At 40.7% G+C, this 121,896-nt stretch overlaps 1 protein-coding gene and 1 long non-coding RNA gene across 4 annotated transcripts; both read left to right on the top strand.

The window, feature by feature from the left end:
* Positions 1–263: 263 nt before the first annotated feature.
* TMTC3 (transmembrane O-mannosyltransferase targeting cadherins 3) lies at positions 264–45,599 on the top strand. Of its 3 annotated transcripts, XM_038401693.2 has the most exons (16): positions 490–755; positions 5,854–5,902; positions 7,765–7,897; positions 9,490–9,706; positions 11,902–12,120; positions 15,669–15,768; positions 16,641–16,756; positions 20,996–21,168; positions 22,939–23,191; positions 29,263–29,411; positions 33,714–33,834; positions 35,425–35,536; positions 38,355–38,458; positions 40,517–40,686; positions 41,304–41,530; positions 43,470–45,599. In XM_038401693.2, the coding sequence occupies exons 4-16, from the start codon at positions 9,518–9,520 to the stop codon at positions 44,285–44,287; spliced, it is 2,751 nt and encodes a 916-aa protein (XP_038257621.1). In that variant the 5' UTR covers positions 490–755; positions 5,854–5,902; positions 7,765–7,897; positions 9,490–9,517; the 3' UTR covers positions 44,288–45,599. The 3 variants fall into 3 exon arrangements, with proteins under 3 accessions (XP_038257631.1, XP_038257621.1, XP_038257611.1); XM_038401703.2 differs by lacking the exon at positions 5,854–5,902 and having other exon boundaries at positions 264–755; XM_038401683.2 differs by lacking the exons at positions 5,854–5,902; positions 7,765–7,897.
* Positions 45,600–47,687: 2,088 nt separating this feature from the next.
* On the top strand, positions 47,688–110,001 carry LOC119845500. The gene is made up of 5 exons (XR_005289612.1): positions 47,688–47,955; positions 50,502–50,675; positions 91,265–91,434; positions 92,529–92,609; positions 109,429–110,001. It is a non-coding gene; the product is annotated as an uncharacterized LOC119845500 (long non-coding RNA).
* The last annotated feature ends 11,895 nt before the right edge of the window (positions 110,002–121,896 follow it).

The following is a 121,896-nucleotide window of genomic DNA, read 5'->3' as shown; positions in this document are numbered from 1 at the left end:
TCTGCCCCCCCCCCCCCCCCGGCCACAGCCAGGCTCCTCAGCCGCGCCAGGCGCTGCCGGCGGGAGGCTGCGGCGCGGCTCCCGCGCAAGTGCCCGGATCACGCGCCCCGAGCCTGGGCCCCGTCGAGGCGGGACGTGGGGAGAAGACTGGGGACACCGCTACCACCCCAACTGCCCTCCCGGCCCACCGGCGGCCTCCCTCCCGCACCGCCGCCGCCGCGCCCTCCTGCCCTCACCCGTCTCCGTGGAAGCTACTGGAGGCAACGGCTGCTGCTAGGCAACACCATCAAACATCGCTCCGCGGCTGTGTTCAGCCCGCGCAGGGCAGGACCCGGGTACACGTAGACGCCAAAACTCCCGGGCCTACAAGCCCCAGCGTGCACAGCGGACCCGGCGGAGACTACCACTCCCGAGATGCAACGCGCCGCAAAGGGCAAGGACTGCTCTCAGTGGCCCTTAAAATCGCGCTGTGCCAGGGGAATCCGCCGAGCCTAAATCCAAGACTACATTTCCCAGCATGCCTTCCGGCCTCGCCGAGACTATAGATCCCAGTGCCCTAGGCTACCTCAAGCCAGCCGGCACGCTGGGGCCTGTAGTCTGCAGGGACAGCTCCCGGCATCCTTCCGGCAGGCGGTGGCTCTGCGCTTGCGTAGCGCAGACGGGAGCGTCCCGGGCATCCCTAGTACGGGCTCGGTAGCCGCGGAACGAGTTATGGGCATTTGCAGCAGGGAGAGAGCGTTACCCCAGGGCGCCAGGTAGGGGAGCGCTGGAAGGGTGGGGCGATGCGGGCGGCCGGGCTGAGCCCTCCCCGAGGCGAGTGGGGCGGAGGGGACACGACGGGGTGGGTGATGCCGCCCGCGCTCCTCCGCCGGGGTGGGGCTACTCCCCTCCCCCGAGCCGCGACGTGCTCCCGCTGCCCTGTCCCGGCCCCGGCGCGCTCCTTGCCGCCTCGGGATGGGCAGCGGGGCGGGCCCAACCTCAGAGCTGCCCCTTCTCTGACTCTTGCCTCAGCGTCGGCTGCGAGGCCCTGAGCACCACGGGTGCGGGTCCTTTCAGGCCTGCTTCAGCCGTACACCCGTCCCGGCCTGCAGAGCGGGGGTTTGCCCCGGCCCCCTAACGACCTCTCTCCGCTGCTCTGCCCCCGGGAGGGGCTGCATTGCAGTGCTACTGTCCGCCTATAGCTGGCGTGCTGTGACTGGGGGCTCCTTGGGGCAGGGACCAGTTTGTGCAGTGCCTGGCACAGTGGGGCTCCCCACCTCAATCCAAATAAGGTATAGAAAATATGAGGATATTCTGGGAACTGGGATTGTTTAGTCTGTGGAAGAGAAGAATGACGGGGGGATTTGATAGCTGCTTTCAACTACCTGAAAGGGGGTTCCAAAGAGGATGGATCTAGACTGTTCTCAGTGGTAGCAGATGACAGAACGAGGAGTAATGGTCTCAAGCTGCAGTGGGGGAGGTTTAGGTTGGATATCGGGAAACACTATTTCACTAGGAGGGTGGGGAAACGCTGGAATGCGTTATCTAGGGAGGTGGTGGAATCTCCTTCCTTAGAAGTTTTTAAGGTCAGGCTTGACAAAGCCCTGGCTGGGATGATTTAGTTGGGGATTGGCCTTGCTTTGAGCAGGGGTTTGGACTAGATGACCTCCTGAGGTCCCTTCCAACCCTGATATTCTGTGATTCAACAACAACAAAAAACCCAGTAGCATACAGCCCTCAAAGCTGAGCTTGTTTTTTTCTCATTACTGTTCCTGCCATGTTTCAGAGTAGCAGCCGTGTTAGTCTGTATTCGCAAAAAGAAAAGCAGTACTTGTGGCACCTTAAAGACTAACAAATTTATTAGAGCATAAGCTTTCGTGAGCTACGATGAAGTGAGCTGTAGCTCACGAAAGCTTATGCTCTAATAAATTTGTTAGTCTCTAAGGTGCCACAAGTACTCCTTTTCTTTTTGTTCCTGTCATGTGTTCTTTCTTGCAAGTAGATCTGTAGCTGTTCGTTTTTCCATATTCTTCTTTGTATGTACTAAGAAAAGGAGTACTTGTGGCACCTTAGAGACTAACAAATTTGTTTAAGCATAAGTTTTCGTGAGCTACAGCTCACTTCATCGGATGCTCACGAAAGCTTATGCTCAAATAAATTTGTTAGTCTCTAAGGTGCCACAAGTACTCCTTAACTGTTTATTATTAATGTCTTCAGTTGAGAGCTTCTGAAAGAAAGAGAGAGAGAAAAAGAGAGAAAATTGGAATATATCTGAATCCTCAGAAATATTGAGTAGATGTAAATTATATGTAATATTTTTCAGGAGTTAGAACTGTAGCACAAAAACTTGCTACAGGTCGGAGGAATTTTAATGGAAACCTATTCTTGTCAGGTTCCTGCACAGTTTTGGAAAAAAGCTAAGTGAATCGGACTGTAATTCACCTATGTAAAAGTGCATGTGGTGTTGGACCATGAACTGTTCTTAATGCACTTCTTCTGTGTTGGAATTACTTTACCATCTTTACACAGAACTTGAAAAGATTTATTAGAACAGTAAAGTATTCTGGGAATAATATAAAATACATTTTTATACAAGACTTAAACACTTACACAATTTAAATGTATTTCCCTTCTACTATTTGCTTATGGAATAACCAAAGGTGTATAATATACATGTGTAAAATAGTTATTGTGTGAAAAAAGTAGTAAATGTTACACAACTAGTAGAAGAGGAATATTTAGTCCACTTCCAGTTGTAAAAAACTGGCTCTCAATTAATGAGAGGTCTGTCTGATCAATATAAGCCCAATTCTTTTTTTCCTGCAAGATTCCATGGTAGGAATGATGTTGCAGAGAGCTTGCTTCCCATGGGATTGCTAATTATGAAACAGTGAATAGCTATATCATACTTTGAGTTACAACAGCATTTCTGTCTAAACATGAATTTTCTAACTTCTCCACACAGGTAGTCAGATCATCTTGAAAACTGACATACAAATTCAGGCTAGAGTTTATGGTTCTATATTTAGGGCTGCTTGGTCTAGGGGTTCCTGGTTACTCTCAAAAGTCTACTCCTTATTCCCCTTATGGCCTGTTTTTCTAAATTCAATTTTTTTAACCATTTTAGTTGGTGTGGGGGGGGGGAGTCTGTGGGCAACAACCACATGAAATTGTATCACTGGCTTGCCCCACTGAGATCTGGTATTCACTACAAACAATGTGTGAAACCTTATAAATAAAAATGTTGTTCAACTTTATTTCTGTTTCTAGAGTAATATGCCAGAATGTTGTTCTATCATAAAATGCCAGTACTGTACATGGAGGTAATTGAGATCCTTTGCACACAAAATACCCACTAGTTTAGGGGAAAGTAACCTGGGTGAGAGCCAGGAGGCCATGAATTAAAGTCTCCTCTTTAACTGGCAATATTTCTGTGCTTCTCATGATTCTTATTATTGGTTAATACCCCATATTCTCTGCTTCGGATAGACAACTATCATATTCCCACCTGTCTTACCAGTAAGATAAATGAGATTGTGTCAGCTTTCTGTGGCTCGTGCAGTGAATAGGCCCCGGGTCTTTTAAGGTATAAGACTCAAGTCTTCTGCATTCAGCCACCCTGGCTTTTGAAATAACTGTATCAAATCTCAATGCTTACTTAGTCTGTCAGTAACAGCTTCCCTAACGATTCTCAAACTGTGTGGGTCATGACCCCATTTTAATGGGATCACCAGGGCTGGCTTAGACTTTCTGGGGTGTGGGGCCCAAGCCCGAGGGCTTCTGCTTTGGCCTCCCCAGCCTGGGGTATTGTGGCTTTGGTGCTCTTTCTCCCCTTGGTCCCCCCTTCCTGGGATCCTGTAGAAATGTTTCTTGTCAGAAAGGGGTCGTGGAGCAATGACGTTTGAGAACCCCGGCACTAGACTACGGTTCCTTTACCGAATTAGGAATAGAACCCGGGGATCCTGATTCCCAGCATTCTAATGATGTCTTGCAAAAAGTTTTGCAATGTATTTAGAAGGTGTGTTAGCTCCAGGGGTAGAAGATTGTGGTGTGGATTTAAAGGTACCTAATGCTGAGGTGAGTCAGTATAATTCAGCATATTGTAATTTCTGTCTTGCCCACGTAAAGTTGCAGCCAGTTTTCACTTTATAAATCTTCGCGTGCTCTTCTTAATTCACCAGAAAAGTCAGATGACTTTGGTCTGACAAAGGTTTTACAAGGTAACTTCTCACAGAGCCAGAAACATAATCCAGGTTCTTCAGATAGCAGAACCTACTCATCCACTTAGGGAACGTCAACACGGTAGTTTTTACCCCTATAGCTGGAGCCCCGCAAGCCCGAGTTAGCTGACCTGGGCCAGCCACAGCTGTGCTGTGGGTCTTTTATTCCAGTGTAGACATACCCTTAATTACATTGCCTTTACAAAGATCTGTGACACACACACACATTTGCCTAACAAATAATTGTACTTAATGATATTTCTGTATTGTTAATGAGAGAAGGAACTGCAGGGAAAAGGGATGATACTGAAGTTGAGGAGATGGACTGGAGCTTAGAAATCAGTTTTCTCCTGTGCGCTGCAACAGGCATCCTATGTGATGGTGGGCAAATCACATAAATCAGGGTTTTCAGAGGTGACCTTTAAATTTGGCCATACTCTCCCTTCTCTAAAATGGACACCATGATATTTCCCTCCCTCACAGAGGTAATATGCCGATAACTATGGTAATATTAAAGATACAAAACAACCAGCAGCTGTGCAAGGATAAATGAAGGGTAAGAAGGATCAGGACTCAGAGGTATATTAGGAGTTCCAGTAACATTGGGAGGATTGGAACTGGGTTGGGGTAAGTGGGGTGGCCACCTTGGATTTTTGCTGTGTAAGGGAAGGAGGGTAAGGCTCAAGGAGACAGAGTGAGATGGGGAGTATATATGTGGTACTTGGTTTTGCATGGGGTACACAATGTCACAGCTTGGTTAACATTTTAAAATTGCAAATAGTTGGGCTCTTTCTTTAAGTGATACCCTTTATTTGTAAGCTCTGTCTAGCAGTGGCCGTTTCACTAGTGTTGAGGATGACCCTTGAGTCAAACTCAGCAGTGTATAATGTTGACTGAGAAGAGTTGATATCCCAGCAACAAAAGAGTGAACCCATTCTGATGATAGAGATATCAGAACCCCCAGTCAGCTTAGATTGTTCACTTCATGTACTTGCAGGATGTTTTTTCTTATTTTTAAATAATAGGGAATTCACTTAAAAAAACCTTTTAGATTCTTGCACAAAACAAAGCCTTTTTGTAATAAAAAATATGCCTTCTGGAATGTGGGGTGTCAAACATCAAACTTATGTTAGAAAACTATACAATGCTTAGTTAAGGTTTTCCTAAGTATTGCTGAAATGTATTACAAGGAAAAAAAAGTCAAACTGGGAATTGATTTGGTCAGTTGCTGTTTCACACAAAGTGCAACTCTAACTCTACTCCCATTAGGATGACAGTAGGAAGTAGGACATAGCAGTACTTTGTGCATTTCTTTTAATAATAAAAAAAAAAGCCATTCCCTCCTTGTCCAACACAACTCCAGATCACTCTCATTCATGCACTCATGCTGACCTCACTGTGCTCAGTAGAGCACTGTTGATTTAAAAAATTACTTGCGGCTGATTTGGCAGAGGTCATAATAGACAGAGAAGCTTAAGTATGGGTAAGGTGCTATGGCCTTCCTGAGGGATTCTGTAGGGGGCAGTTGGCTGGCAGAGTTAATGTTGTATGTGAACCAACTCCTTAGCTGTGAATTTCCTGGGTTTTTTTTGGTTTTTGAAGCTTATGGTTCATGTTCCTCACAACCCTGACAATAACAGTCTTTTCTTGGCAGAAGACCCCTCTTCTGCACCAGCCTTAACTTCTCCTTAAAAGAACTTTCTGTAAGTGATGTTCAATTATATTTGACATTTATTTTTTAAAATTCAGTGACTTACTCTTTTTTTAATTATGAAGGTATTTTTAAATTTGAGGAAAGGATCCCTGCGATGTTTGAATTGCTCTATTACTCTACACTTGGAGTACTGAAAAAGTCTTCTGTGTTATTTGTAAAGAAAACCCCTTCCAACTCTCACTTTCTTGATTTCAGTTTCTTCTGACTGATTCTTCTCAAAGCTACCGGGCTAATAGCACATCTTGTATCTCATGGTCTCTTCAAATGCATGCCCCTTTAGGCCCTGGGCCCCCAGCCATCACCTCTATCTAGCAGTGGAATCATGGAATTCTCTTGCTCTCAGACCAGACCAAATCATGTTCTCTGTGTATATAAATCTCCCTATTGTATTTTCCACTGAATGCATCCGATGAAGTGAGCTGTAGCTCACAAAAGCTTATGCTCAAATAAATTTGTTAGTCTCTAAGGTGCCACAAGTACTCCTTTTCTTTTTGCATAATTATTTGATCACACCTGACTTATCTTCAGTACCTGAAGCTTTGCTCCTTCCAGGAGTAATGGTCAGGGGTAACCAGTGACCAAACAACCTCCTTAAAACAAAGTATTATTTATTTAGGAAAAAAGCTTTTAAGAGAACTCAGATATTAAAACACTAAAACGGACTATGCACATGTCTAGTTTACCAGGTGTCTAACCATCTGTGACACTTGCTTGGAGTTCTGTGGCTTGAGAGTCACCTTGTTATGCCTCCTTGCTTTTGTCTTCTCCTCTTCGTCTAGTGAGGGGGAGAGAGAGAGAGTCTTCCATTGTGTTGGCTGATAACATTTATTTTCCATGTGAACCAAGGCAGATGAGTGAATATACATCCCTTGTCTGGCCAAAACCTATTTGTCAACCCTGTCGGGGATACAGGCTCTAACACACATTTTCAGTACGTATAAACAGCTCCTTAAATATCAATTGAACATGTATCTTGAAATGATTATGAGGACCAGTACAACATGAGCTTTTATTAGAGACCACACATGACCTTTTTTTTATAAATACTATGAAAACAATGTTAGGTGTAATGAGTTTATCAGGCCTGAAAGGAATTGCTGCTAGAGAACAGTGGACCCTTTGCCAGTTGGCACTGAGGTGTTCATAGGGTCACACCATGTTCCACATTGGGATTATGGTAGGTTTAAGCTTCCTATATATTCCCCAAGACCCCTAGGGTCTGGCTGCCATTGTCTGTTCCCTAATTCACAAGCCATTTCTTTCTCCAGGTTCATCTGCTTAGTCCTTTGATAAACACCCCTTTCCATAAGGGCACGTCTTCACTGGCAACGTTAAAGCGCTGCGCTCTAAAAAAACCACCTCCAAGAGAGGAGTAGCTACCGCTTTACACTGGCACTTTACAGCGCTTGGGGGGGGGGGGGTGTTTTCACTCCCCTGGGCAAAAAAGTTGCAGCGCTGTAAATTGCCAGTGTAGACCAGCCCCAAGCAGGTCACTTTTTAAATGGTTTATTGCCCTTTGATCCGTTAGATCCTAGCCTCGGCAGAACAGCTGGGTCACTTTGCCCTCTAATTGCCCTCTTGTTTGTTCTTCCCTATACTGCCCTGCTAATTAGAACAATACATTCATACAGGAAAGTCTTATAACCCAGTATGCAGTAACTTCACCTCACTGATCAGGTCACATCAAAGTTAATAAAATAATTACTTCACGGTATTCTTAGATTATTGCATAGCAATTTAATGACTGTTTCTAGTGCTTGATGACTTTACCAGACAACTGTGGAAGATGAAAATGAAAGGGGGGGAGTCAGTTTTAGTATTTTCCCTGAATATAATTTTTCATCTTTATAGAAAATTCCCATAAGCATACAGTAAGTGTGATCAGGAGTAACACCAACATAGTTTGCATAATTAGAAAAAATATTAAGTTCACTTCATGAACTTTCTACTGAGAAGGCAGATAAACAAAGCGTCCACTTCAACAGTAAGTTAAACTTCTTATCATTACAAATCATTACTTTCTTGCTGTTGAGCATCTAAGGTACTTAACTGAAGCACTTAAGTTTTATATAGAATGTTTTCTGTATTTTCCAGAAGGTTGGGTTTATCTGATTTAGTTTTCTTTTTAGTATCTGTTTACCACAAAAAAATTATATTAAAAATGCAGTTTTAAAATTCTGCAGAAATATTAACAGTACAGTCTGTGCCATTTAGGGTAACTCTATGCTGCAAGTGTCCTCTTATTTGTGATTAGGATCTGAGAGCACTGGAGTTTTACGGTTCTGTTTATACTAGAGCTGTCAAATAATTAAAAGATCTCAATTAATCATGAGATAAAAAAATCCTGATTAATCAGTTTGAATCACACTGTTAAACAATAATAGAATACCAATTTAAATTTATTATATATATTTTGGATGTTTTTTACATTTTGAACACAGTACAAAGTATACAGTGCTCACTTTATATTACTATTTTTAAATTACAAATATTTGCACTGTAAACAAGATAAATAAATAGTATTTTTCAGTTCACCTCATACAGGTACTGTAATGCATTCTCTTTATTATGAAAGTTCAACTTACAAATGTCAAATTATTATATATTTTTTACATAACTGCACTCGAAAACAAAACCGTGTAAAACAAGTCAAAGCATGAAGTGGCATATGAATGTTTAGCATATCTGGCACATAAATACCTTGCAATGCTGGCTACAACAGTGCCATGCGAATACCTGTTCTCACTTTCAGGTGATGTAAATAAAAAAACAGGCAGCATTATCTCCCAGAAATGTAAACAAACTTGATTGTCTGAGCAATTGGCTGAACAAGAAGTAGGAGGACTGTTTGAGGTGAATTGAAGAGTACTATTTATTTTGTTTTTTTTTACTGTGCAAATATTTGTAATAAAAAATAATATAAAATGAGCACTGTACACTTTGCATTCTGTTGTAATTAAAACCAATATATTAGAAAAACGTCTAAAATAGTTATAATAAATTTAAATTGGTAGTCTCTTACTGTTTAACAGTGCAATTAATACTGCGATTAATCATGATTTTTTTTAAATTTTATTTATTTTACTATTGGGGTAACTCCATATTATTTGAATGCATTAGCAGTGATTAATTGATAGCCCTAACCTATACCATTCATAGGGCAGTGCTCTGACTACAAGTGTCTCTGGCAGCAAGGCTTATGGTATGTGATGGCCACTTCTGAGGGTTTTTGTTTTGTTTTGTTTTGTTTTTTTTAATAAATTGAAATAAGTAAATGAAACACAGCAGGAGAGAGGTTTGTTTGGATGTAAGCCTTCGTTAAGGGGAGAATGTTTAGTCACAACATTATTCTTAATGTTAGGTTTTGTAAAATTTTGTTTTTGAAAACCTCAGTTTTAAGCTTAAATTTATTACTGTGACCTCGTGTAAAAATTTAGCTTTGAATGAATTTAGTTTTTTAGTGCTTATACCTTTCTAATATGGATTGTTCTAAATCTATGTTCAATAACTGAAGTTGAAATAAACTAAAATTGAAATCAATAAAATCTGTGTTCGTGGAACTGTCCATTTTTCCAGTTTTAATCCATGAAAGCTTGCGGAGAAGATGGCTGATGTTAACCTGAAGGAAATATCACTAATAATAGGTGTGGTGGCAGCCTGTTACTGGAACAGTCTCTTCTGTGGCTTCGTTTTTGATGATGTTTCAGCAATTCTGGACAATAAAGACTTGCATCCTTCTACTCCTTTAAAAAATCTGTTTCAGAATGACTTCTGGGGGACTCCTATGTCTGAGGTAAATTGGCCATAAGATGTATTTAGTCTCAGAAATACTGTAAGTTCTTCGAAGTTCCACTTCTTATGTTCTCCTTTATCATTTCATTTTTACAGAATAGTTTGTTTGATAGTTGGTAAATAATACCCATTTCTAACCTGTGTTCCTGATTTATGTGTTTTATAAACTTGTTTGGTTAATCAACAGCCTATTGCTACAAAATATAAACTAGTCCTGTATCACATACCATGCTTTTGTCCATCCCGTGTTATTTTTTATATTAGAACTTGTAGTATCTGAGAACTACCGAAAAATTAAAAACGATAACAACAAAAAACCCTGATAGTAGACTATTCTATAGAAACTGGAAGAAAAGATGGTCTCGTAGTTCATGCAGTTGCCTGGTACTTGGGAGAGAGGAGTTCTCAGCTCTGCTATAAGCTTTACTTTGGGCAAATTGCTTCATCTCCCTAGGTGAAATCCTGACAAAATTCCTTTTGACTTCATTGGGGCCAGCATTTCACCATCTGTGCCTCACTTCCAAATATTTCCCTATCTTACATAAGAAATTCATTAATGTTTTGGAGGCACTCGGCTACTACAAGGGGCAGGTGGGGTTGGGGGGGCATATAAGTACCTAGGTAAGCCTCTGTTATATCCTCAGGTCAGATATTAGACATTCTGAGACCTTAGTAGAAATACAGAGATTGAATATATACATGCATATTTTATTTACAGCTAAAATCCAACTGCTGAAAAGTAAATGGTCTCACATATACAAAACTGCCAAGCTCTATTGAATTGTAATGTAAACCTAAAAGTTGAATATTGAATTTTTTTCAGTTTGAAAGAAACCCAAAGAACTATTACAACACTTCAGCCATTAGGAATGTGCTTCACTAGTAAACAAATCTACTCTCATTATTGGTTTAATTACCTCTGATACAACCTCACTATTTTACAGTTCATAATGACTGTACCCTGAAGTAAAACAAAATTTCAGATACATCAAATGTTTACCTATATTGTTTAGTTTCCCTATATTTATGTTTTACAGATCACCCAACAATTTAAGAAATGTCAGTACAATCCATGTATTTCTTGATGAATATTAATTTATTTTTCTCAGTTTAATAACTTTCTAAGATTTAGTATCACTAAAATAAAATGCCATAAAAGTAGTTTGGAAACACTTCCATATATTTTAAAATATCTTTTTATGGCTGTGATATTTTATCGTTTTAAGAAATGGTCCTCTGACTATATAGCCATGAGAGAGGATTTGGGACTTTCTTACTAGCTGGCAGTGTTGGGATATAATACTGTCGATGTATTTATAATTTCTGGTGCCTAAATTAATAGCAATTGAGGTACCCTTTCAAGGAAAAATTATATTAATATCCTACTTATTGTGACTTCACAGTCTTATGTTAATGCACAAACTCATTTCATATCTGAAGAAAATTATCTAACTCCCAGTAATCTAGAGAGAGTTCTCTCCAAACTTTATGTTCAGAATATCTAAATTATAAGATTTAGTTATCAATTAAACAGATTAATAATCTTTGCGAAACTATTCTATTTGTTTAATTTCAAATACTTCTTATTTAAAAAAAATTGTATTTTTAAGACATGCCAGACTGGAATGGTATAAATAGTATGGATGATAATGTGTAATATAATACACATTTTATTTTCATTTTTCTGATTAAACTAGCTTTGAGTACACATTATATAATTCAGAAGTGTGCTCATGAGGGCCAAATAAGAATCTGGATAGATACAAACTTTGCTCATATATCAAACTAATACATGTATTAAAAATAGTTGCATTTTATTTTTATATTTTTGGCCATTTTTATTAGTGCTTTATCTAATAGAGCACCAGCTACCAGTAGTGGATCAGACAGTATACTTGAAAAACATACAAAACTCATTTGGAAGCTGGGGAAATGGTCACAATTAACTCTTTTTACATTTTTCCTATCTTATCATTTTTCCTGTCCTCCTTAATTCTCCCTGGAATTTTAATTGGATGTCAGTCTCTACTTTCTGCTCTTAACTGCTGTGTAGTGCTGCTATGCACTGTTAACCAACTGGTGTTTTCCACTGCAGTAGTGGAAAAAATACTTGTGTATAGTTTAAATTGCCTTGGGGTTAAAGGCCCTGTATAAGTGTAAGCTGATGATTATTATGGTTTATTTATTTCCCTGTAGGAGAGGAGTCATAAGTCATATCGACCTCTTACTGTCCTCACATTTCGTTTAAACTACCTGTTCAGTGAGTTGAATGCCGTTTCTTATCACCTCCTAAATCTGGTTTTTCATGCGGTGGTTTGCATAGTCTTCCTCAAGGTCTGTAAGCTTTTTCTGGACAACAGGAGCAGTGTAATTGCATCCTTGCTATTTGCAGTGCATCCAATACACACTGAAGCGGTAGGTAAACCTAAGAAGGGCGTTTTTCATTCATTTATTAAAATGTTTGGCTCAATTTAATTTCATATGTGTATATGGTGTGTGTGTTAGTATATTGTAGCTTCTAAGAGTATTTATACGGCTGAGGTGTAAGAAAAGCTATCATAAAGTTAAACGCATTTTAACAGTGAGGATTTGATAAGGCTTTTGCTATTGTGCAAAAAAAGTTCCACAGTTTGAATCCGTCCCAATTCAGTAAAGCCACAATTTTCTGTTTAGCGTTAAATTACTTTTGTGATCTCAATCCAATTCATAGTGGACAAGTAGCTGCATTGCAAAACTAATAATTTAACACAATTTGAAATAACTGTCAATCATAGCACAAAAGTCAAGGATGATCCAGATCCTGTTTTTTTGTTTTTTTATTTTTAAATAAAGTTGTGGAAGCTTTTCCTGGAGGCAGTTAACTTAGCTCACATAATGAGTGAACTTCTGGCTCTACCTAATAATTCATTTTACACTAAATTCTACGAGGATTAGGTATTGCTGTGGTTACACTTTAAGTCCCTTCTGAAAGTGGTAATGGAGTTCCACTCCAATTACACCAGTCATCCTGCCAACCTTTTTTCATTACTGTACAGCCATCAGAATAAGGCCTTTTTCCACAAGTTTGATGTGAAAATATCATCTGTTTTATATTTGGAACATACAGTAAAGCCCTTAAGAACATAGTGATTGTTGTACTAGATTAGATTTGTGGTCCATCTAGTCCAGTGTTCTGTCTTTGACAGTGACCAGTACTGGAAACTTGAGAAAGATGCAAGAATTTCCAGAATAGACAGGGTATTCCCTGGCCATACAGGATATTCTTTCTAACCTCAGACTGAGGTTGGTTATGCCTGGAAACTTAAGGATTTATACCTCCTTGTTGTTTGTGTCCTCTCATGTAATCTGTGGATGTTATCAGAATCAATTTATTATCCTCTTTTTGCCTCTTACTGATCTCTTGGTTTCTGGGATATCTTGTGGCAGGGAGTTTTGCAGGTTATTTATGCATTTTATAAAAACTATTTCCTCGTTTCAGATTTGAATGATTGCTTTCGATTTTATTGGTTGCTCCATTGTTCTCTAATTTGGTGTATCCAGTGGAGTCACTTTATACCGTACATTATTTTCTTATATCTCCATCATATCTTCTTTTAATCATTATGGAAGTATTTCCCCTGCCACATTCATAGTCCATCATTGGACTACTTCTAGTTCTGACATAGATTGAGTATCTCTCAGACTCTCAATCTGTCTTGTTTGACACCAAAACAATAAACTTCATTATTGCCAAGAATACATTGTCTACAGGTCTTTTTGATTGTATTTTTACTGCTTCAGCCAGCCAGGTTGGTAGCTTGGTAATGTCACAACTTAATTCTTTTTGGAACAGAGCAACTGTGGTTAGCTAGCATAAGATCTGTTTCTATCCCCGAGATTTGTAAAGCAGCTACATGGTATTTTCTGTACATATTTCCAAGTGCATCTTTGCATAGATTGGGTTTCCATCCAGGCTGACATTGTTCACAGACCTGTTCCCCAGACACTCCTAATCCGAAGAATTGTATTTATGTCAGGAATTCTCTTTAAATTGCCCACTTTTGAAAATTTTCTGACTATATCTTAGTCCTCCACAACTTTTTGCATTGTAAAGGAGTTATCTTTCATATACACCAAAAAGAGAAACTATTCCTGTTTTTCACCTTTTAAGGCATGGTTAGATTTGATTTTTCTCTTGCTAATCTTTCTTATTTTAGAGATGTATCTTTAGCTTTAGTGCCCAAGAGTGGGAAGCATATGTTTGGGGAAAATAATACCCATTTATAATTCTTGTTCTCAAGATCTCTGCATCACCACTCAACTTTCCCCCTCAGAATTTGATGAAAAATATTTAGAATATTTTACCTTATTTTAATTGTTTTTTATTTGAGTTAACATACTTTCCTTTGAAAACATATGATCTTTTTAAGTATCTCAAACTTCCAAAAATGTAAAGACCTGGGAGCTCTTTTCCGGTCTTGTGCTTCCAAGCTGTCATGGATCCACAGGTCCAGTGTTCTCGCACGGCTCTGGAACAGTCCCTGAGAGGACTCATTTAGAATGTTAACCCCCTATAGGATCACACTTTCACTTGGGTAAGCCCCTTAGCTTCATCACCTCCTGGGATCAAATCCTGGAGCCTTCTGCACACTGAAAGGGAGCAATGTATCCCCCAACTTCCTTAGACTGGAATGACTCTCAGACAGCATTGTCAAAGCAGAAATGTTTATTAGATGTCTGATACACATCGTAGAAAGTTAGAAAATTACAACACAGTCTGTCTGGCTCAGTCCTGACCCTCCAGAGCCGCCTCCTTGCCCCAGTCCAGAAGCGTGTCTCCTGCTTCCAGTAGTCCACACTATACTCAAGGGCACCTCCTCGGTTCTTTGTTCTCATTCCCAGACAAAAACAGGTAACCGGGTTATCCTCCTTAGCTCTTTGTTCTCCCACTGGCCAGAACTGACTGGCTTCCTGCAGAGAGGGGATCAACAATCTCGGATCTTTCGTTGCTAGGCCAATATCTGGGCCATTATCTTTTGGGGATGGGACCCCAGACAGCCAGGTGTCAATCCCACCTGGATTGCTACAAAGAATAAACCACCTTTTATCACCGCCTAGTTAACCATTTAGCACTTAAGGGAAACTGAGGCACACACAAAATGCATACAGAATGTTAAGAAAAATTCCCCCTTCATCACACAAGCACAAACCCAAGAGTGGCAATTCAGAGAGATATATCTTTGAGAAAAAGAATTACCGGTAAGTAGTTCATTTTCTTTTCTCCATCCTTTTATTAATTAATGTAAGGATTGACTTACCTTTCATCTTTACAGAAGCAGCTACTTGTTTGTTATGTTTAGCTAATAGCTTCTATTAGTGGTTCATGACTTGACCAAGTCACTCTCATTTTATCAGTTTATTTCATTGCTCATGTGATACATTGTTCCTTTAACTTGCCTATTTACATACCCTTCTGCAGTGTACAGAGGAGATGTCTGTACCTTCTTGTTTTAAAGTTATACGCTAAATTTATTGGTACTGTAATTTTATAGTAAGGGTCATACTACCCTTATGCGGCAGAATGAACTCCCACTAAAATCGTATTATATATTTTTTGCAAGGGTTATTCATGGTAAATATTGAAGTAATTCAATACATTGGTACATGAGTAATTCCAGACATTTGCCACATGAGGGCACTTGAGGACTGTATATGTAATTATCAGAAATGGTGGTTCTGAGTAGTAGTAGTAAAGTAGTTAAGTACTTAAGTAGTTAAGCTGCAGTCTGATCTCAGATATATGGGTGCAGTTCTTAGTGAATTCAACAGGAGTTGCACTTACATATATAAGGAAGATTCAGGTCCTATTAATTTTTTTTTCTTGTTTAGTTCTGTCACTGGCTTCTAATTTCTGTAATATGAGCAATTTTCAAGACCTAATTCTGTTCAGAGGTTAACAGTGTTAACTTTTTTGCCCCCATCAGGTAACTGGAGTGGTTGGCAGAGCAGAGCTTTTATCATCTATATTTTTTCTAGCTGCTTTTTTGTCATACACCAAATCTAAAGGGCCAGACAATACCATAGGTAAATATCTAACACAACTTTTTTTTATTTTTATTTTATTTTATTTTACTATATTGGTTTCAGGTAGTAAAATATAAACATAAATATTCCAGTTAACCAGTTAGCCTTAAAATAAGTTATCCTTAATTCAGACTGATGGTTCCTTGGTAATAACGTAAATAATACTTTGTACTATAAAGTACCTTTCATCTAAGGACTTCTGAGTGCTTTACAATCATTAACTAAACCATACAACTCTCTAGTAAAAAGGGTTACTATTATATTCATTTTTATAGAGGAGAGTGTACTGGAGTATATAGGCTAATTGACTCTTTGAAGTCAGTAACAGATTTGGAAGTAGAACTTAGGAGTTAAGAATCAGTCCCCTGTTCTTTCTGCTGCAACACTTGGAAATTTATGAAAATATTTCTTAGAGCAGTGATTTTTCAACCTTTTTTCATTTGCGGTGCCCTAAAAAATTTCAAATGGAGGTGCAGACCCTTTTGGACATCTTAGGCAAGGGGGTTCACAGATCACAAGTTTGAAAACCATTGGCTTAGATATACAGATACGAAAAGAAATTTTGAAAAGCTGGTAAAAATTATTTTCTTTTTCCTATTTGGAATATTTATATAAGTCTTCACACCTCTTTCCTTTATCACACATTTCAGCTTCAAAGAGATGACAAACTGATAAGGTACTTAATGTAAAATGAGGCAAAGACAGAATACGTGGTAAATGTGTAGGTAAACTGCAACCTAATAGGGACCTTGTTGAAATACTGGCAAGTGAAAAGTGTAGATAGTTAACTTTAATTAGTCAAATTATGTTGTTCACATGGCTGTCCTGTAAAATAGCGTGTTTTTATAATGTCTGTCTTTTTTACGTTGCAGTGTGGACTCCAATTGCAGTGACAGTGTGTCTAGTAGCCGTTGCAACGTTGTGCAAAGAACAAGGAATAACAGTGGTGGGGATATGCTGTGTCTATGAAGTATTTATAGCTCAAGGTGTAAGTTATTGTTGTAAAAATTTCCATTTTAACTATTTCCTTTGTCAAGCAGATCTGCAGTATTTTTGTAATAGAGTTTTAAATAACCATCACATACTTGTGTGCTGAGTATTTTGTCTGCTGAAGCAAACTGTATTTTTGTGAACTGGAAAAAAATTCATATATACCCCCTTACTGTATCATGTAAATACAAAAGAACCTGTGTTAGCAGACAAAGATATTAGCAAAAATGAAAATAAATTAAAATTTGACATCGCTTTAATTTGAGTACAGACTGATGCTTGCAAAGGCCAGAATTATGTATATAATGTGGTTAAAGTGTAGGGCGCACAAAAATTAATTTTCCTTTTAATTTCTTTACATGAAATTAGAGAAGGTGCTTTCTATAGAGACTTTTCCATCGGACGTTAATGAACTGCCAAGTGTTCTGGAGTATCACATTTGAATCAATTAGCATTTAGATTTTTGTGAAATCTCATCATTCTGTAAAGGTTTCATTTTACCCTTTGAGAGTTAAAATTTGACATGTCCATAATTTATTAACTTTCCTTTGTCAAGAGAGGGTGATATTCCTAGCAATTAAAATGTGTTTTTCTTAACATACCTTTCAGTAGTATATTTTGTATAGTTTAAATATATATAATTACGCATTTTAAGAAATTTTATTTTTAGAAGTTGTGCCAAAACTGCAACAATATTAGCCAAAATAAAAATAAATTGTCACTCGCATGCATTCAAGGCTACGTTTTCAACTTTGTGCCTGCAAAAATTTGCATGTGCATTTTGTACGTGCAGTTTATTCATGTGTCTTTTGACTTGTCCCTGACTTTGAAATTTTGGTCTGGAATTTCTAAAATTCAGTAGTATTTCTTTATACAGTGGATTACACTTAATAGCTACCCTGATATTAACAACTTCTTCTTCTTTGATGGCATTTTTCCAGGAACCCATCCCATGCCATTGACTTTAATGTTAATATAAGTTAATGGGATTCAGATATTGGCAATGGCATACTTTTTGAAAACTCTTTTTGAAAGAAGGGCCCTGCCTGCAGGCAGGTTTGTGGGATTGCAGCCAGGGAAAGCACATCCTAGCACTTCCTTCCTTGGCTGCAGCCCTGCAAACTTGCTTGCCTGCAGGGATCACACAAGAGGTAATAGGCTGGGGCACCCACATCCCTGCCCAAAGCAGAAGCCTGCCAGAGTCCTGGGGTTGCTGACTGGGTGAGGAGGCAGTGGACAAGGCGGGACAGGGAAGGTGGGCCTGCAGCTTGGATGCCAGGGTTTTTACAGGGCACTTGAGGCTCAGAGCTGTACGGTACCTCTCCCCACTGCTATCCTGCACTAGCTGGCCCATAGCCTCCCCTCCTTATGGAAAGTGCCAGGCTGCAGACCCCCTTCCTGCTGCTGCCTTGCCCCCAGACAGGTTTGCAGGGCTGCAGCCAGGGAAGGCACCTTGCAGTGCTTCATTACTGGGCAGATCTCCACAAACCTGCCTTCATTTATTGGTAACTGCTAGATAATTGCAACTTTTTGCTGGCAACCAAGGGGTTGTTAATAAGCAGAATCTACTGTATTTTCATTATTTTGTCATTGCAAAGTCATGGGTCATCCTCATATGCCCTGTTGGAGCCCAGTGTGGCACTGCAGATGTGCTCCAGCTTAATTTCCCCAGCAATAGATTCACTTTAATAGCCCACGGTCAGGAGAAGCAAACACCATAACAAAACAGCACGTCCCCTTTTAATAAGGTGTGAGGACAGAAGCAATTACATCACACAGTTCATAAGGTCATCACCTCAAGGCCTGGTTCAGAGCTAGCTCCCTATATTAAAATCCACAAAAAAAAGACTCTGAGTTTGGTTGGGCTGATCTCCTAGATCCTGAGAGAGAAACTGAACTCAGCCTGGCTTCTACTGCCCTCTGTCGTATTCAGTTTTCTGTTCCTGTTTAAACAGCCTAGCCGTAGGGGCAGGGCCTTCTTAATTATATACCAAGCAGTCCACGACTGTCCCTTAAAGAAGCAGTATATTTTTTTCACAGTCTATAAAAGTTTTTATTGAAACCCAGTACAAAAATCTTACACTCAAACTAAGGGAATGCTCACAGAGCCTTAATTCTGTTCACTTGCACATATGCGTTACAATAGTCTATGCTCTAATAAATTTGCTAGTCTCTAAGGTGCAACAAGTACTCATTTTCTTTTCGCGAATACACACTAACACGGCTGCTATTCTGAAAATAATCTAGTTATGATCCAGACTATAACTATAATAGTCTAGTTCTTTTAAATAATAAAATTGAATATACTAATTTTTTTCTATAATCTTGATGATGAAGCATCTTAGAGCGTACTGTTTTATGCCTGAGTTTATTGAAATTATTTATATGAAAAATATACAATAAACAGTTTACTTTGTATCTGTTTATGGAACAGTATATTAGTGAGAATTTGACATATGTGGGCCATCTGAATACATTGCTAAGTTGTATAGTGTGATAGGGTCAGGCCAGATGGCTACAGAAGGGTGAGCAAAGGTAGATACATTAGCCCCAGATTAAGCAGGTCCCTTTTCCCTGAGTAAGATAATGGGCTGTTCCAGAACAATCAGGAAGTTGCTGGAACCAATTATGGTAGGCAGGCTAATTAGGACACCTGGAGCCAGTTAAGAAGCTGCTAGAATCAATTAGGACAGGCAGGCTAATCAGGGCATCTGGTTTAAAAAGGACCTCACTTCAGTTCTTAACTTAGTGAGGTGCGTGTGAGGAGCTGGGAGCAAAAGGCGCACAAGGATTTGAGACTGAGAAGGCACACTGTTGGAGGACTAAGGAATATTAGCATCATCAGGAGGAAGGTCCTGTGGTGAGGATAAAGAAGGTGTTCGGAAGAGGCCATGGGGAAGTAGCCCAGGGAGTTGTAGCTGTTACAGGAAACACTGTAGACAGCTGCGATCCATAGTGCTCTGGGTTGGAATCCAGAGTAGAGGGCAGACCCGGGTTCCCCCATCCCGCCAACTCTCTATTGGATAAAAGAGGAGGTGACCTAGACTGTGGGTCCCACCAGAGGGGACGGTCCCTGGCCTGTCCCCTCACCCACTAGGTGGGTCAGCAGAGACTTCGGGGATTGTTCTCCTCCCTTTCCACATGCTGCCCGGTGATGAGGTTAGCTGAGTGAACAGCAGGTTTGAGCCACTAGCAAAAGTGGCCAAACTGAGAGCTGCCGTGAATCTCTGAGGCGAGCAAATCAGCCAGTAAGTGCAGGACCCACCAAGGCAGAGGAGGAACTTTGTCACAATAGTTAATTGCGTAAGCCCTTGAATTGCAGCTAAAGAAAGCTAGCTGCTGTTTGAAAAGAAAATGTATAGTCATAGTGCATAGCTGCTGGTAAAATTAATAAAATAAATTCCGTAAAGAGAGGTAAACTCCTTATTTAAAAAGTTTTTCAATAAATATATGGGACCATTATGACAGTGAAAATAGTGTTAATGTAAAAACAAAAAAATAAGATATATCTACAATTGTCATAAAAATTGTGTTTGAAAATGGTTGATCATGCAATATGGCTGTCTTCATACATATATATGCCATGCAGATTTAAGGTTGCATATGATACCTTAACTTTGGTATTTTTTTGACTTTGGGGATTGATTATTTTTTTTAAGAGAAAACAAAGGAATTTCATTCCTTTAGAATTTAAAAGCTTTTCTGTCCTGACAAAAACTAGTAAGTGTGTTGTTGTTTTTTTTAACTCCATAATCTGAAACTGACTGGACACCTGTGGAATGTCCTGTTCCATGCATCTTCAGTACAGTTGGTTGTTAGCCTCGGTGAGGCTTAGTTAAGTTAGCCTGTATGAGGGCTAGTTCTGTGTCATATTACAAGCTGTTTGGCTTTAGTGCTGTTCAAAAAACATGCAAGACTTTTTTCATAATGGAGGAAAATGTTTCTCCCTTACACAGTTTTGTATACTAAAACATGTGAAATATTTTTGCTCTCATTTATTTAAAACAAAAAAAAATTACTTTGGGCAGAGACAAACCATGTGAGAAACACTTGGATGCTTTTGTTAAAAATATTAAAGCTTTAAGAAGCTGTTAGTTACTGGACCCAGATAGGCAACCTTAACTTTAGCAGGCACTGACAGTCCCACTAGAATAAAGTTCATATTGGTAAAGTATAGTGAATGGTGATTAAACAAGACTGCACTGTCTGATAACATAAATCATGTTCTGTTTTCTAGTATACTTTGCCTATGCTGTTGGATGCTGCCATGCAGATTCTCCGAGGGAAATGCAGTATTTCTTATTCTATGCTCCAAACACTGTTAAAGCTTATTGTTCTGATGTTCAGTACACTGCTCCTTGTTGTAGTCAGAGTCCAGGTCATTCAGTCTCAGCTTCCAGTGTTTACCAGGTAAAAAACAAAAATTAATTTAATAGGAAAGTTAGTTGTAAAAGATAGTAATAAATCAAACTGGCCTCATTAAATCACAATTAAAAATGGCTAGAAAATACTTTAGATTTAACTTACTTTAATATTATCTTAGGATTCCATACAGTCTTATATTTATATGTATTAAATCAACCTATTATGTTACAGCAATAACTGCAGTTGTTAAGCACCAGTATAATAGCAATAGCCAGTGAGCACTCATTGAATGGTAAGAACATTTGGGCACTAGTGTATTCAGACTTGTAGGCAGAAGGTGAAAGCCTTCATTAATGAAGTATTTTCACTGTATATAGTAGCAACATGTATAATAAACCTCACACACAAATAATTTAGTGTTTACAGTAAGTAAAACTGCAGTCCTTCAATTCTAATACCATTCTTCAGCTGCATTTCTGATTATCAAGCATCAATAGTTGGAATGTATGGAGCCTCCTGTATCATCTAAAATAGCTAGAAAAAGAGAAATTATTTCATGTTTAGATGAGAAACTATTTTTAGTAATGCCGTTTATTAAAAGCATAAGGTAATGGAAGCTGTGATTTCATTTGAGAACTCAATATGAAGTAATCTGAATAAATTAAATGATTAAAGCTAAAATATTTAAAATCTAATTTTCACTGTTTAGGCTGCATCTTTGTATATCAGATCAGACCCGATCCTCCAAGTGCTTAGCCCATATGCTTAACTTTAACCTCAATAGGATTACTCACATGTTCAAAGTTAAGCACATTGGTTCCATCTTGATGGACAAAAAGGGTGCGTTATCATAATGCGACTGAAAAGCCCTATTAGGATGCAAGCTAACACATTTGAAGCAGTGTTAGCTGGTTGTGTTTTAGTCTAGATATATTATAATGTGTAAGTACATATTTATAAATCTAGGCTACCACACAGCCAGCTATCACTGCTTCAAACATATCAGCCTCTGCTTTTTTATTTTACACTAATTTGCCTGTATTTTAGACTGCAAACTTGAGTTTTTCTCTTGTAAACTGTTCGTCTATGTACTAACATTTCAGTTTGAATAGGAATATAGTTCAAAACTACATGTACTGCTGCAGTCAAAAGAAAATAATGGAGTAAAATAATGAAAGACAATGCTGTTTAGTGAAACCTGAGATACGTGTCTCTCATTTATGTAGATTCCATTCTTCAAGATATTAGTTCTTTATTGTGGCCAGTCTTTGGAAGACGCATACCCTTTACTATTAATTTCATTGCTCTTACAATTCATAAATTTGGAATTTTGTGTCATTCTTGTGAGTGATATGTAAATGTAGTCTACTAGCATTTCCCCTGGGAAATTAGGCCTAAATACTTAATTATGGCCAAAGACTGCTCACAACAAGGGTTTTAAAAGAAGTCTGTGTGCTAAGCTAGTTGTGTAGCATCCCAGTCCTCTGAAGAAACTTAGAGCAGCCTCTGGCCTACTCTAACTTGTGCCATCTGCCAGTGGTCCTAAGGAGCTGATATGGCAAGTGATTACGGAAGCCCCAGCCAATTCTCCTTTCCCTAGCCATACACATTATAAATGCAACAAAGATAAGATGGCTTGGGAGTTCCTAATCCATCTTTATCCTGCTGCAGGACTCCCCTACATAAGCAATGGTTTAGGTCCAGCATCTGGCTGTGGTGTGGTGCAAAGTGACTGACCGCATTGCAGTGCGGAATCTAAGCTGTAACTTTTTTTCAACTAAAAGGTCCTTTTCTTTTTCTTCTCTTCTTACTTAGGTTTGATAACCCAGCTGCTGTAAGTCCATTTCCTGCAAGGCAGCTGACTTTCAACTACCTCCTCCCTGTAAATGCTTGGCTTCTTCTAAATCCCTCAGAGCTATGCTGTGATTGGACAATGGGAACTATTCCACTTGTGGAGTCTTTCCTAGATATAAGAAATATTGCCACCATTACATTTTTTTGCTTTTTGGGATCTTTGATTGTCTTCAGTCTCCGATACCCTGGGGATTCCTCCAAGACTGTATTGATGGTAGGAATGATGCATGTTTTTAGTCCTTTTGGTTACAATGAAGTGGCCTATGCTGAAAGTAGTGGAAAAACTCCTGAGATTCCCTTAGCTCTTCAGCATCATTTTTAAGAAAGAGAAGGGCTTTTCCTGATAAGGAATCTTGAACATTGAGACTCCATAGTGCCAGAGAAAATAATCAAGTTCAGAGAGAAAAAGGATTAATAGAATTTTCACCACAAATAGTCAGTTAAATAGTACTAGCTCATTTTAAAGAGGCCTTTTTATTTCTAGTGTTTAAAATGTCTGCTTCACTGATTGAAACATCTCTTTTTATAACAGAATGTTCACTGCAAATCTCCTCATGTAGCACAGCTGCATACACATGTTTTTTTAAAATCCTTTTAGCTGTTTGATACTGATTCTTTGGCATGAAATCTAAGTGCCTGGAGCCTAGTTTACCAGAAAATGGGGATGCATTACTATATATTAGATACAATTATCCCTCAAGTACTGTAACGTGTAAACAACACTGTAGGTCAGAAAACTGCTTCTAATCTGCTGTCTTTAGGAATATTAGTACAGTGAACTCCTTGTAGACTGGATGTAGGTGGTCCGGCAAACATGAAGAAACATTGACTTATACGTCTTCTAGAATATTCTATTTTCAAACCTTGATCAAAATAGCTACTACCATGCAACTTTCTTTTCCTCCTAGATGTTTACCCTATTAAGAAAAATCACACAACAGTCATTAAGTAAAATGGGCAAACCCAGTCTTTGTCGAGTGAGACTATTTGCAATGTACATCTACTTTGTACTGATGTATAAAAATCTACCGTATAATTATGCATCGGTATCACAGCTAATTTTGTAGGTGAAAAAAGAGATTTCATTCATCTGGTAGTACTTATTATCTAAATAAACTAGGTAAGCTATAAATGCTGCCTAATAAAGGTATGACACAGTTGCTGATGAGATATCTTAATTGTGATTTAGAAATCTTTTTCTAAAGTAATCCACAAAAACTGAAATTCTTTTCACTAATTGGCTCATTTTGAAATAAAAACTCAGTGACTTCCAAGTGAGACCTGTTCTTAGCCAATGGATATAAGGTGTTTTCTGCAATTAAGTTTTGTTGCTTTAATTTATCCAGCATAGTTAAAATGGCAGACGCTCTCTTTCACTTACATACCAGTTTTGAACACAGTTTTATACTGGTATAAAAGTGTTTATACCTATATAGCTCATTCTGATTCTGCAATGCAAAATAAGCTGTATAGTATCTTATACCTGTAGAATTGTGCCCACGCTTGGTCTTTTACCAGCATAAGTGTATCAGCAAAAAATCATGCCTTTGACTCACATACTTGTTCTGGTAAAACTTAAGTGTAGACTGTGTCTTCATTGTCCATCAATGGGGCCCCCATCTATTGTCTATGAAGAAAATTTGGTGTTATGACTTTTTATGTACCTCTATTTTTAACCTCTGCATTTTTACAACACATTGCTTATATAGTGCTTGTTAATCTACCATCCACAAGATAGGAAGTTAAAATAGGGTCCCAAAGCCACTTTCTAATTAGGTATACTCTGTGCTTTGGTGTAGAATAAGTAGTTAAGCCATCAGGCCTAATTGCAGATATTAGTGTTCACTGCATCAATACAGAAAATGGCATCACAATTCCTGGTATTGAAAACTGCCAGAAAACCCTATTGACTGGTTCAAGTTTAGCTGGGTTTCTGTTGCCCTCCTTATCTGTTTTGATCTCCTAATTAAACCAAAGTATTTATAATCTGTAATTCAAGCTATTCTGATGACAGAGAGATTTTTAATTTATGATTTAGCGTTAAATTTTCCAAGATGAGTACTTTGTAGTAGTAAGTGAATGGCTATGGCAACTTCCATTGAATTAGGTGAGCTTTTCCCTCTGTTTTTTGACAGACCCTTTTTTCTCGCCTTTAGTTTAGTTGCATCTCTCAGTAAACAAAGACAGCCGTAGTTAAGGTGGCACTTTATGCTCTAAAAAGCTTATGCTGATATATTCATCTTAGGTGTTTCCATGTGTTCATCACTGCTGTATCTACTAACAGATTTTAATTAAATGATTATATCTGATTTTAATGTACTTTCCCTATGAAATTTATGTGGACTGGAAAAACAGGTTACAGTATATGGTTAAGCAACAATTTTTTTCTTCATCCCACAACTTGGTATTAGATTGATTATTTTAAAGTGCAATTCTGCTCCATGATAAGTCCCTGTGAATGTGACACCTAATTACTTAATGGATTAGCTTCGTGTGTTCACTAATATCCATTTGTTTTAGTAACAAAAATAAGTTTACTGCTTGTTACTCCTGTCAGCACTTCAGAACTACAGCAGTTGAGAGAGCAGGCTAGATTTTTTTTTTCCTTCTTGTACATCACCAACAGAGAAACCTAAAGAAATTAGGTGTCCAGATCCCACTGAAATTTGGGTTCCTACCTCCTTTAGGCTCCTTTGAAAATCCTGATGAGAATTATTTACTAACACTCAATGAATTGCACTTGAGCAAGCCCACTGCAGGCAGTGAGGTGTCACTGCTGGCACTGAGGGCATATTTTGGTCTACAGATGATGATGATGAGAAGAAAAGAACCCACCTCATCACTTGGATCCCAGGTGGAGTTTGCAAGTCTGGCAGTTGGGTGGCGAATTATAAACACTAAAGACATTAACTGTGCTCATTTTACATATATCATATTAAATGTGGAATCCCGCAATGCCATTTTACAGACCCTTTTCAGAATAGAACAACATCTTAAAAGAAAGCTGCCATTTTTGCTTGATATAAGCAGTCTGAAAATCCTGTTCTTGGAAATAAGTCTCCAAAGTCCATGTCAGTATGTACAACTGGGTGTTATGATCTCTGTAATAAAGCTTAGCACGTTTCAAGTCATCTTGGTTTTTCTTGTTCCAAATTTCCTTTTGACTTTTAACTAGTAACTCAAGCTGTTGGCTTCAGGTAGGAGACTGTTGTTCAAAATCCTTCTTTCTGAAGTGCTTGACAGCAATTATAAAAGGTGCAGCAGTATGTACATCCAATTCCAGCTGCCTTAAACAGATTTAATCGGTATACTATAGAGAACACAAAGTAAAGCTGGTTACATAGCTTTTTATTAACTTGGTATGAAAGATATATCTTTAAACAGATCCCAAATATTACAAGTATTTAAGAAAACTGAACACAGTTCTATTTATACTGCTATTGAACACAATTGGTGAACAGTTAGGACATTTAAATAGCTCTTAATATCAATGAGACTTGATAAATAGTGATTGCATCCCCGCCTTGTATTCTTACCTTGTTCTCCTTGTTAGTGCAGTTCTTGTAGTAATTTGACCACGTTAACTCTGAGCATCATTTTTTCCTTAGACCCTGTATATTAAACAAAAAAAATTACTACACAATTCCATCCTGGGCCATTACCAAAAAGTCACTGTTTTCCAGGGGACCAGTGACAGTTCTCATGTCAGCGCCACTAATGCAATGATTCCCAACTTCACATTGCCCATGACTATGAATTGGTACCTAAACTATCTTTGAAAAAGAATACACACCTTTTTTAAAGGAAATTGTCCACTTTCTCCTCTCAGTTCCCAATAAGTTGTAATATCTGACAATATTCTTTCCTACCACCACGTCTTTGGAGAGTTGGTTCACTCTTCTAGTAAGGGAATTACTTGAAAAAGGGACCAGGACTGTGCCATAATAGACTTGCAAAGAAAAGTGTATTAATAACATTATGCATCTCTTACTAAACTCCACACAAGTAACTCTCTTGCCTTTTTCCAAATAAATTGGATTACACCCCCAATGCTTTACTTATCCATTTATTTTATACTTCTGAAATTTTTTCAACAGATTACAAAAATGAACATGAAAAAGTCAGTTAGGCTTAATATTAGGAATTATTATTGTCGAGCAAAACAATTTTTTAAGTTCAGATATAGGTTATTGCAATAAAATTACTAGTTGCTAATGGTTAAGTGGCCATAAATATGGCAACGTTTATTTTATAGCATAAAAGGGAAATTCAGGTTATATGGCTGTTTGTTAAAGATGCATCTATTACAGTATGAGAGTTAAAATGTATCTATGGCAGCATAACTCATTTCCTGCATGAAGCTATATTTATTCATCTTACTGCAAATGTCAGAATATTTGAAATTTCAGTATTCATGTTTGGTCAGGTTTATAAAATACCTCTTTCTTTTTCAACATGGGCTTGTAAATTTACTGAACTGTCACATAAGTAGATTATTGAAGATTTCCAGTCAGTTGGCTTCACTTGAGAGATTTATGCATCCAAAAAGCCCCAAGAAAAATGAGAAATGTAAGCAAATTTAGTTAAATCAATTTTTTTCAGTGCTTCATGAAATCATTTCATGGATTTAGCTCTTGAGTGTCCCTAACAGTGTAATCAACATAAAGGTAATTTAGGCCTTGTCTACATTGAGCTTTCTGATAAGTTATTACAAAGTAGCTCCACCAGCATTAGCAATGCAGGGAGTGCTAGTGTAGCTTGGTTGAGGGCTTTTTATACCGTCACTTCTCTGGGAGGAGGAGTATGATTCAAAGGCAAAAATACCAGCAGCCAGTCTATACCTTTATGCTCTCATTTGTAGAGCTACCACTGGGCAGTGGGAGAAATTGACCCAAAAAAAAATTTAGTGTAGAAACAGCCCTAGGATGGCTCAGGATTATGAGCAGGCTTGTCTAAACTCCTTCATAGTCTGAATGATGACTTTGCCAGTTTCTGGTTTTGGGTCCAATATATAGTTGTGAGCTGTAGCAAATACAAATGCAATTGGTCTTTGTTTCAATAACAAAACCATTTGTTATGGAATGAACATGCACTGTTTTGGAGATATTTGGCATGCACGCACTCCATGTGTAATTATAAAAGATGTACATTGGTTAAAATACTTTTAAATCAAATTACAATTTCCAAAACTTGCCTTTTTATTAGAATGTCAAATGTTGTCTTAAATATACTGGATTAAAAATACTTTTAAAACCAACACATACATTTTGTACTGTTAGTTTTGGAGTGAACAACATGTGGGTAAGAGTTGAGGGAAATATTTTAAAATGGACAAGAAATGTTCACAATAATTTCACATTCCTGTTGATAATAGGAATTCAACTGGCCACATGTTTGAATATGAATCCAAACATAACTGGATCTAAATCAAGTTTGAAAGTACCATTAAAGTGTCTTTGGAAGAGTTTCATTCTCTTCCTTTAAATATGACAAAAGCTTTTGGGATGGATTCAAAGAGCCATATTATGGTTCAGTAACTGATGCAACTGCATTCTAGAACTTCTCTGATAGAGCTGTTACATTATACAATTCAGTTTTGTGTAATGTATAAGAAAGATAAAATTAAATCTCATTTCAAACCATTGGCAAATAAGTTCAAGGCAAATTAAGAAATTAATTTATGGTTCTGATGTTCGTATGTCATATACTAATGCACAAGTTTAACAGCATACAAGTAATATACATGGATAAGGGGCAAAAAAGAATAGTTGTAAGAGCCATAATGTTGAAAATTCTGAATTTCATGTTACTGAAACATGGTGATTTAGAACCTAGGACCATCTCATGTCACCTTTTGTATGCAGAATTCCTCATTGAAATCAGTGGGAAATTCTTTAACATGATAGTATAAAGTTGTTCTTGCCGTTTTCCTATTTTTAATGCAGTATGAGAACCGTTGTTTTAAAGAAATGTTAGCAGATAGATCTTTTTTCCCACCTCCAGCTTGTATGCAACCAAATAAGTTAATTGGTAAAGCTTCATAGGTAACTAAGCAAACATGGGTTCTTTCTCTTTGTAGACTAAAAATGACCTCCCATGTGAAAAAGGTTCATTCTTAGTGTAATGTAGAAATTACACTTGAGATTTGTTAAGTGTACTTAGTCTCCTACTTTTCATAAGGATTGCTTAATTTCTTTTATTATTATTTTTCTATTTGTTCAGGTGGCAGGCACAATTTGTAACTCTAGTTTTGATTACTAGTTTGTGTTTGCTTTTGTTTTCTAGGCACTCTGTTTAATAGTGTTGCCATTCATTCCTGCATCAAACCTCTTTTTTCCTGTTGGGTTTGTAGTAGCAGAACGAGTGTTGTATGTCCCTAGCATGGGATTCTGCATTTTAGTAGCACATGGGTGGAAAAGACTATCAAACAAAAGGTAGGTCAAAAATAGAGGGGTTTTTTGGGGGGGGGGGTGTAATTCCAGGCACAGTTAATTAATATCTGTAAAGTACTTTGAGATTGTCTGATGTAAGTGCTATATAAATGTTAAGTATTACTACATATTTATCTCTTTGTTCATTATAAAATAAAGGTAGATAAGTGGCTCTGCAAGCTTCTTCTAAAGAGCTCTAACCACGTGTGTTTCTGTCTTTGTGTGTTATATCAATTATTCTAGTCCAGGTTGCCTCTTGAACAGGGACTGCCAGTCAGGATTAATTTTTGGCAGTTTCATGATGCGAACAGATGTCCACAAGGGACTTGGGAGGAGGTCCTCAAACATATTGTCGGGCTGTACTAGAAGAACAGGAGTGGTTTAATTAGGCCACAACTTCATTATTAACTGTCTGGGAGTACCTGGCAGATAAAAGTGTACAGTGTAGGTAACTCCATGATCATTTCAGTATCTACCAGGGGGCTTTTCCATCCTGGTCCCCAGCCAACCGTTCCCCTATTCCCGGGAACGAGGGTTTGGGGGGGCTATAATGGGGGGTTTGGTGCCCTGCTGTACCAGTTATAGGAGTCCAAACCTTCCCTATTTCTAGTCTTTTAACAAATGCCTTCTTTAAATCCTTTACCAAACTATCTGATCACTGTATCCTTTGCCTATGGAGTACCTGCACTGGACATCCACCCCACAGAATTGAGTTGCAACCTCATAGACTAACGCCTGTTCCTTGCTCACCCCAAATAAGCTTCCCCTTTCCTTCTCCACCCCTGAACCCATTACTTTGCCTTGGTCAATCTGGCAGTGAGGAGGAAATTCCTTCCCAGTCCCCTGAGAAAGCAGCACCTATTGTGGGAGCCCACAGTGGATCATGACCAAACCTAGTATTTCACCACTTTCAAGGGTGGGTGCTTCTCGGCTTGGTCCAGAGGGCTTCCCCCACACAGCTTCTACCTATGTACTCTCCCCCATCTTCCGGTCACCGGGGGCAGAGACAAGTTAGGATCCTCACACTGATCTGCTCTGCAGCTACAGCAACATCCTTGCCACTTCCCCACCAAACCAGACCATGCACCCCGGCTGTCCCTGCTTAAGATGCAGTGCAGTAATTTTCCCTTGTATTCAAAATGTTATTTGGACCTATAATGTCATTGCTTTAAAATGTGGTGTTCATTTGGCTCTTGTAGATTCTTGCAATGAGAGAGCCATGAAATTCAACCTTTCGGCTATTTTTAAGTGGTAATAAGTCTTTTGTTTGAAAACAATGAAAACAAATTTTGAATAGGGAGAAGCATATTTACTCACCTGCTTATGTTGAAATCTGTTTTTTTTTCTATTAAAAAATGATTACCAGTCAGAGGAACCAATGACATCTTGAAAACTCTCTCAGATTAAGGGCCTGTATGTAATTTTAAAATTACTTTTGTTTTAAATATACTACTTGAACTAAAACTTGGAGGTAAAAGAAGCTACTTTTGTTGGTTTATGTGTAGGATGAACATAGATCCCATACCGTTATCACCAGGTGCTTTCAAAATGTTGTTCTGCCTTGTGGTAGTATCTTGCTTTTAAAGTGTCTGCACTGTACATATGCAAATATGAAAGGCTAATGTACTTAATTCCATTGCATCACTTAATATTACAGGTTCAATTATTGTGAAGCAATCTTGGAATTCATATCACCACCTTCATAGAAGAGTATTTGGGTTTCTTTGTTTCCCTGATTAATTCACAGTCCTTTATCCTGAGCACTTTATTAGCTTTTAATATTTCTAATTCTTTGTGCCTTGTCATATCTGAATTGAACAGATATTTTACAGTTGTTTAAGTGTAAAATAATTGGGTTAAAATTTGTTTTGAGATTGAATTTGGAAACTGAATCAAATGTTAAGAAAGGAAGGTAGTCCTTACCTCCCTCTTTCTCCTGATCTACAAATTGTAAGCTCGAAGGATTTGACTTGTGTAATTAAGTTTCTATAATGTATTGGTAAAAAGCAAATTGGGGATGTCTTTCAGGTGATAGCGGAATTTACAGTGCAGGTAGTCTTTCATCTTGTAACCTGAGTGGTGCTTTCAAATGAGTGTATGGTTCACTACTGAGCATTTCTTCATGATTTTTATATTCTCTGTGATTTTCCAAAAGGTGTTAGTGTCAATAATTGTATTTTTCTTTCATAAAAAATTTTAAAAAATAAGTTTCTTTGAAACCAAATATTTTCTATTGCAGTGCAAAATTCTTTATTTCAGGTTACATACTAATGTTGCTGCTAAGTAGACCTAGCCTTTCTAAGCCTAATAATTAGTCCCATCTGTTTTTATATCAAAGAAACACAAATGTTTAATTTTGTTTTCCTTAGCATTGGTATACGCTTTCTAAAGATTACGCACAAAGATATATAAATTAAGAATTTGTTCTAAGGAGAATATGTTCAAACTTGACTTTTTTATACTTTTTTTAAAGGACAAATAGTGTCACCTGTATATACTGAACTGCATAGTTTATATAATGTACATATAAAATATATTTGTTTGCTGTATATTTAAAAATGTTGATTACTGGTTTAGTTTTATGAGATGCAGAGCTAAGGATGGACAGTGGCAGCTTCTGTGTACAGGGCCACCCCATAGGAGACATTGCACAAACTCCCAGTCTCACTTTCACAGCCCTAGGACTACAGTGACATGAGAGCAAATGCCCTATAAATGGACATGAGATTTCCTGCTGTCTGATACCTGCCATCTGCAGAGCCTTTCCCCTGCTCCCTGGACGCTATGTACATAGGAAGGTCTCAGGTCTCCCTGGACCATTCACACAGGCATCTAGAGGGTCTTGCGTAAAGAGAGAGGCCCCATTGTCTAAGGAAGGTGTGGGAATAGCATTAGCTCTCTTTTTGAAAAGAGAACTAATGATCTGGGTAAAGAGGCAATGATTGATATATAAATAGAATAATAAGGCATGTGCCAATTGCCATAGTTTTTCTGGCCTGTCTTCATCATAGGTCTGCACAATATCTAAAACATTTTAAATGCTACTGTAGTATAAAAAAGACTTTTTGTTTTCATCATGTCCCCTAGCGAAGCAGTAGTCCCTCACTCTTATTCCAAAAATAAAGCACACAGGGAACAATTATTATAGAACATACAATATAAGAAACAACTGACAACAATGAGCCAGTACAAGTTGTTTACATTTACAAGGTTGCATAAGATAAGCATTTTAAAAATTTCTTAAAACCAAACAATTTTTAAATGTATTTACCAGAAGGTAACACTGTCCTTACTAGTTTTTTCCCAGTGGATGGAGTATGATATAGGGTCCAAATGATCAGGCTGCTACTATATTTTCTATATCTCTCAGATAAATCAAGTAGCACCCCCAAAAACACCCAGTCTGGATAGAAAATAAACTCTAGAAGAAAGTTTCATCATTTCATGCCAAAAACGACCAATGTGGTCATCTAATCTGGCCTCCTGTATAACACAGGCCTTAGAACTTCAAAATAATTCCTTGTTGATGAAGTTGTATTGAGGAACAGACTGGTCACCTAATGCTGAATTTTTCTCATTATTTTCAGTTTTTAAAACTGATTTAAAAAAGAGCTAAAGATGCATTAAAACTTTCTTCCATTTAAGAAATTGTGGCCACAGGCGTTATGTAATTATGTTATGTAATTGTGAATGGACAAGTTGGTCCAGGAGACAACCTCTCCACTAAGATGATGTCCAAACTATGTAAAAGTTAGAGAAATTGTGCATTAAAAAGCTTGTATAGTAGGATGGTCCTGTATTAGACAAAGATGATGGAATAGATCACCTAGTAGGTGTTCTCAATATCTGCTTTTTAAAATACTTAAATAACTTTCTCATTTGACTTCAGGATCCCATTCATTGCCTTAATGTTGAATTGGACTTTTGAGTTTGTCATATGTAAGGACCTCCCGCATTGTTGTTTTAGTTTTAGAAAATTGTTGTGGATTATTGTAATAAACTTGTTTATCAAATGGACATTGTGACATTACAGTTGATACAGTAAATAACAAAAGTTTGAGGCTAAATATTCTGTTCCTCAAAGTTCAGAGTTTAAATTTAGTTGCTAGTGTTCAGTTGGAATAAATTACAATATCAATTGCAAAATAGTCTCTTTTCTTGCTTTAACTCACCAATGAGTAACAATTATACCTACTCTCTGGAAGGAGGTAAAATATCCCCCTTAGCATAATATTGAAATAGTGTAATGGTCCAGTATTTTTACATCTCTGGTTTTAATTTGGTTTTGGTTTTTTTGTTTAACAGTGTGCTGAGAAAGCTGTCCTGGGTTTGTCTGTCTGTAGTGCTATTCACTCATGCCTTAAAAACATTGCACAGAAACTGGGATTGGGAATCAGAATACACCTTATTTATGTCAGCTTTAAAGGTACAGTATTATGTTTCAAAGTGGCGTAGGGCAAGTAGATAATGGATCATTGGCTGCACTGGAAGAAGGACAGGAGACACTAGATGTGGTTTAATTAAGCCGCAGTTTTATGCTTAAATGTCTGGGAGTACCCAGCAGATAAAAATGTTCAGTTCTGGTAATTCCATAATTGTTTCAATAGATATACCTGGTGGACTTCCATCAGCCCTGCCCCTTACCCATCCTGGTCCCCAGCCAACCTGCTGATTGGACCTCGCCATCCCTTACCTCAAATGCGGTTTAAGTGGGGAGGGCTATAAAGAAGAGGGGATTGGGTCCCTGCCATTCCAGTCATAGGAGCCACAACCCTCCCCCTGTATTTCTGCTCCTTTAAAGACTACTTTGTTTAAATCTTTTGCCATTTCTGATCACTATCCATTCCATATGGAGTACCTGCACTGGACATCCACCCCACATTTACATAATTAGTTGCAATATCATAGCCTAACTCTCATTTCATGTTTGCTCCAATTAAGCTCCCCTGAACCTGCTATGGGGGAGGTGGAAATAAAAAACCGTTCTGTTTGGCCAATCTGGTGGTGAGTGAAAAATTCCTTCCCAACCCTTAAATAATGTAGCAACTAGTGCAGTGCCCACAGTGGATTCTGACAAACCCCAATATTTCACCACTTATGTTGGAGCAAGGGTGGGTGCTGCTCTGCCTGGTCCAGGTAAAACAGGGCTAAGTCCTGCCCTGGCATGGACCTATATAATTCCCCCTCTCTTTCGGTCACCTGTAGTTAGGATTGGTCAGTGTCCCAACACTGGCCTGGTGTGCAGCTGCAGCAAAAAGTCATTCCCTGGCTCTCTAGTCCTTAAAAGGGCACACACTGTTTTCCAGCAAGCCAGACAATGACCCCCACTACTTACTGTGCAGTGAGACCTTTTTAGCCAGTTTCTTCAAAATTCTAAGTGCAGCTGAGCAAGATAATATTGGAGAATTGCGGTATTTGGTTTACAAGTTATGTTACATCATGGCAATCCTTATGCCCAAATAATTGCTTCTTAGAATGTTTTAAAACCATGTGTCATCTCACATTGGAATTAATGTGCAAAAAAATAAGGTATTGGGGCTTTTTCTTGATTGTGAGTAAGCACAATAAGCACACATTTGAAGGCGTTATAGAGCATGGTTGATCATTTGGATGAACCCACAGGTGCATTTATTCTGTTGAGGACCAAATCTTTGAAAAATGTGAGCCCCAAAAATAAGCCATCTTTGAATTAAAGGTGAAATGAAGGAGTCTGTTTACTCTTGGATGCCCATTTCCCTTTAAGAATTGTAATACAGATTGGATAGTTTTGGGACTTTTATAAGGATTGAATTTGACAGAGCCTGGTAAATAAAACTGATCCTGGGCAACAAGTTTACTTTACTTGCTGTAATTCTCCCAATCTGTGATTTGATATTCTTTTTACATAGTAGTTTCATGGAATTTATGTAACTTTCTAAATTATTCGCTTTGCTTCTTTAAATGTATTCAGTATAGTTAAAAGCACTGTAAGTGATATATACTTGAAATTTAATATCTGTATGCCTTCCATATTCAGGTAAATAAGAACAATGCCAAACTGTGGAATAACGTGGGTCATGCTCTAGAAAATGAAAAGAATTTTGAAAGAGCTTTGAGATTCTTCATACAGGCCACACAAGTGCAACCAGGTAAAAGTTATTGATGAGTTGCATTTACTCGGGTGCATTCAGTGGTGTTGATGATTTCTTCTTAATAATTTGATACTTTAAGGGAATCTCTTTTTGTAATCTATTCTAAGTGCACTCTTTCAAGAAATTACTTCTGCATTAATTATGTTTGTTTCCATAAGTGAACTTTAAATCATGTAATATATTTAGTAGGTTGACTATAGCGAGATTATTCTCTGTAAGAAATGTGGACAAAATATTATCTTATTGTAAACTTTTCTGAGTGAAGTTTTGTGGATCTACAGAAATGCAGGGTTTTTAACCTTTTAAAAGGAATACAGTTTAAGTTGTAACAAAGACTAATGAAGCTTAAGTACATATGCAATATTACTACTAAATAAATATTCCTTATACTTTATGTATTGTTAATACTGTATTGACACAAAAGTAGCAGGTAATACTGTTATATTTTTTTAGTTTTCAAACCTATCTGAAAGGAAAAAGTAAATAACTTGCAGTTTAACATGCATATCATATTTGTGGAACACTACACACACAATTTGGTATGCTTTTTGACATTCTATACAATGCACAGTACATGTTTTATTATGTAGGATTTGTGGTTTTGGAGTGCATGATAATTAATTGTATGGTTGGGTGTTTTGTTTGAAATCCAAAGTCAATAGAAGTTTTGATTATTTTTTTTTATGCCGTTACCGCTATTAACAGGGTAGTAGCTGTTTAAAAACAAAGGGGAGAGAGTGAAAACGAATTATTGTCACCTAAGGTTCTTTGCACTTAAGTTGCCATGGTGAGAGAAAAATTACTAACCAAAAACCCTTATGATCATTTAGCTTTTGTATGCCACACTCTTTCTGTTTTAGTGGTTTGTTTGTGGTTTTGTAGTCTCAAAATGACTTCAAACCACTAGTACTATTACTATTTTCAAAAAGCTTTTGAAATAATTGTTTTGCTTTGTTTCATCTTGCCATTACTCAATTATGAATTAACCTTTTAAGTGCTGTGTATTAAACTATGGGTCACAAAACTGTTATAGATTGCACTCCACTTCCTTTATCAATAAAGATCTCTGAGATGAATATGTTCAAATAATTGTGTAAATTTAGCCAAAAGAAAGGAAAACAGAAATTTTCTAAAGAAAATTGGAAGTCCTAAAGAAAATTCCTGGCTTCTTGAAAGGTAACTCTGAAGAGTGGTTTTGTATTTTAGTGAGGTGGTCAGTATTCTGATCCATTTGCTGCTCTTATCAGAATCAGACTTTTAGTCGTCTACATCATGCAGGGTTTATTTGATTACTTCCTCTGCCTTATTCTGTAAAGAAGACCTAAAAAGTTCCATTGGGTTCTGTTTTGGGATGTCAGTCCTTTAAGCCCAAAGGGTATTTTGTTTGATTCAAGACTAGCACGTAAGGTCTGCCTTTGTCTGTAAAAGAACTTTGTAAAAATGCTTATAATCTGTTCTTTGAAAAGTGTCTCACTAGAAAGTCATATAAAAACATTAATCCATGTGAGCCGATTTGTCATCCTCTGTCAGTTCTACTGGAACTGATCTGCTGGATAGCCACGTAGAAAGTACTGCAGTCGTTCACCTCAGATTCTTTCCTAGATAATGTTCTCAGATATGGAATCAAAATGTATGGGATGATGTAGAAAGTATGCTTAGAACAATCTTGTTCACTGTTCTAACATTGAACATTGAGTGCTTTAGCCAAGAATCGATTTTTAGAGTTTGAAAACCCTAAAAGGGATCTACTGACTTCTTATGAATAAATAATCTTGATACAATTCTGCTTTTAATGTTTTCCTGTGTTACTTTTTCTTTTGTATATTGTGATACAGCAGGGCAAAGGAGCAGTGGGAGAGGGGAGATATATAAGCTCTAGGCTAATTAAGGCATGGTTCTCTGTACTCTAGGGAAGATTACTACACGTTCATTGGAGCACCTGTAGCCAATTTAAGGCCCAGTCAGGAACCTAATAAAAATTCCTGCTTCAGGCAGACAGTGTGTAGCAAGGACAGAAAGAGGACTGGAGTTTGGAGGTGTGTTGATGAGAATTGAAAGACCAGAGAACTGGAGGAAGGGAAACCCTTCCCCAGCGTCAAGGACTGAGGGTAACCCTGCCCAAGGTGGAAGAGGGTAAGAAACCCACAGGGATTGAGAGGGGCTGGGGCTCAGAGTGAGGAGCAAACCCAGACCTCTCCCCCATTTCCCTCTTCTACCACCTATCCAGACAACTAGTGGGGCCCTGGGTGCCCAAGAGTAGGGTCAAGGGGTGGCGTCCTAGCCCCCTGCCAAGAAAAGCATGGGACCTACCGTTCCAACATCAGCCATTTTGTCACAATGTCCATGTCTTTATAAAAGAGAAACTCTTAATTTTTATCTCCTGCTTACTCTTAACCTAAAGTCATAATTTTTATATAATTCTTATGCAGTGTAACTTGTCCCTGTGCAGAGGCTTGTACACCATTTTGGTTCACCCACAGTTAGTTATTGTGAAGATTTTTCTTTTATTGTCACAAACAGAACTGTAATTTTAGATGAGAAGTGTCAGGAAAAGTTAGAACTCTTCAGCCATCAGATGTATTTCAATAAAAAATTCCTTCTTTAAGAAAAGGAAAAAGGGGAAGATCCACAAGAAGTGTGACTAAAATCCAATTCATTTAGACTATTTTATCAGTTTTCCAGCAGGCATCAGTGATTCCTTAATATTCCTTTGGCTTACATTTATAATAGAGGCATTAATATTCATGAGGCATAGATTTTTAAAGACACTTACTTACGAGACATGAATGGAATTTCAAATAATTTTTTTTTAAAGATGATATTGGTGCCCACATGAATGTAGGAAGAACTTATAAAAATTTAAACAAAACCAAAGAAGCAGAAGAATCATACATGATCGCTAAATCACTGATGCCACAGGTAAGTAGTAATGTTTTTTAACTACCATCCTTTGAAATCTTTCTAGGTATGTCTACAGTTACGATGGTCTGTAGAGTACTGATGCTGCATACCCAGCTAGCGTGAGTAGGGCCCTACCAAATTCATGGCCTATTCTGGTCAATTTCACAACCAGAGGGATTTTAAATTGGTCAATTTCAGATGTTTACATCTGAAATTTCAGGGTGTTGTAACTGTGGGGGTCTCAATCTCAGAAAAAGCCCCAGGGAAGAAGCCCTAACTGGGTCACCCCGTGTCCCAGCAGGAGCCCTTGGGGAAGAAACCCTGAGCCAGGGTGGGCTGAGCCCCGACTTCAGCTGCAGGGCTGAAGCCTCAAGCCCAGATTGCCCTGAGCCCTGGCTGGGGGCTGGAAGTCCTGGTCCCGGGCTGCCTCGGCTGAGGTGGGGGAGAGGCCCTGAGCCTGGACTACCCTGGCTGCAGCCGGCAGGAGTGGGAGCCACTGGCGGAAGAAGCCCCAAGCTCGATGCCCAGCGCCATGGTAGGAATCCTGAGGTGGGAGGCAGAAGCCCAGAGCCCAGACACAGCCTGCCTTTCTCTGTTGCATGTAGCTGCAAATGTAGACAAAGTCTCAGTCATGTGCATCATGGATTAAAGATTGACTATTGTACAGCAAGTGCTTCTGCTGTTTCCTTACTTAATGTAAGGTTTTCCTCCTTCCCCCCCCCTCCTTCCTGCTGGTAATAGCTCATCTTAAGTGATCATTCTCCTTGCAGTGTGTATGATAAAACCCATTGTTTCATGTTCTCTGTGTGTGTATATAAATCTCCTCACTGTATTTTCCACCGAATGCATCCAATGAAGTGAGCTGCAGCTCACGAAAGCTTATGCTCAAATAAAATTGTTAGTCTCTAAGGTGCCACAAGTACTCCTTTTCTTTTTTGCAAATACAGACTAACACAGCTGCTACTCTGAAAACTATTATGAATAGTTTAAGGAAGTTTTAAGATACTGTCTCAGAAACGGGTGCAGTCAAAATCATTGTTAGTTTAACAAATATTAGTTTGACAATTGTTTTATTAAAATGAAGAATTTTTAACCTCTTTACTCTTTTAAACCCTTGTTATTATTTGATTTATTTTGCATCACCTTCCATTTGGCCAAAAAAACAAAAACTCCAAGCCCCACCCATTAAACAGTACAAAAATATATTGTTTCCCATGCACTGGCCATTGCTGCTGTTTGGGTTTCCAAAGCTGCAAGAGGATGTTTAACTAGAAAAACGGGCTGATTGAACATTTTTTAAAAAACCCAGGCATTTCTGTTAGATTTTAGAACAGTTTAGCTACTTGGCTTTGTCCTTAGCAATCCATTATCCAATTTTATACTCGGTACTACTTATTTTAGCAAGCTTATTTCTCATTCTTTTTTGATACTTTGATGTTATCAATCTAAAGTATGTGATTAAATTGTTGCTGTGTAGTGCAACAAGATGAGGATTATTGATGATCTGCTATACTTTAAAAGTTAGGGCTGTCCCGATATCCACCTCGGATAGTGGCCCATCCAGCTTTCATAGGAGCTTTGATGGTACGAATATAACAATAGGATGGAGAAGATAAAAGTGAAGTTAAAATGCCTGTCAGAAAAATATCCATGTTCCTAGTGAGTAGATGGGAAGGGTTCTGCTTGGGGCTGTTGGTGGGTAAGTATTTGCCATGGTTTATATTATTTAAACTATACTGTCGTCTACCTGATATTCCAGCTATAGTTTAAATTTTGTGCCACTGTGATTTTTAACCTACTGGTAAATTTATATGGCTTTTTTTTTTTTAAATAAGCTTCTTGGCATATCAAATTGCACTCTCCTGTTTTTTTTTGAAGGGAAGGGATTTATGATGTTTTAGAATGTATATTATCAGTGCTAACATGGCATTGTAAGTTCAAGTTGTTATATATCCTATTTTACCTTGATGATAAAAGAAGTTTGGAAAGCAGCTTTATGCGTTTAACTATATGCGTTTTCTGATTTTGTTTTTAACTTTCCACTGGTTTATTTTTTATTTATTTTTTTTTGGCCAGATTATCCCAGGTAAAAAATACGCAGCACGAGTTGCTCCTAACCATCTAAATGTTTATATAAATCTTGCAAACTTGATTCGGGCAAACGAATCTCGCCTTGAAGAAGCAGATCAGTTGTATCGACAAGCAATTAGTATGAGGCCAGATTTCAAACAGGCTTACATTAGCAGGTATTTTTGTTGATTTGGGGAGATGGTTTGTTTATTCTTCAAAATATACTAAAGTTTTGTTTAATATTACAGAACGCCAATAAACAACTTAATTTATTTACTCTATAAGGGAATTAGTTTTAAACCTGTTTATTTAAGAATAGGGAAAAAATCTGTCAGTTTCCATTTGAAAACAAGTTGCAGTTTTGTTGGTTGTAGTCAAATATCATAGTTCATTCCCAGTTTATGAACTTCTACTACTGGTAATTTGCCTCCAAGCTTCTTCTACGTTGTAACTTCATATGTCAGTATAAACCATCCTGCTTTTAAAGAATGCTTACTCACAACATTCTTTTTGTATCCTCTGTGGTTGGGGCCCCAAACTACAGCCTGTTCAAATGGAGAGTACAGCAAGCTCTGCCCTAAATTCCTGTGTCTGCAGTGTGGCCTTTTTAAAGCCTCCTGAATAGGTCTTCATTTTATATGAAATCCTATTATCTGATTATTTAAAGTTTTCTTTACTCCTGCACCACAGCCCTCAAATTTAGGGAAACAAACTGTGTTAATAACTTTATATTGTAAAATGTGTGTATGTTTCTTCGGCATGAAAGTTGAACAGAAATTTGGTTCCTCGACAGGGGTGAATTACTTTTAAAAATGAATAAGCCTGTGAAGGCGAAGGAAGCTTATCTTAGAGCCCTGGAATTGGACAGAACCAATGCAGACCTGTGGTACAACTTGGCAATTGTTTACATTGAACTAAAAGATCCAACAGAAGCTCTGAAGAACTTCAACCGGGCATTAGAACTTAATCCTAAACATAAACTGGCATTGTTCAATTCTGCACTACTCATGCAAGAATCTGGTATGTTGGTTTGCCTAAAATATCTACTCTATATTTGTATTTGGAAGAGAGGGTGGGGGCACTTGGTGGTGTGGGTTTTGTTTAAGGGTCACTGACACCATTTAACCCTTCCTTGGGGGAGGGATAGCTCAGTGGTTTGAGCATTGGCCTGCTAAACCCAGGGTTGTGAGTTTAATCCTTGAGGGGGCCATTTAGGGATCTGTCGCAAAAATTGGGGATTGGTCCTGCTTTGAGCAGGGGGTTGGACTAGATGACCTCCTGAGGTCCCTTCCAACCCTGATATTCTATGATTCATCACACACACTGTGATAAGCTTCTAATGATGTCTGACTTGTCATCTTTAGAAAACACTCACATTCTGTTTTTCTCAAGAACTGCAATTGCCTCTCATCATTGCCCCTCTAGGCTTTTCTAGACCCTATGAAACTTCTTTAGTTTTACCAAGGTTTTACTTGTGCCTGTAACCCATCTGATGTATGTGCTTGTTTTTAAGTCTGCTTTATTTTTCTTATTTTTAAGGTACCTTCTTATGCATATAGAGCAGGGGTGGCCAAGTTTATTGACCCTCTGAGCCACATATGATGATTTTCATAACCTCAAGAGCCAGGCGCACCTGCCAGGGCTCAGGGCTTCAGCCCCTGTAGGACTCACCTGCTGGGGCTTTTGGCTTCTGCCTGCAGCAGGGCGATGCGGCCTGAGGCTTCTTCCCTATGGGCCCCCCAGAGGCCAGAAGCCACGAGCTCCCCTCCCCACCAGTCTATTAGACAGAGAAGTGGGGGACATGGTGAGCTCCGAGAGCTGCACTTTGACTGTAAAAGAGCTGCATGTGGCTCACTAGCCACAGTTTGGCCACCCCGGTATACAACATACATAAAATGTTTGTCTCTAACTAGTTTCCCAAAATGCTTGTAAAGGTTGACAGCTATTTTACATACATTTATCTATTCACTAACTAAAAGTTTCCATTGACTTCAGTGGGCTTTAAAGCTGATGTTAAAACAATACCTGCCTCTTTCAATATGTTGCCTTGTAATGTCAGTGGCTAATGTAAATCTACATCAGTGTTCACTTATTTTGCTTAATTTCTAGTAGAAGTTTTTGTAAAGTATGATTACATAAACCCTGTATATGCACATTGGCAGTTACTAAGATTATGTGGCAAAAGTAACTAGTTCCAGATTTACTTTTTACGTGGAGAAAAGAAGAGTGAACTGCCTCTCAATAGGCATAGTGTGTATTCTACATAAAGTTGAGCAAAATCCCATACTAAAATATATGTAGCGGAGTATCATAAAACGGTGCAATGAGCCGTTAGTTAGTTTTCACCATAACCTGATCAGATGGCAACCTCTTTGCAGTGTGTGTTCCAGTATTTCAACAAAAATCATACCTGACAAAATTTGAAACACAAGAACTTTAAAAGGTGTAAAATAGATTACATGGGCTGTCTGTAATTGTGGAAGATTCTATGATCTTGGATTTGATATGCCGTTGGAAGATATTTTAGCTTGGCTTTGAGGTCAGACATGATGATCTAATTGTCCCTCCCAGCCTTAAAATCTATTCTTTAACAATAAAATGAGGTCTTTCACTCTGATTGCCTTTGCAAGAGCTATTTGTCTGAATTGACCTTTTCTCCTCATTCTGTTTGCTCACATCTTCTCAGCCTTGTAGAGATCCCATTATTTTGATCTATTATATCAAAACTAAACCTTCTTCTTCAAAAGGGAAGAGCACTATGATATAAATATATCTTTTATAGCCTTCAAAGATATTAAGCAGCATTTGAGACCCCACCATTTCTGCAGCTTTATTTAATGCTAAGCATATATAATATTAAAGAATGTTACGTTTTAGTTTAGGGGTTATGTTAACGTTTTTCAGGGCTATTCTAAAAATGTTTGCAAAAATATCTGTAATATATTTTCTGTCACTTTAGGTGACCCTACGCTTAGACCTGAAGCCAAGAAAAGGCTGTTAAGTTATGTGAAAGAGGAACCACAAGATGCAAATGGCTACTTCAACTTGGGTATGCTGGCGATGGATGACAAAAGAGATGCTGAAGCAGAGTCTTGGATGAAGAAAGCCATAAGGTTACAACCAGGCTTCCGAAGCGCTTTGTTTAATTTGGCACTGCTTTATTCTCAGACTGCAAAAGAGCTGATGGCTTTGCCAGTCCTGGAAGAGTTACTGAGATATTATCCTGATCATACCAAAGGTCTGATTTTAAAGGGAGACATCTTAATGAACCAAAAGAAAGATATAAGTGGAGCTAAAAAGTGTTTTGAAAAAATCCTGGAAATGGATCCTAACAATGTACAAGGAAAACATAATCTTTGTGTAGTTTATTTTGAGGAACGAGACTTAATAAAAGCAGAAAAATGTCTTGTTGAGACATTAGCATTAGCACCACATGAGGAATATATTCAACGTCATTTAAATATAGTCCGAAGTAAAATTTCATTGCTCGGTGCTGCAGAACAGTCAACATTTCCAGCAGATGGGACTGCAGCTGTTGGGGGAAAAAGAATTCCATTTGAAAACTTGAAAGAAGTAAAAAATGAACAGAAAACCACCCAGACATTGAATAGTAACGTTCACAAAGGACAGTCAAATAGCAAGAAACGAACAGAAAAAAATAACACAGACAAAGAGACTAAAAAAAAATCTACAAAAGAAATCAAAGACATTGAAAAAAAAAGAGTTGCTGCTTTGAAAAGACTAGAAGAGATTGAACGTATTTTAAATGGTGAATAGCCTTTATCATGTCACAATAGAGCAGGGGGAGGACACAACTTTTAAAAATTGCATAATGTTTGATCAACTGGAAATTAGACTGTGGAAAGAATATTGACAGCATATCATTTAACAAGCAGAAGAGGGCTGCTTTACAACACACAGTATAATCTGTCTAGAAACCTGTAACGTTTTAATCAAGTTTTTTGAGTTGGGGGTTGAGTATGAGAAGAAAACATGGATCTCCTAATGGTGAAGGATGGCACTCTAATGCTAAAATACTGGTGGCTAGAGAAACCCTGTAACAGTATTCTCAAGGAAGCATAAAAAAAATCTCAATGGAGAATAACGGAGTAACTCAGATACATTGTGAGCTTGATTGTGTATGATTCTATTTTATTAACTTTTTCTAAATTTCAGTACGTGTCAGCCATTGAAATCTTTCTAGGTCTTCACTATGCAGTAAACTTTTATTTGCATTACTAGTGTTCCAGAGCTTAATAAAGAATAAACACGCACTGTCACCAGTGGTATTTTTAAGGTAATTTTTTTCAAACAATATACACTGATGAAACAAAACTCTAAAGTAATAAATGCAACTGTTTTTCTAAATATGGGATGATACAATAATGTTTTAATTGTTCTTCATTTACTGTAAAAATTTGTACTATTTTATCTAACTGATAAATAGAAATCCTGTGGTGCTCTCATGACATTTTACTGTCGTTTTTTCCTTTTGAAAAAAGTGAAAATGCATCTTTCTCTAAGTTGTAAAAAATCATTGTACATCAAACCTTTGGGGGGTTTGGTTCATTTGCTTCCGGGTTCACTGGACACTGACAAATGCATCTCAGTAACTAGTATGCTATGCAGTTGTCCATGGAGCATTTGTATCAATTGATTCCATGGTTTAATAAATTATTCATTATGTATAGTAAACTGGCTTTATTATTTACATTCATCAAACAGTATTTTAGTCTTGTGACTGTCAACATAAACGAATTATAAAAATGATTTACCTACTCTTTAGGGCAGTGTTATAATAATTAAGCCACTAATTTCCACATTGTTTAACATAAGGAAATGTACCTTCTGATTACTTCCAAGCACCAAACTCCTCTATTGTTTGATATTTGGTCACCAAGTAAGCATGATTTTTTATTAAATATTTATTTTGACTACTGAATTTCTAAGAAGTTTCCACTAACATGTCTGTCACAATACACAAATGTAATTTCTCATATGAAACATTTTGTTTGATAATTTCAACGTTGTTTTTATCCTTGTGGTTATGCATATGTTTTTGTTTAAATATACCGTTGATTACCTAAAATTGCCTATTTGTCTTGCTTTACTGTAGATATGAAACATGAAAAGAATCATGAGAATTACAGTTTAATTCAATTACATTTTAATTGATACTGAAGCCTTGTTTCTTATGCGGAGTCTCCTTATTTATTTCAAATTATATTCACAGTAGAGTGAGCTCAACAATAATCAGATTTTTAAAGAGCTATTTTTGTTGGTTAGGAGTCCTCCTATTAGCTTAGTTTCAAGTAGCATAGATCTAACATTTCTGACTTAATTAAAATTAAATCAGTGGGGAAAAAAAAATCAATAATTTTACAGGCTGAATTTAAAAAAAGTATATCCTAAATAAACATTTAGTTTGGCAAATCTCATTTTATTAACGTGTTTTAGCTTTTCATTTCAAACAAAGAAGGAAAACAATTCAGGAAGAAATTAATATTCATATTTAGATGGTGGACTCTAGATAAGATCACAAAGGCGACCCTCAACGTCATCCTTCTGTACATAGTTAAGGGCACTCCGGTGCCTCCACTGCACTGTCTATACCACTATATTCTCCTTCCTCACCCAAAAATACCTTGTAGAGGCTTCTCCTTGATGGGGGGAGGGATAGCTCAGTGGTTTGAGCATTAGCTTGCTAAACCCAGGGTTGTGAGTTCAATCCCTGAGGGGGCCATTTGGGGCAAAAATTGGGGATTGGTCCTGCTTTGAGCAGGGGGTTGGACTAGATGATCTCCTGAGGTCCCTTCCAACCCTGATATTCTATGATTCTATGAAGTCCAGGGTTGATGCTATAGGGAGATAGATCAGTGTGAGGAGGGGTCAAAGTGCACATATCTTCCATTGGGCTCCATGGAAATTTGGTGAAAAAGATACTATGGGTTGCATTATCTTTTTCCACAAATGGTTTTATCTCCCTCCTCCTTGTAATCCCACAGCTAAGGAAAGGATCACAGCTCTAACCAACCACGGCAGGTATACAAATACAGGGCTCCTCTGCAGCTGACCCAGGCTTTCCATGGTACCTCAGGGATTTTCTAGGCTTGGGGGAGAGGGGTGTGGAAACCTCAGCCTTCTTCCCCTATGCTTTCTCCCTGTTCTCATGAGGTGCAGGTGGGAGGTGCAGGGTCTGGGCGGGAGTTTAGGTGCGGGAGAGGGCTCTGGTCGGGAGGCGCTTACCTCAGTCGGCTCCTGATTGGCAACGCAGCAGGGCTATGGCAGGATACCTGCCTGTTCTGGCTCCATACTGCTGCATGTGAGGTGGCCGGCATGTCTGGTCCCTAGGCAGAGGTGCCAGGCCTCTCTGTGTAGTGACCAATGAGAGCTGTGGGGATGGGGGCAGAGTGCTGAGATTCCCTGAATGCCCTTCGCCTAGGGGCTGTAGGGGCACAACGGCGAGCCAGTACTTGCGGCTCCAGCCCTGGGGCGGAGGCGCTAAGGCTCGTGGACCGGTGTTCAGCCCGCAGTGTGGAGACTTGCCGCGGGCTGGATGAAAAGAATCAGCAGGTCATATGCAGGCCTGCGGGGCCCCCCCTTAGCCTGAGCCCCTGGGCTGCAGCCCCTAAAGATTTCTTCCAGAGGATGCCTTTTTACCCTATCCTTCAAGGATTACATCGTTATTAATAAATTGTGCCCTTGGTGTTTTGTAATTATTCTAGAGCAGCATAGCTCCCCTTGTCTATGCTGAAGAAATTTACAAAAACATTCCCACCAGGTCATCTGAAACCAATGTTAGAATCAGTGTGAGCCCTAGTGTAGACAAAGCTCCTTCAACCAGACCTGATTTTACCGTAATGTTAGCTAAACCTGTTGAAAAGAAGACTTAACTAAGGCCTGGTCTGCACAGAGATTATGTACAGTTATAATTAAGGGTGTAATTTTTTCTTACCAATATAGTTACACTGGTCTAACTCTAGTGTTTATGCCGTCATACCTGCATAAAGGTGTGATATAAGCACCTTTATGTAACTGCATCTACACTAGATGAATTGCACTGCTTTAATTATATCAGTATAGTTAGTGGTACATTTTTTTTATGCTTAGTGTGATACAGGAGGGCCACGGAGCAGTGGGAGAGTGGTAGAGGGGAAATATATAAGCCCTAGGCTAATTAAGGCATGGTAGCCTGGAGACTAGGGAGGGTGGCAACAGGTTAATTGGAGCACCTGTAGTAAATTAAGGCCCTGTCGGGAACCTAATAAAACCCCTTGCTTCAGGCAGTCAGGGAGGAAGAGGAAGGAGAGAAGACTGGAACTTGGAGGTGTGTTTTGAAAAACCAGAGAACCAGAAAAACCAAGGAGACCCTGCCCCAGCAGGGGAGGGAGTCTCCCTGTCCCAGCCTCGAAGGACTGAAGGTACCCCACCCAGGGGGAAAGAGGGTAAGAACCCCAGGGGCTGAGAGGGGCTGGGGCTCAGAGTGAGGAGTAAACCCAGACCCCTCCCCCGCTTCCCTCCTCTACCACCTTCCCAGGCTACTAGCAGGACCCTCAGTGCCTCAAGAGTAGAGGCAAGGGGTGGCATCTTAGTTCCCTTCCAAGAAAAGTGCAGGACCCACCACACTAACATTGTCCATCTTGTCACAATAGACAGACCCTTACAGTGGTGAAATGTCACTAGTCTCATGTATGCTGATGTTCTCTCCAAACAGGCATGGAAAGCTTTTGTAACTTTCCCCATTATAGATAATGGCCTCCGTTATTTACCCAGACTTCACATTTTTGTACTGAGTTAAAAAATATCAGCTAAAATCAATTTATCTGAGTATTAAAATAATGCAAGCTGATCATACTAGCCACAGTTACTCAACATGCATTTTTGGTTCCTATGTGCCAGTATGTTCAGTTCTAGGGTGTTACCTTTTTAAATTATGTTAGCTGTGTACATTTAATTATATGTTCATTCATCCACAAACAATAAGGGTAGGTGGGGAAGGAAGTGCAAGAATTACAGGATGTTTTATACAAAAAGAGTAGTAACAATTTTGATTTTGAAATACATTCTTAAGTACATTCTTACCTTTATTTGAATTGCAATTGTAAGCACAGTCCTATAATTTTGTTGCACAAGATTATTCTCACCAAAAAAATTTGAAGAGGAGAAAATGCACAGCTTCCAAAGAATTAGTAGGTCTACTGTGACAGTTGAATAAATTTACTGAACGGGAATTTCTTTGCATGTTGACTATTGACTGCTACTTGTATTTGTCATTTTTCCCCAGCCCAAACCAAATTCAGGGATAATGAGTAGGGTGTGGAGGGAGGAGTTTGTATGTTTAGTGGTTTTATGCCAACTCTTTTTTTTTTTATTTGCATAGTTCCAGTTTTTAGTGTGTTGGTGCATTTCTGTTTATCAGTTCTAAGAATATCAAAAGACACATCTGCCTGTGCCAGTTCTGGTGGCTTTTAAAGATTTCTCTGGAATTGTTTAAGTGTGTACCTTCTCATTAGCTGATAATGAAGGCATTAATATATTATGTAGGAAAGTGTAGGTGATTGAGGGAATGAAGGAAGCAAAAGTATATGAAATAAGCTGCCAAGCATTATTGAATTCCAGGGAAATGAAAAGCACACAATTACTGCTTTGTTTAAACATGATATAAAACAGAAAAAAAAATCAATTATTCGACAAAAGTAAATAATTGATAAATACAAAAGAAGACATTGAATACAACCCTTTTCTATTTTTTCTAAAGCAAGCATGCAATGATTTTTGTTCAGTACACCGTTCAAACATTTAGCACATTCACCGAATAACTTTTTTTTAAATACACAAATGAAATGGAGAAGAAGAAAGCTATCATTTAAAAACAAATGGGTAGGAAATGCAAAAGCACATGAGAGGCAGAATGGACTATTGAGTCATTATCCTAATAGTAGGTACTTTGTTGCAGGTATTCAGACTTGAAAGATGAGACCTATTAGTGAGCTTTAGTGGGATACATATTACACAGTGCATTTCTGTTCCCTAACATAGTACTTAGAATCAGGGTTCCTGTGCAACTATTCACATTTTTAAATGTTAACGTCACTGTCCATCACAGGTGCTGACTTCTGCTTCCGCCGGTGGGTGCCTGAAACCCCTCCAACCCTGTGCTGCCCCTGCCCCGTCCCCATTCCAACCTCTTCCCCAAAGTCCCTGCCCCTATTCTGGTTCCTTCCCCAAATCCCTGCCCTGTCCACATTTCTTCCCTGCCTCCTCCCCGGAGCGCACCACGTTCCTGCTCCTCCCTCTCCCTTCCGGAGCTGCTACGCCACCTAACAGCTGTCTGGTGGCGGGAAGTGCTGGGAAGTAGGCGGAGCAGTGGGATGCAGCATGCTCAGGGGAGGAGAAGGAGCGGGGGGGGGGGAGCTTTCTCTCAGAACACCCACACCTTTTTTCCCCAAGAATATTTCTTATCATTTCTTAGCATTTGCTGTTTCCATGAATGTTCCTGATAAATCAATTTGGTGTAATATTCATGGAACATAAATGCTAAACAGGCATAAAAAAACACTGGAGTGAATTAATCTGAAACAAATGCAAAAGCATTTTTGCATCATTTTTTCTGCTTCATTTTATTTTATTGACAAATTGACGCTTTCCCATGTCTTGTATTATGTTCAATTTTTCCTCATTTCTAGTGTTGCACTGCAAATTTTTCCTAAATACTCATTTTTAAATTAAAAAATAAAATTCTACAAACCATAGAACAGGCTGTTAACTACTGACCATTTTTTTTTTATTCTATTGAAGGTTTAAAGACAGTTTGTTCTTTCCATCAATTTTCCTTCCATCTTCTCTTCTCAATCGCCTTATTTTTCTTGTGTGTGTTTGCCACCTCACCCTCTTCCCTCCTTGCAGCCTCTTTTCCCCTGAATTACAGTAGCTTGCTTGTTGACATTGTGAGCATAATATTGGTAGAGCCTGACTGTGATCTTTCTACTAGGAACAATGTAAACAACTCCCATCTATGGAATGAGGAATACACTTAAAGTGCAGAAAACAGCTGTTTTGTTTGAGTTACCTAATAACAAGGGAAAAAAGAGAACACGGCTACCTCATCAGCATCAGCTCTAAATCTTTTGGATGCCTCCCACCCAGCTCCACTGTCATTAGGAAGGTAATTAAACTTTAAACCCCATTTACTCAAGAAGTGCCTAATTACTGTTAAACTCCTTTGGGTTGAACCTCTTATATGAGGTTTTCCCCAACATGCTAGTTTGTGGTCCTTTAACTTTGGGAGGGGCAAGCGGCTGCAGCCTTAGGGTGGCCATACTGTACCTGAGTGTTATGGTCTACTAAGTATGTTTAGCCCCTATTTTGTTTCCCCTGGTTTTTCCTTGCTCTTGTTTCTATGGTAGTAGCACATTTTCACATCACCGTTATTCTAAGGAGGACAGTGAACCAGTAGGGAAATAAGGGGGACATGGAAAAAGGAGAAGGAAGAAAGTAAATGAAAGGGTTTAAAAACATTTTTTAATATATAGTTTCCTATTTGTTGAGATGGGGGTGGGGGTGACAGCTCCTTCTGCAGACACCAATAGCCTGTGACTCACAATCAGTACTGCCTTCAATTGCCTCTGGATGGCTAAAGGTTTTTTATGCAACATCCCCTACTATCTCACTAGGCTGGGGGAGCTTAGACTGAAGGGAAATGGCAGCCATCCTGCTGGCTTCAACCTAATTGACAGTAATAGGAGATGGAGGCCATTTTAAATAAGGGAAAATTTGTGAGTTGGTTCCTTTCATCTTATCATGACACAGGTTAAAAAGCACCCCAAAATCACTAGTCATAATAAAATCAGCAGGGTTGCCATACTGTTCCATATACCACAATCGATAGGGCAAATTTCTCATTTGCAGGAACTCAAGATAGTTTTCTCTGCAGAGCAGTAACACATTTAAAACAGAATCCTGCAATCACATCCGCATGAATGGATGATTGTGGCCTTAGGCAAGACCATCATCAATGAATACTCACATAAGTGCAGTTGTGCACATAGTTAGGCATTTGCATACTTAAGCCCTTAGGTGTACAGAAGCAATCAAGTTAAAAAATTGTGGGGGATGGGGTAGGAAGCGGTTGTGGAGTACATCTTGGTTCAACAATTGAGGAGAGAACAAGGAGATGGTTTCACACATGAGCTCAATCTCTTCTTCCCAAAAGCACCCACTGGTATCATGTTCTACATTAATATCGGGGGGGGGGGGGGGGGGAGTATGTATGACTATGCCTATATTGGCCTGTAGTGCATGTGTATGCGTATAGTCCTGTGTTTCGCCAGTGTCTCCCGCAGTGTTGTATCCTCATCTCTTCCTTCTCTTTGTATCCATGGTGCCCTCCATGTGCTGCACCCCCATGTTTTATGCACCTACTTATCCCCGAGTATTCTGTCTTCCCTACTGTTCTGTGACACCCCCTCCCAAATCCCTCCACTGTCCTCCCTTCCATGTTCTTTGACTCCACTCTCCTTGAGTGCAGTCTCCCCCAAAAGGGTGCCCATCCCCCTTCCAACAGTACCTTCCTTGCTCCACACCTCCACTGGGAGTCTGGGAGGAAGGGACAGAGCAGTGGGTGGGTGTTCTCTGCTTCCTCCCATGTGTTTTAGGCCTATGGTGGAGGGTACTTTTTTTCTGACTTCCTAGGAGGGTAGCCATCAGGAGGAAAGCTAGGCTTTTCCCTCTGTCTCCACCTGCTCACTTAAGCTGACAATGCCTTTTCTGCCTCTCCATCACAGTCTTAAAGTTAGAGTGCAGAGAAGTATTCCTCCTGATTGAAAGTGCATAAGGGAAATGTCAAACCCCAGAAGTTGTGCCTGTGCCTTAATGATTTCAGTGTCTGATGCTTTTGTTTCATTGTATCTACTGATTCACAACAAAGAGTAAATTTTATTATATAATAAAAGCTACCAGGATACTCATTGTGAAGCTAGATCTTTCCCCATCTTGCAAAGGAAGAAGAGCGAAACCCTGGCCTATGGGCAGCGGCCTCCAGAGAGCTCCTCCCCCAGCAAAAAACTGATCACTGGGGCATAGGAAGGGGTACACAAAGGACAGTGGGACCCCAAGGGGGTCCTGGGAGCCTGTCCCCCCACCCCACACCTGTAAAATAAAAATACTCTTTTGTTTGACACCAATCTATTACTTATATAGGGCCATCCAAATATAGTGTAATGATGTGCAAACACCACTCAAAGAATATAATGTTTCCCATGTGGTAAATCACAGTCTGTGGGTTGTCGCCATGTTAGAATATACTAAATGTTGGCATTTTTTTATTAAAATCGTTTATTTTAATTCTCTCCATCTGAATGTATCAGATGTTGCCATCATTGGTAAAATTGAGTGAAACAAGTTCCAAGAGACAGCAATAGCTGTAGCATTGAAGTTAGAGAGTATAAAGATAAAAATAAAATAAGATTCTGTAGAGAGATCCTAAGGCTTCTTTCTCCTATTTAGTGAGCACATTTTTGGAAGGCTCACACTAATACGTCTCCAAATTTTGTTTTCCTCTAATGACCATTTCTCTTCTTGATTCTGAACACATTTTATCGTTGATCTGGGGAATGTAACTTGCACAATCATTTTTATTTTTAATTTTAATCAAGTGTATTGTAAAAAGGACCATATGTAAAACTAATTATAATCATTCATCATTTCTTCTCATATGTTGAATTTTTCCTGCAAACAAAATCCACTGTATTTGAAATGTTTCAGAGTAGCAGCCGTGTTAGTCTGTATTTGCAAAAAGAAAAGGAGGACTTGTGGCACCTTAGAGACTAACAAATTTATTAGAGCATAAGCTTTCATAAGCTACAGCTCGCTTCATCAGACGCATTCAGTGGAAGATACAATGGGGAGATTTATATACACAGAGAACATGAAACAATGGGTGTTACCATACATACTGTAACAAGAGTGATCACTTAAGATGAGCTATTACCAGGAGGAGAGCACGGGGGTGAGGGGAGGGGAATTTTTGTAGTGATGATCAAGGTGGGCCATTTCCAGCAGTTGAAAAGAACATCTGAGGAACAGTGAGGGGTAAGGAGGGGGGAATAAACATGAGGAAATAGTTTTACTTTGTGAAATGACCCATCCACTCCCAGTCTCTATTCAAGCCTAAGTTAATTGTATCCAGTTTGCAAATTAATTCCAATTCATCAGTCTCTCGCTAGTCTGTTTTTGAAGTTCTTTTGTTGAAGGATAGCCACTCTCAGGTCTGTAATCATGTGACTGGAGAGATTGAAGTGTTCTCCAACTGGTTTTTGAATGTTATAATTCTTGACTTCTGATTTGTGTCCATTTATTCTTTTATGTAGAGACTGTCCAGTTTGACCAATGTACATGGCAGAGGGGCATTGCTGGCACATATCACATTGGTAGATGTGAAGGTGAATGAGCCTCTGATAGTGTGGCTGATGTGATTAGGCCCTATGATGGTGTCCCCTGAATAGATATATGGGCAGAGTTGGCAACAGGCTTTGTTGCAAGGATAGATTCCTGGGTTAGTGGTTCTGTTGTGTGGTTGCTGGTGAGTATTTGCTTCCGGTTGGGGGGCTGTCTGTAAGTAAGGACTGGCCTGTCTCCCAAGATCTGTGAGAGTGATGGGTCGTCCTTCAGGATAGGTTGTAGATCCTTGATGATGCATTGGAGAGGTTTTAGTTGGGGGCTGAAGGTGATGGCTAGAGGGGTTCTGTTATTTTCTTTGTTGGGCCTGTCCTGTAATATGGGACTTCTGGGTACTCTTCTGGCTCTGTCAATCTGTTTCATGGGGTTGGGCTACTTGGGACGAGAAACAGTGTTGTCGTGACAGGCTGTCCGCATTGCCATGTTGGCTTCCGACTTTATGCTATATCCAGAAGTGGAAAGGTTGTAGGGATAGAAACCATCTAGTCACTCGTGCATTCCTCTCCTTGTTTGTATGCATCCACTGGAGTGGGGCACGGTCTGTCACAAGGGTGAACCGCCTCCCAAGCAGGTAGTACTGTAGAATGCCTAGCGGTTAAATGGGCCATGGAGATTCTTTTTCTACTATGGCGTATCGTTGCTCCGTGGGCAGGAGCTTTCGGCTAAGGTAAAGGATTGGGTGCTCCTCATCCCCCACCATCTGTGAAAGGATGGCCCCAAGTCCTATCTCTGAGGCATCTGTTTGTAGGATGAATTCCTTTTTAAAAATCTTGGACTGTGAGCACTGGATGACTGCAAAGGGCCATCCTTAGGTCTGTAAAAGCTTCTTCAGCTGCTTCAGTCCACTTAATTATCTCCAGGCCCCGAGCTCTTATCAGGTCCATCAGAGGTGCTGCCCTTGTGGCGAAGTGAGGGATGAACTGGCAATAGTACCCCACTATCCCTAAAAATGCTCTGACTTGCTTCTTGTGGATCAGGTGGGGCCATTCCTGTATTGCCTTCACTTTGTTCCACTGGGGCTTCACCAGGCCCCTTCCGACTACATACCCAAGGTATCTGGCCTCGGCTAACTCTATTGCACATTTGGATGGGTTAGTGGTGAAGCCAGCCTGTCTAAGAGAATTTAGTACCATTTCCACTTTCCCCAGGTGCGTCTCCCAGTCAGGGCTATGGATTACCACATCATCTAAGTAGCGGCAGCATACTTGGCATGGTGTCGAAGTAATTGGTCCATCAAATATTGGAAAGTTGCAGGGGCCCCATGGAGCCCAAAAGGGAGGATGGTATATTGGAAAAGCATTTTTTTTCCTTGGCTACCTCAGCCAGAGGGATCTGCCAGTAGTCTTTTGTCAAGTCCAAGGCGGTTAAGTATTGGGCCTTACCTAACTGATCCACCAGCTCATCAATACGTGGTATTGGGTAGGCATCAAATTGGGATACATCATTTAACTTCCGGAAGTAATTACAAAACCTCAGGCTGCCATCAGGCTTGGGGACCAAGACAATAGGACTGGACCACTGGCTGTGTGATTCCTCAATCACCCCAAGTTCCAGCATCTTCTTTACTTCTGCCCTAATTTCTTCTCTTTTTGCCTCTGGTATGTGATAGGGTTTTATTGTCACCCTTGCTCCGGGACAGGTGACAATGTGGTGCTGGATCAGGGTCATACGGCCTGGTTGTGTGGAGAACACATCTTGGTTCCTCTGGATCATTTAGACGACCTCTGTTCATTATTCTGGGGCTAATTCGGGGGATATCTTTATCAGCCCTTGTGAGCCATCTGCCTGGGATGGAACCGGCAGGACAGCCAGGCACGTCTCCCAATCATGCCAGGGTTTTAATAAGTTGACATGGTATATCTGCTCTGGCCTTTGGCGGTCTGGCTGCTTCACCTTATAATTCACCTCCCCAGTGGCTTCCATGATCTCATAGGGTCCATGCCAACTGGCCAGGAGCTTACTTTGTTGTTGGTATCAGCACCAGCACCCATTCTCCTGGTTGAAATTTCCGTGTTTTTGCCCGACAATTGTAGTAGGTTTGTTGGGACTCTTGTGCTTTTTCCAAATGCTCTTGTACTATGGGGGTCACTTGGGGTATTCATTCTCTCATCTGGGCTACATGTAATGATGTTCCTCCCATTCTTCCTTTGCGATGTCTAATATGCCACGTGGGTGGTGTCCATACAGTAACTGGAAGGGGGAGAATCCAGTAGATGCTTGGGGAACTTCTCATATTGCAAACATCGGGTATGGGAGTAGGGTATCCCAGTCTTTTCCATCTTGGGCCACCACCTTTCGGATCATGCTTTTGAGAGTTCAGTTAAATCACTCAACCAGACCATCTGTTTGGGCATGGTAGACCAAGTTTCGCAAGGCTTGGATATGGAGCAGGATACACAAGTCTTTCTTTACTCCTGACGTGAAGGGAGTCCCCTGGTCTGTCAAGATCTCCTTAGGGATGCCTACCCTAGCAAAAATCTGCACCAGTTCTTTTGCAATCACCTTGGACGTGGGGTTTCTTAAAGGAATGGCTTTGGGGTACCGTGTAGCATAGTCCAGAATGACAAGTATGCTTCGGTGGCCCCAGGCCGTTCTTTCTAGTGGGCCCACTAGATCCATTGCTATCCTTTCAAAAGGTACTTCAATTATAGGCAAGGGTACCAACGGGGCCCTTAACTGAGGTTGGGGGCTATGCAGCTGGCACTCTGGGCACGAGGTGCAATAGCCTTAGACTTCTGCTCGTACCCCTGGCCAGTAGAACCTCCTTAGGGCTCTGTCCAGAGTCTTGTCTACTCCTAAATGTCCCCCAAACAGATGACTGTGAGCTAACTCTAATACGGCCCTCATGTGCTTCTGTGGCACTAAGAGCTGTTCTGCTACTTTCCCCCGTATTGGCACTACCCAGTAAGACAGATCCTGCTTGATTATATAGTAGGGCCCTGGGCCTTTGGTTTTCCCTTCTACTTGCATGCCATTTACCTCTACTACCTCCTCTCTCACGTTTGTATACAGTAGGTCATCGGCTTGGTCCTACCCAAAACAGTCACATGCGGGACGGATCTGACCTGATTCTACTGGAAGGGGCTCCCCTCCTTCTCTTGGGGTGCTTCCGCTCATGCTGGGGGCTGTTTCTGGGTCTCCTCGGGACCTCCTCCCAACCAGGGCAGCTTTTTGGTTTGCTGCCAAAATCCCAGTTACTAGTCTTTTAGATACTAAGGTCAGAAGGGACCATTCTCATCATCTAGTCAGACCTCCTGCACAGCGCAGGCCACAGAATCTCACCCACCCACTCCTATGAAAAACCTCACCCATGTCTGAGCTATTGAAGTCCTTAAATCATGGTTCAAAGACTTCAAGGAGCAGAGAAGCCTCCCTCAAGTCAACCATGCCCCATGCTACAGAGGAAGGCAAAAAACCTCCAGGGCCTCTCCAATCTGCCCTGGAGGAAAATTCCTTCCCGACCCCAAATATGGCAATCAGCTAAACCCTGAGCATATGGGCAAGATTCACCAGCCAGATACCCAGGAAAGAATTTTCTATAGTAACTCAGATCCCATCCATCTAATATCCCATCTCAGGGGATTTGTCCTATTTACCCTGAATATTTAAAGATCAATTACTTACCAAAATCCCATTATCCCATCATACCATCTCCTCCATAAACTTATCGAGTAGAATCTTAAAACCAGATAGATCTTTTGCCCCCACTGCTTCCCTTGGAAGGTTATTCCAAAACTTCACTCCTCTGATGGTTAAAAACCTTCCTCTGATTTCAAGTCTAAACTTCCTGGTGGCCAGTTTATACCCATTTGTTCTTGTGTCCACATTGGTGCTGAGGTTAAATAATTCCTCTCCCTCTCCTATATTTATCCCTCTGATATATTTATAGAGAGCAATCATATCTCCCCTCAACCTTCTTTTAGTTAGGCTAAACAAGCCAAGCTCCTTAAGTCTCCTTTCATAAGACAAGTTTTCCATTCCTCGGATCATCCTAGTAGCCCTTCTCTGTACCTGCTTCAGTTTGAATTCATCCTTTTTAAACATGGGAGACCAGAACTGCACACAGTATTCTAGGTGAGGTCTCACTAGTGCCTTGTATAACGGTACTAAAACCTCCTTATCCCTACTGGAAATGCCTCTCCTGATGCATCCCAAAACCGCATTAGCTTTTTTCACAGCTATATCACATTGGCAGCTCATAATCATCCTATGATCAACCAATACTCCAAGGTCCTTCTCCTCTTCCGTTACTTCTAATTGATGCGTCCCCAACTTATAACTAAAATTCTTGTTATTTATCCCTAAAAGCATAACCTTACACTTCTCACTATTAAATTTCATCCTATTGCTATTACTCCAGTTTACAAGGTAATCCAGATCCTCCTGTATAATATCCCGATCCTTCTCCGAATTGGCAATACCTCCCAGCTTTGTATCATCTGCAAACTTTATTAGCACACTCCCACTTTTTGTGCCAAGGTCAGTAATAAAAAGATTAAATAAGATTGGTGCCAAAACCGATCCCTGAGGAACTCCACTGGTAACCTCCCTCCAACCTGACAGTTCGCCTTTCAGTAGGACCCGTTGCAGTCTCCCCTTTAACCAATTCCTTATCCACCTTTTGATGTTCATATTGATCCCCATCTTCTCCAATTTAACTAATAATTAGCCATGTGGCACGGTATCAAATGCCTTACTGAAATCAAGGTAAATTAGATCCACTGCATTTCCTTTATCTAAAAAATCTGTTACTTTTTCAAAAAAGGAGATTAGGTTGGTTTGGCACGATCTACCTTTTGTAAAACCATGTTATATTTTGTCCCATTTACCATTGACTTCAATGTCCTTAACTAATTTCTCCTTCAAAATTTTTTCCAGGACATTGCATACTACAGATGTCAAACTAACTGGCCTGTAGTTACCCGGATCACTTTTTTTTCCTTTCTTAAAAATTGGAACTATATTAGCAATTCTCCAATCATTCGGTACTATTCCTGAGTTTACAGATTCATTAAAAATTCTTGCTAATGGGCTTGCAATTTCAGGTGCCAATTCCTTTAATATTCTTGGATGAAGATTATCTGGGCCCCCCCCGATTTAGTCCCATTAAGCTGTTTCAGTTTCGCTTCTACCTCTGATATGGTAATATCTACCTCTATATCCTCCTTCCCATTTGTCATGCTACCATTATCCCCAAGATCCTCTTTAGCCTTATTAAAGACTGAGGCAAAGTATTTGTTTAGATATTGGGCCATGCCTAGATTATCTTTAACCTCCACTCCATCCTCAGTGTTAAGCGGCCCCACTTCTTCCTTCTTAGTTTTCTTCTTATTTATATGGCTATAGAACCTTTTACTATTGGTTTTAATTCCCTTTGCAAGGTCCAACTCTACTCGACTTTTAGCCTGTCTCACTTGATCCCTACATGTTCTGACCTCAATTAGGTAGCTTTCCTTGCTGATCCCTCCCATCTTCCACTCCCTGTATGCTTTCTGCTTCTTCTTAATCACCTCTCTAAGATGCTTGCTCATCCAGCTTGGTCTACAACTCCTTCCTATGAATTTTTTCCCCTTTCTTGGGATACAGGCTTCCGATAGCTTCTGCAGCTTTGATTTAAAGTAATCCCAGGCCTCCTCTACCTTTAGATCCATAAGTTCTTCAGTCCAATCCACTTCCCTAACTAATTTCCTTAATTTTTGAAAATCAGCCCTTTTGAAATCAAAAACCCTAGTTGCAGATTTATTTTTGTTAATCCTTCCATTTAGTTTGAACTGAATTAGCTCATGATCACTTGAGTCAAGATTGTCCCCTACAACCATTTCTTCTATGAGGTTCTCGCTACTCACCAAAATTAAATCTAAAATGGCATCCCCTCTAGTCGGTTCAGCAACTACTTGATGAAGGAATCCATCAGCTATCGCATCTAGGAAAATCTGAGCCCTATTATTATTACTAGCACTGGTCCTCCAGTCTATATCTGGGAAGTTAAAGTCTCCATGATCACGCAGTTTCCATTAGTATTTACTTTATTAAAGACATTAAAAAGGGCTCTATCCATATCCAAATTAGATCCTGGAGGTCTATAGCACACCCCAAGCACTATCGTAGGAGAGGCTTTACTAGTTTTCTTTCCCAATGTAATTTTTGCCCACACGGACTCTGTCTCATCCATTGCATCGCTTCTTATTTCTTTACATTCTACCTCATCATTGATATACAATGCTACTCCACCCCCTTTACCTTTGTTTCTCTTTCCTAAAGAGCACATACCCTTCAATACCTGTAGTCCAGTCATGACTACTATTCCACCATGTTTCTGTTATCCCTATAATATCTGGTTTCACTTCCTGCACCAGTAGCTCTAGTTCCTCCATTTTGTTACCTAGGCTCCTCGCATTGGTGTACAAACATCTTAATTTTTGCTGTTTGGCCTCGCTCACATTTTGTACCGTATTGGGCACAGTCATTCTACAGCCAGTATAACTTATTAGACTAGTATCCACACTGCCCTCGCTCCTTATATACATTCTCCTACCCTTTTGTCTGCCCTCTTTTCCCATCTTGATTTCTGAGACTTACCAGGGGGTGAAAATAACTCTGGGGAAAATCCAGTAAAAATTGTGGTAGGGTCATCCATAGGCGCCTCAGACTCTGCTCAGGGTTTACTTTTCTCCCCTAACTTGATGTGGGGGAGTAAGCTCTCGAACCCAGGAAAGTCCCTGACAATTAAGACCAGATAGGGGAGTTTGGGGACCGCCCCTGCAGTCATCTTGGTAGTGTTTCCCTGGATCTCAATCCATATTGGAATTGTGGGATAGAAATTTACTGTGCCATAGACACATGTCACTTCAGTGCTCTTGGCCCGGCTCAGTTGGTCTTGCCCCACTAACTTCCTTGAGACCAATGTGACAGCAATCGCAGAGCCCACCAAAGTTATGGTCTGGATGCCGTTCATTTTTAGCTGCCTGGTGTACTCATGTAGGGCCGTTGCAACCCCTACCAGGCTGATTAGTCCACATTTGGTCCCCGGGATCCCCCAGATTACATTGCATGGGCTCCTCCCGACTGGGGCACTGGGCTGCTATATGCCCCAACTCCCCACACTCATAACAGCAATATCTCATCCCAGAGGTTGTCCTCTGTCTTAAACCTTCTGACTCACTCCCCCAACTCTCTCCCCCTGGACTTACAGGTACTCCTCAGGCTGCTCCTTGGGATCTGCTCTTCCGGCTATGGCATTCCTGGCATCCTCAATGATCTGTGTCCTCGGGTTTGGGACTGGTTTCCTGAAATGACATGTTCCACCTCCTGGGTTTCAAAGAGTTCACAGGCTGCCAGTTGTCTCTCGATGAGGGTGACCAGTTCATCATAGGTGGAGGGGTCATTCTGGCCTACCCAGGCTTGGAGGCCCCTCATATAGTGGTCCAGCACCAGGAGCTCCATCATTATTTCTGAGCTGAGAGACTCTGGGCATAACCACTTCTAGGCTAGGTGAATTAGGTCAAATAGTTGTGATTGTGGTGTCTTGTCTTCACAGTACTGCTATTCATGGAACCTCCGGGCTTGCAGGGCCATCATTACCCCTTCCTTGGCCAGGATCTCCACCTTCAGTCAGGGGTAATCTGCCACCTCCTCTGCGATCATATCATAGTAGGCCTTCTGGGCCTCTCTGCACAAAAATGGGGTGAGGATGCCTGACCACTCGTCTCGGGACCAGGCCTCCCGCAGGGCTGTCCTCTCAAAGGCCAGGAAATATGCCTCCACATTATCCTCCCAGGTCATTTTCTGCAGATGATCATCATACCTGCAGCTCCTCTCCATAAGGGCCTTTACCTGGTTCATTAGTTCCTGCAGCATCTTGGGTGGCCTGGGTCATCAGCAGGCGCATGGCCTCCTGCTGGGCAGCTGCCTGGACCCGGGTAGCCTCCTGCTGGGCAGCAGTAGCTTGCACCAGTGCTTTGACCACATCCTCCATTTTGAGGCAGGGTGGTTGTGACCCCAGTGGACTATGTTCACAGCACAGAAATCCCACTTCTGGCACCACATGTGGCAAGGTGGCTGATTTTAGTTTGGTGGGTCCTGTGCTTTTCTTGGTGGGGAGCTAAGATGCCACCCTTTGCCCCTGCTCTTGTGTGCCTGGGAAGGTGGTAGAGGAGGGAAGCAGGGGAGGAGTCTGGGTTTGCTCCTTGTTCTGAGTCCCAGCCCCTCTCAACCCCTGTGGGTTTCTTACCCTCGACCCCCTTAAGTGGGGTTATCCTCAGTTCTTAGATGCTGGGGGGAAGGGAGTCTTCCGGTCCTGCTGGGCAGGGTCTCCCTTACTTCAGTTCTCAGGTCTTCCAAATCTCTCAACACACCTCCAAGCTCCAGTCCTTTCTCCTTCCTTCTCCTCCCCTGTTTGCCTTACGCAGGGGGTTTTATTAGGTTCCTAACAGGGCTTAACTGACTGCAGGTGCCCCAATTAACCTGCAACCACTTTCCCTAGTCTACAGGGAACCACGTCTTAATTCACCTTTAGCTTATATATTTCCTCTCTAGCACTCTCCCACTGCTCCCTGGCCCTCCTGTATCACATACTATATAAAAATATTAACACAGAGACTTAGTTGGTGAAAAGCAATTTAGCTCCACAGTCATCAATGGAGCTACAGCAATTTACACCATTTAACTCTGCTATAGTTAAGACCTAGAGCTTGTCCACATGGATATTTAGTGCATGGCAAGCTGGGATGTAAATCTACAGTGGCCTACCCTGCTGCGCACTAAGTCACTGTGTGGACTCTGCTGCCGCACATTAAGTTCTGTAGTGCGCTTTGACCTACTGCTGTTTGAAATGGCAGTAGGTCAAAACACACTTTGCAACTTGTCATGCCTGGCACCAGGGTCCACCCAGCCAGTTACTGTGTGGCAAGCGACTGTGCTGTCAATTTGCACCCCAGCTTGCATATTGAGTCACCATGTGGTTGAATCCTAAGACTCACTTACTGTTTAGTAAATGACTTTTTTAAATGGCCTAAAATCCACACTGATTCAGCATTGTCTTGAAATTTGCTGTGCCTCCAGTTTATTTGGTGCAGGATTTGTTATGGGTCAATCTCTATGTAGCTGTCTCTTGTTTTCAGAGAGTAAGTGTGTAAAGCTGGTTCACATTTTATTCTGCTGGCTGTACTAATTTCTCTGTTAGTAATTTCAAACTCTAAAGATGTTTGCTTTTTTTAATTTGAAATAATTATGCATGAGGATAAAGTCCAGAAAACACCATCCTAGCCACCATGGATGTAGCTGCTCTCTACACAAACATCCCACACACAGATGGAATACAAGCTGTCAGGAACAGTATCCCTGATGATGCCAAAGCTGAGCTCTGTGACTTTATCCTCAAGCTCAATTATTTCAAATTTGGTGACAATATATACCTCCAGACCAGTGGGGCACTGCTATGGGCACCCGCATGGCCCCACAGTATGCCAATATTTTTATGGATGACCTGGAACAATGCTTCCTCAGCTCTCGTCCACTCACGCCCCTTCTCTATCTATGCTACGTTGATGACATCTTCATCATCTGGACCCATGGGAAGGAAACCCTGGAAGAATTCCACCACGATTTCAATAGCTTCCACCCCACCATCAACCTCAGCCTGGACCAATGTACATGGGAAGTCCACTTCCTAGACACCACGGTGCAAATAAGTGATGGTCACGTTAACATCACCCTATACCACCGACTGCTATGCCTACTTTCATGCCTCCAGCTTCCATCCCAGACACACCACACGATCCATTGTCTACAGCCAAGTGCTGAGGTACAACTGCATTTGCTCCAACCTCTCAGACAGAGAGCAACTCCTACAAGATCTTCACCAAGCAGTATCAAAACTACAATACCCGCATGAGGAAATAGGGAAACAGATCAACAGAGCCAGACATGTACCCAGAAGCCTCCTGCTGCGAGACAAGCCCAAGAAAGAAACCAACAGAACTCCACTGGCCATCACATATAGTCCTCAGCTAAAACCTCTCCAACGCATCATCAGCGATCTAAAATCCATCCTGGACAACGATCTCTCACTTTCACAGGCCTTGGGAGGCAGGCCAGTCCTCTCCCACAGACAACCCGCCAACCTGAAGCATATTCTCACCAGCAATGACACACGGCACCATAGTAACTCTAACCCAGGAACCAATCTATGCAACAATCCTCAATGCCAACTCTGCCTACTTATCTACACCAGCGATACCATCACAGGACCTAATCAGATCAGTCACACCATCACCGGTTCATTCACCTGCACATCCACAAATGTAATATACGCCATCATGTGCCAGCAATGCCCCTCCACTATGTACATCAGCCAAACTGGACAGTTCCTACGTAAAAGGATAAATGGACACAAATCAGATATTAGGAATGACAATATACAAAAACCTGTAGGAGAACACTTCAAACTCACTGGACACACAATAGCAGACTTAAATGTAGCCATCCTGCAGCAAAAAAACTTCAGGACCAGACTTCAAAGAGAAAAAACTGAGCTTCAGTTCATTTGCAAATTTGACACCATCAGCTCAAGATTAAACAAAGACTGTGAATGGCTAGCCAGCTACAAAAGCAGTTTCTCCTCCCTCGGTGTTCACACCTCAACTGCTTAGAAGAGGGCCTCGTCCTCCCTGATTCAACTAACCTTGTTATTCCTAGCCTGATTCTTGCTTGCATATTTATACCTGACTCTGGAAATTTCCACTACATGCATCTGAAGAAGTGGGTATTCACCCACGAAAGCTTATGCTCCAATATGTCTGTTAGTCTATAAGGTGCCACAGGACTCTTTGCCGCTTTTACAGATCCAGACTAACATCGCTACCCCTCTGATACTTGTACTTTCTTGTTAAACCATGTTTTCTCTTATTGCTTCAAGGGTTTCTAAATAACTATTAGTTTTTGGATTATCAAAATTTTTCTTTTACAATTGCTTTGGATCTTTTCACATATTACTAGATCTGAAATTCAGACTGTGTTAACTAATGAGGCTTGTAATTATGAACTTTATTAAAGGGAGTCAAAAAATTTTCATGATTTAATGCCACAACCAACACCTTCATACAATGAATAGTTTTCTTTAAAGGCAAAAGATGAATGGGAAAAATATTCATGAAAAGGAATTTCTAAATTTCAAAACAGCCTGCTAACATTCAAGATAGAACAAAGGAATCAGAAGTTATCTATTGAGAAATGTTGCTCAGTCTTGTGTGTTACATAGGTGATCTATAAAATCAGATACTATAAATTCTTTACATAATATTTTGAAGCAGACATCATGTAAAAATTTAAGGGTAATCTGCTCTTCAGAATTCTGGTTTAACATATTTTTTGCCTCCATAACTATAATTTACTGTGTGTCTACTATCTATTCAATTACACTTCCATTTTCTTCTTAGGACATAATTAAAGCCACTTTTAAGGTTATTACAAAGATTATATTTTTTTGTCTTGGTAAACAAATCCAAAATATTTAAAATAGAAAAGCTCACATAGATTCTTTGTCTAAGGCAAATTAGAAGCATATTCTTTTAAAACTCCAGGGTAATCAGAATCCGTTTACATTTATGATATGGAAACAAAATCCTCTGGGTCAAACAAATTACACTTTGCCAAAGCTAAAAAGTATCTTCAGTGAATAAAAATGTTCTGTTTTCTCAGGGTATGTCTTCCTGTTTTTCAGTTTGATATTTACTCATCTTTAGCAATCAAGATATTTCCAATGATGGTTGCAGAGAGTTTACAACAGATGTGGCCAACCTGTGGCTCTGGAGCTGCATGCAGCTCTTCAGAAGTTAAAATGCAGCTCCTTGTATAGGGGCTGACTCTGGGGCTGGAGCCATAGACACCAACTTTCCACGGCTCAACCCCAGGCCCTGCCCCCTTCCTTGAGCCTGCTGCACCCTTGCTCCTCCTCCCTCCATCCTAGAGCCTCCTGTACATGGCGAAACAGCTGATCACAGCGGGCAGGAGGTACAGGGAGGGAGGAAGAGGGGCTGATAGGCAGGGCTGCGGGCAGGATGGTGCTGGGGGAGGAAGGTAGGGGCTGATGGGAGGGCTGCTTGGCAATGTACTTTGGTAAATTCTGGCTCCTTCTCAGGCTCAGGTTGGCCACCCCTGGGTTACAATAATCTGGCCTTACTAGCGCTGGCACAATAGATTCTGCAATGAAGGTACTAACTCAGAAATAAAATTTTTGTCAGGATTGAAAGTTAGCAAATTCCTTTCCCACAGGAGGATTTTTTTAAATGTAGAACAATCTTTTTTTCTTCACTTTTGTTTAGGCATGTAAAGGGCTTGAGATGGGGCTGTTTTCCTATATGCGAATATAGATCTAAATTCGACAAGCCTGATTACAGGTGCCATAATAGGGATAAGTGAAGTTTTGTTCTTGGGCATGAAGCCTTCAGTTACAGCGATCTTTAAAAAAGAAAACTTACAAATCCTATAATTCTATCATTAGCGTGCTTCAGTATGTGGAAGTCCTGCTGTCAGTGGGAGGAATTCTTGCATCCATTATTTCTTCTTGACAGAATCTCTAGGAGAAATACATATTTATTAGGAAAACTTCCACCAGAATTTTCACAGTCCAAGCTGCCTTATGCTAAAAGAAGCCCAACTTGATATTGAAAGACTACAAATTTTGGCAGTATAAAGTGATATAATGGGAGAAAAGCAATGATTGATTTGATGAAAATATAAGCAAATTCTGAGGATGGGTTTACTCAGTGCCATACTAGTGACCTGGAACTTGTGGGTCCTGGAAAAAAATGGATTGCTGTTTTGTCAGGTAATCTTGATTGAATGAAAGATTAAATTTGAGCTGTTTGGTTCTGGAATAAGCACAGCACATTATTGTACATACACACTTGCCTAGGACATGGAGACATTCTGAAGAAATCAATTTCTTTCTTATTCTTCTTCATGGTTGGTATTGACTGCTGGGATCTTTTCAGTATGTTTATGAAACTTTCCTAAGATTCTGATTTAGAGATTATACTTTAAGCCTGGATCTGCTCTGATGGGGACACTCTTCTCTAGGAGAGAAGGGAATCTCTCTCTCTCTCTCTCTCAGAGACATCTAAATATATTTTCCCCAAAGTATATCTTTCCCAAAATCAGCAGTAAGTTCTTTCTTAATAGTCATAAATCACTAAAACAGTTTATAGATGGGCAAAGGAATTTCATTTAAGTGTTGATGAATCCTGCAACCTTCAGATTCGCAAGTAATTCCTCTCTGTTAGTCAGAATCAGTTCTCAAATAGCTGTCCCCTTGATTACTTCCTCCACTTTCTGAAACAAAAAGTAGTCCCCAGTACATTCCAGGAACTTATTGGACATTTTGTGTTTTGCCATATTATTTTTCCAACAGATATCTGGGTAATTTAAAGTCATAGGTACCGACTCCATGGGGTGCTCTGAGGCTGGAGCATCCACAGGAAAAAATAGTAGGTGCTCAGCACCCACTGGCAGCCCTATGGATCAGCACCTTCCCCTCCCCACCCAGTGCCTCCTGTCTACTGTCCTGTCCCCACCAATCAGCTTCTCCCTCAGCACCTCCTGGCCACCAAGGGTCAGCTGTTCAGTGGCGTGCAGGAGGTGCTGGGGGAAGGCAGGGGCAGGAAGAGGCAGGGAGAAGGAAGAGGCGGGGTGGGGACTTGGGGTAAGGGGAGGAGTGGGGGTACGGCTTGGGGTCTGGGGTGGAGCAGGGGTCAAGCACCCCCCCCCAAGGATCTGAGTAAGTCGGCACCTATGGTTAAAGTTCCCCATTACTATCAGGTCTTGTGTCTGGATATTTGTTATTTGGTGTCTCGTAAGGCAAGAACCCCATGCATCTAAAACGGTGGTATTCTACATCTCTGAACTGGCATTAAGGGAAACGATTAAAAGATTTGTCTTACCATTTCTTGTTTGTCTAGATTATAAATTTTCCTAATTTTGGAGATGAAATTACTTGGTGCTCAAAACATCCCTTTCTACCCCAGTTTGATAACACTAACGTCTGTAAACACAGAGTCTATACAGTATATAATACACACAAATGACAGTTCCAAGACAGGCCCTGGCTTTTATCACATTCTTACAGGAAATGCACATTGCATGACAGGACTTGTTTTGATTCAGTTCCCAACAGATGTGGATTTATAAGCTTTGCTGCTGAGATTTTGTTGTTGTTGGCAACATTTTGCCTTCTGCTTGAGTCACCACAGACATATTTGCCCTCTTCTGCTGGAAATTCAGAGATGATCGTATGTTAGGCTTACAGTTCAAAAAACTTCCCCACATAGGTTTCTAATATATCCCTTCTCTCTCAGGGCTAGGCCCACAGATCCTCAGTGTGGGTTTTCACCAGTCTGTAGCTGTAGGGGGCAGAATCAAAACTAATTGGATAGCTGATGAGGGACTAGCCATCACTTTCTGAAGTCCCCATCAGTTTTGTTTTGCGTCCAGCACCTACTGGAAGAAAGAGAGAGAGAGAATTTTTGTTATTTAGTGATTTGGATAAAATTTGATTTAATTTGGACATATTGGTCACACAAAAACCAAAATGTGTGGGGGCTGAAAGAGGCAGTTTGTCTCCTGCCTGAAGTTACCACAATGCCCCCACTTCTGCCCCCTCTGCTCAGGTAATAGACTAGAAGGATGAGAGAGAAGGATCCAAAGAAGAGGAGACCCAGGTTGTGTTCCTCCTGCTCTAATTTGTACCCCTACCAAAGAGTGCTAAAGGACAAGTTTGTGCTTTGTGCACTCCAGCCTCTTCATCCACTTGGACAGGAAGGGTTTGCTTTGTCCTCTTCTCTGACTCATGAGCCCAATAATACTGTTCTCAACTAGACTGTTCAGACTTATTTTAAAGTCTTTATTTTTTAAAATATTTTATTTTCAGTAGTAAAAGGGTAAGGCATTTGGAGCAGCAAAAGTGCTAGAGTTGGACTTTGATTGCATTCCCTGTATCCTATTTTATTTTGCATAATGTGTTGGCTAATGCTTATCAGTGCTGATAAATCTTCAAATATAATAGGAAGTGTATTTTGTAGAGGTGCGGTGAAATTTCTCCACAGATGATTCTATTCAAAGAAAAGAACAGAGCAAATATCTGTCACTAATGTTTATGTAAATCAAAACAGAAATATTTCTGTTAATTGTAGAGCACTTACAGATGTTCCAGCAGTCAAATCTTCCCATTGGCTGACACGTTGATTGTAAGGCTTATACTGAAAAGGAAGTCCAAAAATAATATAAAGTAGTAATACTTGGCAATTTGGTGTGTTAGGTATACAATATCATCCATATTTCATAAATCTGAAACAGACAAATTAAATGACTTGCTCAAAATCACCCAATGAATTGGTGGCAAAGCTGTGAACAGAATCCAAATTCCTGTTCACCTTGTGTTCAAACCATAATGGATGTTGATAAATTGGAGAGGGTTCAGAGAGTCAGGAGAAGAATTAAAGGATTAGGAAACATACCTTATAATGATAGACTCCAGGAGCTCAATCTATTGAGTTTGACCCCCCTCCCCAAGATTTAAGGGATGACTCGATTAGAGTCTAAAGCACCTATATGGGGAACAAGTATTTGATAAGTTTCAGAGTATGCATCCGATGAAGTGAGCTGTAGCTCACGAAAGCTTATGCTCTAATAAATTTGTTAGTCTCTAAGGTGCCACAAGTACTCCTTTTCTTTTTAAGTATTTGATAATGGGCTCTTCTATTTGGTAGAGAAAGATATAACATGGTTTAATGGCTGGAAAGTGAAGCTAGTAGGGCTGTCTATTAATTGCAGATAACTCATGTGATTAACTAAAAAAAATTAATCGCAGTTTTAATCACACTATTAAACAATAGAATACCAATTGAAATTTATTAAATAGTTTGGATGTTTTTCTACATTTTCTTATAATATTGTGTTGTAATTGAAATCAAAATGTATATTTTTTTACTACAAATGTTAGCACTGTAAAAATGATAAAAGACATAGTATTTTTCAATTCTCTTCATATAAGTACTGTAATGCAATCTTTGTCATGAAAGTGCAATTTACAAATGTAGATTTTTTTTTCTTTTTGTTACATAATTACACTCAAAACCAAAACAATGTAAAACTTCAGTGCCTACAAGTCCACTCAGTTCTACTTCTTGTTCAGCCATTCACTAAGACAAATTAGTTTCTTTACATTTATGGGAGATAATGCAGCCCACTTCTTATTTACAATGTCACCAGAAAGTGAGAACAGGCATTTGCATGGCACTTTGTAGCCAGCTGTTAGGGGGCTTATTCCTTCACCCACCTATTTCCCTGGTCCTTCTCGCATGAACAGAAAGCAACAATACCCGAAGTCCAAAGGTGCAAACAATTCAATGTTTATTGGGGTAAACTTCCAGCAAGCATGATTCCAGTTTCCTTCCTTAGTGTCCCCCTTCCCAGCTCTGACACCACAGAGACTTACCTGTGTCCCTATTCCCATTTCCCCCCTAGCAATATATGATTCCAATTTCCCCACCCCCATTCCCTGCTCCCATTCCCCCCCCCACTTCCTGATTGACTGCAGACTATATAGTAAAACTTGAGTTCTGATTAGCTATACCTTAACCAATCATTTTCCTGAAATTTAACTAACCAATCCTAACATATTGTAACATGATTATGTAACCAATTATATCCCACCATCATAATTAGTTTACACCCAGCAAAATTAAGTATACAGCAGACAGAAACAATCACAGAACCAGACAGAGATTATACAGACAAACAATAGCAAAGTGGGAACTATAATGACAAAACAATACAGAAGGGAGGATTTCGCATCCCAGCTATTGATAAGTGAGTTCTTGCCAGACAGGATGCTATCAAACTAAGTTTCCTTTTACATCTTCTAGGCTCTTCCCTTTCTCTGGAGGCGATAGGCATTATCAGGACAGGACTGTATTCCTAACAGCCCTCTAGCACCTTCTTTCAATGTGACTAGTTTGGAATGTGAGGAGGTGACGGTCGCTTCCCAGCTTATGGCTGCCTCTGCTGCTTATCCAGAGATCTTAGCCTAAGAACAGGGCCTCACACTGTCACAGTAAGAGAAGGACCTTACGCTGGCAAACAGTGATTTTGATTCTTTCTTTTATACCTCTCTAACTAGCTAAGTGATAAGAATACACCTACATTCTTAGAGTATAGGCCTTTACAGACAGGCCTGAATATCTATATCCTAACACCGGCATTGCAAGGTATTTACATGCCAGATATGCTAAATATTTGTAGGCCCCTTCATGCTTCAGCCACTATTCCAGAGGACATGCTTCCATGCTGATGACAGTCATTAATTAAATTTGTGACTGAACTCCTTTGGGGAGAATTGTATGGCCCTTGCTCTGTTTTACCAGCATTCGGCCATATATTTCATGTTCTAGCACTTTCAGATTATGACCCATTCATTTTAAGAACACTTTCACTGCAGATATGACAACACACAAAGAAGGTGCCAATGTGAGATTTCTAAAGATAGCTACAGCACTCGACCCAAGGTTTAAGAATCTGAAGTGCCCTCCAAAATCTGAGAGGGACGAGGTGCAAAGCATGATTTCAGAAGTCTTAAAAGTGCAACACTCCGATGCGGGAACTACAGAACCCAAACCACCAAAAAAGAAAATCAACCTTCTGCCAGTGGCATCTGACTCAGATAATGAAAATGAATGATGCGTCAGTCCTCACTGCTTTGGACTGTTATTGAGCAGAACCTGTCATCAGCATGGGCACATGTCTCCTGGAATGGTGGTTGAAGCATGAAGGGACATATGAACCTTTAGCACATCTGGCACGTAAATATCTTGCAATGCCGGCTACAAAAGTGCTATGAGAATGCCTGTTTTCACTTTCAGGTGACATTGCAAACAACAAGAAGGCAACATTATCTTCTGCAAATGTAAACAAACTTGTTTGAGCTATTTGCTCAACAAGAAGTAGTACTGAGTGGACTTGCAGGCTCTTAGATTTTACATTGTTTTATTTTTGAATTCAGGTTTTTTGTACATAATTCTACATTTGTAAGTTCAACTTTTATGATAAAGAGATTGCATTACAGTACTGTATTAGGTGAATTAAAAATACTATTTTGTTCTAAGGCAGCGCAAATACTTGTAATCAAAAATAAATATAAAGTGAGCAGTGTATACTTCGTATTCTGTGTTTTAATTGAAATCAATATATTTGAAAATGTAGAAAACATCCAAAAATATTTAAGTAAATGGTATTCTATTGTTTAACAGTGTGATTAATTGCACGATTAATCATGATTAATTTTTAAATCGCTTGACAGCTGTAGAAGCTAGACAAGTTCAGACCAGAAATAAGGTAATTTTTTAACAATAAGGGTAATTAACCTAGTTAATCATTGGAATAATTTATCAAGAGTTGTGGTGGATTCTCCATCACTGGCGATTTTTAAATCTAGTTTGGATGTTTTTCTAAAAAATATATTCTAGGGATTATTGTGGGGAAGTTTTATGGCCGATGTTATATAGGCGGTCAGATCAGATGGTCACAATGGTCCCTTCTGGCATTGGAATCTACAAATTAAAATTTAAATTTCTCTAAACTTTGGTCTGTGCTGTATGCAGCTAGGCAGTGAGAAGCATTCCACACAAAAACCAATTATTTTACTATAAAAATTAAAAGATTTCTCCTCTATAAATTGTTCATTGAAAATATTCCAGAAGACACTATTCTGTGATATCAATGAAATTTGATGCTTGGTTCCCCTAAGAATTCAGAGTTCTACATTTAGCAGGTATGAAAGTATACAAGCAAAAATCCTAAAGAAAGATTCACCCCCTTGTAAATAGTTTAGTTCAGCCTTTTATTTTAGCAGAACTAATTCTCTCATTACTCCTTTTAACCTGAATATTGCACAAATTCCCACGCCAAAGGTGACAGACATATCAGTGGTTTGAATGTGTATTTCAAGACCCTTACAGTTAGAAACCAAGGAAATTCAGAATTAAGATTAAATTTATAGGATGACTGGATAACATGGTGACTGTCCCCTAACGGGTAATAAGAGATTACAGTCAGTCAAGACCTGTTCCATGGTGTGTCTCTTTAAGGTTCTTGGAATTTTTAGAGCCCACAAAGACCTAGGAAAAGGCAGAGGCAAGTGTTAGGAGAGAGAAAAATGGTCCTTTCCCTAATATTTAGGGAAAACCTAGGCTACTGTTTCTTTAAGGGCCTAGGGCCAGGAACCTTCTAGAGTAGGGTGGGGCAAGGGTCTCCTCCTTCTCGCCAATCAGGACAAGGTTTGGAGAAGAAGGCTGTATATATTCTGTCTCTCCCGTCAGAACAGGAGAGGAATTGTATAATACTATATGGGGAAAAAGGAGTGATACCACGGGTTGGAAACATCAGTAGTAATTCCAATACAAAAACCAGTCAAACTATCAACACAAGTGGATGCTTACTGATAAGGCCCTACTTGAATTGAAGGATGATCATCAAATAATTGCAGCTGAGTTGCGGACAAGACATGGAAAATCGCAGAAAAATAATAATGGAGCTTTATTAATAGCAGTAATATGGAAAAGCTAGAATAAATTTTTGTTTAAGAAAAATTTTCTGGAATGATATAAACACTTATGTTATGCCTGCTAATTGTTTTGATAACCAGACATTTTGCTGCAACTATATTATATTCATTTTTAAAAAAAATTGACCAATACAATATAAAATCCAGAAACTAAAAGTTTTAACACAACTGTTGTACAAATTGAGTCCAGTCATTTTATCCTTTTACATTTTACAGGCATTGAATGTTAGTGTAGTACTAATTGTATATTCCAAATTCATGCAAAAATGCGGTCTATGCAAAGTAAGCAAATTAAAATCAAAATTGCCTAATATTGTGGGATCCTCAATTTCTGCAACATTGCAACTCAAATATGGCCTTATGGCCAGTCAGGGTAATATTGTGAATGATGAATGAAAGACTGGTTGCCTGTTTGGAAAACAGTGGCATGATAGATAAGGTTCAGAGTGGTTTTAGAAGAGGAAGATAAACCATTGATCACACTGTTAAATTAGAAAGTGAAATACAAAAAGGTATGAGGCACAAAGATTTCATGATAGCTGTCTTTCTAGATATTGAAAAGGCAGATGACATACTATGGAGGGAAGACTTGTTGTTCAGTGTAGGTGCACTAGGGTAAGGGGAAGAATGCATGGGTAGATTAGAGACTTCCTGAGTAACAGGACCATGCAATTCAGAGTTGGGAAAGTTATGTTGATGTTATATAAAAAATGGTACACCACAGTGAAATGTTATCAGCCTGACCTTATTTAATATTATGATAAATGATCTCCCAAAACTAATAAATCCCAGGGTAGGTGTTGTGCTATTTGGTGATGATTGTCCTCTGTGGATTAGGAGCAGGCTTGTTGAGGTGGCAGAAAAGAGAATCAATAAAGCGTTATGAGAAACCTTGTATAGGGGAAATGTATGGCGTTTCAAATTCTCCATTGCCAAAACCAAAGGACTGATCTTTACAAAAAATAAAGTTACAAAGGAATGTAAACTAAGATCTATATGAGAAAAAAATAAATATAGTTACAATGTTTAAATTCATAGGGGTACTATTTGATGCTAAATTTACTTTGGAAAGATCATATAAACAATGTTAAAGATAAATGTACAGGAAGGATTAACCTGCTTTAAAGTCTTGCTGGGATGAATTTGGGTGCAGATAAGAAAACAGCCTTAATCAGACGGGTTAATGACTATGGGTGCCAAGCTTTTGGTTCAGTATCAAAATCAGAACTTAAAATATTAGTTTTAATAAAAGCCAGGCACTATGAATTGTGTGCAGTGCATTTATTACTACAACCGTATGTCCACTACAGATGCATCATGAATGAAACTATTGGAACTAACTTTCTGGGCCAAAGTTAATGGGAATTGCAACGAGGAAACAAATACATGAGGACTGTTGGGCAAGTGACAAGTGAACTATAACTAGGATGTTAGAACTCCACATGCTATTCCAGCTGAAGTGTGGATGCAGAAGTTGGAAAAACAAGGAAACACAAACCACATCAAAATTTGTAGTCATGGAAAAATGAGTTATGGATGAAAAAGCCGCATGTCCCTATGTGTATTTAGATTTATTTTATAAATCTAAGGATAAAAAAGAGACAGTAGGTATCAAAAATGAAGTGTACCTGTATATAGATGAAAAGGGGTGTTTAGTTTTGTCAAATATGTACAAAATTTGTACAAATATGTACAATAAGTGGGTTTAAAAAAGAAAAATAGGAAGAGTAAGGACAGCGTCTTGTATACAAAAATTTGGAATTAGTACTTCTAAAAGCTTACCTGATTTTTGTAATTGTCATAACATCTGAACTAGTAGCAATTGTGCAAGCACAAATTCAATCTGGGATGTAAACCCAGGAGCACCTGGTTATTTTTTCAGATTCAAACTCAGGATCTATGACCATAAAAAAGTGATGGTATGTAGAAGTGATTTAATCAATCAAATTATATTTCTAATAAAAAACTTAATATAGATGGGGATACATATAGCATTCGCTTGGATCCCAGCACACTGGGAGATAACAGGGAACAAAATGGTGGACAAAGCCGCCAAAAACCTTGCAAGCAATGGAAAGATTGTCATAGAAATACCCTTGAGTAAATATGAATTCAAAAGCCTGATACTGAAAAATTTTAAAGATTGGCAAAAAAATTAGAAAAAAGAAAAGGAGTACTTGTGGCACCTTAGAGACCAACAAATTTATTTGAGCATAACCTTTTGTGAGCTACAGCTCACTTCATCAGATGCATTCAGTGAAAAATACAGTGGGGAGATTTATATACACAGAGAACATGAAACAATGGGTGTTACCATACACACTGTAACGAGAGTGATCAGGTAAGGTGAGCTATTACCAACGGGGGGGGGGGGGAACCTTTTGTAGTGATAATCAAGGTGAGCCATTTCCAGCAGTTAACAAGAATGTCTGAGGAACAGTGGGGGTGGGGGTATAAACATGGGGAAATAGTTTTACTCTGTGTAATGACCCATCCACTCCCAATTAAGTTAATTGTATCCAGTTTGCAAATTAATTCCAATTCAACAGTCTCTCCTTGGAGTCTATTTTTGAAGCTTTTTGTTGAAGGATAGCCACTCTTAGGTCTGTAATCGAGTGACCAGAGAGATTGAAGTGTTCTCCAACTGGTTTTTGAATGTTATAATTCTTGACGTCTGATTTGTGTCCATTCATTCTTTTACGTAGAGACTGTCCAGTTTGACCAATGTACATGGCAGAGGGGCATTGCAGGCACATGATGACATATATCACATTGGTAGATGCGCAGGTGAATGAGCCTCTGATAGTGTGGCTGATGTGATTAGGCCCTATGATGGTGTCCCCTGAATAGATATGTGGACACAGTTGGCAACGGGCTTTGTTGCAAGGATAGGTTCCTGGGTTTGTGGTTCTGTTGTGTAGTGTGTAGTTGCTGGTGAGTATTTGCTTCAGGTTGGGGGGCTGTTTGTAAGCAAGGATTGGCCTGTCTCCCGAGATCTGTGAGAGTGATGGGTCGTCCTTCAGGATAGGTTGTAGATCCTTGATGATGCGTTGGAGAGGTTTTAGTTGGGGGCTGAAGGTGGAGGCTAGTAGCGTTCTGTTATTTTCTTTGTTGGGCTTGGCCTGTAGTAGGTAACTTCTGGGTACTCTTCTGGCTCTGTCAATCTGTTTCTTCACTTCACTTGATTCTTTCTTTTATACCTCTCTAACTAGCTAAGTGATAAGAATACACCTACATTCTTAGAGTATAGGCCTTTACAGATAGGCCTGAATATCTATATCCTAACACTTGTCAACTGCTGGAAATGGCCCACCTTGATTATCACTACAAAAGGTTTTTTTCCCCCCTGCTCTCCTGCTGGTAATAGCTCACCTTACCTGATCACTCTCGTTACAGTGTGTATGGTAACGCCCATTGTTTCATGTTCTCTGTGTATATAAATCTCCCCACTGTATTTTCCCAGTGAATGCATCCGATGAAGTGAGCTGTAGCTCACGAAAGCTTATGCTCAAATAAATTTGTTAGTCTCTAAGGTGCCACAAGTCCTCCTTTTTCTTTTTGCGGATACAGACTAACACAGCTGTTACTCTGAAACCAAAAAATTTAGACTAATAAAAAAAGAGGAAGAAGGTTTTTTGAAATGTGCCCTGCAGTTGAGGATAATGACATACTTCAGGGCCTGGATAGAACTAATAAGTGCTCTTGTTTAAAGTACTGGCCACTGTGTCTTAAACAAAAATCTTTTTTGAATAAATAGACACAAAGATGGACTATGGATCTGTAAGGCAGAAGAAACAATTGGTGATCTTTTTGGGGTATGTAAGAGCTTTGATTAAAAAAAGGGAAAAGCTTTCTGAGGAATTCAAATATCATACAGTAACAAAAGTTACATCATCGTATTTAGTAGAAATATCAGGGAAATTGGATGGTGTTATTACATTATCTAAAGGACACAGAGCAGAGTGAGAAAATATAAATGGCTAAGTATTTCAGAATTATAGTTGATGGCAGATATAGACTCTTCAGATAAGTCTGCTTCATCATTTTTTAAAAAAAAAAAGAAAAAGGAAAAAAAAAACCCAGGAGAGACAGCAATAGGAGCATCCCCGGCTGACCTCTCAGCCTAGGGAGGACAGGGACTGAACTATAAAGGGAGGCAGCTGGGGAAGAAGTTGGCTTTAATGTTACAGCTAGCTAACTGAACTAATGCAGACCCCAAGAAAGAGAGCTGTGTTGCTCCTGAATAATGGTGGATGGTGGCACCTGAGGGGTGAAGAGTCTGTGTCATAAATATAAAGGGAAGGGTAAACACCTTTAAAATCCCTCTTGGCCAGAGGAAAAACCCTTTCATCTGTAAAGGGTTAAGAAGCTAGGATAACCTGGCTGGAACCTGACCAAAATGACCAATGAGGAGACAAAGGCTCGCTCTGTCTCTGTGATGCTTTTGCCGGGGACAGAACAGGAATGGAGTCTTAGAACTTACTAAGTAATCTAGCTAGATATGTGTTAGATTCTGTTTGTTTAAATGGCTGAGAAGTAAGCTGTGCTGAATGGAATGTAGATTCCTGTTTTTGTGTCTTTTTGTAACTTAAGGTTTTGCCTAGAGGGATTCTCTGTTTTGAATCTAATTACCCTGTAAGGTATTTACCATCCCAATTTTACAGAGATGATTCTTTTACTTTTTGTCTCTTCTTTTAAGAATCTGATTGCCTTTTGATTGTTCTTAAGATCCAAGGGTTTGGGTCTGTGTTCACCTATGCAAATGGGTGAGGATTTTTATCAAGCCTTCCCCAGGAAAGGGGGTGTAGGGTTTGGGAGGATTTTGGGGGGAAAGACGTTTCCAAGCGGGCTCTTTCCCGGTTATATATCTGTTATATATCCGCTTGGTGGTGGCAGCAATAAAGTCCAAGGGAAAAAGTAAAATAGTTTGTACCTTGGGGAAGTGTTAAGCTTATTTTTACCAGCTTAGGTTAGGAGTTTTCATGCAGGTCCCCACATCTGTACCCTAGAGTTCAGAGTCGGGAAGGAACCTTGACAGTCTGTGTTTTTTTGGAAAAGGACTAAATTAGTAAGACCTCACAAAGGGAGAATCTTGTTTATATCTAAGAGTAAGTCATTACAAAGAACTAAAAGAGCTGAGGGAAGGTGCCTGCAGGGCTACCTTAGGTTAGGCCATGAGCGGGTGGGGCAGGGATGCTCTAGGCTGACACATGTCCATACCCCCAGACGTTTTGAAGTATGGAAATTCAATTAAGATAGCTAAACAACCATAATTTTGCACCATGAAAACCAGAAACTCATCTACTACTTTAACCATCCATCACAAAGAATGATCAGTGACCAAAAACGTAGAATACATTAACTTTACTTGTATAGTGGTTGTACTGGTCTATGGCCAACTTTATTGTCATACACAATGTAATATTGTTAGAGAATAACTGAAGCCAATCATTTGCCCTTTTTTCCATCGGGGCCCAATCTGGAAGGTGCTGAGGGCATTAAGCAACTCGGAAGAGGTATTCACCATTGTGTATCAGAGAGATATATGTATATAGGAAACAAATTATAAACCTGTATTTTGTGATGCATGCTTCTGATGATCTACTTTAGTGGTTTTCAACCCATGGCCAGCAGGCTGCATGTGGCCCAATTAGCACACAGCTGCAGCCCAGTTCAGCTGTGTGCTAAAGGCAGCAGGCTCCGGACTGCCGGCTGCTGCAGGCTCCATGTGGCAGGCTCTGGGTTCTGGGCAGCCGGTGGGCTGTTGCCTGGCCCCATGCTGCAGGCTCCAAGGTCCAGGCAGCCAGCGGGTTGCCGCCCAGCCCTGCATAGCAGGGTCCAGGACTATGACGGGTTTCAGTGTCTGGGTTCTGCCTTCCCTCCAGCCCTGCACTGTGGGGTCCCTGTGTAGCAAGATCCAGGGTTGAGATCCTTCCCCCCGCCCTGTGCCTGGCTCTTCACTCCTGGGCCCACTCCGTGTTGGGGTCTCTGGGAAAAGGGTGCTGGGCATAGGGTTTGGGGTGGAGGATAAGGTGGGGGGTACTGTGGTTTTCAACCTGCGGCCCAGGTAACACTTTGTGGGCTGCATATGCAGTCCACAATGATAAATAGGTTGAGAACCACCGATTTACCTAGAAAGATGGAAGGCTGGCATCTCTATATAGGCAGAGCTCAAGTACTTGGGGTATCTTAATTGTGAACTTCCATTTATTCAAATGAGCTTTTTGAAACACTGAATTTTCTAGGTTTACCTTTTTTTTTTTTTTTTTTTTTTTTTTTTAATTGTGAATGATCTTGAAAGGTACTATGTACTCAAATCACTGCTATGTGATTGTAACCTTCACATCACCTTCACCTCTCCACAGCTTATTCCTAAATTAATGCATGTAGATGGCCATTCTTTAGTTGTATTACAGTAGTGCCTGGAGCTAATATGGAAGGCCCATTATGCTAGGCACACAGTAAATCAGTCCCTATCTCAGAGCTCACATCTAAATACACAAGAAAAACGGTGGAAGAAAGAGTCTTATCCTTATCTTCAGATGGGGAACTGAGACAGAGAGATTAAACAACTTGTGCGAGGGTAGCTAGGAAGTCTTTGGCAGGGCTGACAAATTTATTAGAGCATAAGCTTTCGTGAGCTACAGCTCACTTCAAGTGAGCTGTAGCTCACGAAAGCTTATGCTCTAATAAATTTGTTAGTCTCTAAGGTGCCACAAGTACTCCTTTTCTTTTTGCGAATACAGACTAACACGGCTGCTACTCTGAAATTTGGCAGGGCTGGAAATTGACTCCAAATTTCCTGAGTCTTAGTCCACTACCTTAATCACAAGATTATTTAAATGTAGCAAAAGATCCTATTAATATTGAGAAGTCTTATCACAGCACCAAAAGAGTTGTACCCAAAAGCTCTGAACTAATGAGTGCTAAAACTATTGATTTTAAATTAATACACCTAATGGAAAATCAGAGAGGCTTACTATCAGCTAGACAAACAAAGGATTCTTTATAAAAATTTATTTTGATTTTTCCCCCCAAGGCTTGAATCTACGAACTTGGATGCAAAGATGATTGCTCAGACTAATTAAAAATAAATGGGTATTAATGAGACAGCTGAAGTTTTCCTCCTTGTCCATGCAGAACATACATTTTATTTCCAGAATTCCTGACCCTATCATTGGGATCCAGAATCTGTCAAAAAAACTACTGGCAAAAATTACCCATACTAACAATGCTCAGAACCTCAAACTAAAATGAGTCTCTTCTGACACTGACTAACTTCTGTGGTTTCAGTAAATGCTTTTGATACTTTTTAATATTCTTATTTTTTAATGTTTAATGATACACTTTCCCATTAAAATCACTAGAAGGATTCCCACTGACTTCAGCAAGCATCGGAAAAGGCCATAAGTGCTGGGGAATATAAAATTTTTGGATTTGCCTGTTTAATATTTTTACGGAAAAGTTATTTTGGAAGGCATCAGTGGTTTGTTTTTTTCGAATTCCTGTGCTAAAGTAAATTGGTATGAATACAGGTTAATGTGATGAATGCATCAATATAAAAGTAACTATTTTTGCTTTAAATCAAAACTAACACCCATCATGGATGTTGGTTAGTTTAATATTCTACATTTTTATTACTAGTATAAAAGTCTCCTAATATTCTCCTACATAAAATCTTTCATATTTTTTGGAGCATTCCTGTGGGGTGGGAGGAAAACATTCAAGTGTTGGCAACCATACACTGAAGCTTAACCACTGGACTTCACTTCTCCTGTGTCAGGGTGGACTTGTGACAATGCAAGGACTTCCCTTCCACATTTCTAAATGACCTTGAAACATTTAATCTCCCTGGTCCTCCCACATATCTTTAAATTAATCCTGCTGATGTCTGAGAACTTGACTCTGATGTAGCAAAGAAATTGCTAAAGCTATTCATGAGCAACACATTTTCCTGTTAAAGAAAAGAATTAGAGCTAATATCTTCTTCTCTGTTTTACACTTACTTAGACATCTCATTGAGACTGATACCTTCATTATTAGCTAATGTCAGCAGGGTATGACCTGACAAAAAAAACCTCTCTTTGGGATCAATAGCAAACAATAGCTTGAGCTTAATTCCTTGCACCACTAAACATGATGCAATTTGAATGTTTGACCCTATCTGACTCCATTGTTCAGAAAAAAACAAGTGGGTACATAGAGCTATAACTTGATTTCTCAGGAAAAATTAGTAAACCCAATCTTGCAAATACTTAGGCATGTACTTTATGCAAGTGAATAATCCCACTGAAGTCAATGATGTTACTCGCCTAAGTAAAATTACTCACTTGTCTAAATGTTTGCAGGATTGGGTTTACAAATTTTTCCTGAGAAGTGTGTATTATGAAGTGTACCCATGTATAGCTGTGTCTGACAACATGAATGTATTTGCTAATTCAAATGAATAATTCTCCCACATCAGAGGACTTTGGTGACCTCAGTGTTTTACTGCAGTATATTGATCTATACAAGTTCTTATGAGAGCCATCAGCATAGTATGTGAGTACTTCTTAGAGATAACCAGACTCACAACAGATCAGTAGTATATACTGGATATTATGCTTTTTATCTCAAAATATATTTTAAAAGTTATTTTAGGAGTGTACAGTAAGGTAGACTTTAATTTTTCAAGCCTATAGTCACCACAGCATTTAAAAAAATGATTTACTAATTAAGTTCTTTTCCTAGAGAAGCCTCATCTGTGTGTCTTGGGTTTCTTTTTATTTTCCTTTAGATTTCCTTTTCCCCCAATCTTGCTACTTCTCATTGTTCCAAAAGTTGCTGAATTGAGATGCCAATGGGAAAAATAAGAACATTAAACAAAAGAAATTCCAATAATAAGGATGATCCTTTATTTTAAGGGATAGAAAGAAAAGGTGAAATGCACAAAAGGGTTTGACATCTAGCTACCACACAGCATGCCCCCAGCCACTGCCATGGGACCCAGGTTGCAGGCTTGGCGGGGGGGAATTTTTTACTTTTTATTATGCCCCATGCACGTTCTGGGGTAGTTAAGGAGGCAGTATGTGCTATTCAGCTTCTTGGGTTCATTAATAATCTCCCTGGACTCAAAGGAGATTACTGATGAACCTGGGATTCTGAATAAAACATACCACCTCCTCAACCGCCCCGGAACCTGCATGGGGCATAGCAAAAACTCAGGTGGCTCTTCCAGAATAGAGAAAGGAGGGGGGCTCAGGCTGCAAGGGGGCGGGGGTCTTGGGGCTCCAGCCATGGGGGTTGGGGGGGCAGGCGGGTTGAAGGAGCAGAGCTGGGGGCTACCTTCCCCGAAGTGGGGCTCTACCTGTTGCCCATGTAAATAGCCCTTAGTCCAAGCCAGAGTCCTGGGTGTCTAGCTGCTGTGTAGACCTACCCATACACCCCAAGTGAGTGCTCTAACTACTTTGGTTATAGAATCAATCGGTCTCTGGCCCAATGGATATTTCAGTATTTCATACAAAGTGGAACAGCTTCAACAGAAGAGAGGATCCTCTCCCTCAATAAACCATCCTCTAGTGACTAAGGCACTCATTTAGGAGTGGGGAGACTTGGTTTCAAACCTACTTAACATCAGGAAGAGTGGAGATTTGAACCTTGGTCTACTAAATTCTGGGTAAATGTTCTAGCCATTTGGCTAACAGATAAAAGCAGCGAGGGCACTTCCACCTCCCCCTTCTGGTTTTTTTTCTTGAAAATGGACTGACCTGGCTTAGGCACCTAACTCCACAAGAGAGTTCATAGCTGTGAATTCCAAGCAGTCGGAGGCATCTAACTCCCTAAGGGTGGGACTTAGGTCATACCCTGCTGCATTGCATTTCTCCTGGCTAGTTTAGGTGGCTTTCTGCTCAGCATTCTGGCATCTATGAATCCTGTTTTTAGGCACCTAACTTTCCCCATGCATTTTATAGGGAGCCTGGGTCTCTAATTCAGCATTGTGAATACCAGTTGATAGTAGGCTGCCTGTGACAGAGTTCTGGGCAACAGCAGCTAATTCAGCACTCTGATCACTGCAACTTCAATTAGTTGCCCTGAGCACATCTAAGTATGGGAATTGTGCCAAATTAATAGATTGAGGGAAGGCTGGAAAGAGCATATTATCTCATTAATTCAGAAGGTACAAAGACACAAGAAGGAAGTGCAGAGAGGGAGAGAAAGTGAGTGACCTGGTTGAGCCAAGGCCACAGGAGGTCTCTGCTGGGCTCAGGTTTCTTATATCCCCATGATACCGTTAAAGCTGTTGCACAATCTGTAAAGATGGTGGGAACAAACTTTGTAAATAGATCACTGTGTGTTTTACCGAAAGGTTTCCAAATAGCTTGTTTGTCTGGCAAGAGGCAGGAGTGGAGTGTACCCCTGCCACAGTGCCTAAATGTTAGGTGCTGTAGTGCTCATCCTAAGACACTTGTGTGTATTCCGTCCATAGAGAGAAACTCCAAACTGGGTCCCAGGACCTTAGGAGTTAAAGATGCTAAGAAGTTGCTCAAAGTACATCTTTTTCTAGATATTTGAATATTATCCAAGAGGCTAGAAGGGTCCCTGTATTGTTAAGGTTCCTTTTTCTTGGATATGTTGAAATTTCCTGATTCTAATCGTGTTCTGTGTGACTTCCTCCTACTCACCAGGAATGAGGTTGTTTGTCAGAGTAGGAGGGGGTATAGCCAGTTACTTTCCCCACTTCCAGTTAGGTACTGCATAAACCATAGCTGAGGTGGTCCCAGAGAATTGGCTCATAATTGTTAGCAGATGCTTTGTAGATGCTTTGTATCTATAACCTTTTGTACTCAGGCTAAATAGCAATGTGTTGTTGAGCGATGGATTGTGTGTGACCTCTTGCTCTGATCCATTGACCCTTAGAAAATATGTCCAGGAAACCAAGAAAGGGAATGCTTATTACAGATACCTTCAGGGTCTGACGAGGTAATGATTTGTTGAACAGTGTCTTTAGCTTATCAATTATATAAATTGAGATATCATGAAAGGAACTCATGGGTTGAGAGATCATGAGAATGGAATTTTTTGTCTTTTTTTTTTTTTTTTGTAAGTCTCATATATAGAGGGGTGACAGGTTTCAGAGTAGCAGCCGTGTTAGTCTGTATTCGCAAAAAGAAAGCAAGTGAGCAAGTGAGCTGTAGCTCACGAAAGCTTATGCTCTAATAAATTTGTTAGTCTCTAAGGTGCCACGGGTACTCCTTTTCTTTTTATAGAGGGGTGAGTTTCTGAAAGATAGTTTGGAATAGATATGGCTGCAGGACTGCTTCCCAGGACTGGTGACATATTTGCCTTTCTTTATTATGCTGACTAAACTTCAATTAAAAAAAATGATTGAGCCTGGTTATTTGCCCTCTTGTTAATAACAGAATTGAACCTATACCTAACATAATGTTACGATGACAAAACAGCAGAACTCAAGAGCGTGGTATGGAAAATTACCAGGGATATGGGGAATGTCTTTTTAGGTGTCTGCACTATTAGTTACCAAAACCTAATCACGTTATAAAAGTATTTTTTTAAATAGTGATCTATTTTTATGTGTGTTTTAAAAGCAGAGGGTGAAATTATTTGCCAGATATTGAGCTTTATTTAGATAGGTGCAGAAAGATTCTTATTAGCTTGTGGCAATCATTAGTTTTATAATAAGCCTTTCTTTTGGCACAACATTGGCATTTTTTTCAGTAAAAGTGGAAGTTTCTCAGAGATTTGAAGTGGGGAACAAACAAACAAAGCTCTGTTTTAAAGAAATGGAATGGTATGGAGCCAGCTGGCTTCTGAGTGTGCATTTGTTAAACTTACTGCAAGTTGAAAATTAAAATAATACTCCGTATTGGTAAAGACCAAAGACAATGTGATGATAGGACCAAAATGAGTTCTTAGAGTGAAAGACAGTCTGTTCTCTAATTTACATATTAATTTGAGAGGTCATACGAAGAGAGGCATGGCTGGATGTATACTTGTTACCTAACCAAAGTTCGGCATTAGTTTGCAAAACAAAATTTTCTTTGTTAATGTGTCTTTTAGCTAACGACTTTCAGATTTTTGCCAAAAGTACTTAATCTTCTATTGGTAAATTGTTAATTGTTACTACTTCTAACAAAAGATTTGTTGTTAACACTAAGTGTTTTAATTATAAATTTGATTAATATTTTCGTTGGAGATCTGTCTTCACTCAACATTGTCAAATCATAAAATGATATATGATCTGGCACAAAATTTTGCTACTGCCTTTTCCTTTATTCAGAAACTCTTCCCAACTTAGCAGCATGCTTTCTTCCTTTTAGAGAGCAATGGTAATTTTAATAGTCCCTGAGCTGAATGTTTAGGGGCCTGTGCTTCTGGAGCAGGCAGAACCCAGTGTAGGCCAGTAGACTAATTTGCCTTTATTACATTCACTGCTTTGCATTATATTCAGCAGTAATGCAAGAAACCTACAGGCCTGTATCCTGTAAGACATTAGCTTCAGCAAGTTAGTATAAGGCTAGAGACTTATGAACTTTGAACAGATAGACTTTGCACAGATAAATGGCCCAACTGAAAACCCTCAGTATTTGGGGAGCTGAAAATAGAGTTTAAGAGGAAGTTCTGACCACAGGTAAATAATTCAACCACACAAGTGTCCTGGCAACAAACTGACATACATAATGGTACATGAGATACATTTAAAGCTAGCCTGCTTGCTTGCCTGTGTGTGTGTGTATGTATGTGTGTGTGTGTAGATATAGATATGTTTTATAAGTTTCTTATTTTCTTATGGATTTGATTATTTGTTTTATTATTATAGGTTTATATTAGAGCATATTTTGGCTGTAACACAAGGGACCTGCAGGCCACATCCTGTGGGGTGAACAAAGGCAAAGTTAGCATACATATGTTTGGATCTTTTATTTAGATAGATGGTGATGAGCTAAAGCATAAGGTCCATGTATGACTGCGACCTTTAACATAGAAGATGTGTTAAAGCAGGTTGCAATAGGGGCTTTCCTAAGTTCATACCCTTTTAAACTTAACAGGTACACCACAACTTGGAAAGAACTGAAATAACCTGTTTGGACAGAAATAACAAATGTGATATATAACCGCAAAAGAGCCATGGTAATGAATGGACATATATGATAATAAGTTGAGATCATTGGTATACTAACCTATAGGAAAAAGACACTCCAACATTAGTAAGGTTGAGGAAATACAAATAACGAGAAGGGAAAAATCCCCTATTAAATATGCATTGAACATAACGGCAGTAGCGTGGAATGTTCAGTGGTTTGAACATTGGCCTGCTAAACCCAGGGTTGTGAGTTCAATCCTTGAGGAGCCCATTTAGGGATCTGGGGCAAAAATTGGGGATTGGTCCTGCTTTGAGCAGGGAGGGGGTTGGACTAGATGACCTCCTGAGGTCCCTTCCAACCCTGAGATTCTATGAATTTAATATGATAAAAGTGGTATCCCAGCCTAGGGGCGCTAGGAGAGAGAGTTGTAGTCCTTGGGAGGTGCCAGAATGATGGCCACTAGTGATGATAGGGAAGGTGATGGTGATGAGGAAGTTGATGGCTAACACTTCAGGTTGTTCAACAGAAAATGGTGTGAGTATGTGGGTGTGCAGATACACATTCTGTAGTATCTCTATCTTACTAAGTTGGGGTGTTTGTGACTGTGCTAAATGTATTAATAAAGAATATATTTGTAAATATAAGAGTTCAGATAGTATGAGTGTTGCAACTGTGCACATCAGGGTTCCCAACTATAGAATAATTTGAATAATACTGGGCCTGATCTTGGGGCAAGAACCTGGCAACCATCAAGAACCTGGCAACCATTTCTTATTTAAGAAACCCCCGTTATCAATATAATTAATACATAATCTAAAGATCAGGCAACACTGGTGACCCTGCAGACACCATTAGGCTGTTTAAAAGTTTTTACAAAAGTCTTCTCGCCTCCTCAAAAAATGGCCTTTTCTTAAAAACAAAAACTGCCATCATCAATCAATCATCATAATCATTTTTTGCCAATTTTCTAGATATTTTACTAAAATTTTTACTAAAATAGTTTTTGAAATCATTATTGAAAATATTAAAAGATCAAATCCCATATTTTCTTACTGAAAATTAGGTTTTCACTAAATGAATAATTTAGACAACAATTTTAATACATTTCTGTAAGAAATACACCAGAAAATGTCATAAAATGGGTCTATTTTGAATTAATTATGTTCCCGGCATAGAAACAGAAATTAGATAAAAATATAAAAAACTCTTGCTGGAAGGTTGCAGTATAATGCTGCTTTATTTCTTAAAATCTAGAAACTTAACACACACACACATACACACAAAAAGAGAGAGAGACGTAGGCTCCTTCCAAAGGCAGAGAGGCACAACTCACCCCACCTTGCCCTAGGCTGATTTTTTTGTAGACTGACTTATGGCTGCTAGACCTCCCTCACGTGCTTCCCCTACAGAGTCCCCTTATGCTGCAGGCAGGTCCAGGAAAATCCCTGACCAGTGTAAAGTGTAAAAATTGTAAGCTCTCAGTTTTTAATATACTGCAGAACTTTGCAAAATGGGAACAACTTCAAAATTTCCATTTTTTTCATACAATTGTTTTCCTGTTTTTTGACCAGTTCTAGTTACATGACATTTAAATTGTTCTGCTCTGCTGGGGCTCCTAGGTGGCTATGGATCAGTTAAAATTGTTATCACTATTATACAGATAATGAGAGTGAGAAGGAATTTAGGCTGAAAAGAGATTCAATGAGTTCTCTAAGGAATTCAATTTCAGAACCAAGTTTTAAATTCCAGGCCTTTTGGCTTTATCAGTGGATTGAATGACAGAAGACCAACTTTGGGGCGGGGGGGGGGTGAGAGTGGGCGGGTACTTGCAAGTGGAGGAACGCTGGTGCCTTAGGGCCTGATTTTCTGTAAAGATATCATGCACATAAGGAAAAGGATCTCAGCTTCCAACAAAGACAGCTAATTCTACAGCAGCATTTCCCTTCCCCTCAGACACTGGAGTTGGGTTCTCCATAGTTTGGGGATCCAAGTGGGTAAGCACACTGCAACGCCACTGTGGGAGACAGAGTTAAAAAGGGATAAGTTAGGTAGTCAGTCTCTTTAAGGGGATTTTTTACTAAAGGTACTGACTGTGGAAGCCCTGTCAGTATAGTTCTGTTAGTACTATGCTGACAGAGCGGGCGTGTATAGAGTCATTGCAGAGGTTCAGGGCTTTCTACTGAAGCTTTGGGATGCATTTTTAGAATGCAGATCCTTGAACTTTCAATTCTCTTTGGGCTGGAAATTCTCATGAGTGTGAGTACATGGAGAATCCAGCAATTGAAATGAGAGGTACTGCTTTCATATGGAAAGCCAACCCAGATAATGTAGATGTTCAGGCTTAAATTTTTAGAGCATTTGTAAAAATGTCACATGTGAATTGCTCATGCAAAAAACCTGCATGGCTTTGTGCCTTTTTAACATATAAGCAAAATATTATGGTAATAAGTCGTGTAGAAATACCTATAGTAGATACAAGTTGTGTTATCTAAAAAAGTTAATTAACATCTTGGCAAGATTTATTGCTTTAAAGTTCGATACTTAATTATTTTTAAAAATAGGCTTCTCCTGATGAACTTCCTAGAATTGTGTCCAACCTCTTTAAAAGCACAATTGATTTAGTCAGTACCTTGTCCTGTGTTTTAAAAGTTAACAATGTTATTGTCATATTCAGAATGCATATCCTTGTCGCTTCTAGACTCTGGTTAAGCAGTGATGAAATTTAGAGTTTTTTGTAGGACCAGAAGTCCATAGGCCTTTCATGTCTGAATTTTTTGCAGTGTTCTACCATCTCTATCCTATATTACACACAAAAAAACCTCTTATGTTAAAATAACATTGGGTATGTCTATAATAGAAAGTCACAGTGTTACCACAGTAGTGTAGATACTTACTACAGTGATGGATGGACCCTGCTCCACTCTTCCTGGGTGTGAGCACTGGGGTGGTGGGTGGCAGGTGGGTGTCACTGAGAGCACAGGAAAGACAAGCTCCATGCTTTAAATTCCAGGGCAAGGCCCCAATGTGGCCTGGCGCAGCCATTATGGGAAAGTCTGATTTTGCCCCAGTAAGCCTTGGGATAGAGGGAGCACGCTCAGTCCAATCCAGACTTGAGCATGCTCAGTGAAGATGGATTTTTTGGAGATTTTAGCCACTAAACCTGAAGAAGTCCCTACTGCCCACGTGCAAACTGCAATTTTTCAAAGGCTTATAACTTGGTCAAATTTGGGCAGTTGTTTACAGGGACAGCAAAAGGCATATCCTCTGCCAAATTTCAAGTCCCTGCTCCAAAGCCTGGGGATGTTGGGACTGTTCAATGAAAAAGTTGCCAGAATTTTTTAATGTGGGACAAGCAATGTATTTTTCCTCAACTTCATTCTCGGAAATTGTTGAACCATTTTGGCTGAAAATTTCCAGAAGTGTTCAGCCTGAGGCAGACACTTGGCATATACAATTTTAGATCAAACAATGTGACAAAATAATAAGCAACTCAAAACAGGATCTTATAATGTGTTGGGAAACCTTAATAAGCAGTGCTACCAGCCCCATGTATAATAATTTTAAACTTAATATGGTAAATATTTAACTATGGGAATACTTCTTTTTTTTGTCCTCTATTTATCATCCTAGGTAGCAGCTTTAATCTAAAGATCACTTTACAATGTATTTTACAAATACTAATTAAAACTTTCCAACACTATTAACTTAGGTGTGTAAAGATGCAATTGGAATAGCCAGAACATAATTATTTGAGTTGGCATTTGGTCAGGACACCAAGATTAACACCCACAATTTATTAATTTAACCAGAGGAATTGTATTCCTCTGAAATTTCACTCCACCCCTAGTCAGTATAAGCCTTCATTAAGGCCCTCATTCTGGAAATCATCCCTATTCAGGAAAACACAAACATATGTTTAATAGCTTGAAGCATGTGCTGTTGTCTCATTGAAGCTTGGTTTTAAAAATCTTTTAAAAACAGATTTAAGGATATTTTACAAAGTTTATCAAATATATCAGCTTTGTCAGTCTCCACAAATCATGGTAGCCCAAGGTCTAAGTTATGTCCCGATATCTAATGTATACCTGCAGCCTTAGCCAGACCATTCATATGATCTGTGTGGTGGGTGGGATAGAGGTGGGAGGAAGGGTTGGTGCAAGGCTTTTGATCAATGAGCCTCTCTTCCCATCCAAGCAATAGATGTTCAAGGCATTAGAATCTCTTCTCATCAGTTGTCTTTTGTTGAATAAAACAACTTCCACATGGACTGCCCTAAAACTAAACTCAAGCTTGCAAACTTTAATAGCATTTGTTCTATTATTTATCAATGGGATGATTTCCCTAACCATCATTCCTGTATAAGTGCATGATCCATAATGTAAAGAAATTGTCTTAAGAATATAATGACTGCACAATTTGAGCATACTTTGGTCTGCTAGTCATGTGTCACTTGGTAACTGAAGTTCAAGTAAGCAGTGTAAGTAAGAAGTTCAAGTAAGGCATAACTAGTTGGAGAGATAAGGCCTACTTTACTTTGTGTTAAATCTATATATGCTATTTTTTCCTCCCTGTGTTTAAATAATGTATGACCTTTATGCATGTCAGAAAAATTTAAAAACTGCTCAGATTGGATGCATCTCCAAATGTTACCCATCAGAGATTTCCATGGGAAAAAAAATCCACTTATGCCTCACGTGATCAACTGAAGTGGTTATACAACTGAAGAGGAGAAAACTGTGGAACCCAGAGACTGAAATAATGTATTTTATGGGAAGGTGAGCAGATCTGCAAATAGGAGAGCTTTTATGAAATGTTCATTTGCAACTTGGTTTTGTGATGACATTGCCCACCCAACCTCATGCCACACAGGATCAGGAAATGCCTCCTGATGTGTTCATTTCAAGTGATGTTCAATGGATGGAAAGAACTGGTTCTCAGTAGGGGGTTATTTTGGGGAGTTCAGGCCACAGAGTAGGACACAGAGATCTATTACATCCCATAAACATACTTGCAACAGCCTAATGTTGCTTTGGATCCAGTGTAGAGCCTCCATACATTCCAGGCTGTCTTTGAATATTCATTTCTCAGCCCACTTTTTCTCAGCACTAATTATCCACCAGGAAACTTTACAGGCCTGATGGACCTGCACTACCAGCTTCTGAATATATTGATGCTGGAGTGAATCTAACCAATTGGCTACTTCAAATCACTGGATGCTGGAATTTGGTCATCAAAGCTTGCTCTAAACTATCTCTTTTTGAATAACTGGTAGAAAGTTTTCCCCACTGATGAAATACATTTTAATTCTGACAGTTGAAATGCCATTCAACTGCCTTTAGCTTAAATTGAAAACTACATAGGCTTTCCTTTGAAATCACTCAACTGTTTGCAGATCTTGCTGGCTGAATAACCATACTACACAGGACATTGAAGCAACCGTGCACTCTGGTCACAGTCTTCAGCCATGCCAGTCTTTAGAAATTTAAAGCTAATCATTGCACTGTCTAAACTGTACATAGACTTTCCAAAATTGACAGGTTTCAGAGCAATAGCCGTTGGTCTGTATTCACAAAAAGAAAAGGAGTACTTGTGGCACCGTAGAGAATTTGTTAGTCTCTAAGGTGCCACAAGTACTCCTTTTCTTTCTCCAAAATTGAACATCTTTGGTAGAACAAGTTTGAATCTCACAAAGATTTCAGAAATGTTAATGGTGAGACCTTTAGCAACTCTTAACTACTAGCTTTACAAAACCATTACACTCTCCATTGACAGTTATTTTGGATTTATTGTTTCAAGCATTTGTTTTTGGCACCAAAGCAAGTAATATCTATTTACCTCTCACTTTGTGTCAATTTGTTTTCTTTTTGAGCATGAAAGTTTGCAGATTTGATGGTCTTTCAACCAAAACATCTTTCTTCCTATAAGTCAAGAGAGCACCAAGGCAGGAGGGGTGAGTTATTTCCTTTTTCCTGACAGCACTTGAAGCAAAAGGCTGCCACAGCTATTGCAAAATATATATATTTAATAGAAATAAAAATGCTTACAGTCCAAAAGACTATCTGCAAGTTAGCATTCTATAAAATGTATTATTACCTACTTTGGGGCTAAAAATGAGTATACTGATCCAAAATAATTAGGCATGTGTCCTGAGCCACAAAGTTGAATGGGTTCTAATCCAGACTCCCTATTTTAAAGCTTAAAAAAAGTGACTAGATAAAATATTTGGACTCAATTATGAGATTGGGGTATAAAGTGGATGTTGTGTCTGCATTTCTGTGGATGATTCAAATGTGAGTAACTTCCACCTCTCAGATTCTCCAGCTATCCTAAATGATGTATCCACTGATGCAATCTGGAATATACATTGAGAAGAGGTGGTAACAGGAAAGGGCAGGAAGTATTACCATCACTCTGCCCTCTTGTAGAGTCCCAGACTTGGCCCTCATTTCAGCAATGCTAGGGAAATGCACTGATCTCTGAAAGAAAAATGGGGTCCTAAAGTTACAGAGGAAATGGATTTAACTGTCACTAAACCTGACTATATTGTGAGAATCAATATTAGCTTAATCACAAAATGCCTCATACTGTACCCATGTAAGGGCCCCTTGATTCACAATGTAATGGTACATGAAACATAACATTCCAGCCTGGGGTTTATACCTGGATCTTCAGCATACTTCCTTGGGTGTAAGTGGATGGCTGTATATAAAGCCTGTAATAGTGAGTTCAGAGTGTCAGTATTTTCCATTGTGGTATACAAAGTCAGGTGTTTCTGTAAATCTTTTACACACTAGAAATAGTCTGCATTGTTACCATTTACAAGCCTCTAACTCAGATGCGCTGTAATGTCATTCTTATCCAAACTCCTGTATTCATGTATCACAGAACTTGTGAAAAGAGATTCCCCCTGGGAGATCTTTTCCTTACTTTTAAAATCTGTGTCTTTTAGAGAACAAGTACGCCTCATGTTTTGTCCATAATTTTTGTAGTTTTAATTAATTCAGTTTGAATTTCCCCCCAATCTTTACAACAGTATGAAAAGTAAAAGGAAGAACAATGCTGTTTTAAATGCTTTGGGATCAGTAATTGAGTCCAGATTTTAATATGGCTCCTCAAGAAACACTCTGGGTTGCATCCACAAAGGGATTTAGGCATTGCAACAGAGCTTCACGGCTCCTAACTTTTAGACACCTAGGAAATGACAGGAGCAATACAGCGATTCATGCACCTGAGTTAGGTGCCTAGGCTCCCTATACAATGAATGAGGAGAGATAAGTGTCTAACAATGTGATCCACAAAAACCACCAAGCTAGGTGGGAGCCACCTAAGCTAGCCAATGGATATGCCAACCAGACAGGTGTGTGCTAAGTCCTGCTTCTCTCTCAGACATAAGTGCCTAAATCTGGACTGCAGGAAGGTACCTTCAGGAAGGATTCCCTCAAAGGGGAATCCGCCACCTGCAGTTAGGCAGTTGAGAAGCCCAAGCCACTTCTTGAGGGAAGGAGTCAGGCACCTGCCTTGTTCCACACAAAACAACTGTTCCTCTCTCTCCCTCTCTGGATCAATGACTGTTTAAGGTATTTATCCAAGTGGAACAACACAGGATCAGAGAAGGAGTGAAAGAGTATGAGTGCCTCTGTGCATGCTCACCCGGAATAGCCCCAGATGTGACTTTAGGGAGCTGAATACCTAGCTTCCCCCTGTTCTTGAATCACTCTGGGTCTCAGGTAGAAGTTAGGATGCAGCTAGAGGCTGCTAGCTGTACACATTCCCAGATGCTGAAATAGACACTGAGGGAACTTTTACTTTGAAAACTTAGGTGCCAAATGAGTTTAGGCACCTGCAGCTTTCAGCAGTGGTTCAGTTTTGTGGGTCACAGTGATATCAAAACTAGGACTTAAGCATGCTTGTGGATCTGGGCCTCTGTGGCTTGGTCTATGCTACCAATTTATGTTAGTATAATACATCATTCAGGGATGTGGAAAATCCGCACCCTTGAGCAACGTAGTTGTACCGACTTAGCCCCCCCGTGTAGACCGCCCTATGTTAATGGGAGGGCTTCTCCCATTGACATAGCTGCCGCATTGTGTATGTGTATGTGGGAGGAAGACAGCCTCATATGCTTCTTCCACTTAGCACTAGCATTCAAAAGAGACCTTTTTACTTTCCAAGAAATTCTTCTTAAAAATCTTTTAAAAATGTAGATAATACTAAGAGTTATATCTTCCCTAACCAAGGCCATGGAGTTGGTCATACAGTGCCCTGTCTATGTTAAATCATGTAAGCTTTATAAGACCTGACAAGAGGAGATCAGATTGCCCAGAGAAGACTCAGTAGCAGTTAACAAACACAGGTGAGGAGCTTATTTGTATGAGCTCTCCTTTCATGGTCAACTCTTCTATCTTTGAACTATACAAATCTATGAAGATCATGAATGTTGACTTCCTTACAACCTTGTCACTTTTAACATTCTAGGGCTTACTTAGCTTGTATTGAAATAGGACTTATAGCAAGTCCTATGGAGCCATTGCTACGTATACTCTAAAAGTATACTAACTGCATTATTCATTTGTTTGTTATGGATCCAAGATAATTTAAAGTAAGTCTTTTATAAAAACAGGTTTCAGAGTAGCAGCCGTGTTGGTCTGTATCCGCAAAAAGAAAAGGAGTACTTGTGGCACCTTAGAGACTAACAAATTTATTTGAGCATAAGCTTTCGTGAGCTACAGCCACTTCATCGGATGCATTCAGTGGAAAATACAGTGGAATTGAATGCATCCGACGAAGTGGGCTGTAGCTAACGAAAGCTTATGCTCAAATAAATTTTTTAGTCTCTAAGGTGCCACAAGTCCTCCTTTTTCTTTTTGAGGATACAGTAGTTCTTCGAGTAGTGTCCCTATGGTTGTTCCACTCAAGGTGCACTGACTCCCCCGTACCTTTGGTGATTTCTCATAGCAGTGTCCATTTGACCTGTGCTAGTCAGCTGCATGCCCCATTACGTTGTTATATACCACTGCATGGGCAAAGCTCCCTCAGTTCCTTCTCAACTTCCTTGGCCTGAGATAGAGCTCTAAGCTCAACTGAGACGACCTCAACTGTGTACAAGTTTCTTATGGTAGTAGTTCTTAGCATTACTGTAGTTAGTTAAAAAAGAAAAGGAGTACTTGTGACACCATAGAGACTAACAAATTTATTTGAGCATAAGCTTTCGTGAGCTATAGCTCACTTCATTGGTTGCATCCGATGAAGTGAGCTGTAGTGAGCTTGATATCCTTCATCTGCCCACATAGTTTTGCCTGTCAATAAGATCCTTCTGGATCCCACAAAGATCGTCTGGTATATCCTGTTGTTCTTATTTTTTGGTGGTTGACAAGTTAACAAATGTGGAAGGCAGCACTATGCTAACCCACCCCCATGAAAATAATCATGAGTGTCTAGACCTATTTGGTAAAAAATTGTATTTGTCCACCTCCTTACCATTTAGAATCAACAACTACCAGCTGTAATGGCAAAATATAATCCTGTAAATTACATCAAAATGAATTCTTTTGTTGACCACCTACTGGTGGAGCACAGAGACAATTCCAGTCAATAATTGCAGAGGGCCAGTTACTTGCCAGAACATCTCTGCAAGCCTTCCTTGACACTGCTGATACTGCCACCTGTTCAATCTCGATAGCGATAGTTATGAGAAGAACTTCCTGGCTCCAAGTCTCTGGATTCCAAAAGGGGCCCAGAAAACTGTGGAAGACCTTCCTTTGATGGCTCTAAACTCTTTATAGACAGCACAGACAAATCTCTGTGCACGTTAGGACTACTTTGCATTCACTTGGGATCTATACACCTGCCTACCAGACAAGGTTTAACAAGTCCCAGACAGCTCAGAGATCGCATCCTGCACAGTGCCTGACCTCTTAGAGGCCATCAAAAGAGACAAATTCCAGAGAATGAAACCATCTACCTCTCAGCCTTCCACCTCACACCCTTTTATCTCCAAGTAGCAATTTTGGCAGGCTGGTCAAGGTCATGATGTAACACCTCAACCTCGCCAGCTGCACCAATTCACCTCCCTTCCTCCCTTCAGTGATTTGCCTTTACCACTTCAGGTGAGCTTGGGAGTTGATCACTAGAGACAAGTGGGTTTTGGATATTATCTGCACAGGTACACCATCAACTATTCTACTCTTCCACCAACCCCACCCCTTTCATGTCCCTCTTCAGGGACCCCTTGTCATGAGAGCTTGCTGGTCAAGAAATAGACTTCTATGCTTGAGTCACCTAGAACCAGTTCCCATGCAGCACAGAGGAAAGGGATTTTATTCCAGGTACCTCCTGGTAGCAAAAAAGAATGGCAGTTGGAGACCCATCCTAGATTTGAGGCTACTCAACACTTATGTGAAGGCACAAAAATTCAAAATGGTGACACTTGAAGTGATAATTCTGTCACTAGATCAAGGGGATTGGTTCTGAGCCCTTGACCTTCAGGATGCATATTTTCACTTTGCGATCCGCCCATCTCACAAACTAGTCCTACATTTCACTATCAGTCAGGACACTTTCAGTACTGGGTGCTCCCTTTTGGCCTGTCATCTGTCTTGAGTGTCTTTTAGAAAGTCATGTCAGTAATAGCAGTGCAGCTATGTGGGAAAAGTATTTTAGTGTTCCCTTAGCTGGATGCTTGGAACTGAAGTCACAGGCAACTTCTGAAGTCAAAGATCTTTTTGTCTAATTGGGTCTGCAACTGAACATTCAAAAATCCATTTTGACCCCTGTGCAAAAAGAATTCATAGGAACTCATCTCGATTCAATAATGGCAAAAGTCTACCTTCCTTCGCACAGGTTGTGGCCATTTCCAACATAGCCAAAACAATCCAGTTCAGCCTCCAAACTCCAGTCAAGACTGTCTGCAGTTGATGGGGCTCATGGCAGCCAATACCTTCATCACAGACTATGCAAGACTCCGAATGCACTGCCTTCAGTGGTGGCTCAGGACTGTTTATTCACCAAACAGACAAGTTTAAATATGCTTCTTTCCATACCCACCTGCATAAAACACTTCCTCAGTTGGTGGAAATCCCATCACAACATGGGTGCAGGAGTCCCATTTGCATGTCCTTTTCCAAGGGTTGTCATAGCAACAGATGCAGCCTGCTGGAGTGGGGAGCACATCTGGATGCTCACACAGCCCAGGGCAAGTGGATGTTGCAAGAGACCATGCTACATATTAAACTCCTGTAATTCAAAGCAGTCAGATATGCCTGTGTCCAGTTTTTACCACTACTCAGGGGCAAGCACATAAAGGTCATGGTGGACAACAACATATCATGCATGGTTTTTATATCAACCACCAAGGAGGAGCAAGAAACCCTTCCCTGTGCACTGAGTTTGTCAAGCTTTGGAATTGATGTGTACACAATCAGATTGTCATCACAGCAGCCTATCTTCCAGGGGGCTAGAATGTGATTGTGGATATACTTAGCAGGAATTTCTTCCAAGACATGATTGGGAAATAGACTTCAGCATATTATTCTACATATTATGGCAATGAGGCACCCACCAGATAGAGTTGTTTGCTGCAATGATAAACAAGAAGTGTGCTCAGTTTTGCGTGACAGTCAGACTGGGTCACCAATCTCTGGGAGATGCCTTTCACCTTCATTAGTCATCAGATCTACTGTACGCATCCCTACAGACTCCTCTAATAGCCAAAGTTCTGCTCAAAATAAAAAAGGACAAAACCATAGTCATCCTAATAGTTCTGACCTGGCCCAGACAAACATGGTTTCCATACCGAATACAGCTGTAAGCCATTTGCTCACTGATCACACTCCATGTCACATCTCATCTCATCTCATCTCATCTCCTCTCCCAGGAAGGCAGGAAGATCCCTCCTCCCAGTCTCAGAGTGCTTTGTCTCAAAGCGTAGTTGGTCAGTAGTTCACGGGATTAGAGACAACCTGCTCAGAGGAGGTAAAAAGAGTACTATAATACAGCAGAAAAGAGTCTACTCACTACACACACTCTCAAATATGGACAAGATTCGTCTGTTGGTGTGACCTCAGACATATTCCACTGATGACCTCATTGTTGCCATACATAATGGACTATATCCTAATATTAAAAGTTTTGGGATATCACTAAGCTCCATTAGAGTTAACCTGTAAGCCATCACAGCTTTCCCATTCTCCAATAGAGGATTATTCCATTTTTGCCCACCCAACAACGTGAGATTCCTCAGGGGGTTCGGAAATCTCTATCTGCCAGTCAAGCAGCCTACTCTAGTTTGGGACCTCAATCTGGTTCTTAAATGCCTTACAAAATCGCCAGTTGAACCAATGGCTTCCTACTCACTGCTCCATTGTCAATGAAAACAGCATTCCTGATAGCCATCATGTCAGTGCAATGGCTTGGGGAAATAGAGACCCTTATGGCATGGCCCTCTTTCACAGTACTTTTTAAGGACAAAGTCACATTGAGACCCCAGCCCAAATTTATGCCTAAACTTTCCTCTGAGTTCCATATAGAACAACCCATTCACCAGTCTTGCACCCTACACCTTACCTAGATAAACAAGAGACACTGTTGCACACCCTTAATATCAGGAGAACCTTTGCCGTCTATCTGAATAAGACTAAACCCAAATTGTCTTACTCATAGATGGATCAACAGGGTCTGCAATCTCTAATCAAAGTGGCTATCTGACTGCATTAATTCTTCTATGAATCTTGTAATATTCAAGCACCTTTGAACAGACGTACTCACTCTGTGAGGTCCATTTCCACCTCTACAGCATTTCTCAAAAACATGCCCATAATTGAAATATGTAAAGTCGCTACTTGGGCTTCTATACAAGCATTCCACTGATCACTATGCAATAACTCACGACTTTGCTTCTGTTTACTATATTTGGCTCAGCTGTACTTTCTTCCATACTGGGCTCAACTCCAAAGCCCCTCTTCTCCTCAGATGGAACTGTTCGGTAGTCGGTGTAGAGCGGAGCACCATAGGGACCCTACTTGAAGAAGAAGAAATGCTTACTCACCCTGTGCAGTAACTATAATTCTTCAACATGTGTATCCACTACCTTCCTCCTTTCCCTCTGCTTTGGAGTTCTAAATGCTTTGTGGTAGAGAAGGAATTGGAGGGCAGTTCACCCACGCAATGCTATGTAACAATGGCACAGGGAAAGAGGCTGACTAGCACATATGTGCAGGCTGAACAGACACTGCTATGAGACCATCACCAATCAAAGGTACAGGGAGCACTAACACACCTAGAATGGAGCACCCATGGGGGACACATCTTGAAGAACCACAGTTACTGCAGGCTGACAATATGCAGAAGCTCTTTTTTAGATGTAGATAATACGATGGTCCTTTTATTATCTTCTTTCTGGAATTGTTAAAGGTCCTACGTAGTATTTGTATTGATGAATAACGGGTTGTAAACTGTATTAAAAGAAGGAGATTTATGTTACAGAATTTAGATCCTTTTCTTATGGCAGCTGAGGTGGGGAGCTGCATAAGATGAAATCCACATTTGCAGTGTGTATATTATCTCTCATGGCTTCTGAAGATCTTGTGTGCCAAATTAATTTATTAAATACATAACGTTGTATAGTTACTACCCATTGTAGATAGCTCATGTTAATTTGAACTACTCAAACACTGTACACTATGTGCTGTCCAATATACTCTGCACCTTATTTCCTCCAACTTAAGCATCATGGCCTTCATTCAGCTTCACAGAAGTCAGAATTTTTCCAATGTCTCAATGGCTGTTTGGGTTGTATTTCTGAGGAATCAGGTAAATTCCTGAGTCTAGAAATATTGATATTTAAATCCAGCCTCAGTAGTCATAAGCCTACAGTACTTGTTTACTAGATCCAAGTTTCTTGTGGGACAGGCTTATTTGCTCGACACAAAGACATAGGACAATGAGGGTATGTCTACACTATGAAATTAGGTCGATTTATAGAAGTCGGTTTGTAGAAAGTGTTTTATACAGTCGAGTGTGTGTGTCCCCACACAGAGCCCTAAGTGCATGTAGTCGGCGGACTGTGTGCTTACAGTACCGAGGCGAACAGTCGACTTCCGGAGCTTTGCACTGTGGTAGCTATCCCACAGTTCCTGCAGTCTCCACCGCCCATTTGAATTCTGGGTAGAAATCCAGTGCCTGATGGGGCTAAAACATTGTCGCGGGTGGTTTCTGGGTACATATCGTCAGGCCCCTGTTCCTACCTCATTCCTCCATAAAAGCAAGGGCAGACAAATCGTTTGCGCCTTTTTTTCTTGAGTTACCTGTGCAGACGCCAGACACACAGCAAGCATGGAGCCTACTCAGCTAACCATCACCGTATTCTCCTGGGTGCTGGCGGACGTGGTACTGCATTGCTACACAGCAGCAGTTTATTGCCTTTTGGCAGCAGACAGTGCAGTATGACTGGTAGCCGTCATTGACGTAGTCCTGGGTGCTCTTTTAACCAGGCGCCTGGGCAAATGTGGGAGTGACTCAACCAGGTCATTCCCTTGTTTTGTCTCTGGCGATTGAGTCCTACCATCAGTGCACTGTCTTTTAATCTGCAGCTAGCAGAAGACGATGGCCAGTAGTCGTACTGCACCGTCTTCTGCGAGCACCCAGGAGGTGACGATGGCTAGCGGTCGTACTGCACAGTCTGCTGCCGCATGATGTATAAAGATAGATGAAGTGGCTCAAAACAGAAATAGACCAGATTTTGGTTTTGTATTCATTTTCTCCTCCCTCTGTGAAATCAACGGCCTGCTAATCCAGTTTTGAGTTCTGTCCTTGAGGTTTTGAGTTCTATCCTTGAGGCGGCCATTCAGTTTCTCACAAAGCCACCCCCTTTGTTGATTTTAAATTCCCTGTAAGCCAACCACGTAAGCCATGTCATCAGTTGCCCCTCCCTCTATCAGGACAACAGCAGACAAGTGTTCCGTGCCTTTTTTCTGTGCGACACCATACCACGGCAAGCGTGGAGCCCGCTCAGATCACTTTGGCATTAGGAGCATATAAACACCACACGCAATATCCAGCAGTATATGCAGCACCAGAACCTGGCAAAGCGAAACCGGGCGAGTAGGGACGTCAGCATGGTTACGAGAGTGATGAGGACATGGACACAGACTTCTCTCAAAGCACTTGCCCTGGCAATGTGGGCATCATGGTGCTAATGGGCAGGCTCGGGCGGTGGGACGCCGATTCTGGGCCGGGGAAACAAGCACAGACTGGTGGGACCGCCCAGCATTGCAGGTCTGGGACGATTCCCAGTGGCTGCGAACCTTTCGCATGCGTAAGGGCCACTTTCATGGAGCTTTGTGACTTGCTTTCCCCCCGCCCTGAGGCGCAAGAATACGAAGATGAAGCAGCCCTCACAGTTGAGAAGTGAGTGGCACATAGCCCTGCGGAAGCTTGCAATGCCAGACAACTACCGGTCCAGTTGGGAATCAATTTGGAGTGGGCAAATCTACTGTGGGGGCTGCTGTGATGCAAGTAGCCAACGCAATCAAGATGTGCTGATATCAAGGGTAGTGACCCTGGGAAATGTGCAGGTCATAGTGGATGACTTTGCTGCAATGGGATTCCCTACTGTGGTGGGCCATAGATGAAACCCATCTCCCTATCTGGCACCGGAGCACCAAGCCAGCAAGTACATCAACCACAAGGGGTACTTTTCAACTAGTTCTGCAAGCACTGGTGGATCACAAGGGACATTTCACCAACATCAACATGGGATGGCTGGGAAAAGTACATGATGCTCGCATTTCAGGAACTCTGGTCTGTTTCAAAAGCTGCAGGAAGGGAACTTTCTTCCCAGATCAGAAAATAACTGTTGGGAGTGTTCAAATGCCTATAGTTATCCCTGGGGACCCAGCCTACCCCTAATGCCATGGCTCATGAAGCCATACATAGGCAGCCTGGAGATAGGCAGGAGCTGTTCAACTACAGGCTGAGCAAGTGTAGAAGGTGCATTTGGACGTTTAAAAGCCGCTGGCACAGTTTACTGACTCGGTTAGACTCAGCAAAAACCAATATTTCCACTGTTTGTTTATTACGCTTGCTGTGCACTCCACAATATCTGTGAGAGTAAGGGGGAGACGTTATGGTGGGGTGGAGGTTGAGGCAAATCACCTGGCTGCTGGTTACGCACAGCCAGACACCATGGCGGGTTAGAGCACAGGAGGGTGCAGTACACATCGGAGAAGCTTTGAAAACTAGTTTCATGACTGCCAGGCTACGGTGTGAAAGTTCTGTTTGTTTCCTCCTTGATGAAACCCCCCCACCCCTTGGTTCACTCTACTTCCCTGTAAGCTAACCACCTCCCCACCTCCCTGTCGATCACCGCTTGCAGAGGCAATAAAGTCATTGTTGCTTCACATTCATGCATTCTTTATTAATTCATCACACAAATAGGGGGATAATTACCAAGGTAGCCCAGGAGGGGTGGTGGAGGAGGGAAGGACAAGGCCACACAGCACTTTAAAAGTTAAAAACTTATTGAATGCCAGCCTTCTATTACTTGGGCAATCCTCTGGGGGTGGAGTGGCTGGGTGGCCAGAGGCCCCCACACCACGTTCTTGGGGTCTGGGTGAGAAGGCTATGGAACTTGGGGAGGAGGGCGGTTGGTTACACAGGGGCTGTAGCGGCGGTCTGCGCTCCTGCTGCCTTTTCTGCAGCTCAACCATACGCTGGAGCATATTAGTTTGATCCACCAGCAGCCTCAGCATTGAATCCTGCCTCCTCTCATCACGCTGCCGCCACCTTTCAGCTTCAGCCGTCTCTTCAGCCTGCCACCTCTCCTCCTGGTCATTTTGTGTTTTCCTGCACTCTGACATTGTCTGCATCCATGCATTCATCTGTGCTCTGTCAGTGTGGGAGGATAGCTTGAGCTCAGAGAACATTTCATCTCGAGTGCGTTTTTTTCGCCTTCTAATCTTCGCTAGCCTCTGGGAAGGAGAAGATTCTGTGATCCTTGAAACACATGCAGCTGGTGGAGAAAAAAAAAGTGACAGTGGTATTTGAAAAGACCCATTTTATAGAACAATGGGTACACTCTTTCACGGTAAACCTTGCTGTTACCATTACATACATAGCACATGTGCTTTCGTTACAAGGTCACATTTTGCCTCCCCCCACCACGTGGCTAACAGTGGGGAACATTTCTGTTCAGCCACAGGCAAACAGCCCAGCAGGAACGGGCACCTCTGAATGTCTCCTTTAAGAAAAGCACCTTATTTCAACCAGGTGACCGTGAATGATATCACTCTCCTGAGGATAATACAGAGAGGTAAAGAACGGATGTTGTTGGAATACCAGCAAACATACACTGCAATGCTTTGTTCTACAATGATTCCCGAGTACGTGCTACTGGCCTGGAGTGGTAAAGTGTCCTACCATGGTGGATGGAATAAGGCTGCCCTCCCCAGAAACCTTTTGCAAAGGCTTTAGGAGTATATCCAGGAGAGCCACGAATGCCAGGGCAAATTAATCATTAAATATGCTGGTTTTTAAACCTTGTATAGTATTTTAAAAGGTACACTCACCAGAGGTCCCTTCTCCACCTGGTGGGTCCGGGAGGCAGCTTTGGGTGGGTTCAGGGGGTACTGGCTCCATGTCCAGGGTGAGAAACAGTTCCTGGCTGTCGGGAAAACCAGTTTCTCCGCTTGTTTGCTGTGAGCTATCTACAACCTCATCATCATCGTCTTCCTTGTCCCCAAAACCTGCTTCCGTGATGCCTCCATTGCCACTGAAGGAGTCAAACAACACTGCTGGGGTAGTGGTGGCTGAACCCCCTAAAATGGCATGCAGCTCATCCTAGAAGTGGCATGTTTGGGGCTCTGAGCCGGAGCGGCCGTTGGCCTCTCTGGTTTTCTGGTAGGCTTGCCTCAGCTCCTTAAGTTTCACGCGGCACTGCTTCGGGTCCCTGTTATGGCCTCTGTCCTTCATGCCCTGGGAGATTTTCACAAATGTTTTGGCATTTCAAAAACTGGAACGTAGTACTGATCGCTGTATGGGGAGAGGAATACATGCTATCAGATCCCGTATCTCCCGTTCGGTGCATGCTGGAACTCTTTTGCGATTCTGGGACTCCATCATGGTCACCTCTGCTGATGAGCTCTGCATGGTCACCTGCAGCTTGCCCCACTGGCCAAACAGGAAATTGAAATTCAAAAGTTCGCAGGCCTTTTCCTGTCTACCTGGTCAGTGCATCTGAGTTGAGAGCGCTGTCCAGAGCGGTCATAATGGAGCACTTTGGGATAGCTCCCAGAGGCCAATACCATCTAATTGCGTCCACAGTATCCCAAATTCGACCCAGCAAAACTGATTTCAGCGCTAATCCCCTTGTTGGGGGTGGAATAAGGAAATCGATTTTAAGAGCCGTTTAAGTCGAAAAAAAGGGCTTCGTCATGTGGACAGGTGCAGGGTTACATTGATTTAACACTGCTAACTTTGACCTCAACGCCTAGTATAGACCAGGGCTGAGAGTGACTTCAAAGCACACACTTACACAATACTTAAAGTAAGGGAAAGTTCATTCAGAAAGTACGAAGATAAAGCATTGAAAGATCAAAAAGATTTCAAAGAAATGTGATGGTGTATGGTATTTCTGATATAGCCACACTGCAGGACATGTAGTAGCACACTCTGCAAGAATGAGGTTTTCTTAAAAATAAATATATTTAACAAAGAAGCATGGCATCTAAATATTACATATTTTGCACAATGAATGACAATACAAATTCATTTTTGTTCCTGCGAGGAAAAAGGTTTTGTTACCTGTGAAAAGATGATATAGAGATATATCATGCTGGTTTCCAATAATCAGTATTAAATTAAAAATTACAGAAATAAATCAAATTAGACAAAAACTTTAGTGAGGTTGAATAACCACTGGAACAACCTGGAATGGGGGAAGTGGTGTCTTCTAATCAAGACTGGATGCCTTTCTGGAAGATAAATTGTTTGACTAAAGCATATTGGGTTCAATACAAGGGTAACTGTGTAGACAGGTGGTCTGTGTAGACAGGTGGTCAGACTAGATGATTCTGTGGTCCCTTTTGGCCTTGCATTCTATGAATACATGACTATTGGGTGCTTTCACGATGATCAAGCTATAAATAGAATATGGGCCTTGGAGCTATGGCTCATCTCCTCCAGAAGCATGCATAAAGAAATTATATTTAACAAATGAACTATCATCCCTTAAAGCCAAATTCTGGCAAATATTGCTCATGTGGAATAATACTTTGTTCTGTGAATAGTCCAGCTGAAATCAGCCTAAAGCAGACTCTGCCCAACAGTACTCAAGTAATTCTAAGTCTGACAACACTCCACATCATTACAGTAATTATCTGACAGCTGCATTAAGATTATACAACAGTCTGTGTCCTTCAGAGCTGAAACTTTTTGTTTATACCTTTCTGAAACATTCAGTGGTGAATCATATGAGCAGTGGTGGATGAGCAAAGTGCAGTGTGGTGAATGTGTTGAGGGTGAATCTGCTGCTTATTTCCAGTGGGTCGCCAGGAGTGGAAGGTTCTGTGGATGTTGAAGCGGGTTGGGGAGGGAGTCCCAGAGGCGGCAGTGGTGCTGACTGTCATGGTATTTGGCTTTTTTTCTGAAAACCTCAGACGCTGGAATCAGGAGACTGCAGGCGATTCTCAGCTTTCATTTCAAAACAAGTTTCTAGCACTTGTGATTTCAGAGAAAAGTATGAAAGCATGAAGTAAGTGTAACCTACAGACTCGGGAACTGGAAGGTAAATAAAAGGAACCCAACGGTGACTATTTTTTAAAAAAAAAACCCTCATGATTTATTGTAAACATTTGGAGTTGGCAATACTGGTGCAGGATGTCATGTTACTCTGGGAAGAGCATGGCATTTGGAGTGCTGTTTGGGACACATCAGCTGCGGGAACCTGAGCAGCTGAAATGCCTATTGCGCTTTCCTGCCCAGAGCAAGCTACCAGGACCTATGTCAGAACCGGTGTTGGTAATACAGCACTCAAGGGCCACTTGCAGATGTGATGTTTACAGTTCACCTTTTGCTTGAACTTGTCCATACTTCATCTGTCAAAGGGGAATACTTCCTAAAGTTTGATTAAAATATTTTCAGCTGTTTCTGAAGTCAGTATGGTTAAATACACACAATAGCTGGGTGGCAGGACTCTTCTGATGAGGTCATCCTTTGAGCAGGAGCTGGACGCCTGCATAAAGCTGCTGGCTCTTTGGAATAGGTGCAGTTCATTAACTTTAAAATGGATATAAGAGCTTCTCCTGTGCAAACACATGGACACACCTCAAGCCCACTAAGCCTGACACAGTTCCCCCACCCATCCCTTACTACATTGGCACAATACATGTGTTGGGTACCCTAGTCCTCAAGATCACAGCCAAACCCTCCATCTCCCTGTAGTAACAAACTATATCTAGGGCAAATCCATATTCATATGCCCCCAGTTTTCTACATGAAAAACACATGATAGAAGGGGCTGATGGCTCCCTGTATATTATGAGTGAGCATCATTTCTGGCTCCCTCATGGGAGCTCAGGTTTTCCCTACTGCACCTTTCTCGTGTTTCATTTCCCTCTTCCTAGAAAGACATTTCTACTTCCCTTATCCAAAGTGCAGTTGTGAGCCACACCTGCCACAATGATATAGTGGAAGTGCTAACAGGGTAGGAGCAATAGAAGAACCAGGCCATGCTCTTACATCCCCTATTTAAAACAATAATTTGCTATACTTCCTCCCCTTTCCCTCCCTTTCTCCTCCTCACAAGCTATGGGTTGAAAATGGCCAAAAATAATTCTTAAGAGTTGCTGTTTTAGGCCTGAATACTGCTGTCAGATCTGTGGGGAGGAGACCCATGTACAAAACCTTACTGACCTCAGTGGGACACCATGAAGGCACAAGAGTTTGCCCACGTACCAGTCTGAGGCTTGAGCTTGTAAAAAGTGACTATCAAGTCTTAATCACCTTTGAACTTCACTTTTGGGAATTAAAATTATACAGAAAATGCTCTAGATTTTTTTACAGCCCACCAAGCTTATATAAAGTGCAGCTCTTTCACCAAGCCCCATGTTTTATATTCACATTAAAACCTGAGCTACACTACAAAATTAGGCTGATGTAAGACACTTTTGACCTAGCAGTGCATATGTCTACAGTTCAATTTGTCTCCTACTGATGTAAGCTCTCCATTATGCTGACATAGTAACACCACCTCTCTGAGCGGCGTTGAGCCGTAGTCTATGTACTGAGGTCAACACAGCATGAGTGCAGACACTGTTACCTATGTCAACTCTAACAGTTCTCCAGCAGCTGTCCCACAAAACTTGACACTGACCACTGTGGTCACAATTGTTAATTCCACTACTCAAGGGTCATGGACGCTGGAAGCCCCGCTCCCCAATCATGCACACTTTAAAACCCCACAAATTTTTGAAATGCCTTTTCCTTATTGTCCGTCTTGGCAAACACGCCTAGGAGCGCTCCATTGTTGAGTGCAGCTGACCCTGCTGGCTAGAGGCCCCAGATGTGCTCGAGCCTGGAATACCCAGGAAATACTGGCTCTCATGGGCCTGTGGGGACAGGCGGCTGCATCAGCCGCATATATGTGCACCAGCTATAGAAATGTGGACATCTATGGGCAGATTACATGGGGGATGCAGGAGAAGGGGTATGAGTGGGACCAACAGCATTGCCACGTAAAAGCAAAGGAACTGCATAAGGTATATCAGAAGGCCAGGGAGGACAACATCCAATCCAGTGCCAAGCTGCGGACCTGCCAGTTTTACAAGAGCTGGATGTTGTATTTGATGGAGACCCCACCACCATCCTGCACACCCCAGTGGATATCTCCAAGAAGCTTGAGTCACACAGGCCCTGCTGTGAACAGCGAGGGCAAGGAGGAGGTGGGGAAGGATGGGGGACATGCAACCAAGGTGAGTGAGAAGTTCAGCTATGCTGCAGACCAGGACCTGTTTGAGTCTCCACTGCAGTCCAGTCAGTCTCAGCAGTCGAGCCCGGGTGAGCCCCATGCAAGGGAATCAACCTCGGGTATGTGTGTAAATGTATTTCCCATTACAGTGAGGGCTTCCTCAACTTAGCAGAACACAGCTATCAACTTTTCATTAATTTACTTGTAGCAGTATAACAAAGAGAGGTAGAGTTGTGTGTTTTTTCATTCCTCTGTAGAGTTAGGCAGGGGGGCCGTGCGGAGCAGTTCGATCATGTACACGAGGATGTCCCTTGAATCTTCTTGAGAGATCTCAATTAAATGTTCATAGAGATACTTTGCAATCCTCTCCTGAAGGTGTCTAGGGATGTCAGCTTTATTTCTTCCTCTGCGGTAGGACACTTCCCCATGCCAGTCCGCGATAACTTCAGGAGGCAGCACTGCAGTGCACAGCCTAGCAACATACGGGCCCGGGAAGCTTCAGGATGCCAGCAGCAGCTGTGCTCTCTCTGCCTTTGTTACCCTCAGGAGCGAAAAATCAGCTAAAATCACCATTGTCTGTGGAAAGTGGTGCCAGAGATCAGTGCCATTGCTCTACCCTCATAGTTTCATGAAACTGAGCAATTCCCTCCTCATTTCCCTCACCCTGGTGGGCCATACGCACCATGCACAAGCACTGTCAATAAGCATGTCTTGGTTAAAATTTTAGAGGAGCAAGGGACAGGAGTTCTGAACCTTAATTTTCACTTTCAGTTGTGACTGCACTGACATGGTACCTCTGTTTTATCTGTAGCTGCTGCCATTCCAGCCTTGCGGGGTTTGCCCTCCACACACCCCAAATGCCTGAGCCAGATGAGGAGAAAGAAGAGGACTCAGGATGACATGTTCAGCAAGATCCTGCAAGCCAGTGCTGCATTAGCGCTGTGAACAGCGGGCTTGGAGGATGAATATTGCAAAATGTTTGGAGAGGGAAAGAGCAGACAGGAGAAAGGCCCAGGAGTTCAGAAGGAAAAGGAGAAGGAGAGGCCCCAGGACAAAATGGAGCTTCTCTGGAGCAAACACAGATGCTGCAGACTCTTGTGGACCTACAGATTCAACAATCCCGAGCTTGCCTCCCTTTGCAGTCCATGGAGAACTCCAGTATAGCACTTGCCAACACCTTTCCCCCAACATTCCACATGGCACCAGGGGCCAGCCTCCATATCCCTACCACTCCACACCAGGGGACATTAAGGACAATCTCAGCTTCACATACACTGACCTGTGAGAGCCACATGTATGTGTAGCTAAAATGTACATGCATGTTACTTTCCCTTCTTTAAGCTCTGTTACAAAAACGTATTAAAGTTTTAATGAACTTGCTTTAAACTTGAACAGAATGTTTCTGAAGTGTTCTTATTAATCAATGAAACTCTATTATTTGAAAATAATGCATCATTATTAGTTCCCAACATATGCTGCAGAATGCCTGGCAGGAATGAAAGCACCAACTTAGTTATTGTACACTGTGACACAACTCATAGGATCATTGAGAAACAGTGTAATCATAAACGTATAGCAAACCCTACAAAATTAATAAGTGCATTGTCAGTGTTATATTCATAGATGTGTACCACACAATCCCTAACAGGCTGCTGAACTGCAGGGCCAAGTAAAGTACAGTACACCACAACGTATCTCCGTGGCTCACTGTTAAAGGGTTCTTTCAAAGCTTCCCTGAGCCATATAGCTCTGCATTGAGCTCTTCTGATAGCCCTTGTGGCTGGCTGTTCAAAGTCAGCATACAGCTGCTCTACCTCCACCCTGACAGAAACGTCTCCACCTTTGCTTCACAGATATTATGCAGGACACAGCAGGGAGCTCTAACCATTAGGATATCTTTCTTACTGAGATCCAATCTTGTGAGTAAACAAAGCCCCTTCAATCTACCAAATCTACCAATCTATCAAAAGCACATTCAACTGTCGTTCTGCACCTGTTGAGACCGTAGTTGAATCTTTCCTGAGTTCTGTCAAGGTGGCTGGTGTTTGGGAAGGTGTGGGGCATAGCAAAAACCAATTCAAGCTTCTCAGAGATGGCAGACAGTGACAGGTCCCACATGGGTTTGTGGGATTTTCAAAATAGGTGCAAACATTATGGGATAGAGGCATTATGGAGTGGATGAAGTTACTTGACCCCGCAGTCTCAGTCACCCCGTGTGACTCATTTGTGCCCCACCGTGCCAAACTTCCCAAAAGACAGTGTGCTGGATGGTAGTGAGTGAGTTGCATGCTGGGATAACCACTCATGGTCGGAACCCCCTCCTGCAGCCAAACTCCTTCCCAGAGCAAACACCCTGCATCCTCTCCTGCATCCCTACCCCAGCCCTGAGCTCCCTCTAGGAGCCTGCACCTGCACCCCTCTTGAACCCAAACCCCTACCCAATCCTGAGCCCCTCCCACACCCCAACTCCCTCCCAGAGTCCACACCCCCGCCGCACTCCACCCCATCCCAGCCCTGAGCCCCTCCTGCACCCCAAACCCCTCATCCCGGGCCCCACACCAAAGCCCACCCCCCCCAGCCAGAGCCTACACTCCCTCCCGCACCTCAACTCTCTGCTCCAGCCCTGAGCTCACTCCCACACTCCAAACCCCTTGGCCCCAGCCCGGGCCTCCACTTGTACCCCAAAACTCTCATCCGCTGTCCCACCCCAGAGCCTGCACCCTCAGCTGGAGCCCTCACCCTCTCTCACACTCCAACCCCCTGCCCCAAGCCACTAAAAGTGAGGGTGGGGGAGAGCAAGTGACGAAGGGAGGGGGGCTGGAGTGAGTTGGGGGACTCAGAGAAGGGGCGGGAAGAGTGGGGCCTCGAGGAAGGGGAAAGGTGTTCAGTTTTGTGCAATTAGAAAGTTTGTCACTCAAGACAAATCTTCCGTCTGCCGGTGGGGACTGCAAGATGTATCCAGAGGGAAAGTCCAACCACCTCAAACTTTTCCCCCTTATTTATACATTAGTAATAGAATGACATGTCCCTTAAAGAAAACTTGTTAAGTAAGTAGTTTCAATAGTCAAGCAAGAGGTTCCAGCTAATTATCAATTAACCAGGTGTGGGTTTTTCCAGAGTTTGCAGCCTTGAGGCCCCCAATAGACATTCCTGGGGCACATCCTGCCCTTCTAAAATGCATGTGTCAGCCACTTCAACACAATTCTTATTAGGAAGGATGCGGGGTCAAGCTGCCCTCTCTGTGGCACCGAAAGACCCCCTTCCCCTCCTGCCTTGGTTAAGCTAAGCCTGCTGACTTGGCCAATTTACAACCCGCTGACTTGGCTGCTTTTAGCAATAAGCCATAGTGGTTTTAGGCACTTTACTGGTTTGCCAAAGTCTCCCCGTACACCTACATCTATATTTTCCCCTGCCCATCATTAAATCCACCAACTGCTTTCATATCCCACCACACTACAGACAATACCCATGGCAAGAAGACCCAGTGCCCTGCTCACAACTGACACAATTCCATAATGAAATGATGCAGACTGGGACTTCAAGGTACACATGCACCTCTTTCTTTTGATAACAATGGCAGGAGGAGGGGGAACACAGACCCAGATCCCCTAATATCATAGTCAGAGCTCTTCCAAGCTAGTCCAGTTTATTTCTCCACCATTCAATACAGATACATCTAACACAGTGAATGCCACTGGGGGTCAGAGTCAAGGTTCCATGGGTATTTACCTTAACTGTGTTTTTCCTGGTTTTCACCTGTTTTAAATGAAGGGTTTTTTTTTTGCCATTTAATAAATATAAGATTAGAAAGCACCTTTACATTGTTCACAATACTGTTGATTTCGTGCATGTTTGGCAGATATTTAATAGCAGATGTGCTTAGCAATATTGTGGGCTATTTTTATAGTTCTTCTAGCTTTTTGGAAGCTGTTGCTTCTGCTGTATATTCAATTTAGAAACATGCATCATCAATTGATTGCACCCACATTTTATAATGAGTTTTGAAAACACCTGTTTGATTATTTATGTTGTGGCAGCATCTGAAATCCATAGTTATGATTAGGGTATCATTGTGGTAGGTTATTTGTAATATTGTAATATTGTCATTTACTGCAAGCCCAGAATTGGTTTGGTATGAAGTGGCAGGAAAAGTAATATTTAAATAGCGAGTGATATGTACATCAGATTTAATCAAATGTTTTTATAAACTACGGTTACTCCTTTCCATTCTTAACTGTTGGACTCCCATGTAATGAATACCTCATCTTAGCCAGAAGTTACAAAAAATCAAGAATATTAATTTATTTTAATCAGTTATTAAAAAGTTTGAAAATTCTGGAAAGGATCTCTAAACTTTCATATGCATCCAGCTCATAATTTTCATCATTAACATCAGAATAAAATTAAGAATGCAGTTTTAATAGCTTTCTAGTCTACAGTACAGGATGAAATTTCACCTGATTCTACAGTTCTTAAACTTTGAGGATGACAGATGTCAATCCATACACTTGTCGTTGCCGGAGTTGGAAGAGGAGGGTAGTAAAGTGGAGGGTTGGAGAGGAAGTGTTAGTAGAAATTTAACCTCATTCTGAATCTTTTTATGGATTTGACAACTCTAATCCAAATAAGTAATGCATATTACCAATTTGTTACAATGTTTGATCATTCATTTTGATCAGCAACAAAGGAAGACAGGGAATAAAGAGGTCAAAGGATGACAATGTCCATTATATGCATGACAATACCCACATGATTAAGGGGGACTGAAAAAAATTGACATATAGGCACAAATTAGAGATTTTTTTTAGCAAATGTTGGTGCCCTTTCATTGCCAAGGGGATAGGCTCTTCTTTTAGTTAACAGGGATAAGAAGCCTGTTTACAAATCCCAAAATATGTTGCATTGCTTTATGCAAAGGAAGGGAAAAGAGGACAGAATATGTATAAATAAAGGATTGTTCTCCCAAATATCAAAGGGAAACTACAGGGCAAAACCTCTTTCCCACTACTGATTTGTTGTAATTCTGCCTTTGTTCTCTTTTCTACCGGCTCAAATCATACATTCCAAAAGACCCCATTTAACTGAGGATGAGGAACTGGAGCATGCTTTTCCAATGATAGAAATGTACTATGACAAATTTTGGCATTAAAGGGTTAAGAGCTAATGTAGAGTGTAGTAGTGAAATATTTCATAGTTACAGGGAATCAGAAAAGCTGCTTATTTATATTTCTTCATATACCCAAAAGTTAACTCTTGAGACTGAATTAGTTGGTTAATGTTGAAATAGTCCATCCTATTTATTGGAACAGGAAACAGGGCTTTTCAACTCCAAGTAAAAGTAAATTTGACTTATCTGAGATTTTTGCTTCTAATGAATAAAAATAGAACAGCAGAGGAAGATAAAACAAGCATTCACGATGCTAATCTATTTTGTTTTCATACTTTAACTATGACAAGAAAAGTTAAAGTAAAAGTAGAGAGCAGTTATCTTTGGATACGTTCAGGGAAATTCTGCTTTATTATACTGATTTACATCTGGAGTCAATTAAGTTTTACACTAGCATAGATCAGAACAGAACTAGATCCCCTAAATTCAAAATTGACTTTGCTATAGATAATAATAATGGTTTAGGGTCAGATTTTTAAGGCATTTAGATGCCTAAAATGAAGATAGGCATCTAGGGCTAGATTCTCAAAGGAACTTAGGCATGATGATGTTGAACATTGACATGCCTTTTAGGTGCACAGAAAATGACTGAGATTCACAAAGCTTGAATTTGGTGCTAGGCAGGCACCTCAGAATGGGATTCACAAAAGCCAGCATGCTAGATGGCTCCTCACTTAAGCTAGCTAATGGGATATGCCATGGTGAGAGTGTGTGCTATGTCCTGCCCCTCTCTCAAGGCAAGTCTACACTGCAGCTGTGCCACTGTAGTGCATCTGGTGAAGATGCACTATGACAATGGGAGAGCACTCTCCCATCGTCATAATTACTCCACCCCAGTGCAAGAAGTGGAAGCTGTCAGCAGAAGATGCTCTCATGCTGGCATAGCAGTGGTGTGGAGAGCACAAAACTTGTGTTACCTGTGAGCGATGTAACTTACATCAACTTAAGCGGTAGTGTAAGCCTGCCCTCAGAGATAGGTGCCTAAGTCCAAGTTGCAGGGAGGCACATTCCTCTGCTTCAGATTCTCAGCTGCCAATCCGCTCTTGGGGATGGGCACCAATGCCATTTTAGAAGAAGAAGAAGGTGCTCCCTCATAAGTTTTAGCCCAGTGGTTAGGTATTCAGCTAGGATGTGGGAAACCCACAATTCAAGTACTGCCTCTGCCTAAAGGAGGAAAAGGGATTTGAACTGGAATCTGCTCCCTTTCAGTGGGTGCTGGCTATGCAATATTGGATGTGGGGGTCTCTCCTGTTGAAGCTGTTCCATTCTCTGGCCTAATGGATCTTTCATTATCTATCCAAATGGGAACAGCTTCAATAGCAGAGACTCTATTAGAGAAATATTCAAATGAGAACTTTGAAGGCCGAAATAGCAGAGACTGAGTATCGTAATATCCCATAGCCCCATATCCTGTATCAGAATATCCTATAGCCCCAAGGTTAGGGTATGCATCTGAGAGGTAGCAGATCTTCCCTTAGGTAGAGGGGGGACTTGAACTGGGGGTCTCCCACATCCAGGTGAGTACCCTATCCACTGGGATAAAAGTTATGAGGGAGATCCTCCCCCCACAGCCATTTTTGTAAGCTTGTTTATAGAGGCCCAATCCAGTATTCAAGTGTCCACACTTACTGGATTCAGCCCCGCAGGTGAGTTAGGCAGAGGAATGCTATCTTCCCCTGGTTTCGTGCATCTCTTGGGCCTTAGTGGTGTTTGGGACACCTGGCATGGGGCTGCAGTGCAATGTGTGCTGAGGACGAAAGAGATAAAAGAAAACATCGGCACCTAGGGAATTTTGACTGCAAAAATTAGGCATTGAGTGCATTTAGGCACCTCCAGGATTTGGCAGCAGCTGAGCAGGGTTGTGAAACTCAGGTGGGGAATGATGCTGGCATTTAGAGCGCTAAAGTGGCAGGCAGGTGCTTAGTCCTTTGTGACTCTACCCTTTGTGAGATTTTCAAAAGTGCCTAGATGAAATATCCCTTGAAATCAATGGACATTAGATGGCTAGGCATGTTTTAAAACCACTAGGCCTATCTGTATCTTTAGGCTCCTAAATACTTTTCAAAATCTGACGGAGTGAATGAGTGCTACAGGGGTCAGGAGACTGGGTTCTATTCCTTGCTCTGCATTAATTTAAGTGTTACTTTACATAAATCACTTTACCTTTGTGCATCTGTTTCCCCTAGCTTTATTGCCTTGTATATTAAGATATAAGCTAATTCAGACAGAGACAGTTGGACACTGTGTCTATGCAGTTCATATAATGGGGCCCAATTCATTGGTTCTCTAGGCACTACTGACACCAAATAATAAATACAATGCTATAAGAGTTAAATTAGTGATACAAGCTTATTTTTTTAGGTGGGAGTGGGGAGGGCTGCAGTTCTTTGTATCTATAGTCTCCCAATTTGGGATATGGCCCATTATATAGGTATACTCTGAGTGTGAAGTAGCAAGGATATACTCACAAATTCTTCACCCTGGAAAGAGTCGAGCTGATCACACAGCATGAAAAATGAGATATTTTAAGCGATTTCTTGAGAATAAATGACTGTTGGATTTGTCATTCAAAACAAATATGTATTACCATGATATTAGAAAAAGTAAGTAGTCATATTGCATATTATAATTGGTCCAGCTGCAGGTGTCACTGAATTAGAAGTACTCAGAAAACTGTGGCAGTTTGCAAGCATGGCTCTACTACACAAGCTCTGTAGGTGCTCCAAGCACTAGATTGAAAGGCTCTAAGTCTTGGCAGTTTCCCACTAAATACGTGGCTTTGAAAACTGAAGATTCTTTTATTAGAGTTGTCAAAATTAAAAGATGCAAATCTAGTCACCATTAATAGCTTTAATGCGTAGAAATGATCAAGCCAATAGCTTTCAGTTCATTCTAGGGCAGTGCTCTATAGCCAACTATCGGAGATGCTTTCCAGTCTTTTCCTTATATGATTCATGTTTCCTGGCTCACACTCTCAATGTCCACACCTGGTCTTTTCTGACCTTCAGAAGTCCTTATTTCCTGAACTCTGGGGGTTAGCCCTTTCCTGGCTGGATCTTGAGCTGGGGCAACAGTGTACAGTATTAGCAGGTTCATTAGAAATTTTTTGTCAGTAACAGTTTCTGATGCACACAGCTGTACAAATAAAAAGGTCAGTTAAAAAAACTGCATAAATCCTAGATGAGATAATCAATATCCCTCAACTGAATGGAAGGAATAATCAATTTGTCATCTGTTGAGGTGCAATCATTCTGCATTTTGCATTCATATGCTTTCTCAATTGTTAAAAAATATTGCAAAATGCATTAGCAGTTTTCAGCTATGGAAGGCCATTTGTTACAGGTCTTTTATTTTTTTAAATCAGAGAACTGTTCCAGAGAATGATCATTAGTTAGGAATCAAACCTTTCCCGACTTGGGACACATCTGATAAGCAAATCTTTCCCTGAAGCAAATATTACTCAGAGCTAGACAAGAGAGAAAAGTAAGCTATATGGTACTTCAGAAAAGGAATGAGGTAGCATAAACAGAATAGAAGTTCTTGGCGGAGGTTTCAGGCGTTCCGTAGGCTCCTGTTCGTTTGTTATCTGCACAAAAGAGAAAAGGGTGTGGGGCACGTTAGAGACACAAATGTATTTGAGCATAAGCTTTTGTGAGCTACAGCTCACTTCATTGGATGCATGCAGTAGAAAATACAGTGAGGAGATTTTATATACACAGAGAACATGAAACAATGGGTGTTACCATACACACTGTAACAAGAGTGATCAGGTAAGGTAAGCTATTACCAGCAGGAGAGAGGCGGGGGAAACACATTTGCTCCAACCCTTCAGACAGAGACAAACACCTACAAGATCTGTATCAAGCATTCTTACAACTACAATACCCACCTGCTGAAGTGAAGAAACAGATTGACAGAGCCAGAAGAGTACCCAGAAGTCACCTACTACAGGACAGGCCCAACAAAGAAAATAACAGAATGCCATTAGCCACCACCTTCAGCCCCCAACTAAAACCCCTCCAACGCATTATCAAGGATCTACAACCTATCCTGAAGGACGGCCCATCACTGTCACAGATCTTGGGAGACAGGCCAGTCCTTGCTTACAAACAGCCCCCCAACCTGAAGCAAATACTCACCAGCAGCTACATACCACACAACAAAAACACTAACCCAGGAACCTATCCTTGCAACAAAGCCCGTTGCCAACTCTGTCCACATATCTATTCAGGGGACACCATCATAGGGCTATCACACTATCAGAGGCTCATTTACCTGCACATCTATAAATGTGATATATGCCATCATGTGCCAGCAATGCCCCTCTGCCGTGTAGATTGGCCAAACTGGACAGTCTCTACGTAAAAGAATGAATGGACACAAATCAGACATCAAGAATTATAACATTCAAAAACCAGTCAGAGAACACTTCAATCTCTTTGGTCACTCGATTACAGACCTAAAAGTGGCAATTTTTTAACCAGAAATCTTCAAAAACAGACTCCAACAAGAGACTGTTGAATTGGAATTAATTTACAAACTGGACACAATTAATTTAGGCTTGAATAGAGACTGGGAGTGGATGGGTCATTACACAAAGTAAAACTATTTCCCCATGTTTATTCCCCTCCCGCCCCCTCCCCCGCTATTACTCAGACGTTCTTGTCAACTGCTGAAAATGGCCCACCTTGATTATCACTACAAAAGGTTTTTCCACCCCCCCACCCGCTGATAATAGCTTACGAAAGCTTATGCTCAAATAAATTTGTTAGTCTCTAACGTGCCCCAAGCACTCCTTTTTCTTTTTGCAGATACAGACTAACATGGCTGCTACTCTGAAACCTCCTAAGCCAAGAACTTCAATTCTGGTCAGCTATGCTACCTCATTCATTATTTCTGAAGTACCATATAGCTTCTTTCTCTTGTCTATCTCTGAGTAATATTTGCTTCAGAGAAAGATTTGCTTATTCAGATGTGCCCCAGAGTCTGGAAAGGTTTGATTCCTAACAAGTAACTGACCATTCTCTGGAACACCTTCTTTTAAAAGATTGTTTCTAGTTCCTATGATGTGAACATAAAACTTTCCAAATGTGAACTGAATATGATCTGATGCAGTGTCATTTTCCTGAATTTGCAGACATACAGCTCCTGTCTCTGTTGCAACTCATCATTTTCCCAAGTTGCAGCAGAGTAAAATGAAGATCTTGTTTGGTTTCATAGATGATAGCCAGAAACGTTTGGGCAGCTGTGAAACTGCTGAGAATCATGCCAACTTCATACCACAGCCTGGAAAGATAATAGGCAGGAGGTGGAATGATTCACTGGGGAAGAAGTTCTAAGAAATGGAGGCTGAGACAGAGTAGGAAAAGTCTTCTACCTGGCTCCTCACAGTGTAGTGGGGACACTCTGGGAGGGGAACAGCATGGAGAACTTCTCCCTCACAGAAGACCCCTTCTTTCTTTCTGGGAGCAAGAGGAAGTGGAATGTTATATTTATAAAGTCACCTACTAACTGAGTTTAAAACCAAAAAACACACCTTCCCTCCAAAAGGCTAGAACCAAAACCTCTTCCCCTTCCAGAAGCTAGGTGTGCAAGCTTGCTGGGCTTTTTAGCCTAGACCAGGGATCGGCAACCTTTGGCACCTGGCCAGTGGGGATTGCGGGAAGCGGCATGGGCCGAAGGATGTGCTGGCCGTCGCTTCCCACAGCCCCCATTAGCTTGGAGCAGTGAACTGCGGCCAGCAGGAGCTGCGATCGGCCGAACCTGCGGATGCAGCAGGTAAACAAACCTTCCCTGTGCCAAAGGTTGCCGATCCCTGAACTACCATGTAAGGAGCTAAGTGTCTAGAACCTGTGCCTTACAACTTCCAAAGGAGGCAATAGTCTCTGCGCTGCCACATAATAGCTTGGGGCAGTAGAAACACTCGGCGGGTCATGAGTCTCAGGGGCCCACGCAACACAGTATGTGACACCCACGCTGTCCCAGACTGACAGGACATTTTGATTCCTGATTGGCCTGGGCATACTATTTAAACCTGGGGATGATACAGGAAACATGTCTGTGTAAATTGGGTGAACTATTGCAACAGAGCCTACTTCCTCATGCTGCTTCTGAACTCTGTTTCCTGACCCTGGCTCTACCTTGTGGCTCTAATACCTGGTTTCTTACTCAGCTTTGTCTCCTTCTGCTTCCTGACCTTGGCTTTATGTTCTGGCTCTGAAACCCAGTTCCTGACTTGGCTTAGCCTCCTGCTTCTCGTTTCTGACCCTGAATCAATCCAGAACTCTGTATTCCTGACATCTGACTCTGGCTTTAGCAATTAGGCTGGCTGCACGTGACCCACCCCTCACGTGCGCATGCATAAGTCTTAGCAGTTGCATCTACAAATCCATCTGAGGCCAATTAGTTTTGCAAATGCGAATACTATCACTTGCGCTGACACAAGTATCAGAGTATTTAAAGGTTATGCACAAGTGGTAGCATATATAGCTGGAGGTTGGTTTACATACTGGTGAAGAGTGAGTAGAGACCTGGCTGAAAATATATTATTATATTTACAAAACAGAAATGGGTTTTGCTTGTGTAAATGCTTTCCTTTGTATGTAGCCATAATTGCATATTGAAAGTTTCATTAATGAAGAGGCCAGGTTGCAGCTCCATTTCAAATGTCGCTCTGCCACCATGATGCACATATAGCTTATACACTAAAATGGTAGAAATTCCATTGAAAACGTAGGCCAAGGTTTTTAGAAACTGGTACCTAAATTAGGCTCTCAGGTCATTATTTAGGCATCTCAACAATTGGCCTGATTTAGAAGAAGGGCTGAGAACCCAGCAGCTCCCATTTGAGTCACAAACCATAAACTGAACAACATTTATGATGATTTGTATCCTGCAACAATGGTAGGGCTCAACTTGTATCTCTCATGCGTGACCTTAACTAAAAGGGTGTTGTGCCTGGTCAAGAAGTATCTTCTTGACCAGTGGTCTTCAACCTTTTTACGCATAAGATCACTTTTTGAATTTAAGTGCAACCCAGGATCTACCCCACCCTTCCCCAAGGCCTCACCCTGCTCACTCCATCCTCCCTCCCTCTGTTGCTTGCTCTCCCCCACCCTCACTCACTTTCACCAGGCTGGGGCAGAGGGTTGGGGTACAGGAGGCGGTGTGAGCTCTAGACTGGGGCTGAGGGATTCGGAGTGTGGGAGCAGGCTCCGGGCTGAGCCTGGGGGAGGGGTTGTGGTGCAGGAGGGGGTAAGGGGTGCAAACTCTGGAAGGAAGTTTGGGTGCAGGTGGGGGCTCCAGGCTGGGGCAAACTGTTGGGGTGGAGGAGGGGACTCAGGGCTGGGGGCAGGGGTGTGGGAGAGATGCACGCACCTGCCAGGCGGCACTTACCTCAGTTGGCTCTCGGTCGACCACGCAGTGGGACTAAGGCAGGCTCCTTGCCTGCCCCAGGCCCACGCTGCTCCTGGAGGGGAGGTGTCTCTTCGCACTGCTCCTGCCTGCAAGCACTGTCCCCACAGCTCCCATTGGCCACAGTTCCCTGTTCCCTGGTAGGACTTTTAGTGGCTGGAAATTGTGATTGACTGTCAGAGGCTCCAGGATCGACCAGCCGATTGCTATCTACTAGTTGGTGATGACTGCATTAGGACATTGTCTACTCTCCATATCTGCAGAATAGGAAGAAAAGTGATGACATTTAAGGAGTGTACTAGTCTGTTTTAGTGAGTTTCAATATGGAAAGCACATATATGTGACAACCATAGAAGATGGATGTTTAGAAACTGAGGGCCTGATCCAAACCTTAAAGACTTTTACTGACTTCATGGGTTTTGGATGAAGCCCCAAAGCTGCATCAATCTAATAAATAAAAAATAACAGTACATGTGTTTTGTTTGATCAAAATCATGGAACATAAATATCAGATAAGCTCCATTGTTGTTACATTTTTGGTTACTTTGTGTTATTTCCTTACACATGTGAGACAGTATATCCAGGACCCGGGAAACCAGTGCATAGTGGTCAGCATGAAAATGCTAAAGAGGAAACCCCAAATGATCTATTACCTTCTAATTCATTTTTAATCTCAATTTGGGAAGTTCAGACAAATTA

This window comes from Dermochelys coriacea, chromosome 1, assembly GCF_009764565.3.
Source record: "Dermochelys coriacea isolate rDerCor1 chromosome 1, rDerCor1.pri.v4, whole genome shotgun sequence".
Classification (NCBI taxonomy): Eukaryota; Metazoa; Chordata; order Testudines; family Dermochelyidae; genus Dermochelys; species Dermochelys coriacea.
The sequence above is the reverse complement of the archived record's forward strand: the minus strand, read 5'-3'. Positions and strand labels throughout refer to the sequence as shown.

Bases quoted from the DNA above. Each gene is read 5' to 3' on its own strand.
- TMTC3 (XM_038401703.2), top strand. From the start codon at position 9,518: ATGGCTGATGTTAACCTGAAGGAAATATCACTAATAATAGGTGTGGTG. The intron at 21,169-22,938 runs GTAAAAAACAAA...CTTCTTACTTAG, and splicing joins CAGCTTCCAGTGTTTACCAG to GTTTGATAACCCAGCTGCTG. The intron at 33,835-35,424 runs GTACAGTATTAT...TTCCATATTCAG, and splicing joins TATTTATGTCAGCTTTAAAG to GTAAATAAGAACAATGCCAA.